The following is a 144,179-nucleotide window of genomic DNA, read 5'->3' on the forward strand; positions in this document are numbered from 1 at the left end:
ACGACTTATGCTTTGACTGCAATGGCTGCAGATGGCAACACTATTGTCAACAGCGGACACATTAAAAAAAGTCCACACTGCGGAGCCATGTGCCGGCGTCCTGGGAGCGCCAGATGTGACCGTACATGGTTGATGGCTTGCTCCTGATACATTAGTCTGCTTTGTCCCTCCTGTGCAATGTAACTTCCGCCTGCTTCTCCTCCATATCTGCTGGTTCGTCTCTCCCTCTGAACTGCCCTCCTCTTCCTCTCTTGTGGGCACCCACGTGATGTCCATAGACACGTCATCATCAACGTCACCTTCCCCATCACTAACATTAGAGATCTCGGAGTAGGCAGCAACAGCAGGGACCAACCTCCTTGGGCTGATCTGGGTACTGTCGTCAGACTGCTGAGTGGTGGCTGTTGCTACCTCCTCTTCCTGATCTGATGCCAAGAATGGCTGCACATCGCAAATGTCTTGTGATGGATCGGAAAATAATTCCAGTGACTCAAGCGGAGGGTATATGGTGGTGGTGGTGTTGGTGGTGTCTTTGGGGGTGCACACAGCAGAGAGTGAAGAGGGTACAGATAGAGAGGATGAGGAGGGTGCAGAAGAGGAAGGCTGAGTGAGCCACTCAACCAAGTCTGGTGTGTCCTTTGACGTAATCGAACGCACCTTGTGAAACTTTACACTTTGGCTCCGGCCTACTGCGCCTGCCCTACCCCTACCAACCCTGCGTAAGGGCCTGCATCTTCCTCTGCCTGTCATTTTTTTAATTACCCTGTGACAAAAGTCTCTTGAGAAGCGCAGTATATGTGGAAAAAGGTATATAACACGCCGCTTCAATCTGTGGTATTGGGGGGGGGGGGGCACTGGTCTATCACACCAGTTGCAGTTAACGCAGCAAAAGAGGCAATATTGTTGCAGGACACAAATACACTTATAAAAGTATATTCAGATAACACCCCACTTCAATCTGTGGTATTGGGGGGCCACTGGTTTATCATACCAGTTGTAAAAAAAATTGGCCAGTAAGTTTGGCACTGTGTGTAGCAGAGTTAATGCAGCAAAAGAGGCAATATTGTTGCAGGACACAAATACACTTATAAAAGTATACTCAGATAACACCCCACTTCAATCTGTGGTATTGGGGGGCCACTGGTTTATCACACGAGTTGTACAAAAAATTGGCCAGTAAGTTTGGCACTGTGTGTAGCAGAGTTAACACAGCAAAAGAGGCAATATTTTTGAAGGACACAAATACACTTATAAAAGTATACTCAGATAACACCCCACTTCAATCTGTGGTATTGGGGGGGGGACTGGTCTATCACACCAGTTGTACAAAAAAATTGGCCGGTAAGTTTGGCACTGTGTGTAGCTGTAACGCTCCTGCGTTTTATGTATGATGTGGATTTACAGCTGCAGAAATATTCCACTTCAGTAGTCATGTAGAGAAACGCTGAGACACCAATCCCAACTCCCAAAGACTCATCATGTGTGGATGATCTCAATTCAGCAAGTAAATACACACAATCAATAAGATGTTCCTAGAGTGACTTATGTATATAGTAACACAGTGATGATAGGCTGAAGAGACAGGTTGGGTAGAGATGGTAGATGACAGACACTTGAAAGGAAATGTTCTTGAAAGTAAGATAGTAGCAGATGGGATGCAGATAGGTTAGCAATCATGTATGGTAGCAGATGATAGGGTAGCAGGTGAACATACAGAAGAGACCAACCCAGTGCAAGAGCAGATGGTAGTAGGCTCAAGAGCTAGCAATCTTAGATAATGCAGATGTAATAATAGTCCTTAGTATGCAGAGCTAGATAGTGTAAGCTTTAGTATGAAGGTTATAGAGGTTTCCCCTGTGGGGTACTTATCACTAGTAGCAATATAGCAGAGGAGAGGTTCGGCAAGAGCGGATGATCCGGTAGCGGGATACAGGGATCAGCGCAGCGGGGTTCCGACAGCGAGGTATGCTTGCAAGCATGAGAGCTTCAAGACAGGTTAGCATCAAGGCACAAAGCAGGTTGAACGAACACATGTGAGTGAGAGCTGGTGATTTAAATAGCTGTTCAGTCCGGCGCTCAGTGATGATGTCAGCACTCTTAAAGGGAAACACACCTATATGTGCTTCATCTATCTAGGTAGATGGAAAGCACCCGTAAATGATGTGATAGGAGGCACTGAGAGTGCCAGAACCTTACAGTACCCCCCCCCCCCGTAAGGCCGGCTCCGGAAGGCCTCTAAGGCTGGTTGTCGATATAAGAATCGGAAAAAGCTGGTTGCCGATACGAGAATCGGATAACTGGTTGTCGATACGAGAATTGGATAACACTGGTTGCCGATACGAGAATCGGATAATACTGGTTGCCGATACGAGAATCGGATAACACTGGTTGCCGATACGAGAATCGGATAATACTGGTTGCCGATACGAGAATCGGATAAGACTGGTTTCCGATACGAGAATCGGATAAGACTGGTTGCCGATATGAGAATCGGAAAAAAACTGGTTGCCGATGTGAGAATCGGAAGGACTGGTTGCCGATACGAGAATCGGATAAGACTGGTTGCCGATATGAAAATCGGAAAAAACTGGTTGCCGATGCGAGAATCGGATAAGATTGGTTGCCGATATGAGAATCGGAAAAAAAAAAACTGGTTGCCGATGTGAGAATCGGATCACTTGTTACCGATATGAGAATCGTATTAGGTTGGTAACCGATCTGAGAATCGGATCACTTGTTGCCGATATGAGAATCGGATCAGGTTGGTAACCGATGTGAGAATCGGATCACTTGTTGCCGATATGAGAATCGGATCAGGTTGGTAACCGATGTGAGAATCGGATCACTTGTTGCCGATATGAGCATCGGATCAGGTTGGTAACCGATGCGAGAATCGGATCACTTGTTGCCGATACGAGAATCGGATCAGGTTGGTAACCGATGTGAGAATCGGATCACTTGTTGCCGATATGAAAATCGGATCAGGTTGGTAACCGATCTGAGAATCGGATAGGACTTGTTGCCGATACGAGAATCGGATCACTTGTTGTTAGGGTGTCTGCTACATGAACCCCTCACTAGAATCGGACGCATAACCATCCGAAGTAGTCCTAGTAGTCCTAGCAACCAATGCTTCTTCAAACATCCTCAGATCCTTCCTACATACCACCGTGCCATTAGAAGCGCGTACGCAGTCAGAAGCAAGAATCTCAATGTTTTCATTGGAAGCTAGAAATGTACTTGCAAAAATAGGAGTATCTATACCAACATCTGCCAATTTCTGGGTGTCCTTTTCTGATATAGAACGGGGACAGGGCTGGCAACAGCCTTAGTCATTTCCAGGCTGTTTTTCAGGGAAGACCGTTCGGATTCGCCTGGCCTCCATTGGGAGAGCCTTAGGCCTATGGGGTCGGGTTGGGCAGGATGTAATGAAATGTCCCCCTTCTCCACAATAAAAACAAAGGCCACAGATTCTCCTGTGATCTTTTTTTTTTTGTAAGGACAACTTAGTATGTACGGCACTAATCTCCATAGGCTCCTCATCCATCTCTGTAGGATCAGGGTTCAAATGAGATGTGTCAGAGTGACAAGGCTGACTGTTTAAGGCAGGCTTGGACCATGACCAGGCAGGATCACCATATTCATTTGGTTTCCTTTTTTCCCTAGGTAGCCGGGGTCTGCGGTTACCTGGAGCAGGTTTAGGAGTAGATTTTTGGGAGGGGAGACACTGGGAGTGCATCGCAATTGCAAATGATTCCCAATTGTCTAGGATCGGACTTTTTTCTTGCAGTTTCTCGTATGCCCACGTTTTCATTTTGCCAGAAAGCAAATTAATGGCAGCATGCACTTTAATAAAGTCATTATGATAGGTCCTAGGCTTAAGGATAAATAGGAGCTCACAATCCATACGAAAAAAAAGAAAAGAGGAACGGGAACCATCAAACCTGTCTGGTAGAAGGACAAGAGGTTCTGGGGGTTGAGCAGCAGTAGGCTGTGTCAGTCTGGCCACCTGCTGCGTCAGAGCCTGATTGTCTTCTTTTAATTCAGTAAGTGCGTGTATAACGCAGTTACTTGTTGTGTTAACTGTGTCACCTGAGTGGTCATTTCTGCTGAATCCATTTTATCTGGTTCGTTCAATCTGTAACGCTCCTGCGTTTTATGTATGATGTGGATTTACAGCTGCAGAAATATTCCACTTCAGTAGTCATGTAGAGAAACGCTGAGACACCAATCCCAACTCCCAAAGACTCATCATGTGTGGATGATCTCAATTCAGCAAGTAAATACACACACTCAATAAGATGTTCCTAGAGTGACTTATGTATATAGTAACACAGTGATGATAGGCTGAAGAGACAGGTTGGGTAGAGATGGTAGATGACAGACACTTGAAAGGAAATGTTCTTGAAAGTAAGATAGTAGCAGATGGGATGCAGATAGGTTAGCAATCATGTATGGTAGCAGATGATAGGGTAGCAGGTGAACATACAGGAGAGACCAACCCAGTGCAAGAGCAGATGGTAGTAGGCTCAAGAGCTAGCAATCTTAGATAATGCAGATGTAATAATAGTCCTTAGTATGCAGAGCTAGATATTGTAAGCTTTAGTATGAAGGTTATAGAGGTTTCCCCTGTGGGGTACTTATCACTAGTAGCAATGTAGCAGAGGAGAGGTTCGGCAAGAGCGGATGATCCGGTAGCGGGATACAGGGATCAGCGCAGCGTGGTTCCGACAGCGAGGTATGCTTGCAAGCATGAGAGCTTCAAGACAGGTTAGCATCAAGGCACAAAGCAGGTTGAACGAACACATGTGAGTAAAAGCTGGTGATTTAAATAGCTGTTCAGTCCGGCGCTCAGTGATGATGTCAGCACTCTTAAAGGGAAACACACCTATATGTGCTTCATCTATCTAGGTAGATGGAAAGCACCCGGAAATGATGTGATAGGAGGCACTGAGAGTGCCAGAACCTTACAGTAGCAGAGTTAACGCAGCAAAAGAGGCAATATTGTTGCAGGACACAAATACACTTATAAAAGTATACTCAGATAACACCCCACTTCAATCTGTGGTATTGGGGGGCCACTAGTCTATCACACCAGTTGTACAAAAAAATGGCCAGTAAGTTTGGCACTGTGTGTAGCAGAGTTAACGCAGCAAAAGAGGCAATATTTTTGAAGGATACAAATACACTTATAAAAGTATACTCAGATAACACCCCACTTCAATCTGTTGTTTAGGGGGGCACTGGTCTATCCCACCAGTTATAATACTTTTTTAAAAGTGCTTTTGTCACTGTTTGTAGTTGTAGTATTGCTGAAGAAACACTCACCACACCAGTCACAATGCTGCACAGTGCACAATACAAATCCACTATAATATGCTTTCTATATTAGAAAGTATATTATAAGTGTATTACACATCTATATAGTGCACTGCACACCAAAGAATAGTACACCTATACCAAATACCAGTCCTTAAGGACTTTTGTGGACCTTAACAGAGCGATTTGTGTCACTCACAATCTGTCCCTGGTTCACACAGCCAACCTCTGCCTACACTGTCAAAAGAGACAGTACACCTATACCAAATACCAGCCCTTAAAAGGACTTTTGTGGACCTTAACAGAGCGATTTGTGTCACTCACAATCTGTCCCTGGTGCACACAGCCAACCTCTCCCTACACTGACAAAAATCAGAATGTGAAATGGCCGCCAGGTCAGGTCTATTTATAAGGTAGGGGGTATGTCCATGTGCTGAAATGTCTCAATTGGCTGTCCTGTTCCGCCTGATGGCTGTGTAATGTGTCAAAGTTCTCCCCAATGTAAACTAATATGGCCGCCGTGAGCAACGCCATATATTCGCAAAATCGGCAAGCTGCAAATGAGCAAAGTTCGTCGCGAACCGACCGCCAGGCGAACCACAAGGCCTAACAGCAAATTTACACTGTTATACAAGCTGTACACTTACTAAGTGTAATTTCTTTAGTGTTGTCACATGAAAAGATATAATAAAATATTTACAAAAATGTGAGATGTTCTCCATTTTGTGGGATACTGTAGATGCAAGTAAGGTGGGGCTGTAAAGGGGACTGGGGTGCAAGGAAGGGGGGCTGTCATGTGCACTGGGGTGCAAGGAAGGAGGGCTGTGAAGTGGACTAGAGTGCAGGTAAAGAGGAGCTGTAAAGGGGACTGTGGTGCAAAAAATGGGAGGCTGTGATGGGGACCTGGATACAAGGAGGGGAGCTGTAAAAGGGACTGGGATTTAAGTAAAGGGGGCTGTGAGTGTGACTGGGATGAAAGTAAAAGGGCCTGTAAAGGGGACTGGAATGCAAGGAAGGAGGGCTGTGAAGGGGACTGTAATACAAGGAAGGGTGATCTGAGGGGGACTGAGATGCAAGTAAAGGGGTGCTGCAAAGGGGACTGAGGTGCAAGGAAGGGGGGCTGTGAAGTGGACAGGGATGCAAGGAAGGGGGAGCTGATATAATGGGTGGAGGTCTCTGATGAAAGGTGGGAATGGTTTGATGTGAAGGGGGACAGAGGACATTTAGGTAAAGGAAGCGCAGTGATGTAAAGGGGGATGTAATGTACAATGGGGGGACTTGGATGCAAAGGGAGCTGTGATGTAAAGCAGACACTGAAATGTAAAGGGGCTGTATTCTAAAGGTTGTGCTCTGATGTAAAGGGAGCTGCTGTAATTTAAAGGGGGGAACTGTAATGTAAATGGGGGCTGTATTGTAAAGGGGTGTTCTGTGATGTAAAGAGGGGGTTCTGAAATGTAAAAGGGGCCACTGTAGTGTAAAGAGGGGGCTGATGATGCTGAGGTAAAAGGGGAAACTGTAATGTGAAGGGGAGGGGCTGTGATGTGAAGAAACTGAGTCATGGCACAAACATGAGACTCGGACCTCTGCAGGATGAACATTTTAATGGCTGGACCTCTGGGAATTTTAATTCAATACCTCTGTCCTAGAGTCCATGTCAAGGGAAAGGACAAGTTTACCTTTCATAACACGTTACATGTTACACCTGTATTCAGAGTTCTGTGAATTAGAGAACTACAACTACCATCAACAATTGCAGCTGATGGCAGGTACATTTCTACCTGCAAAAAGATGAACTTAGTCTTTAATCAACACATATTGATGCTGCTAAATTTGGTCTGGGCATCTAGGCTTCAGTGACCTCTGATACATGCTTCTTTTTGCAGGATGCTCAGTGAAATATGATAGTGTTACGTGAAAAAAGGAAAGGTAAAGTCACACGAAACTCTGATCCCCCCCCCCTCCCTAAACACCTACCTGACATCACTCCAGATCCAGTGCTGTCCCCACTGGGAGCTCCGCTCTGCTCTCTTACTGAATTCATGAGCTTTACTGAGAGCAGTGGGAGCCATTGACTCCTGCTGCTATCAGTTAAATCCATTGAGAAGGGAGTGGGAGGGGGTGGGGCCAAGCCGCACTGTGTATTTTTATGGAAGCACACAGCCTGGCTTTAAAGCGCACCTGCACAACTGCCCCCATAGCCAGCGGCTTGCTATGGGGGCACTCGGAGAAAAGGAGGAGTCTAGAGTGCAAGTGGGGGGACCCCAGAAGAGGACTTTGGGGGGCTGCTCTGTGCAATAGTATTCCAAGCCTCCAAATTCAGTTTTTTTTTTTTTCTTGCTGCTGTAATCCAACTTCCTGTAAGAGGATGGCTATGTTTGTTCTCCATGATCACGCTGTATGTAGCCAAATTGGCTATCTCTTGAGATGGACTAAGGACTATGGGCTACCAATGTGAACTGCTCAAAACAGATAGAAGTGAGGGGAAAAGAAGAGGTTTTGGAGCTCAAGAGGGCATTACCAGGAGGCAGAAAAACACAGCAAGAATTGTTTTTATGAAAAATAGAATACAAGGCCATTAAGACCTGGTTCACACTGGTGCAAAATGGAAAACGCACAAGATTCGCTGGGTTGCCTCACATTGCATCGCACTGCATAGCAATCGCATGGCGTTCATGTGCTCTGCTGCGAGTGTCAATGTTAGAACAACGACACCCCGAAACAGATTGCAAAATGCAGTGTGATTGCCAGAATCGTATCCCATGGCTGAGAACACCTATGCGATGTGATTCAGGTTCAGGAAAATAAAGGCTCCTGCATACATTACAAAATGTATGGCTCAAATCGCATTGCACTTATCTCGCATGTGATGTGCACAAGAATGTGGTGCGATTCCTGAGTGTGAATCACATGCATTGTCTGCAACGCACAAGTGTGAACCCAGGCTAAGTACTTGACTTGTATGAGATACTTTTAGAGAACAAGGATATGGTTAAGGGTCACTTTGTTATGTAAATATACCTGATATAATATAAAATAATAATTAGCACAATATTAATCCTCTAAAAGGAAATTTTTAAAAGTTTCTTAAAGTGAATTCTTTTCAACCAGTGTGAAAAAACAAACCTCATTTGCTTTCTTCTTGAAGCATTAAAATTTTACAAGGCTTTAAATGACGGTAATGATGGGATGAATTCCATTATTTCTCTTTCTGAGTTGCTCTGAGAAACCACTCAGCTCAGGATAAAGTCACTACAGGCTGAAGTTCAGGAAGTCTGGAGGAGGGGCGATTTACTATGCAGCTATAAGCTTCTTTGTTGAAGAGGAACCAACATCTGCACATCTGCACAGAAATACACATCGCATTTCCCCGGAGTAACTTTCCTGTCCACTACAAAAAAACTCCACTGAAATAGGAGAAACGCCGGCAGCGCTGAGATTTCCAGGGAATCACAAAGGAGCAAGACGCACCACCATGGAATTTTTTGTATTCCTCAGTGCAATATTGACTAGACTTCTCTTCTTTCTTCACTCATTAGTTGGAGTTTGGAGAGTCACTGAAATCAAACATGACCCTTTGTACTGGCTGCTGGCTCTGTTGAACATTTTACTATGCATTGAAACTGTGCTGACTTTGAAACTTAAGAAAGGAAGAGGGCTTAAATGGTAAGCATCTACATATGTTTGATTTTTTTTTTTTTTTTAAGATGAGAGCTAATGCATTTCTTGCTGAACTTGCTGCCTGTAAGCCGCTGATTGCATCTTAATGGTACCTGGTTGTATTTTATCATCGCATCCTGGTGGATCTGTAATGTATTACTTAGCAATGTACTTTAGGCTGTACCATGGAGTGTAATGAACACATGTACCATAGTGTATGGATATCTTTTACAGTATGCAGTAGTGACTTTTCATGGCAACTTACAGTATGAGTCACTGCTATCTCTCTACCATCTATAGTGACTTAGAAGTGACTAATACACAGAATATAATAAATGTAGTATTGTGCTAACTGTATGTGGGCAGTATTTGGAATTATAGTATTCAGTATATGAATTATTTTTTTTATATTTTTGGTAACTAAAAAAATAAATGTACCTTTATTTATATTTTCAGCACATGCAGTAAAATATATTTACTTATTTTGGTAATTATTTAGCAGTGGAAACTATTTATCCAGTACTTTACTTATTTTCCAAATAAAATATTCCCATCGCACACATTTCTGGGGCAGGGACAAACTATGCAATCATTTCACACAGGTGATTCTTTTCCCTTGCACCCTTTTAGGCTGGGTTCCCACTGATGCGGTCGCAGGTCACAGCAGGGGGTCCAGTGCGTCCCTGTTCACCGATTCACGTGCAAATCAGGTCCGAATTTTTGCCTGCATTTGTACCAGAAACGGAACCAAAGATGCACAGGACCCTTTTCCAATGTGGACCGCGGCCATTCCGGAGCTGTGTGAACCGGCTCCATTGAGAGTTGGTCACACTCTCCTGTCATGCGAATTGGATGCGGGAAGAACCGCATCCAATTGGCATCATTGTGAACCCAGCCTTAGTATTTGAGTTTGCCCAGACTCCATCACTGTCAGCATTATTGTGGCTTAGAGGTTGGCACTTATGCCTTGCTGCTCTGGGGTCCTTGGCCTGATTCCCAATCAGGACACTATCAGCATGAAGTTTACATGTGCTTGCTTGGGTTTCCTTCCAAACTTCAAAGACATGCTGGTAGGCTAACTGGCTGTTGTCTAAATTGGCCCTAGTATGTGTGTGTGCATGCATGTGATATAGGGACCTTGGGTGGTGAACTCTTTGAGGGCAGGGACTCGTGTGAATGTTCCAAACAAACAAACAACCTCCTGCGCTTTATTCTTTTCGCTACCAGAGCCATTTTTTGCAATTTTTTACACACAAGTTTAAAAAAATAATTTTAGGCCTGAAGGTTACATAAACACACAAAACATGATATATTTTCTCAAAGCAGACACCCTAGAGAATGAAATAATGGTAGTTCCAATTTTGTATGTCATTGATATTACCGCAAAGGTCTAGAAAATGCAAATTTTCAGTAAAAAAAACTCATTAAATGTTAATTTTAGGGCAAACAAGCGCAATAAACTTCCAAAATTTTTGGTAAAATATAAAAGATGAGGCTGCACCAAGTAAATAGATACCCAACATGTCGAACCTTAAATTTGTGTGCTCCTGTGTAATGGCAACAAACTTCAGTACCCTATATAAACTTCAAAAGTCCCCTAAAGGTTATCAATTTTGTGTTACGGAGGAGGTCTTGTGCTAGAAGTATTGCTCTCACTCCATCGTGTGCGGCGATATGCAACATGTATATTGCAAGTAACATTTTCATGCATAGGCTCCCCCAACACATGCGTTTATGTTCATATGTGCGTGTATGTGGAAAAACTTTTTTTTTTATGTGCTTGGATGTAACTTTATCTTTTTGCAAAAAATTATAATTTTTATTGATTGGGCTCCATTGAATGTATTGCAATGCAGATATGCGCCGGTACCTGGGATGTGTGGAAGCAAATGGGGGTGAGGGGCAGCTCAGCTGCCTGAATGCATCCACCTGACAGGCAGGAGTCTGCCTGTCAGTTATACACACACAATCCTGATAGCTGCAGCCACCAGATTGATTGTGAAACCCCCGCTGTCAGGTCCGTGCGACGACTTGGCAGCGAAAGGGTTAAAGTGGTTCTCAGATGTTGCAGGCTCTCAGTACTAAACTCCCATCCTGGCTTGCATGGATGGGCCATGCTTTGCTGCCCTCTGGAGACTGGGGTAGTCTGGACAAACTGCAAACAGAAAAACAAACAAAGGGTGCGTCAGCCTAATGCATTATCCTCAAATATCCTTTATTGATAAAATTAAGTGATAAGAAACTATTATAAGTACAAATTGTCAGATTACATCCAGCTTCAGACCCTTGGTACATCACATTACATTGAGGAACAATATAGGTCCAAAAGGCTGACAGGTTTCAAGGGACTTGCTCTCTTTCTCAGAGCTAACTGGGGAAGAGAGCAAATCCCTTGAAATGCATTAGTCTTTCGGACCTTTATAAGGAGCATCAGGTTTTCTTATCTGGGGCCATTGTGGTAACTTGGGAGGCTAGAAATGTGAGAGCTATCATTACTGATTGTTATTAAAAGTGTTGGCTCCTGAGCTGTGATCCTGATCCCATCTTCATGGAGCTGAAAACAAATTTAAAACAGTAGTTCAGATTGTCTAGATGGCTGCTTGCTTGCTTCAGGTTAGTGACCCACTAGGTAGTACTAGTAAAGTCAGGATCAGATTGACAATGATAGATGTAAAAATCCAAAATTTTACAGTTGTTATCGGTATAGGTCATAGGTAATCTTCCAATACAGGCACCTGTTCTGGTGACAATTGTCAAGTTTTGGCTATAGATACTGTACACTTTAGTTGTCTATAGTTGGTAAGTATACAATAGCACAAAATCACTACTGAATCTCAACATTGGTTGAAACCTTTAGACACTGGATCATAATCTAGTCCAATCCATAATCTAGAAAATTACTTTACCCCCCCCCCCCCCCCCACCAAAAAGTATATATTTTCTGAAAGTAGAGACCATGGAAAATAAAATGGTGATTATTGTAATTTTTTGATGTTGCACAGTATTTGTGCAGTTATTTATCAAACTCATGTTTTCAGAAAAAAATACACTAAAAGTAATTTTAGTGCAAATAAACACAATATTATACCTATTTGTTGGTACCCTATAAAAGGTTAGGTTGAGTAAAATGGCCCCAAAATTATTGCTCTCACTCCAACGACCTCATGTGTGGCGCAATTGATGTTTACATGCAAATGCTCGCCCTTTGCTGTGCTTTTTTATGGCATGTACTGTACATGGGGGTGACTGGGCATATTATAATTTTTTTTATTATTTTTATTTATTTTATAATTTTTTTCACTATATTTTTTTAGCTTTATTGCATGTGATAACATGGGCAGGTGACAAGTAGTGATGAGCTCTGTGTTTTGTTCGCAGAACACATGAACAAATGGGGCACTCAGCGGGAAGTTTGCCTGCCGATGAGCGCCCCATAATGCACTGTGCTGTTGCAGTGCATTGATTGCTGATGATTGGCCAAAGCATGCACCTGACCTGTATGCTTTGGCCAATCACAGTACAATGTCCGGTCAGAGCCATGATTGGCCAAAGGCAGGGTGTCTTTGGCCAATCAGGGGTCAGGGGCTAAGTCCACACCCCACACTATATAAGGCTGCTGCTTACACAGCATATAGTGTGTTATAATAGAGATTAGGCAGGTAGTTAGTTGATAGTGTGTTCAGTCAGATTAGTGCAGTCAAGAAACAAACAAAGATAAAATTCCCAGTTCAATTTGCCAACCAGTCTGCTTACCAACCAAATTGGCCTGTCTAACAGTTTGCGTCAATACAGATTAGTGTAGTGTACAGGCATACTCCACTTTTAAAATGTTTGGGTATGTTGTAGTCCTGTGTCCCCTCTCCATGCTGCCCAAGTTTTGTGTTCCTGTCACTTATAGTTCAGGAGCAGTGCCATGCCAAGCTGACCAAGATTTCCCATAAACACCAATGTTAAAGACAGGGAGCAGTGCCATGCCAAGCTAACCAAGATTTCCCATGGACACCAATATTAAAGACAGGGAGCAATGCCATGTCCAGCTGACCAAGATTTACCATAGACGCCAATGAGCACTGAAAGCTGAAAATTGGTCAGGGCAGGAAGGGGGTGAAAGTACCCTGTATTTAGGTGGTTAAGGGGAACCCTATGACAGAATTTTGAAAAAATAAAAAAAAAAGGCAAGGAATTTTTCATTTTTATTGTTTCACTTTAAGCGTCATTAAAATCACTGCTCCTGTAAAAATAATTGTTTTTTAAAAACATTTTTTGCATTGATACATGTCCTCCTGGGCAGTACCCAGGTCTCATACACTTTTTATGGCAATAATTTTCAAATAAGCCTTTAAAATGTGGACTTTTGATTTTTAATGTTCGTGTCCCATAGACTTTGATAGAGTTTGCATGTTCGCTAGAACTTTTTCCCTGTTCGAGGTGTTCTGGTGCAAACTGAACAGGGGGGTGTTTGGCCCATCACTAGTGACAAGTCTTCTTTATGAAGACATTGGAGGTCCTAATTAATTTTCTCTGGAAGCCCTTCACCAGCTCTTAAAGTCGGTACCAAGCTCAGAGCTACAGTGGCAGCTGTAAGCTTGATTTAACCACTTGATACCATTACATTTATTACATGTATATACATACCTTGGTAGACAAGTGGCTAAACTGATTCTAATGGTTTTCTTTTTTTTATAACAAATTGCTCTGTGCAATGGTTTTGCACAGAGCAGCCCCGATTCTCTTCTTTTTGGGTCTCCTGCCAGCTGTAGCCTCCTGCTTTGGGGGCACTCAAGCAGGCTCACTCCTGAGCTGAACTCCTGTGGATTGACATTGTCCATTCACACATAGAGCATAGCTCAGCCCCACTTTCTGTTCTCTCCCCATTGACTCACTGGCTGTGATTGACAGAGGAAACAGAGTCCCAGGGGAGCTGCTGCTCTGAGGCACATCGCTGTGTCGAGATGGGGCTCAGGTAAGTATAAGGGGAGCTTGGGGGGGGGGAGCTGCACCCATAAGTTTTTTTAACTTAATGCATAAAATGCTTTAAAGGGGTTGTAATTAAAATAAGATAAAAAGCCTTCTGTGTGCATCATAGAATGCTTTAAAGGGGTTGTAATTAAGATAAGACAAAAAGCCTTCTGTGTGCATCAGCTGCCCTTAGCCCCTCTCAGAGATGTATAGTAACTAAGTAGAACTACTTCACTACTGTACTTAAGTACCGAAAGGTGGTATCTGTACTTTCCTAGAGTAGAATTTTTTTCTCCTACTTCCACTTTTACTTCACTACATTTTTTCGATGATTTTAATACTTCTACTCTGATATTTTTTTTTGTGCTGCATAGTTACTCGTTACTATTATAAAAATTACCACTGCCAGAACAGTAGATGGCAGATTTCATGAAGCTCAAAACGTGTGTATTATCAGCGCATACGAAAATAAAAGTTACTGTATGTATAAATAAAAGCTGAATTTGAATTAATAAAAAACAATATGATGTTCAAACTTTTGACTTCTTTCTTTAATAACTACATAACACAGTACTTGTACTTTTACTTTCCGTACATGAGTAGCAATTTTTTTTTTCAAAACTACTGGTACTTTTACTTTCAGTACTTGAGTAGCAAAATTTTTAAAAAAACTACTTGCAATACTTAAGTACAAAAAATGTTGAATACTTTAGTACTTCTACTCAAGTCACTTTTTCATTGAGCACTTCCACTTCTACTCAAGTCACTTTTTGATCGAGCACTTGTACTTTTACTCAAGTATGGGTTTCGAGTACTTTATACAACTCTGGCCCCTCTAATACTTACCTGAGCCCCCTCTCTATCCAGTGATGTCCACGAGTGCCTCATCCGTCTGGGACTCTCTCTTTTGATTGGCTGAGAAACAACAGCAAAGTCATTGGCTCCTGCTGATGTCAATCAAACTCAGTTAGCCAATCAGGAGAAAGGGGGAGCGGGGCTGAATGGCAGCTCTGTGTCTAAATGGATACACAAAGCTGCAGCTCGGCTCGGGTGCCCCCATAGCAAGCTGCTGCTGCTACTTGCAGGAAAACAGGCCTCAAAATTGCATCATCCACACATATATAGATGTGAACCTTGCCTAAGACAAAGCATTTTATTTTAGATAGTTGTGGCAAAGGTTAGATTGTCAGGAGATTTTTGCTGTCTATGTCCTAAATAGTACAAAGTAAGGGTACAATTCTAAAACAGGTACAGACAGTAGTGAAAACACCCAAATGGAGTTACAGACAAAAGTGAAAACCTGAAAGAAAGTTTTACCTTTTCCCCAAACTATCCAGAGCTTAAAAAATTGTGAATTTTAGGTTTTAATTGCTCTGTTTGTGCTTGGAAAGTTGAAGTTTAATTGGTTGCTATGGGCAATATATTCACTTTTATAGATGAACCACTTTTGTGGACCTGAAATATTCATACTGTTTGAATTAGTAACAAATAGTTCTATTCATTTACTTGCCAGTATTACAGAATGTCTTCCAGATGCTGCCTAAATGCAGACCATTCACTAAAAAGCAATGTTTGCTTATTACATTAGGCTTTCCACCTTCATTCTACAATGCTGCATGAATAAAAAACCCAGTAGTGGAGAAAAGTTAGAAAATATACTAAACCTCTATTGAGCTTCCCAACTGCAGAGGATGATGTCACAATTTTTCCTTCATGATCCTTGCAACAAGACACTCCCGCACTGTTCAAGATTCCAGAAACTCATTGTTCCCAGGATACTGCCGGATGGTCCATGATGTAAAAGGACCCTACTCTTACCTAGTTGCAGTGGGTGAAAGGTAAGTATATTTTATAACATTTTAGTTTACAGCTATCATGAATCATTTTCTAATTGAGGTGGGAGGCCTAATGTAATAAGCTTGCTTTTAGTGCAAGGTCCGCTTTCAAGAGGATATCTCCCTATTCTCTTAAAAAAAGGCCTTGCAATAAAAAGCAATGAAAATTATGTTTTAGTTGCTTTGTTGCCGACTATTTACGTCGGCAGTAAGCCCCTCACAGGCAAAGCGACGTAGGGCTACGTCGCTAGCCTGTAAGGGTTTTGGGAGCGAGCGCCCGCCGCCGGATGCGCGCTCCCGCTCGGTCACGGACCCCCCCCCGTCCGCCGGGCACTCGCGATCATCCGTGACAGCGGGAAAAAGGCAGGCGGCTAGTGTAAACAAAGCCGCCTGTCAGTCTCCCCTGTGTAAGAATGGTGATCAAACGGTTCTACTATGTAGGACCGTTGATCACTGTTCTTACACATCAAGCCACAGCTAATCACAGTAAGAATCACGCCCCTAGGGACCCACTTAACCCCTCCCTCTCAAAAAAAAATTAACCCCTTCACTGCCAGTGTCCTTTTTACAGTAACAGTGCATATGTATAGCACTAATTACTGTAGTAATGTCACTGGTAACCCCAAAAGTGTAAAAAATGTCAGTCAAGGGTCCGTTCTGTCCGCCCCAATGTCGCAGTCCCGCAAAAAAAATCGCAGATCGCCGCCATTACGCGTTAAAAAAAAAACAACAGAAATTACAAAAATCTTTCCCTTTGTTAGTAAACGCAATAACTTTTGCGCAAACCAATCAAAATACACTTTTTGCGATTTTTTTTACCAAACATATGGTAAAAAAAAAAAAAATTGGCCTAAAATGTTAAAAAATTTAGATTTTTATATTTTTTTGGGGGAATTTCATATAAAAAAATGTGAAAAATATTGTTATTTTTGCAAAATTGACGCTCTTTTTTTGTTTATAGCGCATGATCCAAAAATCACACAGATGATAAAATACCACCAAAAGAAAGCTCTGTTTGTGGGGAAAAAAGGACGCCAAATTCGTTTAGGTACAGCGTTGCATGACCGCGCAATTGTCCGTTAAAGTCACGCAGTGCCGAATCGCAAAATAGGCCCTGGTCAGGAAGGGGGTAAAATCTTCCGGGGCTTAAGTGGTTGAGGAGACACTGTCACCTTGCTAATGCAGCACACAAACACAGTGTCTTTGCAAAGATAACTGTTCACCTCACATTTTTAACCTTGTCTGTGCTCCCCACTGTTCCTTCCTCCGCTACTGCCATCGACCTTACCCAAAGCGACCTTTTCATCTGTGACAGTGTGTGGGCCTAGCATCAATCACAATCAATTACAGTAAACAATAGACTGGCAAACCAAATAATTGCTAGAACTTACAATACATACACTATATTGGCAAAAGTATTGGGAGGCCAGTCAAATTCCTCTACCCCGAATTCGCTCATCCATGTCTTTATGGACCTTGCTTTGTGCACTGGTGCACAGTCATGTTGGAAAAGGAAGGGGCCACCCCCAAACTGTTCCCACAAAGTTGGGAGCATGAAATTGTCTAAAATGTTTTGGTATGCTGATGCTATAAAAGTTCCCTTCACTGGAACTAATGGCCAAGCCCAACCACTAAAAAACAACACCACCCCAAAATTGGAGGTTCTTTCACAAAGCCATCTATACCTCCAAATTGCAGGTCCCAAATGAGGACTTATAAATCCTGAGGACACTGTAAATCAGTCCTCTCCACATGGACTACCCCTGGAACACCTCATCCTGCATGGGTGAGAAGAACCCCAGTGTACTCAAACTGCATACAATCATCCCCCTTCAAGGTACCACAACCCAAACAGTGGGAGAATAAATCTGTAATCCAGGACACATCCCCAGCATCCTGTACATATCCTTCCCATACCAATGTTGAGATCTCACTGTGGGCCATCCTACATCATACCCTAGAGAGGGCATCCATATTCTGGTGTGGCATTTCCAGCCTATGTTCTACCATGAATTTGAATTCTTGTAATGCCAGAAACTATCTGGTTACCCTGGCATTTGTGTGTTTGTTCTGCCTCATCCAGATCAGTGGGGCATGATACAACACCAGACGAAACTTCCTGCCAAAAAGAAAATAGCATAGTGGTTCTAGAGCCATTTGATGGGCTGTTCCGCTTCACTATGGCGTAATATCTCTCAGTGGCTGTCAACTTTCCGCTAAGAAAGATTATGTGAGGTTCCTCTTTATTGACCTCTTGAGACAGAACAACTCCTGAAACCTCACTAAATGCATCCATTTGAACAATAGAATCTTTCCAAAAATCCAGAGCAATCAGCATACTGGCATAAGGCTGTTTTAAGCTCCCGGAAAGCCTCCTCGGTCTTGTCATTCCACTTGACCATGACTGACTTATTACCCTTCGTGAAGTCAGTCAGTGGTGCATCAATAGTTAGGGACAAACCAATGCTAATACCGCACCCTGCCTAAAAAAGCCCTGACCTTTTTCTTGGTGAAGGGGCAGGGCCAAATCCAAAAAGCCTCTTGATTACAATGTACTCCAGGTACTTGGTACTCTACATAAATGGGTAGGGGTACACAGGAAGCTTATTAAAGGTGGGTGCAACAAACATAGCGTCCCCCGACACTTTCTGCTACATCATAATAAGGACTTTAAGAGTTTGGAAGTTATGGTGATCAAATATATCTCTGGTAAGACATTGACAGAGAACGAGAAGTTCGCTCTACTTTGCAAGCATGAAGCTTTTTGGATTTTTAAGTTAAACACGTTGTCCCCTAATGGGTTAAATGAAGAAATAGAAATGCATAACTTTACATAGACTCTTTGCTGCTGGTTGACGGTCCCTTACATATGCAAACTACAAGAAAGAGGGACGAAAGACTAGTAGGAACCAGTAGTGGTCCTTAAAGTGTATTTTTTTGTTTTTGCATTTTTTGCATTTTTTGCATTTTTCAGTTTTAATTAAAATTCTATGATAATTATGGTAGTATGTGATTACGTATACTACCATTGTTTTAAAATGTATCTCCTTCATACATGTTCTTTTGTATCAATCACAACTGGCCATAAATCATGTTCAAATAACCTTAAAGATATGCAATCTGCATGGTTGTTTTTATATATCTTAAACTGTGTCCTTATATTCAGTTGCAATCTGCATTGTTATTTTTCTGTTTATATATCTTAACTGTTTCTTTACATTGATTTTACTGGGGTATTTTTAATGGGCCAAACGTCTCCTGTGTTGCAGATGAAGTTGTTCACGGCAGATGAGCACCAATTACATTCCACCCCCTGGCGTTTGTCTCGGCCGTTCCCGTCCCCTTTTTGCCATAAAATGTCTGGTTGGTCCATCCCATGACATGATTTGACAAGGCGCAGGCACACAAAACATGTTGTCATGGTGATGGGACCATTCAGAATTGGCTTGCCCTCCACCAACCACACTGCTCCTACTGCTTAGGCCTGTCTTGCTGGCGCGGTGAGTAACGTCATTACCGGCCACCTCCCCACAGAAGCTGTCATCCGGTTCCCATCCACGGGCCTCCGGACGCCGCAACAGCTCCCTCATCCGCCTTCCTCACCTGCCGTATTGCCACTCGCACTCCCAGGGAGATGCAGTGGCTTTCTGTACGGAGCTCTAGCTTAGGTTTTGACATATAATCACCTCCCCATGGACACCTTCATCTGTTGGGCAAGTAGACAGGCGCAGCCACAGTGTGTTGTCCTTCCATCCAGTTGGTGTTTCAGTGTTATAATAGCCCTGTTTCTTAGTTTTTTCTGTGTTTTAATGTCTATCTGTGGTGGGCTCCTCTTGCAGGAGACATTGAGCCTAGATAAGGCCCCAGGAGTGACACTGCCATCACTTTTGTGACAAAGCACAACATGTTTTCATTCTTTCAGCCAGAGCAGAAATCTGGGACACTAGGGTGGTTGCTCCCTGATTCTCCTGTTGGTTTCTAGGTTTTGCGATGGCTTTGCTTTGGGCATTGGTGGGGCTTCTAGCAGGTCTTCCACTACTGTATAATGCCCCTCCATATCCACCACGCAGTCCTTCATCAGGGGTTCTCTTTAGCTGACCCAGCGTTGAAGCTCACTAGGAAGCGCCTGAAGATAGTGGTCCATGATAACCCATTTCATAACCTGGGGGACCTTTGGCCTCACCAATTAGTCCCTGGTGAAACACCAAAAAAATCCTGACCTGATCTAACAATTCTCCTTTCTCCTTATACATAACTAAAAGAAAAAGTTTCTCACTGGGAAACAATTTAGGTACAGCTTCAAAAGATGCTTCATGTGGAAATGGCTACTTCTGAAATTTTCTGCGTTTATAATGCAGTAGAAGATTACTTTCTGCTCTTCAAGCATAATCCCCACTGCCTTCTAGCAATTGTACAGCAGACCAGGACAAAGCTATTCAGTATTCCAGGGTGACAGGTTTAGTAGATATTTGTATTTTACAATCCTAGCTGAAAAAACAATACAAATTCTCAAAAAATTATATTTAGAGATCTATAAAGCTCTATCATTCGCATTGATACAGTATATGCATTCACTCACAAATTCAACAAAGGGAATGAAAAATGGAAGATGCCATTTCTGATCTCTCTTTCTGATAATTTTAGATGCCTAGCTGTCATGCTTACTCTCTTGCTAAGTTCGTTTTTTTTTCTGATTTTTCTGATCCGCCTAGTTGTTCTAAGTCAGTGACTAATTAACTATTCAAGGAGGAGCAACATAAGAGTCAGGGATTCGCAACATTATGTATTGCTCTCATGACAGGTTTACTAAAATAAGAATGCCCCTTTTATGGTAAATGAAATACACACAAAAAACACCCCCTACAAAATAAAGAGACTGTGTGCCAACTCAATAATTGCACTTTAGTATAGTTACTGGGCTCCAAGATCTCCTCTTCCTCTTTACCTCTAAATGCCCTCCTTGGTTACAGTTTAACCATTTTCAGACCATAATATATATATATATATATATATATATATATATATACACAGTGCTTTGCGAAAGTATTCGGCCCCCTTGAACTTTGCGACCTTTTGCCACATTTCAGGCTCCAAACATAAAGATATAAAACTGTCATTTTTTGTAAAGAATCAACAACAAGTGAGACACAATCATGAAGTGGAACAAAATTTATTGGATATTTCAAACTTTTTTAACAAATAAAAAACTGAAAAATTGGGCGTGAAAAATCATTCAGCCCCCTTAAGTTAAAACTTTGTAGCGCCACCTTTTGCTGCAATTACAGCTGTAAGTCGCTTGGGGTATGTCTCTATCAGTTTTGCACATCGAGAGACTGAAATTTTTGCCCATTCCTTCTTGCAAAAAAGCTCAAGCTCAGTGAGGTTGGATGGAGAGCGTTTGTGAACAGCAGTTTTCAGTTCTTTCCACAGATTCTTGATTGGATTCAGGTTTGGACTTTGACTTGGCCATTCTAACACCTGGATATGTTTATTTGTGAACCATTCCATTGTAGATTTTGCATTATGTTTTGGATCATTGTCTTGTTGGAAGACAAATCTCCATCCCAGTCTCAGTTTTTTTGCAGACTCCATCAGGTTTTCTTCCAGAATGGTCTTGTATTTGGCTCCATCCATCTTCCCATCAATTTTAACCATCTTCCCTGTCCCTGCTGAAGAAAAGCAGGCCCAAACCATGATGCTGCCACCACCATGTTTGACAGTGGGGATGGTGTGTTCAGGGTGATGAGCTGTGTTGCTTTTACGCCAAACATAACGTTTTGCATTGTTGCCAAAAAGTTCGATTTTGGTTTCATCTGACCAGAGCACCTTCTTCCTCATGTTTGGTGTGTCTCCCAGGTGGCTTGTGGCAAACTTTAAACTACACTTTTTATGGATATCTTTAAGAAATGGCTTTCTTCTTGCCACTCTTCCATAAAGGCCAGATTTGTGCAGTATACGACTGATTGTTGTCCTATGGACAGAGTCTCCCACCTCAGCTGTAGATCTCTGCAGTTCATCCAGAGTGATCATGGGCCTCTTGGCTGCATCTCTGATCAGTCTTCTCCTTGTATGAGCTGAAAGTTTAGAGGGATGGCCAGGTCTTCGTAGATTTGCAGTGGTCTGAAACTCCTTCCATTTCAATATTATCGATTGCACAGTGCTCCTTGGGATGTTTAAAGCTTGGGAAATCTTTTGTATCCAAATCCGGCTTTAAACTTCTCCACAACAGTATCTCGGACCTGCCTGGTGTGTTCCTTGTTCTTCATGATGCTCTCTGCGCTTTAAACGGACCTCTGAGACTATCACAGTGCAGGTGCATTTATACAGAGACTTGATTACACACAGGTGGATTCTATTTATCATCATTAGTCATTTAGGTCAACATTGGATCATTCAGAGATCCTCACTGAACTTCTGGAGAGAGTTTGCTGCACTGAAAATAAAGGGGCTGAATAATTTTGCACGCCCAATTTTTCAGTTTTTTATTTGTTAACAAAGTTTGAAATATCCAATAAATTTCGTTCAGCTTCATGATTGTGTCCTACTTGTTGTTGATTCTTCACAAAAAATTACAGTTTTATATCTTTATGTTTGAAGCCTAAAATGTGGCAAAAGGTCGCAAAGTTCAAGGGGGCCGAATACTCTCGCAAGGCACTGTATATATATATATATATATATATATATATATATATATATACAGGGCTTTTTTTCTCAGAGAATAGGTGCAGGAACTCCCACTTTCGGGGTTACCACTTGTCTCCGCCCCCTACCTACCTCCAAGCACCATTCCTAGGTTCCACCCTCTACCCACCTCCCAGTACTGCCCCTTTTAGAGAATACAGAATCAAGTATAATTTTTGGTACTAAGTAATTTGTATGGGATTTGTTAATGATAACAAGAAAAGCAGTAAAATAACAACAAAGGACCACCCAGAAACAGTAGATCCCACCAGCAACAATGGACCAGCAACAACAAAATACCCCCAGACAACAATAGACGCTCAGCAGCAACAACAGATCTCCCCATAGACAGCATCAATAGACCCTCCAGCAGCCATTTACAATAGACGGTTCCCTCAACAGTAGATCCCTCTCAGCAACAACTGACCCCCCCAAGCAACATAAGACCAACCCCAGCAACAATAGACCCCCTCTGTAAAAATAGATCCCTTCTGGAGACAATAGGTCCCCCAGGAGCAACAGTAGACCTCCCCGGAAACAATAAACCCCCCACAAAAATATATCACCTCCAGCAACAATAGATCCCCCACCAGCCAGCATCAAAAGACACCCATAGCAAAGCCAAGCACCCCTTGCCATTACATACAGTACATTCATTGCTGGAGGTGCCGGCACTGCGTTCCCCCACGTTCCCGCTGAAAAAAAGCCCTGTATATATATATATATATATATATATATATATATATATATATACACATTGCGCCTTTGAAGTGGTTTACCAGGATTATGGCTGAAGATATCATCCATATCCCTGGTATCGTTTTTACAGCCGGCGGCTGTCTTTCTAATGAAAGTTTTCTGAGCAGCTCATGAGCCTCTTGAACGGTTTCATAACTGGCGGGAGGAGGCTCGCCAGTTTTTCTCTGGTTTACTGATTCCACCGGTTTGCTTGAGGAACGATCCTACGGTGAGGCTATATCATCTTTGATCGCCTCTTTGGCTTTAGAAGACCGAAGCGATGTCATAACATCATTTCCATTCCAGGCTGGAAGCAAACAATTTCTTTTTAAAGCAAAAGATCAACAATCTGCTTGCTTTTAGAGTGGTTCTAAAACCTTAAGTTTTTTCACCTTAATGCATTCTATGTGTAATGATAGGGAGACAGCGCTCAGAATATGTATTGATTACTACAGTAATAAATATTAATCAATTATAAAAATGAACTATCATATTAAATGAATAATCAATAAACCATAAGTAAGTAATACATTCTATGCATTAAGGGGAAAAACCTTCTGTGCTGCAGCTGCCACCCCTCTTTTTCTTACCTGAGCCCATCTGATCCACAAGCACAACGGACAAATATGTAAACGGTATTCGCACCACACATAGGAGGTGTCACTGAGAATGTTATAGTGACAGCAATAATTCTAGAGCTAGACCTCCTCTGTAACTATAAACAGGTAACCTGTAAAATGTTTAAAGTGTCGCCTGTGGAGTTTTTTAAGTACCGTAGTTTGTTGCAATTCCACGAGCGTGAGAAATTTTAAATCGTTACATGTTGGCTATCTATTTGCTCAACATAACATCCTCTTTCACATTTTGCAAACAAGTTTGGGTATGTATTGCTTTTTTTTTTTTTTTTAATTCATTAACTAGTTCCCATCCGCGCTACAGCCTATATACGGCTGCAGCGCGGACTCGAATTTTCGGGAGGCCGTTTTTAAACGGCCTCCCAGTGACACGCCCCCCGCGCACTCCCGCGAGCGCGCAGCGGGGAGAATCTGTGTCGGCCGTGTCCCTTGGACACGGCCGATCACAGATCGTGGTGAATGGCCAATCACAGCGGCCATTCACCACGTGATCGGATCATCCAATGAGAGATGATCTCATATGTAAACATATGAGATCATCTCTCATCGCCAGCGCTCCTTCCTCACACGTAGCCTGCAGTGTGAGGAAGGAGGGAGAGCTGCCCAGCGCCAGGGACAAAGAGACATGTAATCAGGGCACTGATCACCAGTGCCCTGATTACTAAAAGGTAAAAAACATACACAGTGCCCCCCCATCAGTGCCCACAGTGCCCGCCATCAGTGTTCCCCATCAATGCCCACAATCAGTGCCCATAGTGCTGCCAGTCAGTGCCCATCAGTGCCTGCTCATCTAGGCACTGATAAGCACTGACTGGCAGCACTATGGGCACTGAGTGTGGGCACTGATGGTGCTGCCCATCAGTGCTCATCAGTGCTGCCCATCAGTGCTCATCAGTGCCACCCGTCAGTGTCCAACAGTGCCATCCGCCAGTGCCCATCAGTGCCGCCTCTCAGTGCCCATCAGTGCTGCCCGCCAGTGCCGCCTCTCAGTGCCCAGCAGTGCCACCTCTCAGTGCCCAGCAGTGCCGCCTATCAGTGCTCATCAGTGCCACCTATCAGTGCCGCCTATCAGTGCCACCTATCAGTGCCGCCTATCAGTGCCACCTATCAATGCCGCCTATCAGTGCTCATCATTGCGGCATATTAGTACCTCCTCATCAGTGCCCATAAGTGCCACCTCATCAGTGCCTATAAGTGCCACCTCATCAGTGCCCATAAGTGCCACCTCATCAGTGCCCATCAGTGCAGCCTATCAGTGCCCATCAGTGCCACCTCATCAGCGCCCTTCAGTGAAGGAGAAAAATTTATTTTCAAAATTTACTCACAGAAAATAAGAAAAACTTTTTTTTTTTTTTCAAAATTTTCTGTCTATTCTTTTTTTTTGTAAAAAATAAAAAACCCAGAGATGACTAAATACCACCAAAAGAAAGCTCTATTTGTGTGAAAAAAATGATAAAAATTTCAAATGGGTACAAGTGTAGCATGACCACGCAATTGTCAGTCAAAGTGTGACAGCGCTGAAAGCTGAAAATTGGCCTGGATGGGAAGGGTGTTTAAGTGCACAGTGGTTAAAGTGTGTTTTGCAAAACCACTGCGTAAATACCGTGAGACGTACAAAAGTGCAGCTATCACCATGTTATTCCCTAGGGTCTCTGCTAAAAAAAAGTATAATGTTTATGGGTTATAAATAATTTTCTAGCAAAAAATACTGATTTAAACTTGTAAACAAAAAGTGCCAGAAAAATCCTGGTATTAAAGTGTTTCATCTAAACATCTAAAAAAAACCTTAAATAAATCTTAAATCTTAAATATGTCGTCATCAGTCTTTTTTTGCAATCTTTGCCAACAAATTAATAGATTAATGATTCAAGTCATTGGCAGTTGGGCACTGGAAGCATCATAGTCACCCAAAATCTAGCACTCTAGAAAATACGATGGATATGATATACATGCACTTTAGCTTTAAAGCCCTGGATTACCTGGATTTGTGAATGGAGAGGGTTAACTGGCATGGGATACATTAAAAGACCTCACTGGAAATATAGTAAAGTGTTACTAATCCCAGGGCCCTATATCCACTATATCTGGTCTCCCACAGTACACAGAACATGGTAATTCAGTTATTTTAGTAAATATAAACTGCTAAATACATATTCTCGTCAGCAGTATATATCAGTCAGGTGACTTTTATGAGTGTCTGGTTAAAGCTTGTAGGAGGAGTTTTCATTCTCCCTTGATTTTCCTAACAGGATGCAGGACCCCTGACCCTCTGTCTGGACAGTGCTGATTGGCCCTGTGCTGATCACATGCACCCTCCCAAGAAAAAAAAAAACTCTCTAGCAATACACACCAAACTGAGCATATGCAGCCTGTCCCCTGGCTCTGTAAATATCAGGAAATATATTGGAGTCAGTGGAAGAAGGTGAGGATCAGAAAAGAAAAGATCAAACAGCCTTTTTATACAATGCAGAGGATAACACCTTAGGTTCCACAGTGAGTTTAACAAGCATGCTTTACGGCATATACAGAAGGATTTTACTGTTGTGGGTTTAGTAACACTTTAACTTTTCAAATTGAAAAACGTGACAATTTGTTTGTTTAAAATAAGTCATTTTTTTAAACTAGTCTTTGATTTTTTTAATACTTCACTTTGTATCACAGGAAAAATAATCTGTAAGGGCCCCCATTTACCAAATCACTGTGGGTCGGTAAATTGCATTTAAGACCTTGTTTCTCCTTGCTCTCCTCCTAACCTTTAAGCGGCTCTGAAACTTGCTGAACGCTAATCTACCAGCCTACACTAGTATTAAGACTTGTATTCAGTACTCCCAGACTGGAACTGAATGGAGGTTTAATGGCTTTATGAAAATTGCTAAAACATGTTAAATATTTTGTAAATGCTTTGAGAATATAATTATTTTCATACTAGTATCTGTAAACTAACCAACCTAAAAGTGGCCATACTGCTGCATCTCTAATAAAATCTTCCCTGGCATGTTGATGTGATTTATAAAAGTAAATTGGGCTTCCCTTGGTTTGGGACTGATACAAGCAAAGCCCTATTCATTTTAACAAATAGTTTGCTAATAGAAAAAGAAAACTTGTCATATAACAATGACAAGGTCATGTGACAGTGCTCTCGTCTTACCTGTGAGTGTACTCTGCACCATGGTGTGGAGAGGTTCATCCTTGTGGACCCAGAGGAAACAAGTTGTGATTTGTGCCTGTGGCAAAATTGTGTTAACAGTGGATAGGGCTTAAAAATGTGAGTGCATATTACACAAAGTGCAGGGGTGAGGAGTACTAAAGACACAGAATGCAGGGATCAGAAGTGCATAATGCACAGAGTGCAGAGGTCAGCAGTTCATATCACACAGAGTAAAGGAGTGAATAACACAAAGATTTGAGAGGTAAGGAGTTGCACAGAGCGCAGGAGACAAGAGTGCGTAATGTGTAGAGAGCAGGGGTCATAAGTGTATAGTGTACAGAGTACAAGGGTAGAGACATACTCTTCAAGAAAGTAAATAGTATATACTCACAGACTTCAAATCAAAATGTATGCCTTTGGTATCCATCAGGCTCACAAGGAGACTGACACTTCATCATACTCTATGGAAGGGAACTTTTCCCACACTATTACATAGATATTAGCTCCCTATAAAGAAGAAGCACTCTAAAGGCTACAGATACAGCTTCATCTGAGGTCTGTGAGTATAGATACATACTTTACTGAAACACGGACAGAAGACTGTAAGAAACAAGGTTAGAATGACTGGCCATCTGTAAGTATTTATTCCAAATGACCACAAAAAGGCATTTACAGTATAATGTAACACAGCATTTGTGTTTTCCCATTAGTAACACTTCTTCCATAGAAGCTAGATACATACTTCACAGGGGAGTCAGAAAATCTATTGTGCCATCCAAGAATATGGATCATTGCAAGCCTTTGTGTAATGTGGTTTGGCAGATATGAGATAAAGGCCACTCTGGTGGGAAAAAATTAGAAACAGAATTTTAAGATTGTGCAATATGTACAAACACATCTGGAATAGTGGAAGCTCTTCTGGAGAGGTTTTAGGGGAATACCAAATCAAAAGTAATTCCAAGAAATCAAAAGTTGAAGATGTTCGAATCATTTAAAGAAACTGCAAAATATTGTTTCACATGTATCTATTAATAAGTATGAATCACTAAACCAACTCAGAATTTAATTTTTTTTGGAAATGTGCAAATTGTGCTATAAAATAGAATATTATGTTGGAGATAAAGTGATTGTAAATTATCACCTTGTAAAACAACCCTTTCAGTTTAAAATAGAAATGAAAGGCAAAATATTTTTGTATAGATATTAGAAAAAAACATAAATACTGTTTTTAATAAGTGATCATATCCCCTCTGTTCTCAGCTGCATAAAAGCTGGGAAGAGTAGAAGCAGCAGCCCAATGAGCTTCCCAGTAAATGGCTGTGTGGGGGGGAGGGGGGGTAGTGCCAGGACAAGTCTGATCATTGAAGGATAGCAGGCTGAGCCTCCAGCATAGTTAGAGAACTAACAACGTTGTGCTCTCCTGCTTAGTGTGGTCAGTTTTTAATAGGAAAGCAGGGACTTGCAGGAACACCAGAGGTTTCACAGAAAGGAAACAATACAAAGAGAACAGGATGCTTTTTCATACAAGTACATGGTACAGCAGGTACATATCAGGAATATTAAGTGTTGGGGTCACAAACGCTTTAAGTAGAGAAACAAGCATTGCATTATATTGCATTATTATCATTGCATTATAAAATATACCCCCCACCCCCCCCCCCAAAAAAAAGGAAATGGTTTATTTTGGTTTATTTTTACCCCTTTCCTAGATAGAGACGTAATCCACTCATAGATACGAGATGAACAAAAGGTCAATCTAGCTAATTACACTTGGATTACAAAGCAATCCTATGTGTATGGGAAATATATGAGTTCTGCAAACGCCCCTTGGCGAAACAATATTTAGAAAATCTTTTTAATAGCTTCTGATGGATTTAAAAATAACCCAAAATAAACCATTTCCTTTTCTTTCTTTTTTATTTGGGGGGGGGGGTATATTTTATTTGCTACATTTTTTTCCCCCAAATACATTTTTAATATTTATAACATCTGTTCCCCATTTCTTTCCTCCAAACATGTTGCTGGCAATAATTATTTTGTAGAAATCTAGTATCCTCAGCCTCAAACTGTGCTTGGCATGCCTAAAAAGTGCCTAGAGTACAGCTGTTCTATAACAAAGATTGTGTGAACCAATGAAGAGTGTCAAATTTAATTTTGACATTTTTCTGTGTTACCCATTTGGGATCTTAACACACCGATTGATGATCTCTGTAATACATGATGGTCTAGACTTCCTAATGCCCTTTATAAATGCTTTGCATCATTCATGGAAGAAGCAGTCCTTCCTCACAGTCAAGAGAGTCAGTGCGATCCTGCTGTCACACATTTGGAGGAAATGCCCTATAACAAATGAAGATCATAGATCCAACTTTGGAAATCAGGGAAAAAATACATGGAATAACACAAAATAGCAATAATAAAGCATGAAATAAAGAAACATGCACAACCTATAAGTTTGAATGGTCATTTATTTTGGGCTACAGTGTTTATTTAGGAGGTACTGTAACCTAAAATATTAACAATTCAAAACCAACCAAATGTAATTCTAAGTGCCGGTTCACACTGAATCGGCAAGACTTCGGGGGCGATCTGTGAAGTCGCGTGCACCGCGACTTCGGCGCGACTTGCATGGACTTCACAGAATGAATGTCTATGCAAGTCGCTCCAGGTCGCCCCGAAGTAGTACAGGAACCTTTTTCTAAGTCGGAGCGACTTGTGTCGCTCCTATTAGAACGGTTCCCGTACCACACAACGGACCGCGACTTGTCAGGCTGACAAGTCGCCTGACAAGTCTTATTAGTGTGAATGGACTCTAAGCATGACTTCAAATTCAAATATGCCTCAAAATAACCAAATACAGCAAATCAAATAATGATGTTCATCTAGACTAGTGATGAGCCGAACACTCCCCGGTTCGGTTTGCACCAGAACACCGCGAACAGGGGAAAAGTGCGTTAGAACATGCAAACTCCATTGAAGTCTATATGACTCGAACATGAAAAATCAAAAGTCTTCATTTTAAAGGCTTAAATGCAAGTTATTGCCCAAAAAAAGTGTATGGGGGGTCTGGGTACTGCCCTGGGGGACATGTGCCAATGCAGAAAATTATTTTAAAAACTATCGTTTTTACAGGAGCAGTGATTTTAATAATGCTTACGGTGAAACAATACAAATGAAAAATTCCTTTAATATTGTGCCTGGTAGGTCTTCTTCATGTGCCTGTAAAGTGGCACATTTGTGCGTTGTATGTAGCCTGCTGCAGCAATACTGACATTTCCAAAGGAAAAAAATGTTATTTAAACTTGCTCGCGGCAGTAATGTATTGTCGGCTCCCTGCAATGCAGATAAAAAACATGAAAAAAACGGGCTGTGGTTGTCAGGGTCTGCGGGTGGGGGGCTTATCAGAATCTGGAAGCCCCCTTTAACAAGCGGGCCCCCAGATCCTGCCCCCCCCCCATGTGAATTGATATCGGGTACATCTTACCCCTACCTGTTCACCAAAAAAGTATACAAGAAAAATAAAGAAAAAAGCCAGTTTTTGTACTTTCCTAAAAAATAAAAAAATAGTGTCTCCCAATGTAAATCACATAAATATCCCAATCACATCTTCCGCCGCCGCACCCGAAAATAAAAAAAGAAGCTCCTGCCTCTTCAGACGCCTTTCGCATAATGAGCTGTTTGAGTTGTGACAGCTCTTTTATAGGAACCTGACGTCACAAGCGCCCCATAATGCACTTCTCAGGTGTAGTGAATAAATTACTGATATCATGTCAGAAGGGGCAGTGCCACCGGGTGGTGTCTCTGCCCCTTTCCTATAAAGGAGCTGTCACAGCTCAAGCAGCTCATTACACTGGAGGCGTTTGAAGAGGCAGGAGCATTTTTTTTTCTATTTTTCAGGTGCGGCGGGCGACGTGATTGACGATGGATTTACGTCGGGACACAATTTTTTTTATTTTTTTTGTAAAGGACTTGTCAAAAACTGGCCTTTGTCTTTATTTTTTTTTTTGTACACTTTTTTGGTAAATGGGTAGGGGTACGATGTACCCGATATCCATTCACATGGGGGGTGGGATCTGGTGGCCCCCTTGTTGAAGGGGCCTTCTAGATTCTGATAAGTGCCCCACCTGCAGACCCCGACAACCACAGCCCAGGGTTGTCCAGGAAGAGGCCCTTGTCCCCATCAACATGGGGACAAGGTGCTTTGGATGACATTGTGCTGTGATTGGCCAAAGCATACAGGTCATGTGCATGCTTTGGCCAATCATCAAACAATCAGTAATTTATTCGATGCACCAGCGCAGTGCATTATGGGGCGCTCAAACTTCCCGCCGAGCACCCCAGTTGTTTGTGTGTTCAGCGAACACACGAAAGCCCGATAATCGAGTTGAACTTACGTTCAACTCGAACGTGAAGCTCATCCCTAATCTAGACTAGACTGGATGACCAATACCCACTAAATAACACTGTGACATAATTAAATAATGGGAGGGTGGAAAGGACCATGGTCCAGGCCTTTTTGGATGGCTAACAGAATGAGGGCTGAGCAGGCATTATAAGTGCTCAGAGGGCTCACTGCAGAATCCAGTTGCTTGTTGCTAGGGGAGAAAACATGCTGTAGGAACCAATAGTAACCTGCAAAACAGTAAGAAAAAGCGAAAAACAGAGTGAAGTGCTCTTTGTATCATCCCATGGGGGTCTCTGCATTTTGCAAGAGACCCAGTCATGGGATAGCACAAAGGATCAATATTGAAGTATGAAATAGAGAGACACGCAACTTACAAGTTTGAATGGTTATTTACATGTTTGGCCTGGATGTTTTTTTAGAGGGTAACTCCACCTTGTGGGGAAAAGAAATAGCAAAAAAAGAAAACATAATATGGCATTTACAATTGCAACACAAGTCCTATTGTGCAGTACCATGGGGAAGTACCACGAGTGCATAATTATTTGTGCCACATCCCATCACTAAAGTTACAGAAAGAGGTAGAGAAACATGGACTTTCTAGGCACTAGTACTAAAAAAATCACAAATTTTATTCATACAAAGAATAAAAAAACACATAACATGACATACAGGATAAAAAGCACAAAAACAAAAACAAGAACCTACTTCCTATCTCCTGGCCAACCTGATTCACAGTGCCATCCATTGGGAGACCCTTTTGTTTTGAGGTCTTTCTGGGTTGTACACATGCAGTCGGGGGGGAAATGGTGGTTTATGTTTTTGTGCTTTTTATCCTGTATGTCATGTTATGTGTTTTTTTATTCTTTGTATAAATACAATTTGTGACTTTTTATTACTAGTGCCTAGAAAGTCCATGTTTCTCTATCTCTAAGATGCAAGTCCGATTTCAAGCATCCCCTGCAACAAAAATTGCATTTTTGGTGAGACATAAATAAAGGGATGCAGGCTCAGCAGCTTTCCTCATTAGAGCACTTCAAGTGCACAGCTGATTGATAATTATGAAACCACTCCCATTAGACTCACTTTCCCACATGGATAAAGACAATACACATGGATTTCTTCAGAATAACAAAAGGTAAGAATCTGCAACAAAGTTTGTTAGAATCCTTGTAATGTACATATATCACCCATGGGGGAATGTTTTTTTCTCAACAAAGTGTAGTTACTCTTTAAGGGCAAAACCAAAATTTTAACAATTCTAAATTTACCAAATATAATTCTAGGCATAACTTTAAATTCACATTAGCCTCAAAATAACTAAATATTATTGGGAAAAAAACAAAAAACAAAACAAAATACAGCAAATCAAATAACAATGTCCACCCAGAATAGACTTGATGACTAACCCCACTAGTCTAAGCTGAGTTGAGCAATTGACTGAGGCCCCCCAAACACTGTGGCTTATTCAATAAGATTCTGTAAACCTATGTTAAAAATATCTAAACCTTTATTAGATAAATGCACTAAATCTGGTCTATAGAGACCCAAAAAAAAAATGATGAATGTTTCTGTTAAGTCTACAAAATTTTTCTAAATAAAATAAATTACCAAAAGGTGACCAAAAATATCTTCGTTCCATTTCAGAAAATGCAAGAATAGTATGTGCTAAAAAACCTTAAAAGAATACAAATCCTATTCAATTTCACATGGAATATACCAGATTTTAAAGAGTAACTTCACTTTTGTTGAGAAAAAGCATTCCCCTTTTGGTGATCTGTGTACTTTACAGGGACTTTGATGCAGATTCCTACCTTTTGTTAATCTGAAGGAATAGCTATTTACTTGTCTGTGCTAAGTGAATCTGTATGGGGTTGGTTTTATAATTATCAGTATAATTATAGAGCAGGGCTCTAATGAGGAATGTTGCAAGGTCTGCATCCCTTTAGACGTTATTTCCTTTTGGGAGTATCTCACCAAAAATGACATTTTGTTGCAGTGGATGCTCAAAATCTGAATTGTATCTTAGTGCAGACTTCTGGGACAATCAGTGAGCCGATCACACAAGCAGGAAATAACATTTATGGGGGGAGGAGCGTTCTGTACACCATCTGTATACAGAACACTTCCAGTTAGCTATATTGCATTGCAATTTACAGAAAATGTGCTGCAGATTGAAAAGCAAAGGTCATTTTTCACAATCTTGAATTACAATATGACTTGTGTCGCATTATAAATGCTCATCTTTCCATAGGGAAATGGAGTTTCCCTCTAACTTTGTCCAGGTCGTTTACCCCAGAGTTAATTATAATGAGATCTTGATTAGACCGGATTCAAAATGAATGAAGTTCATCTTTCTCTCACATTCCTAAATCTCAAACCCTTATACCACACCACAAAATTTTAAATGTATTCTCATTCAAACTTAGAATCTCAGAATAAGTCCAGGACACTGCTCTCTTTGCGGCCATATAAATAAAAGAATGGGCAACTATTCAGAAAGTAAATTCTGAAGAACCTGGAAAAAAAAATGAAATACTAGATCAGAACAAACATAAATGTTATACATATTGCTATCCCAGAAACTCACCCTTTTAAGTTCTTCGGGGGGAAAACCCAAGAGAACTAGCAATGGTTGCAACCCCTATTCCAAAAGACTGAGGAGAGAAACAGAAATCAGAAAGTTTAAAATGTCGGAGGCAAGTAGAAAGTACAGCAGAAAACTGATATGTATTTATGGGAGATAGATCTGATTGAATAAAAAGTGAGCCACAAAAGAAAGCTCTAACTGTTAGATACTTCATGACATTCAAAACAGAACAAATACTAAGATTAGGTGATTTATATAATGTAATATGTAGTTTGATCAGATTTTGATCTCTGAATGAACAACTTAACCGAGGTAATAAAAACTGAAACATCGCTATTTAATAAAAACGAACTGGAAGATTGATTAAGAGACAAAATTTCTCCAATTCCCAATGCACCAAAAAAGCCAAGGGAAAAAGCCATTCCAAAAAGCAAAACTTCAAAATGAGAAAAACAGTAAATCAATGGAAATGCTGTAGGTCTCCTACCATCTTTAACTGGGTGGAAGCACCAAAAACCTTTAAGAATATGACCAACCTTAAAAAAGGAAGGAGCGTGGAAGGCCAGAAACAATTAAACTCCAGCAAGAATTTTGTGAATAGAAGATGAACTAAGGTTAGATTGCATTAAGCTGTATAAGAATTAACTATAGTAAAATCTAAGTTATAATTAGAGCAAAAGATACACCATTTCGACCAGGTTTGAAGATAGTCTTCCCAATTCTTATATGAAACTAAATTCTTCAAATTAGGAGAGATTAATTTTGAATCAAGCCTTAGAAAACTGGGCCTTGGGATCCAATTAAGTCTGCCTCTGGTGCCAATTCTTGGAATCTTAAAAACTGCAAATGAGACAATGAATCCACAATACTATTAGTTAAACCAGGTACGTGTTTTGGATTTAAAGAACTGTTAAACTCCATACAGTGTAAAACTAGGAAATGAAGTAGCTTGACAAGAATTTCTGACATGTTGACTGAGATGATAAACAGTTATTGGCAAATAAAATACCTTTATTATTTGTCTGAGTGATTTCTCGATGGTTCTGGAAAATGTCACTCCAAATATTTACCAATATTACCACATGAATAGAGTTGAGCGGACACCTGGATGTCCGTGTTCGGCGGGTTCGGCCGAACTTGAAAAAAAAGTCCGGGTCCGTGTCCCGGACTTTTTCCGAACTTTACCCGGACACCGAACCCCATTGAAGTCAATGGGGACCCAAACTTTGAGGCACTAAAATGGCTCTAAAACACCAATGGAAAGGGCTAGAGTGCTGCAAATGGCAGCAAAACGTAGTTAAGAGCATGGCAAGTGCTCTGCAAACAAATGTGGATAGGGAAATAACTTAAAACAACCAAAAAAAAACAGAAAAATAAAACAATGTTCTTCATCTGTGAAGGACGAGGCCCATATGGAGTAGGAGGGAGGTTGAGGTGGTGGTGGATGTGGCGGTGTCATAGGCGTGTGCACAGGGTGTGCCGGGTGTGCCTGGTCACACCCTAATCACCTAGGGCACATTAGCCTTATCGCTCTGTTTGCCAGTGAGGAGATGGGAAAGATCTCCCTCGGACCTGCTCTGCCATAAGAGAAGTGCCACACACTTCTATTTCACTTTGCCAGCAGGGAGAGTAATGTATCGGGGCCATGTACATGTAGGCAAACACATGCATGTGTATTTAAACTTTGGGGTGCACACCCTAATGCAATAGGCTGCGCACACCTATGGGCGGTGTAGGTGGAAGCGGCGGTGGAGGAGGACGAGGTAGCCAACACTGCTTTTTTTCAGTCATTTTAAATGAGGGTACACCCCAAAAGAGTGAGAAAGAGCAAAAATAGAACAATGGCTGGGTAAGGTCGGTATCCATCTCTATTCTGCACAAGGTACGGAAAAGTCCAGTGGGATCCATGCCTGGTTCATTTTAATGAACGTGAGCTTGTCCACATTGTCTCTGGACAGGCGGCTGCGCTTGTCTGTGATAACGCCCCCAGCCGTGCTAAATACACGTTCAGATAATACACTAGCTGCAGGGTACGCCAGCACCTCCAAGGCGTAAAGGGCAAGCTCAGGCCATGTGCCCAACTTGGAGACCCAGAAGTTGAAGGGGGCAGACCCGTCATTCAGTACGTCTAGGCGTGTGCACACATACTGCTCCACCATGTTGGTGAAATGCTGCCTCCTGCTAAGATGTTCCATATGAGCTGCTGGTGCTGCTGTTTGTTGTGGCGTGCTGACAAAGCTTTTCCACATTTCGGCCATGCTAACCCTGCCTTCTGAGGTGCTGGCGGTGCCCTGGTTGCGTTGGCGACCTCTTTCTCCTCCTCCTCCTCTGCCTTGTGCTTCCACTGTGGCCCCGCTATCAGGTGGGAATGCCAGCAGCATCGCGTCTACCAGCGTGCGCTTGTACTAGCGCATCTTGCGATCGCGCTCCAGTGAGTGAATTAAGGACGGTACGTTGTCCTTGTAACTGGGATCCAGCAGCGTGGCCACCCAGTAATCATCACAAGTTAGAATGTGGGCAACTCGGCGGTCGTTGTGGAGACACTGCAGCATGTAATCGCTCATGTGTGCCAGGCTGCCCAGAGGCAATGAAAGGCTGTCCTCTGTGGGAGGTGTATCGTCTTTGTCCTCTGTATCCCCCCAGCCACGCACCAGTGATGGCCATGAGCTGGCCTGGGTGCCACCCTGCTGTGAACATGGTTCCATCTCCTCCTCCATCTCCTCCTCCATCTCCTCCTTCTCATCCTCCTCATCCACCAGAACTGTGCCCCTGCTGGACAATTGTGTCCCTGGCGTTTGTGTGTGCAGGAACCCACCCTCGGAGCCCCTTGCGAATGACTGCCCTGAAAGCCTTGGAAATGTTACATCTTTATCCTCCTCCTCCTCCTCCTCCTCCTCATCCTGTGCCACATCCTCTTCCATCATCGCCCGAATTGTTTTTTGAAGGAGGCATAGAAGTGGGATAGTTAAGCTGACAACGGCGTAATCGGCACTGGCCATGTTGGTGGAGTACTCAAAACAGCGCAACAAGGCACACAGGTCTTGGTGGTGAAGTGGTGCTGTTCCACAGAGCGACTCACGCGTGCGTGCTGCAGCTGAAACTCAACTATGGCCTGCTGCTGCTCGCACAGTCTTTGCAGCATGTGCAAGGTGGAGTTCCACCTTGTGGGCACGTCACATATGAGGCGGTGAGCGGGAAGGCCGAAGTTACGCTGCAGCGCTGACAGGCAAGCAGCAGCAGGGTGAGAACGCTGAAAGTGCGCACAGACGGCCCGCACTTTCTGCAGCAGCTCTGACATATCGGGTAATTTTTAAGGAACCTCTGCACCACCAAATTCAGGACATGTGCCAGGCAAGGGATGTGCGTCAAACCGGCTAGGCCCAGAGCTGCTATGAGATTTCGCCCGTTATCGCACACCACCAGGACCGGCTTGAGGCTCGCTGGCAGCAACCACTCATTTGTCTGCTGTTCCATGCTCCTCCACAACTCCTGCGCGGTGTGTGGTTTTTCCCCCAAACAGGCAAGTTTTAAAACTGCCTGCTGTCGTTTACCCCTGGCAGTGCTGAAGTTGGTGGTGAAGGTGTTACGCTGACCGGATGAGGAGGCGGTAGAGGATGAGGAAGCGGAGTAGGAGGAGTTAGGAACAGGAGGCAAACTGAAGCGCCCTGCAATCCTCGGTGGTGGAAGGACATTTATTTATTTATTTCAGGTACTTATATAGCGCTGTCAATTTACGCAGCGCTTTACATATACATTACACATTCACATCAGTCCCTGCCCTCAAGGAGCTTACAATCTAAGGTGGACATGCGCCAAATTGCTATCCGCCTCAGGCCCATCCACCACTGCATTTACCCAGTGTGCCGTTAGGGAGATATAACGCCCCTGACCGTGCTTACTGGTCCACGTATCGGTAGTTAGGTGGACCTTGCCACAGATGGCGTTGCGCAGTGCACACCTGATTTTTCCCCCACTTGGTTGTGCAGGGAAGGGATGGCTTGCCTGGAAAAGTAGTGGCGGCTGGGCACGACGTACTGTGGGACAGCCACCGACATAAGGTTTTTAAAACTGTGCGTCTCCACCAGACAGAATGACAGCATTTCAAAGGCCAAGAATTTTGAAATGCTGGCATTCAGGGCCAGGGATCTCGGGTGGGTAGGGGGGTACTTCCTCTTCCTCTCAAGTGTTTGGGAGATGGAAAGCTGAACGCTTCCACGGGACATTGTGGAGATGGTTGGTGACCCAGGTGGTGGTGTTGCTGACAGATCGTCTGTTTGCGGGGTGGCAGGTGCCGGTATCACTACAGATGTGGATGGAGAGGCCGAGACTGCAGCAGAAGAGGAAGCAGGAGGAGCCAGAGACGTTTCTTGGTTTTGAAGGTGTCTACTCCACTGCAACTCGTGCTTTGCACTTAGATGCCTGATCATGCAGGTTGTGCTCAGGTTGAGAGGGTTTATGCCTCGCTCCAGGCTCTGATTGCACAGGGTGCAAACCACTCGTGTCCTGTCATCAGCACATTTTCTGAAGAACTTCCACGCTAGAGAACTCCTTTGAGCTGGCTTTGGTGCTCGTTCCCTTGCTGCGTTGGGCAGTAGCAGGCGTAGTGTCTAGGGCACGGCCGCTCCGCGTCTGCACCCTGCTCCCTCTTCTGCTGTGCTGGTGGCTCTGTGCGACCACCGCCTCTTCCTCCAAACTACTCAGGTCACCTGCATGACCTTCATTCCATGTGGGGTCAAAGACCTCATCATCCTCCACATCATCTTCCAACCAGTCTTCACCCCTGCCCTCCTTGTCGGTCTCCACAATTCTGAATGCCGCAGCAGTTGGCACCTGCGTTTCGTCATCATCGGAGACGTGCTGCGATGGTCCTCCCATGTACTCATCTTGAGAAATAAGTGGTTGGGCATCGCTGGACTCAATCTCTTCCACTTCTGGGGCAGGGCTAGGTGGATGGCCCTGGGAAACCCTGCTGACAGAGTCCTCAAAAAGAAGAAGAGACTGCTGTATGACTTGGGGCTCAGACTGGCTGCAGGTGCCAACTCTGACCTTTCTGCAGTAGACTGGGTGGGAGACAATGTGAAGGAACTGGAGGCAATGTCAGCAACCCAATCTACTATCGCCTGTACTTGTTCTGGCCTCATCACTTCTAGAGGCGCATGATGCCCTACCAAATACTGCTGCAGGTTCTGTCGCCTACTCACACTTGATGAAGGTGTTTCACTTGTGCGTGTAGCTGGCACAGATCGACCACGTCCTCTCCTTGCAACAGGAGCTCTACCAGCAGCACCACGACCCAGGCCACGGCCCCTATTTGACGGTCTCCTCATATTTCTGTAATTTATGATCTTGCCCTAGAAAGGTGTTTATTGAATAGCGGAACAAAACAACAACAGTATCGCACGGGTGTATCTCACAGTCAAATATGCAAACTATGCCGCAATTTTATTTTTTTTACCCCAAAAGGGTGTATATTGAATAGCGGAATAGGAAAAAGGATAAAAAACGGTGTATCTCACACGTACAAACACAGACTAAGCCCCAATTAAATTTTTTTGTACCCTAAAGGGAGGATGAGGAAGAGGAGTAGGAGGAGTTCGGAACAGGAGGCAAACTGAAGCGCCCTGCAATCCTTGGCGGTGGAAGGAGATGTGCCAAACAAATTTAAAAGGTGTATCTCACACGTACCGATACAGACTATGCCGTAATTTAATTTTTTACACTCCAAAAGGGTGTATATTGAATAGCGGAATAGGAAAAATTTTATAATACGGTGTTTCTCACACGTACAAACACAGACTAGGCCCCGATTACAATTTTTTGTACCCTAAAGGGAGGATGAGGAAGAGGAGTAGGAGGAGTTGGGAACAGGAGGCAAACTGAAGCGCCCTGCAATCCTCGGCGGTGGAAGGAGATGCGCCAAACAAATTTAAAAAGGTGTATCTCACATGTACCGATACAGACTATGCCGTAATTTAATTTTTTACACTCAAACAGGGTGTATATTGAATAGCGGAATAGGAAAAATTTTACAAAACGGTGTATCTCACACGTACAAACACAAACTAGGCCCCGATTACTATTTTTTGTACCCTAAAGGCAGGATGAGGAAGAGGAGTAGGAGGAGTTGGGAACAGGAGGCAAACTGAAGCGCCCTGCAATCCTCGGCGGTGGAAGGAGATGCGCCAAACAAATTTAAAAAGGTGTATCTCACATGTACCGATACAGACTATGCCGTAATTAAATTTTTTACACTCAAACAGGGTGTATATTGAATAGCGGAATAGGAAAAAATTTACAAAACGGTGGTGTATCTCACATGTACAAACCCAGACTAGGCCCTGATTACTATTTTTTGTACCCCCAAAGGCAGGATGAGGAGTAGGAGGAGTTTGGAACAGGCAGGAGGCACACTGAAGCACCCTGCAATCCTCGGTGGTATGAGATGCGCCCCAAAAATTGGAAAGGTGTATCTCACACGTACCGACACAGACTATCCCGCAATTTAATTGTTTTGACCCCAAAGGTGTAGATTGAATAGCGGAATAGAAAATATGATATCAAAAGGTGTATGTATCTCACACGTACCGACACAGACTATCCCGCAATTTAATTGTTTTTACCCCAAAGGTGTAGATTAAATAGCGGAATAGAAAATATTATCAAAAGGTGTATGTATCTCACACGTACCGACACAGACTATCCCGCAATTTAATTGTTTTTACCCCAAAGGTGTAGATTAAATAGCGGAATAGAAAATATTATCAAAAGGTGTATGTATCTCACACGTAGAGACCCAGACTAGGCCCAAATTACTATTTTTTGTACCCCCAAAGGCAGGATGAGGAGTAGGAGGAGTTCAGAACAGGCAGGAGGCAGACTGAAGCACCCTCATATCCTCGGCAATATGAGATACGCCCCAAAAATTGGAAAGGTGTATCTCACACGTACCGACACAGACTATCCCGCAATTTAATTGTTTTGACCCCAAAGGTGTAGATTGAATAGCGGAATAGAAAATATGATATCAAAAGGTGTATGTATCTCACACGTACCGACACAGACTATCCCGCAATTTAATTGTTTTTACTCCAAAGGTGTAGATTGAATAGCGGAATAGAAAATATGATATCAAAAGTTGTATGTATCTCACATGTACCGACACAGACTATCCCGCAATTTAATTGGTTTTACCCAAAGGTGTAGATTGAATAGCGGAATAGAAAATATGATATCAAAAGGTGTATGTATCTCACACGTAGAGACCCAGACTAGGCCCAAATTACTATTTTTTGTACCCCCAAAGGCAGGATGAGGAGTAGGAGGAGTTCGGAACAGGCAGGAGGCACACTGAAGCACCCTCAAATCCTCGGCAGTATGAGATGCGCCCCAAAAATTGGAAAGGTGTATCTCACACGTACCGATACTGACTATCCCGCAATTTAATTGTTTTTACCCAAAGGTGTAGATTGAATAGCGGAATAGAAAATATGATATCAAAAGGTGTATGTATCTCACACGTAGAGACCCAGACTAGGCCCAAATTACTATTTTTTGTACCCCCAAAGGCAGGATGAGGAGTAGGAGGAGTTCGGAACAGGCAGGAGGCACACTGAAGCATCCTCAAATCCTCGGCAGTATGAGATGCGCCCCAAAAATTGGAAAGGTGTATCTCACACGTACCGATACAGACTATCCCGCAATTTAATTGTTTTTACGCAAAGGTGTAGATTGAATAGCGGAATAGAAAATATGATATCAAAAGGTGTATGTATCTCACACGTAGAGACCCAGACTAGGCCCAAATTACTATTTTTTGTACCCCCAAAGGCAGGATGAGGAGTAGGAGGAGTTCGGAACAGGCAGGAGGCACACTGAAGCACCCTCAAATCCTCGGCAGTATGAGATGCGCCCCAAAAATTGGAAAGGTTTATCTCACACGTACCGACACAGACTATCCCGCAATTTAATTGTTTTTACCCAAAGGTGTAGATTGAATAGCGGAATAGAAAATATGATATCAAAAGGTGTATGTATCTCACACGTAGAGACCCAGACTAGGCCCAAATTACTATTTTTTGTACCCCCAAAGGCAGGATGAGGAGTAGAAGGAGTTCGGAACAGGCAGGAGGCACACTGAAGCACCCTCAAATCCTCGGCAGTATGAGATGCGCCCCAAAAATTGGAAAGGTGTATCTCACACGTACCGATACAGACTATCCCGCAATTTAATTGTTTTTACCCAAAGGTGTAGATTGAATAGCGGAATAGAAAATATGATATAAAATTGGTGATTTATCAATAGCACATGTGAACAGCAGTGTCTTATATCAGTCAGCTCTGCTGCAGGCTATGGAGGGAAAAAAAAAAGAAAATTCCCCTTTTAAGTTTGTAATTTTTAACTAGATTAGTACAGACTATGCCACAATTTAATTTTTTTAACCCAAGGGTGTATATTGAATAGTGGAATAGAAAAAGTGTATAACTTTTGAAATCACTCAATAATAGCACATGTGAACACAGCAGTGTATTATCACAGTCAGCACAGCAGCACTGAAGGAAAAACGCTGCACACAACTGACTGATAAAAAATACTTTTTTCTCCCTCCTCCTCAGTGGGCAAAAAGATTGTGTTCACACCACCCCACACACAGCAAAATCGATGTGGACCACTGACACCTGCCTATCTCCAGACTCTCCCTAAAAGGATCGATAAGATCGGTCACTGCCGACGCTGCAAACCCCCCCCCCACACAGCAAAATCGATTGTAGAACACTGACCCTAAATATCTCCAGCCTCTACCTAAAATGCCTATATCTCGCCCTGCCTGCAGCACTCCGACCTGTCCCTCAATTATTTTCGGACACAATATGATTTTTGCCTGTCTGTCCCTAATCAGCAGCCAGCACGTATGATGTGTGCTCTGTCCCTGTACTACAGCATAATGACGCAGCGGCGCTCGGTCTCAAACTTATAAAGACTTGGTCACATGCTTCAGATGGCCAATCACAGCTACTAATACATTTGTAGGCATGGCTGGGATGGCTTAAGGCACACCAGTTAAACGCTTGTTGATTGGCTGTTGAAAGCCCGCCATTAAAAGCGCGCCAATACATACAAACCCGGAAATAAAATGACCGAACACAGATTTTTACCCAAACATACAGTAAAGTTTTCGGGTCCGTGTTCGGGTAACAAAAATCCAATTATTCGGTACGAACACGAATAATACAGTCCGTGTTCGCTCAACACTACACATGAACTATTTCCAAAAGGACTAAATTACACAAGATTTCTGCAATTTTCCAAGAAGAATTCCTGTCAGATGAGACCAAGATCAAACTATTTAATTAAATTCTGCTGCCAAATAGAAGAAACATTAAATCCAATTAAAAATGCATCCCACATTTTCAGATCATCTTTTATAGCCTGAGAGATAGAGACATTAAAAAAGGGTTTTTAGGAACTTTCATGATCATATCAAATCTATAAAAAAAAAAATCAAAGCAACAACTGAACATCTTTAAGGAGAACCTTGCATTTTGACAAAAAAGTTGAGAGCAAAGATCTAATCCTAACTGATTTTGCAAGGAGTAATCTAAATTTCATGGCTGAGGAGTCAAAAATAGTACCCAAGAATTGAATTGCAATGGAAGGACATATAGTTCTTTCATTGGCAAGAGGAATGAAAAAAGAATCACAAATGTTAAAGTAGAATTATAGGCAAAACGTTTTTTTACATTGCTCAAACAAATTAAAGGAACACTTTGAAAACACATCAGATCCCAATAGGGAAAAATCTCATGCTGTATATCTATGCTGATATGAACTGTGTAATGTGTTAGGATCAAAAGGATGCCACATGTTTGATGGAAATGAAAATGATCAACCTTACAGAGGGCTGAATTCAATGACACTCCAAAAATCAACATGAAAAAATGATTCAGCAGGCTAGTCAGATTTGATGAAAGTTCATTGCAGCAACTCAAAATGGCAATCAAAATGGAAGTTTGTTTGGCACCCACGTGCTTGTATGCCTGCCTGACAACATTGGGGCATGCTCTTAATGAGATGAAAGATGGTGTCCTGGGGTATTTCCTCCCAGATCTGGACCAGGGCATCACTGAGCTCCTGAACATACTGAGGTGCAACCTGACGGTGTCAGATGAACCGAAACATAATGTCCCAGAGGTTTTCTGTTGGATTTAGATCAGGCGAGTGTGGGGGTCATTTAATGGTATCAATTCCTTCATTCTACAGGAACTGGCTGCATACACTTGCCATATGAGTTTGGGTATTGTCGTGCACCAGGAGGAACCTAGGATCGACTGCACCAGCAAAGGGTCTGACAATGGGTCCAAAGGTTTTATCCCGATACCTAATGGCAGTCAGGGTGCCATTGTCTAGCCTGTAGAGGTCTGTGCGTCCCTCCATGAATATGCCTCCCCAGACTATCACTGATCCACCACCAAACCGTTCATGCTGAATGATGTTACAGGCAGCATAACGTTCTCCACGGCTTTTCAAGGGTGAACCTGCTCTCATCTGTGAAAAGCACAGGGTGCCAGTGGCAGACCTACCAATTCTGGTGTTCAATGGCAAATGGCCACCCTCATGAAGTCTGTTTCTGAAAGTTTGATCAGAGAAATTCACATCAGTGGCCTGCTGGAGGTCATTTTGTAGGGCTCTGGCAGTGCTAATCCTGTACCTCCTTGCACAAAGGAGCACAGATCAGTCCTGCTGATGGGTTAAGGACCTTCTATGGCCCTGTCCAACTCTCCTAGAGTAACTGCCTGTCCCCTGAAATCTCCTCTATGCTCCTGAGACTGGACTGTGCCGGGAGTCACAGCAAACCTTCTGGCTATTGCACGTATTGATGTACCATCCTGGGGGAGTTGGACTGCCTGTGCAACCTCTATAGGGTCCAGGTATCGCCACATGCTACCAGTAGTGACACAGACCCTAGCCAAATTCAAAACGAATAAAAACAGTCAGAAAAGATGAGTAGGGATGATGAGAAATGTCAGTGGCCTCCACCTATGAAACCTTTCCGTTTTTGGAGGTTGTCTCATTGTTGTCCATCTAGTGCACCTGTTGTTATTTTCATTACCACAAAAGCAGCTGAAACTAATTAACAAACCCCTCTGCTATTTACCTGATAATCAGAACTAGTGTCCCCATTGGACGATTTTCCCTCTATTACTATTCTGGGGACAACCCAACATTTTAGATTTTCTTTTACTTTAACTTTCTGTGATAATGGTAAACAGGACAAATGGAGAAGGTGAATCTCCCTAACGGGGACACAGACGGCAATAAACTCCTGACAGGGATTCTAATCCCTTCCCACTCTATCCAAAACAAAAAAAAAAAAGTTTTGTCTTTATACTTCCAGAAGACCTCAAGAAGATTTTCCCCCCTTCAGGCCACTTTTTGCGATACGACACTGCGTTACTTTAACTTACAATTGCGCGGTCATGCAATACTGTACCCAAATAAAATTGATGTCTTTTTTTCCCACAAACAGAGCTTTCTTTTGATCACCACTGTGTTTTTCATTTTTTTGCGCTATAAACAAAAACAAAACAATAATTTTGAAAATATATATATATTTTTATTACTTTCTGCTATAAAACATATCCAATAAAAAATTGAAAACCAATTTCTTCATAAATTTAGTCCAATATGTATTCTGCTGCATGTTTTTTGGTAAGATAAATCCCAATAGGCGTATATTGCTTGGTTTACACAAACGTTATAGCATCTACAAACTATGGGATATATACTGGAATTTTTTTTATACTAATAATGGTTGCAATCAGTGGCTTATAGCAGGACTGCAATATTGCGGTGGACAATCTGGCACTACCTGACACTTTGCAGTAACCAGTGACACTAATACAGTGATCAGTGCAAAAAATATGGACTGTCACTGCACTAATGACCCAGGCTGGGAAGGGATTAAACATCTAGGACAATCAAAGGCTTAACGGTGTGCCTAGTTAGTGTTAGTCTTTACTATGTGTGCTGCTTTTACTAGGAGAAGAAATGGTGTTGAGTCCCGGCTTTGGAGGAACATAGAATTCATCCCTCTCTATCGGTTTTGCACATTGAGAGACTGAAATTTTTGCCCATTCCTCCTTGCAAAATAGCTCGAGCTCAGTGAGGTTGGATGGAGAGCGTTTGTGAACAGCAGTTTTCAGTTCTTTCCACAGATTCTCGATTGGATTCAGGTCTGGACTTTGACTTGGCCATTCTAACACCTGGATATGTTTATTTGTGAACCATTCCATTGTAGATTTTGCTTTATGTTTTGGATCATTGTCTTGTTGGAAGACAAATCTCCGTCCCAGTCTTAGGTCTTTTGCAGACTCCATCAGGTTTTCTTCCAGAATGGTCCTGTATTTGGCTCCATCAATCTTCCCATCAATTTTAACCATCTTCCCTGTCCCTGCTGAAGAAAAGCAGGCCCAAACTATGATGCTGCCACCACCATGTTTGACAGTGGGGATGGTGTGTTCAGGGTGATGAGCTGTGTTGCTTTTACGCCAAACATAACGTTTTGCATTGTTGCCAAAAGTTCGCTTTTGATTTCATCTGACCAGAACACCTTCTTCCACATGTTTGGTGTGTCTCCCAGGTGGCTTGTGGCAAACTTTAAACGACACTTTTTATGGATATCTTTAAGAAATGGCTTTCTTCTTGCCACTCTTCCATAAAGGCCAGATTTGTGCAGTATACGACTGATTGTTGTCCTATGAACAGAGTCTCCCACCTCAGCTGTAGATCTCTGAAGTTCATCCGGAGTGATCATGGGCCTCTTGGCTGCATCTCTAATCAGTCTTCTCCATGTATGAGCTGAAGGTTTAGAGGGACGGCCAGGTCTTCGTTGATTTGCAGTGGTCTGATACTCCTTCCATTTCAATATTATCACTTGCACAGTGCTCCTTGGGATGTTTAAAGCTTGGGAAATCTTTTTGTATCCAAATCCGGCTTTTAACTTCTCCACAACAGTATTTCGGACCTGCCTGGTGTGTTCCTTGTTCTTCATGATGCTCTCTGCTCTTTAAACGGACCTCTGAGACTATCACAGTGCAGGTGCATTTATACGGAGACTTGATTACACATAGGTGGATTCTATTTATCATCATTAGTCATTTAGGTCAACATTGGATCATTCAGAGATCCTAACTGAGCTTCTGGAGAGAGTTTGCTGCACTGAAAGTAAAGGGGCTGAATAATTTTGCACGCCCAATTTTTCAGTTTTTTATTTGTTATCAAAGTTTGAAATATCCAATAAATTGTTGTTGATTCTTCACAAAAAATTACAGTTTTATATCTTTATGTTTGAAGCCTGAAATGTGGCAAAAGGTCGCAAAGTTTAAGGGGGCCGAATACTTTCGCAAGGCACTGTATGAACCATAAAATGCCACCAAAACGTTGAAATGCTTCTGCCACAATGTCAAGATGCTGGAATAACCCAGAATACTAAAATTCTTTAGAAGAAGGCAATAAAGCTAATATACAGTATATACTGTACATAATCGCCCCTTCAAATAATTTCTTTAACTGAAGATGATAAATGAAAACCCAAAGATGAGATTTCACAAGGAAGAGCCTCTTTCATATAGAACCCATCTATAACAGACTTTGGCCAAATAGGAGGGGATTTTGAAAAGACAGAGGAAGAGTTAATTGGAATCGTATTTGGAGATTCTTTATTATAAGGAACAGACTCAATATTAACATCGGCAGTATTAGGTAGAAATTTAACAGTGTTCACCAGGATACCAGCTGTTCGAAAAGCACCATTGCTGAGCTGAGAAATCATTCTATACTGTAACAATATTTTTGTCACTGTCAGGGGTCAGGCTCAGAGGCCAGTTGCTATAGCATAGGAGAAGCCACACTGACCAGCTGGATAAGTGCAGCAGCAGGTCACCCCGGTGGATGAAAAGCCCCACCCGAGAAGCGGAATCTAAGCACTAACTGGTTTTAAGCACAGAAGTGTGAAACATTTCTGCTGACTAGGGATGGGCTGTGTGTTCAATTCGAAGGTAAGTTCGACTCGAACATCAGCTGTGTGTTCAGCGAACAAATGAGGCTCTCAGCGGGAAGTTCACCCGTCAATGAGTGCCCCATAATGCACAACGCTCTTGCAGTGCATTGATTGCTTTGATTGGCCAAAGCATGTACCTGACCTGCATGCTTTGGCCAATCACATCACTAAGTACTGTGAGAGCCATGATTGGCCATAGGCAGAATGCCTTTGGCCAATCATGGCTCAGGGGCTAAGTCCATGCCCCAGATTGTATAAGGCTGCTGCTTACCGTGTATAGTGTGTGTCAATAGAGATTACTCAGGTAGTTAGTGGATAGTTTGTTTAGACAGTTTAGTGCAGTCAGTGTAGTGTACAGGCATACTCCTGTAGCACCCTACAGGTAGGTGTTAGGTAAAGTATAGCGGGTCTTGGCTGCTTAACAGCAGGGCCATGATTTCAGCTGGACTGTCATGTCTCCCAGGTGAGGTTACTGAGAGGGGAGTCTCCCCACTGGCTCTGTGAGAGGATCCTCATAGGGCATTGGAGGAAACCCAATCAGTGGCCCAGTCAGGCTTGTATCTACCCCAGAAGGCAAATTCTGTCGCAGAAGATTCTGGGAGTGGGTATAACTTTGAAGGGAACGCATGACACAGCATCTTTGGTGGGAAGCAGAGTCCCAGGAGGGAGAGTACGGCTGTCTCTCCTCCTGTCAGAGGAAGCGGGTGTCCCGGGTGGGGGCCTGGGAATCCAGAGATTGTGAAGCTGAGCTGCAGAGGGGATCCGGTGTGCCGAGAACCAGCGGAGAGAGAGAGGGGTCCAGTTCCAGGAAAGCCTACAAAGGTCGTGAGTACTGTGGACTGCCCCTGGGGGTCTGCCTAGTGTCAAAGGGGACCACTCCGGAGAAGGTCCTAAGGATTCAGGAGACAGCTAATTGTGAAAGGGGGTGCCTAGCCAGAGGACCCTGAAGTATTATAGGGGGTAGGTAGGTAGAGGACCCTGAATTGTGAAAGGGGGCGCCTGTAGTTTGGGCCCTGAAGAGGCAGTGTACAGTGGGAAGTGTACAAGATTAAGAGTTGCAGCAGCACAAGTATCTACACAGAGCTACCTTAGCCAGTGCAGGGCTGGGGGGAGCTGTTCAGTGACTTTTGAGCTAAGACAGAATGTCAGGAGTCAAGTGTTCTACAGTCCTGGATCTTCTGAGTTAAAGTTGAGGTTCCAGCACAGTTTCAGTACTACAGTATCTTTAGGTGTCAGGAAGCGCTGGTCGGCATTCAGCTGGCATCAAGACAGGCATTTTTCTTCAAGCGTCCCAAAGTGTACCTAGTTGAGCCAGAGGAGTATCCCACTCATTCCCTTCTCCCATCCCCAAATACAATAAAACAAAACAAACCAAAGATGCTGGAATGGTCATTGTCTCAGCTCTCACACCTGGGGTCACAACTCAAATGTGTTGGAGGTGTCACCGGTAACAATGGCAGAACCATATCAGGCATAAGACCTGGAAATACTGCTACACTCCACTTTTAAAATGTATGGATATGTTGTAGTCCTGGGTCCCTTCTCGGTGTTCCCCAAGTTTGATGTCCCTGTCACTTATGGTTTGGGAGCAGTCCCATGTCAAGCTGACCAATATTTCCCATTGACGCAAATGTTAAAGACAGGAAGCAGTGCCATGTCAAGCTGAGCAAGATTTCCCTTAGACGCCAATGTTAAAGACAGGGAGCACTGCCATGTCAAGCTGTCCAATATTTCTTATAGATGCCACTGAGCACTTAAAGCTAAAAATTGGTCTAAGCAGGAAGGGGGTGAAAGTGCTTTTTATTTAAGTGGTTAAAGGGAACCCTATGACAGAATAAAAAAAAATGACGTGGGGTCCCCCCAAAAACTACACTAGGACCTTTGGGTCTGGTATAGATTTTAAGGGGAATGCCACGCCAAAATTAATAAAAACAAAAATGGTGTCGGGTCTAACCCCAAAATTCATACAAGGCCCTTTAGGTCGGGTATAGATTTTAAGGGGAACTCCACGCCAAAATGTAAAAAAAAAAACCGGTGTGGGGGCACCCCAAAATCTATACCAGACCCTTATCTGAGCATGCAGCCTGGCAGGCCAGGAAAGGGGGGACACAAGCGAGCGCCCCCTTCCTGGACCATACCAGGCCGCTTGCCCTCAACATGGGGAGGGTGCTTTGGAGTGCCCCCCAAAGCACCTTGTCCCCATGTTGATAGGGACAAAGGCCTCTTCCCAACAATCTTGGGCTGTAGTTGTGGGGGTCTGTGGGTGAAGGGGCTTATCAGATTCTGGAAGTCCCCTGTAACAAGGTGCCCCTCCAGATCCCACCCCCCCATGCGAATGGATACCCATTCACCAAAAAAGTGTAAAAAAAAGGGAAAGTCCAGAGGAAACAGTTTTTGACAAATCCTTTATTAAAAAGAAAAAAGAAAAACAAATAGTGTCCCTCAACGTAAATCCATCGTCAATCATGACGCCTGCTGAACCCGAAAAATAGAAAAAATTTAAAAACGCTTTGCCTCCTAAGAGGCTACCCGCTGTATGCCCGATGGCACCGCCCATTCTGATGTCACATGATGTCAGAAGGGGGCGGTGCAACTGTGTGATTTAACTGGGTGGCCCCGCATCTTGCCGCATAAAAGAACTGTCAAAGCCGAAGAGCAGGCATACAGCAGGTAGCCTCTCAGGAGGCGAAGCGTTTTCTGAAATTTTGTATCCGATACCCATTCACATAGGGAAGGGGAGAGATCTGGGGTCCCCCTTGCTAAAGAGGGCTTCCAGATTCCTATAAGCGCTGAACCCACAGACCCCTACAACCACAGCCCAGGGTTGTTGGCAAGAGGCCCTTGTCCCTATCAACCAAAGGACAAGGTGCTTTGGGAGTGGCAGAGCCCCCCCTGTCCCAAATAACCAACCACCCCAATGTTGTGGGCATGTGTCCTGGTATGGTTCAGAAGGGGGGGCCCCCCATCAGGCTACATGCTCAGATAAGGGTCTGGAATGGATTTGGGGGGGGGGGCATTTTTATTTGACTTTTTGGCATGGTGTTACCCTTAAAATCCATACCAGACCTAAGGGGCCTAGTATGGAATGGGGGGGGGGACCCAACACCATTTTTTCAGTTTTTTTTATCTGTATTTGTAGACACGAGCAAGTTTAAATGACAACATTTTTTCCTTCAGAAATGTCAGTATTGCTGCAGCAGGCTCCATACATTGTGCAGATGCTCCACTTTACAGGTGTATTAAGGGGACCCCCCAGGAACGAAATTTAATAGAAGTTTTCCTTTTTTATTGATTCACTTTAAGCATCATTACAATTACTGCTCCTTTAAAAACAATTGTTTTAAAAAAATCTTGTTTGCTTTGATACATGTCCCCCAGGGCAGTACCCAGGTCGCCATACACTTTTTTATGGCAATAACTTGCATATACTGTAAGCCTTTAAAATGAGGACTTTTGATTTTTCATGTTAGTGTCCCATAGACTTTAACAGAGTTCGCATGTTCGCTAGAACTTTTTCCCTGTTCGAGATGTTCTAGTGCGAACCAAACAGGGGGGTGTTCGGCCCATCCCTACTGCTGACCCACCATGGGTTTAGTGTGTGGCATATCTTTCACCTTTATGATTTTTCAATAAAGAAGCAGTGTTTTATCTTCTGGAAGTACCGCTATCTTCTTCTGTTCCATTGGTATTGACAAGGTTTGTGAACCCAGGCAGGCACCCAGGATTTCACTCTGGCAGTTGAGGATCTCACAGGCAAGCCTTGGAGCGGTGCTTACTCTGTTTGTCTCTCCTGAGCACTAACTGGTATTCATCAGAGCTCCTGATGGTGGAGATGGGTTTTGGTGCGCGTTAGTACCTGGTCATGGTCTTCAGGATTGCCCCACAAGGAGGTGAGAAAGTCCAGTAGCAGATATAGTAGGTAGGGATCTAGCAGAGGCATAGTCAGTAAACACGCCAAAGGTTGGTAACAAGTGATGGCAGGTTGGGTTTAAGCAGAAGCGTATTTGAGAAACAAGAGAAAAGTTGGTAGTAGCAGAGATACGGATGGCAGCAGGAATGACAAAAGAAAGATATTAGCTGGGAAAACACAATAATCTGACAAACAGGAAGTGCAAAGGCGTATCTTTAACAGGAAGTTTACGGGAGGAACAAGGAGTTCAAGGCTCAGCAGAAACCAGGTACAAAGTAGGATTGTCCAATGGATCAGACAGGGTGCTGTCCAGCATCTCAGGTGGTTCAGCAAGAATAAACAGCACCAGACACAGAGGTTGCACGTTCAGACCCATGTCCTGACAATTTTGTGAGTTATGTAAAGAATCAACATTTTGTCCTTGGAAAGCACCAACAGGCTGTGCCACCTGTAATGCACCAATACGCTGTGGCTGTTGTAATGCACCAATAGACTGTGCACCTTTTAACATACCAGCGGGCTGTGCTCTTAGTAGAAATCTGAGGCAAATGTAAAGCTCCAGAAGAACAGTGTTAATTTTTACATCAAATTTTGATTTAGTTATAATCATAGTCTTTTGACTAAAATGCCATTTTAGTTTTAGTCGTATTTTAGTCTTTTGACTTGTTTTAGTCATATTTTAGTCAACTAAAATCAAATAGGTTTAGTCAGGACTAATGGCTCCCACAGATCTGATCTACTGAGCCCCCCCCCCTCATGAGTGTAGAATGGGGACAAGGGAGATGCAGGTGACTGCAGTGCAGATCCCGACACCCCCACTGGATGATCTCCCTGCAATGAGAGAGTCAGAGCCACCTACAGTGTGCCCGGGAGGTACTAAAGATGGCTGGGTGCTTCAGCTTAACACGGCAACACAAATAAGACACGTGGAAGATGGTGGAACTTTTAAGGAGGGAGGGAGAAGATGGGTGCAATGGAGAGGGGGGTTGCATGCAGAGGTCAGAGCTGAAGCGGGATGAAAGTCAGATGAGGATAGGGGATGCAGAGGTAAGCAGCTGTGGAAGAAGGCTGAACTTTGCACTCTACGTGTAGTGCACCCCTGAACTCTGCACTCTGTATGCAGCGCACCTCTGTACGCTGCACTATGTACATAGCACACCCCCAAACTTTTCACCTAGTACACCCCCTAAATCTGCACTCTATGTGTAACGTTTTAGTTATAGTCTTTTTAAAAAAAATCCCATTTTAGTTTTAGTTCCAGTCATATTTTAGTCATCAGAATTGTTTTAGTTGTTGTCATATTTTAGTCATCGGAATTATTTTAGTTGTCATATTTTAGTAGACTAAAATAGTGTTAATTTAGTTGACGAAATTAACACTAAAGAAGACTGATCTCTGTTAAGTTGTGGAAAGGTAGCTGCGTACCTTAAATTAAAAAGTGCAGTGGTTAATGAACCAATTGCTATCCCTAAATCATTAAGAGAAGAAACAGCAAAGTTTTCACTCGAAGGAGGGGTCTAGAGGGTTCCTAAGCTCACTTAAGGTTGTTAATTTGTCTGGCTGCTGGTTAGGTACTGAGGGCGAGGGCACTGAAAAGACCTTAGGTCCCTTGGACCAAGACCATCGGCTGCTGCTGTCAGTGTATATGTATGGAGAGGCTGGCACTCTCCCCCAACTGCTCCTTCTGACAGGGGGTCATGTTATCTACAGCTTGCACCTCACACACTGCCTGTGATGGTATTGGAATTGGAGGTGAAGAAGTGGCAGGCATGTCTTCACCTATACACTGCTTCAGCCACTCCTCTCCCCTGAAGCTCTCTGCTTTCTCAATGAGCTGATGAAGCAAGAATTCCATGGAACCTAAGGTAAATCCTGAGAACAGTGAGTGGCGCAGGGGAGCACAGTCCAGTCCTGTTTGGGCAGCTGATAGAGAAACTGCTAAAATTGCCCAATCAGTCGCCTGTTGCTAGGGGAGAAAACATTCTGCAGGAACCAATAGTAATTTGTAGAGAAGTAAGGAAAAACAGAGCAAATAGTCCTATGTACTATCCCATGGGGGTATCTGCACATTGCAAGGGACCCGGACACATGACGTAAAAAAAAAAACCAAAAAAAAACAAAAAAAAAACTATTGATACATTTTACAGAAAGACTACAAAATCGATTACTTTAACTGTTTTTAATCAAAATTTGAAAAGCCTATACTCTATAAGCATGTTTAAAAAATAAGATAAAAAAGAATAAATTCTTTTGTGAAAAATAACACAGATTATATATTTTATGGAACTAAAAAAGATATTTTGTTATTGAAGCATAGCGTTTCTTTAAAAAAAAAAAAAAAAATTCAATTAGTCGACAAAGCTTCAAGTTGCCACTTAGAAATTGATTTTGAAGTTGAATTATTTTCTAGAAAACAGCCTTTCTCTGCAGTGTATTCATTTCAGTAATTGCTGGAACCTGCCTGACAAAACAACCTGTGATTTGCTTATTACTGATTATGTTATCCTTTATCTCAGCACAGCAGAGAAGCTTGCACATACAGTATGTTACAGTATTGGTATAATAATAGATTTAAAAAAAAAAGGCTGTATTGTTATTCAAGACCAATAGGACTGCTCCGATTTGAGCTATTTTCTGTTGATATTCTAGGTTGATTGTTTTATGACTGTCAAGTTGCATAGTAAGGGGATAATTATTGTAATTCATATGATTACTACTTTACAAATAATTTTATACTTGCCTGATAGATATTTTCCCATGTGCTGGAATATTTTATCAACAGATACTATAGAGTGTGGTCAATATATACAGTATATACACTATATTACCAAAAGTATTGGGACGCCTGCCTTTACACGCACATGAACTTTAATAGCATCCCAGTCTTAGTCCGTAGGGTTCAATACTGAGTTGGCCTACCCTTTACAGCTATAAAAGCTTCAACTCTTCTGGGAAGGCTGTCTACAAGGTTTAGAAGTGTAAATAACAACACGGATATACACAATACATAATGATGATTGTAACAATGCAATTGAGTACATGGTAAGACAAAGGTGGTACAGTAGAATTGCTTCCTAGAAAGCTCAACGCGTTTCCTGAGTAATCACTTCATCAGGAGAAGGTGCAATTCATGTATCTGGAAAAAATAGTATATACACATGTGTGTGTAAAAAAGTCTTATATGTAGCTAGTAAACAACTCTGTATATTCAACCCTTATAAATTTCAAACTCACAGTGTGGATTCCAAGAGTCACAGGATGTATAAAATGGCGCACCATCAGAGGGTGGGTCTGGCATGGGAGCTGAGGGAGCAAAGCCTGCACACATAGGAAGATAGTGTGATGAATAGGTGGGTGATGTAAATCCTCATGTGGGGAAAACAGATAGCTCAACCGATTGGATTTCTAGAAAAATAATGACGTAATAATGAGGTAATGGAGTAGAAGATTGAAAGCCATATATAGCTATGAATTAAAGTGGTGGTGAGATATACTGGAAATCCCCATGCCCGAGATCCGCACACCTAAGGAGGTTGTCCGCGAGGTGCACCATTTTATACATCCTGTGACTCTGATTGGAATCCACACTGTGAGTTTGAAATTTATAAGGGTTGGATATACAAAGTTGTTTACTAGCTACATATAAGACTTTTTTACACACACATGTGTATATGCTATTTTTTCCAGATACATGAATTTCACCTTCTCCTGATGAAGTGATTACTCACGAAACGCGTTGAGCTTTCTAGGAAGCAATTCTACTGTACCACCTTTGTCTTACCGTGTACTCAATTGCATTGTTACAATCATCATTATGTATTGTGTATATCTGTGTTGTTATTTAACATGCATGCACATGTGGAATTATCCATTTATCTATGTCAATGTTTTTACTACAGTCTCCATGTATAATCCATACCTTTTATTTTTATTCTTTATGTGCATTGCTACTATTTTTCTTACTATTATTTTTATGAGCCTATTAAAATGTGATCCATACTTGATCTGACCTGTTCATTTTTTTGATGTGTCCATTCTCATTAGTTACATAGGGCCACACACCTCATGCAAAGTCCCAAACTTTTATTATTTTCATGTTATGATAGGGATGGAGGCATACGTCTTTGTGAGCCTCATGCAAAGTCCCAAACCCCCTTTTTTGAACCATTTATCCAGAAGCGCATTTGTAAGGTCAGGCAATGATGTGGATAAGGTCTGGCTCTCAGTCTCCACTCTAATTCTTCTCAAAGGTGTTTCATTGGGTTGAGGTCAGGACTCTTGTTCAAGTTCCTCCATCCTGAACTCGCTCAACCATGTCTTTATGAACCTTGCTTTGTGCACTGGTCCAAATCATTTGGTGGAGGGGGGATTATGGTGTGTGGTTGTTTTTCAAGGGTTGGGCTTGGCTCCTTAGTTCCAGTGAAGGGAACTCTTAAGGCATCAGCATACCAAGACATTTTGGATAATTTCATGCTCCCAACTTTGTGGGAACAGTTTGGGGATGGCCCCTTCGTGTTCCAATATGACAGTGCACGAAGCAGGGTTCATAAAGACATGGATTAAAGAGTTTGGGGTGGAGGAGCTGGACTGGCCTGCACAGAATCCTGACCTCAACTCGATAGAACACCTTTGGGATTAATTAGAGCAGAGACTGTGAGCGATGCCATCTTTTCCACATCAGTACCTGACTTCACAAATGTGCTTCTGGAAGAATGGTCAAACATTCCCATAGAACATCCCTAAACCTTGTGGACAACCTTCCCAGAAGAGTTGAAGCTGTTATAGCTGCAAAGGGAGGGCCAACTCAATATTAAACCCTATGAAATAAGACTGGGATCCCATTAACCACTTGCTGACTGACTAACGTAGATCTACGTCGGCAGTCAGCCCCTCACAGGCAAAGCGACGTAGGTCTACGTCGCTAGCCTGTAAAGGCTCTGGGGAGCGAGGCGCGCGCTGCTGGAGGCGCGCGCTGCCGGAGGCGCGCTCCCGTTCACTCATGGACCCCCCGCGCGTGTGTTCAGCGGACCCGATGTCCGCCGGGGCACTCACGATCGTCCGTTAGAGCGGGAGAAAGGCAGGCGGCTAATGTAAACACAGCCGCCTGTCATTCTCCCCTGTGTAAGAATGAAGATCATACGGTTCTACTATGTAGGACCGTTGATCTCTGTTCTTACACAAGTAGCCACATCCAATCACAGTTAGAAACACGCCCCTAGGGACACACTTAACCCCTCCCTCTCAAATAAAGTTAACCCCTTCCCTCCCAGTTTCATTTTTACAGTAACAGTGCATATGTATAGCACTGATTACTGTAGTAATGTCACTGGTAACCCCAAAAGTGTAAAAAAATGTCAGTTAAGGGTCCGATCTGTCTGCCGCAATGTCGCAGTCCTGCAAAAAAAATCGCAGATCGCCGCCATTACTCGTTTTAAAAAAAAACAACAAAAATGACAAAAAATTTTCCCTTAGTTAGTAAACGCAATAACTTTTGCGCAAACCAATCAAAATACGCTTTTTGCGATTTTTTTACCAAACATATGTAGCATAAAACAAATTGGCCTAAAATGTTAAAAAATTTTGATTTTTACATTTTGTTTTGGGAATTTCATATAAAAAAATGTGAAAAATATTGTTATTTTTGCAAAATTGACGCTCTTTTTTTGTTTATAGCGCATGATCAAAAAATCGCACAGGTGATCAAATACCACCAAAAGAAAGCTCTGTTTGTGGGAAAAAAAGGACGTGAAATTTGTTTAGGTACAGCGTCGCACGACCGCGCAATTGTCCGTTAAATCAACGCAGTGCCGAATCGCAAAATAGGCCCTGGTCAGGAAGGGGGTAAGATCTTCCGGGGCTTAAATTATTTAAGTTCATGTGCCTGTAAAGGCAGGCGTCCCAATAATTGTGGTAATATAGTGTATATAATGTCCATGAATAACAAGTACAAGTAAATCTTGGATTCACAATAGATTATACAATGCATACAGAATTACCATACAGAATTATTGATTTTATTTCCTTTCTGTTAATATTTAAAGTCTATATGTGTAATCCAAACCTCTCAGCATAAAGGAGGTGTCAGATAATGCCAGGATCCAAAAAAAATCACATGCATATTTACTGTCAAACCATGGTCAATTGCTAGGGCTAACTAGATGCTTCAAATCCCTAAGATGAGCCAGGAGGATGCAATGCTGCCCATAAAGTCGCCTTTAGACATTAGATAATGTGTTGGCTGGAATGGGAGATGATCTCTGTCTGGGAAATCAGCACATACTATAAAGGAAAAATCTGAAGTGGAAAAAAAAAAAAAAAATTTAAAGATAAGTAAACATATGAACTGGCAAGTTGACCTGGAATGAGCACACTATTGGATAAGAAAAGTTCTATTATCAGTCTACAAGACCAATTTTTCTTATGCTCCTTATTATTTTTTACTAAAAAAAATGTTGACCCTCACCCTGAAAAATATCTGTCTTAGCACACCAGAAAGATAGATTTGTGTCCTCTTGGCAAATCATTTTGGCTTTCTGCCACAATACTACCAACCTGTATGCATTTAAAAAAGAAAGTCCCTAAAAAATTGACTTTATGTGTCCAAAGGATTCCAGGAGCTGGGTGTTTGTGTAACAGGTTTTTGTATTCTGTTCATTAATTACTATTTCAAATCACCATGGCACAAGGAAATACTTACAAAATATCAGACGCTAGTTTAAAATTAAATACTGGACAAAAAAAGTTATTTCCCTATTTATCACTATGTAAGAAAGGGTTTAAAAGTAAAACCAACTCACTCTTGTTTACTTCTTGTACCTTAATGGCTCCCTTCTTTCAAAGGAAAGCAATGTTTCCAACACATCTTTACATTAAATGTCTGCGATTTAATAGGAAACTATAACATACATTGTTATAAGGCTTCCTTTGTATACATAGAAGCAGGGGCCCCTGGGGGTGAGGAAGCCCTGTACATTCCATATTATACTCTACAAGGCTTTCCTTCTGTCAGGATGCCAACTTTGCCAATGTGAACCCTCTAGCTACACTGTAAGGAATACCCAATGAGAGTTGATAGGCTTACCCAAGAAGTGTATTCTGACAGTTGGCTCACAGTAGAGCAGGGAACTATGGGAGAGGTTGGATCTGGAAGCTAGATCTTCAATAGGAGCCATGCCGGAGCACACTGGAAAAGGGAACCCTTGAAACTGGATTAGGATGACTCTGGATTGGAGCTGGGAGTTGGATCAGTACTAATTTAAACAGGGCGATAATCCCTCGCATGAGCATGTAACATTGGACCCCTCCAGGGTGTGGAGTCTAAGAGCCAGCCTGTATTCACCACGGACCCACCTGATGAATACCGGATTTGCTGTGATCTAAGCCAAGGTTGCAACCCTGCTCTACATACCATGGACCAAGAATCAGAGATCACTGGGAACAGTCCAGAGGTCAGGGTTAGCTGTAGACAGAGATGGTCAAGAGCAAGCCAAAAGTCAAGGCAGACAGCAGACAAGAATAGTCAGGAACAAGAGGTCAGGATGGGCAGCACATATTGATAACCAGAAACTAGCCAGAGAACAAGATAGGCAACAGACACAGATAGTCAGGAACAAGCCAGGAGTTGGTACACAGAATAAACTGAAACTAGCCAGAAGTCAATGCACAGCAAAAAAAGGAGGATGCAGGTTGGATAGCAGGAAGACATCAACGGGACTTGGCAGCTAGCTTGCAAACCAATGCTTGAACAGCAAGCTGAAAGCTGTGCCGCGTTTAAATATGACAGGGTCTGACTGGATAAAACAGTGACAGTTTAAGACAGGGATCCTCAAACTACAGCCCTCCAGCTGTTGTGGAACTATACATCCCATGAGGCATTGCAAAACTCTTGGCATTCACAGACATGACTAGGCATGATGGGAATTGTAGTTCCTGAACAACTGGAGGGCCATAGTTTGAAGACCCCAGGTTTAAGAAATAGGACAAAGCTGCGTTGCTCTGATTGGATACGATGGCGACAGCTGCATTGTGGAAGGTAAGTAACACAAACACTTTCCCCTGAACAGAATAGCTAAACAGAGTGGTGCTAGGGCAAATAAAAGTGAATATATGCTGCTGGGGAGATGGAAAATTAAGGAACCCCTTTACTTTATGCTTTATCTGCAAAGGAAATGGTTAATTTAGGGTCCCTTTTTTTCTGACTCTTTGCTGTGTAAGAGGAAATGTATATAACATCAGTAAAAGCCTGCAGCCTGCATTTATCCTCATACAATATACAGTCAGTGTGACAGCTACTGGGAACATCTGTGTGAGATTATTACTAATTACATCCAGTTGGGGATGCAAAAACATCTATATCACAATATAAACCTAAAAATTATTTATTTTTAAAAAAAACTTTGTTAACACCATCACACGTTATAATTTATATTTAGCGCTAAATAGTTTACTAAGCTAGTTGGCTTTTAAAAAGTTACAATGATATAAGGCTAACTTTATTCATACCCTCCCTTACTTCAACTCAGATTTCAGCAGAGTTTCTCTGGTGATCTAATAAGACTTCACATGTGGCACAGAAACCTGAAGCAGCAGAATACAAGGAAACTTGGAATGAGAGCTGATACTTGGCTGCATGGGAAGGACATGAAAACACATATTTTTAACCCTCCAAGTAATTTTTATTAAAGGTCTTAAAGAAAGAACTGATTCAACCCAGCCAACATCTTTAGTTTCATCATAGGTACCTCATATTGCATACGCAAGCCAAAATGTTTCAGCGTGCACTTGTTGCAGAGTATTTTGGCTCAGATGAATTTGAGAGATTACTGTTTACATGATGTAATTCACACGGTGCCTGGAAGTTTTGGAAAAGCTCAACTAAGAGCTGTAAAGGTACAGCATTGCAAATAGGATGAATACAATATTTCACTTAGTCAATCGTTTTTTTTTTTTTTTTTTTGTCTCTTACTTTTGTGACCTGCCGCAGTATATGTACTGCTGACGGTCGGTAAGTGGCTAATAAACTTTCAAATTTTAATTCATCACTACACTATGGAGTGTTTGAGCTGTGTCTTTCCTCTTTTGTTTGATAATAGAAGAATGAAAGCCTAAAAAAAATGATCTAGCCATCTGATCTAAAAATTGGTAAGCTGCAATAAAATAAACATTTGCTTTTGGGTTTATCAGTGTTTTAACACGGATTCCAACTCTGCATTTTCTCCCATTTTTATTTCTGAAGTTTTTACAAATAGCTCTTTTTCAGTTTTAAATCAGTTACCTTTAAAGAGAACCATACACCAATAAGAATTTGTAATAATGTAAAACTCCACTCTTAAGCTTGCAGCCTTAGTTTTTATATTTTAATTGATTTTTTTTGTTTGTTTCTTATATTATTACCCTATAAAAGCAGACAGAAGTGTAAAAACTTTTATATAACAAACTTACTCTCAAGATTACATTAACAATTAAAGACTTGTTAACTGATAGTTTTACTCACCTTTGGCAACATGGCTCCTTTTTTAATAGGAAGAGTATATATATCTTTCTGCACTATACACTACATCAGTCTTTTTCAACCAGGGTGCCCAGGCACTGGTGCCGTGAGGTTCCTTCAAGGGTATCTTGGCAAAATGCCTAAAAATTGTCTCAAAAATTATATACAAGCCAGCAGGTGGCTTTTTTTAGTTACACAAAGCCACAGGTTTTTAATGTGCACCATTATGACCATTAGCTGCCTTCTAACAACCAATGACATCATCAGTTGCACAGCATCTTTATTTAGTTCTCCCCTGCCCCTCTCCCTCAGTACTAGGGTCACATTACCTAAGCGATGGAGAAAAACTAGGAAGAAGAGAAACACAGGAATACTAGTCAGTACCAGTGTGCAAAAGTGTTTTTGATTTGGAAGAATAAATCACCTCTAGCGTTGGGTGTCCTACGTGTGTGGATGTTGATGCTTTATGTAAAACTATTAGAATAGCTTTTAATATTTTAGAATGGGGTGTCTCGAGGCTGTCCATAATTTTGGAGGGTGCCTTGAGTTGTCCATAATTTTATAGGGTGTCTTGACTGAATAAAGGTTGAGAAACACTACGCTACAGTTTTAGCCATGCGGTGTTTAGCCATACATAAAAAGCAGGCCATTGTGTGGAGTCTCCAGTGTATTACAGAATATTCTCTGCCTAATATAGCAGAGAGAACTCCATGATTGGAGGGGAGTTGTTGACAAATCTTTCTCAGTTCATGTGACACAGCTTACCCTCCTGACTTTTTTAAATATTCACTTTAATAGAACTCTTTTTTTTTCTCTTAAATCACAGGTATGTATTGTATTGTTGGACGTGTACTTTATAAAAGTAAAATGTATTATAACAAATTCTAATATATAACATTACAAAGTCAGGTAACTTTCTAAATATATAGGTTTTAAAAGAAGATAAATGCTTAATTTGTCAGTGATTTGATGAACAAGTTTTACATTTCCCTATCTAATATCCACTGTAAGGGACAGCAGTAGAACACTATTATTTTACATTTACCTCAGTATTTATAATCTATCCCTGAAGAGAGCTAGTAGCTACAGACATCAGGGAAACTAGAAAAATCTTTCTCCTGTCAGATCTTTCCAGGAACATCCATAATGAGATCACCAGTGTGGTTGAGAAATACTATTCAGCCTGCTGCAGATGTCTCTGGCACTCTCTTATTGCTCCTAGACTTGGGGATCATCATCCAATCTTGATGAAAAGTATCTTATATTTATAGAAATTATTTCTTTGTTTTCAAATATATATATATGCAGTACAAACAAACATTTATTATAGGGGGCTTTCAAGTTGTTCTGTACATAGATCATGCTGGGCTTTCTAATAATAAAGTCCAGCACTAGCTTTGTATTTGTGGCTTGTTAATGCAGATAGAAAAAAATAGATGGCGCCTATCCATGAGCACTGAAACCGCTGGCAACAAAAGTGAGTACACCCTTAAGTTAAAATGTCCAAATTGGGCCCAAAGTGTCAATATTTTGTGTGGCCACCATTATTTTCCAGCACTGCCCTCACCCTCTTGGGCGTGGAGTTCTAGAGAGCTTCACAGGTTGCCACTGGAGTCCTCTTCCACTCCTCCATGACGATATCATGGAACTGGTGGATGTTAGAGACCTTGCACTCCTCCACCTTCCATTTGAGGATGCCCCACAGATGCTCAATAGGGTTTAGGTCTGGAGACATGCTTGGCCATTCCATCACCTTTACCCTCAGCTTCTTTAGCAAGGTAGTGGTCATCTTGGAGGTGTGCTTGGGGTCGGTATCATGTTGGAATACTGCCCTGCGGCCCAGTCTCCGAAGGGAAGGGATCATGCTCTGCTTCAGTATGTCACAGTACGTGTTGGCATTCATGGTTCCCTCAATGAACTGTAGCTCCCCAGTGTTGGCAGCACTCATGCAGCCCGAAAACCATGACACTCCCACCACCATGCTTGGCTGTAGGCAAGACACACTTGTCTATGTACTCCTCACCTGATTGCCACCACACACGCCTGACACCATCTGAACCACCAAATAAGTTTATCTTGGTCTCATCAGACCACAGGACATGGTTCCACTAATTTACGTCCTTAGTCTGCTTGTCTTCAGCAAACCGTTTGTGGGCTTTCTTGTGCATCATCTTTAGAAGAGGCTTCCTTCTGGGACGACAGCCATGCAGACCAATTTGATGCAGTGTGCGGTGTGTGGACTGAGCACTGACAGGCTGACCCCCACCTCTTCAAATTCTGCACCAATGCTGGCAGCACTTGTACATCTATTTCACAAAGACAACCTCTGGATATGATGCTGAGCACTTGCACTCAGCGAGGCCTGGTCTGAGCAGAACCTGTCCTGTTAAACCGCTGTATGGTCTTGGCCACTGTGCTGCAGCTCAGTTTAAGGGTCTTGGCAATCTTCTTATAGCCTAGGCCATCTTTATGTAGAGCAACAATTATTTTTTTGAGATTTTCAGAGAGTTTTTTGCCATGAGGTGCCATGTTGAACTCACAGTGACCAGTATGAGAGAGTGAGAGCGATAACACCAAATTTAACACACCTGCTCCCCATTCACACCTGAGACATTATAATACTAATGAGTCACATGACACTGTGCAGGGAAAATGGCTAATTGGGCCCAATGTGGACATTTTCACTTAGGGGTGTACTCACTTTTGTTGCCAGCAATTTAGACATTATTGGCTGTGTGTTGAGTTATTTTGAGGGGACAGCAAATTTACACTGTTATACAAGCTGTATACTCGCTACTTTACATTGTAGCAAAGTCTCATTTCTTCAGCGTTGTCACATGAAAAGATATAATAAAATATTTACAAAAATGTGAGGGGTGTACTCTCTTTTGAGAGATACTGTATACAATATTTTGCAGTTACCTAAGGCTTGAACGTACTATATAAAGTAAACACATGCAAAAACACTAGCCATTCCCTTTAAGGAACACCTTATTTAGACTCCAAGGGCCTGTTGCCAGCTGCCTTGAGAACTGCTGCCCATAGAAATGAATGAGGAACCATATTGTTGAAACGGTTGTAGGATCAGGGAGCAAGGTAAGTATTATCCTAAGTGGTAGGGGGGGGGGGGGAGTAGGATATCTTAAAGGAAGACTTTATTAAATTTGTCCTTTCAAGTACAGATGATGTCCAAGGTGCAGTGATCAATAGAAACTTTTTTGAATATAGTTTTGCTATAGATATATACTAACTGAAGAATTATGATCATGTGCCTGGGAATATTTCAATTTTCATGTTGCTGTTTGCCTCATCAAAGAAGCCCGGTATGGTAAGGGCATGTAAATATGATGAGCATCTGTTTGTTCCTGAACTGATTTTCTTTCCCATACAAGTCATTGAATTTTATTTCCAATCCTTCTTCAGCTATAATACTGTCATTTTCAAATATCATTGGACCAAGCTAAAAATAACTGTTAATTTTCCAAAATAAAAATCATTATCCTGTTTGCTTTGTGACTTAAGCCAATTGTAAATGCAAAAGGAACTCAGAAACACAACTAAGAGGGACTTAAATGTATTATTTGCCCTGTTGGTCTGCCATAGATAGGCATCAACTTCTCTAACATATGGCCTTATTCAAAAAATAGTTCTTAGTGCTAAATCTTAAATGCAGTAAACTATAGAATCAAATTATATTTTACTGCTAAAGTCAAAGCAATGGATTCTGGTTGGCTGCTATGGGTGGATTTGATCTGTCCTAAAAAGTGTATAGAGATAAGTACTGCATTTGTATTCAGATTAATCCTTGCATGAGCTCATTGGATCCCAGGCTGAAGGAACTACATTTCTCCCCAAATACAGATTAAACAGATTTTGTCACTTTAACAATAAAAGCTAACTGGTGACTGGTATAAAGTGTGGACACGTAGAGGTATATCAGTAATTCAGCTCTCTCCCACCACCATACCATGGAGATACTAAAGTTTTACATGTCAAAATTAGCCCCGCATTTAGACATATCTGTAGTACTAAAAGCTGATGCAGGTAGAGTATGTACCTGTATGGTTTAAAGTAAGAGATTAATGCAGTATGCCAGTCGGTTGAACATCTATAACCAGATTTGTAAGTGCTAAATTCTCACAAATAAACTCTAGAAACCCAGACAATATTTGAAATAGATAAAGTGTTTCCCATTAAAAAGATTTTGCGGTTTATCTTACACACTGCTGCCACACAGCACAGCAAGGTCTGCAATGTTTCTGTAGAATACATCTGGAGATAAAGAGGTTCTAGACAATATATACTGTATATATACAGTATATATATATATATATATATATATATATATATCTTTTTTTTTTAATAATAAAAGTGGTATACTTACCTCCTCTGTGTCCCCCTTTTCTTGGGTCCTCCATCGGCGCTTTCCACTCCTCCTTTACTTTGTGTGCCTCCATAGGAAGCTGCTGACACATACAGTACAGTTTGACCCCACCCCCATCCAACCTCACAGGATTTGATTGACAGCAGAAGGTGCCAATGGCTCTTTCTGCTACCTCTATGTCCTGTGAGGAGAGAGAGAGAGGAGAGCACCACTGCAGATGGGCACATTGTTGGATTGAAATAGGGCTGTTGTAAGTATTGAAGGATGTGGGGGGGGGGGGGGGCAATTTTCTAGAGGCTGTGGCTCAAATCACGTAAACCCAAACACTGATAATTGTGTTCAGAACTAATGCAATTCATACCCCCAATGTGTGCACTTCAAACCTACAGCCTAACTAGACGCATGCCCCACTGTGGCGAAGGCAACACTTCTGAATAAGTACTTTAAACCTCAGATCTGCCCCAATAAATACCCATCAGAACAGTCCCTGAAAGAAAAAAGGGTTGCACAGTGGCTAAGTGGTTAGTGCTTCTGGCTTGCGGCAATTGGATCATGGGTTCAAAATCCTAACCATGACCCTACCTGCATGTAGTGTGCATGTTCTCCCTGTGCTTATGTGAGTTTTTTCCCATACTCCAAAGACATGCTCGTAGGTGAATTGGCCCTAATATGTGAGTGAGGAACCTCAGACTTTAAACATCATGCGGGCAGCAACTGATGTGAATGTGTGACATGTATAAAGCACTGTGTAAACTGTCAGCACTGTATAAATACATGTAAGTAACTTATCAGTTGTACAACTGTGGTTGTGAGAATTTATTAAATCTTGTAAATATCAAATTATTAGCAAACAAAAAAAAATCCTTTTCTTTCTTTGATTGATCCATCCCTTCTTCATTTGTGTATCCCATGCCCCCTTTCTAGGCACTGCAGCTTACTGTGGGAGGGATTTGGCAACAGGGCCAGTGCTGTCACTCCACAGAAAGGTGGGCAGGACTAGGTGTGGCCCGGTGTTGGATGACAAATTACAGCCTTGCAAATCAGTAGTGATAACATTAATAGCCACACCCCCTGCAACATTTCTTCATTCCATTGTAGTCAAGCAGGCACAGCCTATATGAAAGTGTCAGCACTGAATTCAGGAGTATCACAGGAAGCTGTATTATGTGTGATAAATTGGCAGGATCAATAGGTATTTGTGGGCCTTTCCTGGAGACTAACTGAAATTTGTAAGTGCAGATACACTTCAGCCTCATGAACACCAGCAAATTAAAATATACCCATTTACACTTTATCTTTCTGCCAGCAGCTGGCAGAAAAATCCAGTGTAAAAAATACTTGATCTGGTGTGCATTTCCATGCATTGATGCGTGTATGTATGTGAGTTTATGCGTAAAAAGAATATGCACGTAATTTATTTCTATTGATTTTAACATGAATTTGTTCTAGCCTTTAGGCTGAAATTACACACATACAAGTGTGTTTATGTATAAATTATGCCAGTATGCTTTTCTCTAAATGCAGGTTTGGGTTTTTCTTAATGCCCCCAAGCGCTGCTCTAAAATAGCCCCTCAGGGTGCATGCCAGGTCTGTCCACCGCCTGCTCTGTGTATTTGCTCCTACAGCCGCCTGGGATTTATGACATGATATCTCAGGAGTATGAGGGAGCAGGGAAATGTGATTCTCGCCTAGGCGAGCATAGAAATTGGGGGAACGGTGCCAGAGTAAAAAAAAAAAAAAAAATGGAAATAGACAGAAAAAAAAATTATGCTTGTTTGCTATATGGAGTAAAAAGGAGTGCAAGGGTACAGGGAGGTAAGGGCACTTATGGGGTGAAGGTCTGCTGAAAGCGCTGCAGTATGTTTTATAATAAGCCAAAGTACTACTTTGAGTAGAACTTAAAGTGTTACTAAACCCACAACAGTAAAATCAGTCTGTATATGCAGCAAAAGCATGCTTGTTATACTCACTGTGGAACCTAAGTGGTTAATCCTCCGCATTGTGCAAAAAAGCTGTCTGAGCCTGTCTTTTCTGATCCTCCCCTTCTTCCACTGTCCCCTAACCTTCTCCTGATAAGACAGAGCCTTTAGAGTCACTCTGCACATGCTCAGTTTGGTGTGTATTGTTGGAGAGTTGTTTTTTTTTTTTATTAGATCGGCACAGGACCAGACAGAGGGTCAGGGGTCCTGCGGCCTCACAGGACAGACAGAGTAGAATAAAAACTCCTCTTACAAGCTTTAACCAGACACTGATAGAAGTCATAAGACTGCTATATACTGCTGATACGAAAAGGTATTTAGCAGTTTATGGTTACTAAAATAATTGCATTTCCATGTTCTGTTCTGTGTACTGTGGAAGACCAACTATAGTGAATGCAGGGTCCTGGGTTTAGTAACACTTTAACTTAGTTAATAATTTAATTGTACTCCCTCTGGTCTGTCCAAAATGGTCCAATGTGTGTGTGTGTGTGGGGGGGGGGTCTATGTGCAGGCAGAGCTACTGGTTGTGAAAAAAAGATAACAGTAAAAAAAGGGAAGTGTATCCCCTGCGCCTATATGGAATATGTGTATTTAGGTGTGGAAGAAAGTGTAAGCAGTAGCTATAGGAGTGAGGTAAAAGTGATTGAAAAGTCTTGTGTGAAAAGAATATCGACAGAGCTTGCTATTGCTATTTTGTGTCATATAGATAAATAAATAAAAAGAGCTACTGGTTGGCTACTTGGCTAGATGCAGTCCAAATGTCAAAATACTAATTATGTTCATCATGTAAAACCCGTTTTGTATTCCTGCAGGGTTTCACCTCCTATATTCTGCTATTTGGCAAGCATTGTGCCATCTCTGTGGCTTCTTGAAATAAACCATGATCATCAGGTAAGATTTATGGCCAGAAATATCTTACCCTTGTGTATATTTGCTAAAGTATTGTTTACCTTTATAGGTGCATGAAAGCCATTGGTCTGCAAGCATTACTGGCCATGCTATTGGAAAAGGAAAGGTTTCTGGTGTATTGTAGGCCTATGCCTATGATCAGCAAAGACAAAGTGGCAATTTGCCTCTTTGACAAGGCTGGCTAACAGCACCTGCAATTTCTGAGGGGCTATTATTCAGAGTAAGCTTTGCTTTGTTTTAGAGGTATGAGATATCCCAGGATGCACTGGGAAACCAACAAACAAACTGGAAAGACATCATCAGTAGTCACCTCCGGCTCATGTATATACTGTATATACTCGAAGTGTCTGGTGCAGACGTCACATCTAGTGTTCAACATGGAGCAGCAGGAACATGAACCCGGGCCCCTATGTCTCAACACATTGTATCAGCAGAAAATTAAGTTATCTCTGGGGAAATGTTCCTTCACTTCCTGTATGAGCACCAAGTCAAGAAATTGAGAGTTCTCTTTCACAAGGACACATGATGCAATTAAAGCCTTTTGTGTTTAGCTTGGAGAAGGGTTTGAAACCCTTCTGGGTCTCTTTTGTTGTGTGTGCCCCTGTTAGGGAGTTCCATCTTACTGCATGTGTGAACATCAGTACAGAAAATGAGAAAAAGCACCCCAGCAGGGCCACAGATAGCACTAAAAATATGACAGGGCTTCTAATACTTTCTATCTAAAACGTAATGCGGCATTAAAGTGTTTGACCTCCCCAGAGCTTTTTCAATAATGTGCAACATTATGGCACACTTACCAATTAAAGTGTCCCACTTCAGTGCTGTGATACCTGCAACCTCCCTCCAATGCTAGAGCTTCCACCGTCCCACCATATTTTTTTTAGGGTTCATGATTCTTTGGCCAAGCTGGCATGACAGGTATGACTAAGCATATGCACAAGAGTTCATTTATCCCTCAACATACTCCCAGCATATTACAGATGCTTATCTGCAGGTCCTCAGGTACATCTTCCCCTCCAGCAAGGAGCATGGTATGTAGCACAATAGCGACACCACCAAAATCACACTTTAAATTTCAGAAAACTAACAGAAAAGACAGAGGCAAAAAAGCTGTTTACTTTGCAAGGGAAGTTGAACTTTGCGAGGGGATTTGCCATAGAGCTTGGAGAATGAGGTGTAGCTCTGTTGAATTTCATCATCCAATCATGTGCAAGCATAAATGCCTTTTTTTTCTTTCACGTGAAAAGGTATTCTTTGCAAAGTTAAAATTCACAACCACTAAGCACTGGGGGAAACTCTCTTGCGAAGTGCAACTTCTCTTGCAAAGTGAACAGCCTATTTTCCATTAATAAATCAACCCCACAGTGCCTTAGATGATTTGACTCTGCAGATATACAGCTATGAAATTCAAGGCACAGGGGTCCTTAGGGACTGCTGTTTTGCCAGAAGAATTGCAGGCAAAAGACACAGGTACAGGGTTCTGCTTTGGCACAATTTACAGTAATATACAATAGCAAGCCTTAAAGTGTTTGTAAAATTACACTGTGACTTTAGGTGTATCCCATCCCAATTATGCTGACATTACCTATAATGTGTGTCTGTGTTTTTTTTTTTTAATGAAAAGGCTAAATACCTTTTCTCACACACCACAGCTGTGTGGTCACATGATCCCCCTTCGCTCTTCTTCCCCGATCTATGGAGAGAAGCGGGAAGGGCAGAGATTTCCCGGTGACGTCAGCCAGCCATAAAAGGATGATCACGTGACCGCACAGCGGCGGTGTGTGAAAAGGTATTGAACCTTTTCATTTAAAAAAAACACACACACACTGTAGTTAATGGCAGCATAATCTGGAGATGAAACAATGTATATTTGCTGCACGAGCGGGGAGGAAAGCCGCTCTCACGCTGACAGGCAAGGAGGAAGGGGGAGAGGGAGATATTCAAAGCAGAGAGCAGGCTGAAGGAGGCACGTAACCTGACCACTGTATCATGGCTCAGCAGCCATGATACCCGTGGTCAGCACAGACAGGGGGACACAGGAACAGGCAGGATCAACCAGGTATTGTACAACAGAGGAAGGGACAAATTACACAGCACAAGCACTGTGCTATAGATCATGCCTTAAAGGAACAGGATCTTTTTTTTTTATTTTTTTTAGGGTTACTTTACTTACACCATTACTTTTTGAGTTCAAAGTACAGTTAGGCATTTCTCATGTTGATGGTTCATCTCCATGGTTGGTTAGAATGACTTACTGAGGCACTCAAAAACACATACTGAATGACTGAGGTAAAAAAATGCTTTCATCAATTTATGAGCCAGCATAGGCACAGTAAACTCAGTTTGGACATGAGGAGGAAACAGGGCCCGATTATGAATCTTAAAGTGATGTCACGGCGCTCCAGACACAGCATTCCATATATCCCATTCAGGAAAGGATGTACTGACGTATTTTAACTGCTACATTCCATTTAGCTGTCTGCTTCTCTTCTTACTACATATACTATAGGAAACACTGTAGTAAATAGTAGTACATAGTAAGGTTTGTGTGGAGAGCTCAGATGTAGGCAGACATGAAACATTAAGAACATCAAGACATGAAACATCAAGAAATAATGCCAGTATGTTTTTTTCTCATTGAAAGCAGTATTCATTCATTCCAAAATAACTTCTGAAAAATCAAATGTGTTTTTGTTCTTTGATTCCAAATCCTTAAAGAACCTTATGCAACTTTATTTCATAATTATACTTGTAATCTAATCCTGCCTATCTGTCACAATCATATCCGTTTATCATTTGATAACAAATCCTGTAGATTATAATAAACAATACTATAGTTCTCTACACTGAGAACGAGTCAGCTCTTACACGCTGGATTACAAATGCACACAAGGAAGAGATCTAGAAAGTCCAATGTGGGAGAAAAACAGTACTAGAGAGTCATAAGTAGGATACCTAAAGCATATTTCCACCTTTGCACCCAAAATGGGATAAGAGTTCATTCACAGTTGTACGATTTGTCATGTGACCTTGGACATCAAACTTGCATGACCAATCGCAGACCATTATTTTCCATGGCACCAGTTCAAATCACTGCAACTTAAAGTTGCAGCGACTTTGAAAAGGTGCCTGCACTACTTTGGTGCAATTTGTAATGCAACTTTGATCCAAAGAATGTAAAATCAAAATTGCCCCAAAAGTCGCATCAAAGTTGCCTGAGAAATGATGTTGCTTTGGAGAGGCGTTAATGTGAAAGGAGCCAAAAACTTTTCATTTGTTACAACTAGAGTTGAGCGGACACCTGGATGTCCGTGTTCGGCGGGTTCGGCCGAACTTGAAAAAAAGTCCGGTTCCGTGTCCGTGTCCGTGTCCTGGACTTTTTCCGAACTTTACCCGGACACCGAACCCCATTGAAGTCAATGGGGACCCGAACTTTCAGGCACTAAAATGCCTCTAAAAAACCAATGGAAAGGGCTAGAGTGCTGCAAATGGCAGCAAAATGTAGTTAAGAGCATGGCAAGTGCTCTGAAAACAAATGTGGATAGGGAAATAACTTAAAACAACAAAAAAAAACAGAAAAATATAAATTTTTCTTCATCTGTGAAGGACGAGGCCCATATGGAGTAGGAGGGAGGTTGAGGTGGCGGTGGATGTGGCGGTGTAGGTGGAAGCGGTGGTGGAGGGGGAAGAGGTAGCCAACACTGCTTTTTTTTAGTCATTTTAAATTAGGGTACACCCCAAAAGAGTGAGAAAGAGCAAAAATAGAACAATGGCTGGGTAAGGTCGGTATCCATCTCTATTCTGCACAAGGTACGGAAAAGTCCTGTGGGATCCATGCCTGGTTCATTTTTTTTTTTTTTTTTTTTTTTATTGAAAATTCTTCAGACATTACACAGAACACAACAACAGCTGTAACAAAAACATTTTCATACTTTAAGCATAAAGGAAGTCCGAGCAGAGAACGTCTGCTGGCAAAGTAGGGGGGAGGTGGGTGGAGAGGGAAAGGGGGGGGGGGGCCTCAATGGTCCTTGAGGTTGGAAGGTGAATCTGATTGTGGGGGTAAGGTCCTGGGCGAGTCTCTGAAGTTAAACCTGTATTGAGCCATAGTGGGATCAGTCTGGGGAAAGGTGTAAGTTATATATCTGTCCCATTTCAGGTGGAAGAGTTCCCTTGAAGATAAAGCTGAGAAGTCCGTATTGGCGATATCTATTGTGAGAAGTGTGGAGAGCTCTGATCTGACCCGAGAGAGAGATGGAGGAGATGTGGAGATCCAGTTGCTTAGGATAGTCCTCCTGGCGATTAGTAGACAAGTCAGGATCCACACACGGGGTGTCCCAGAGGGGGGGCTAGACCATTTTTGGAGTCTCTTGTCCCAGTAGCCGAACAGGAGTATCATAGGGTCCTTGGGTAGGCTGAACTTGGTGACGTCCGTAATGTACAAAAGGACTTGGTCCCAAAAGTGACTTATACCGGGGCAGGACCAAAATTTGTGGTGGAGTGAAGGTCTTACCACCAGACACAAAGGGCATTTGTGGGCGTCCGGCATGGTTTTGTCCGATAGAAAAGGAATATGCGCCCGATGGAAGATTTTTAGTTGGGTCTCTTTCCAAATTGAGTTAGGAGTTAGAGCAAGGGTGGTTTGGAGACCCTTGACCATATTGGGTAACGTGTCATTGCCTGGAAAGTCCTTGAGCCAATTGGAGGCAGTAGAGGTGGACAAGGCCGGCGGGCATTGCCGCAAGAGGGGCTTGTAGATCGTGGAAATAGTATAGGTGTCAGCATCCAGCAGGGAGTCAATTAAAGACAGATGAAAGCGGGTCCCCGGTTTCCCAGTGGTTGAGGAGAGATAGTGAATGCATTGTGTCCAATAGAAAAGGTCCTTGTCCTGGACACCGAATTTATCTTTAACGACCCGGAAGGGAAGGGGAGTACCCGAGCTGGTGTCGCACAGTTGTCCGAAGGTAATCAAACCCTTCTCCTCCCATTGGTGGAACACGGAATGGGTCAATCCTGGAGTGAAAGTCGGGTTACCCCGTATTGGAAGGAATTTGGAAAAGTGTATTGGCAGTTTCAGTAGTTTTCGTACCTCCCTCCACGCTATGGCAGTGTCCCTCAAAAGTATATTTTGACGTAGATCAGGGCACAGCGTCACCCATTTGGCATGCAAAAGAGCAGTTAGGGAGAATGGACTGGCCATCTGAGACTCAAGTTCATAATTAGAGTAATGTGAGGTCTGTGATACCCAGTCCAGAGCAGCCCTGAGCAAACAAGACAGATTATACATTCTCAGATTAGGCAAGTTAATACCCGCGTCGCTTCTGGAGAGTTGCAATTTGTTATACGAGATTCTCGGTCTCCTTCCCCGCCATAGAAATCGGGAGAAAGTTTTCTGCAGGGTTTGCGCATCTTTATGTCTGATTAATAGGGGAAGAGTTTGCAGGAGATAGAGAAGGCGGGCAAAGCTAACCATCTTAATAAGGTGGCATCTCCCCAAAAGCGACAACGGCAGTTCCTTCCAGTTTTCCAGTTCCTTCGTTATTTTGGACACCAGGGGGGGTAGTTCAGAGTGTAAATTGATGCCGGAGTGCGTCCTATCTTGATACCCAGATAGGTAATGTGATTAGATGCAATCATGAATGGGGATTCCCTTTCCCATGGACGAGGGGGGCCAGTTCCCAAAGGGAGGATCTCGCTTTTAGAATAGTTTATCTTGAGACCCGAGCACAGTCTGAATCTGTTGAACGCGGAAACTATTACGGGGATGTCTGCTGTGGGGTTTGAAGTAAACAGTAGAACATCATCTGCAAAAAGGGATATGCGCAGCTCCTGAGAGCCTATGCGAATACCATGGAGAGGGGCTCTGGTCAGTAGATACCGGGAGAGGGGTTCTAGAGCGAGGTTAAACAACAGCGGCGATAGGGGGCAGCCTTGTCTAGTGCCTTTGTGTAATCTAAACTCGTCCGTAAGCGCCCCCCCTACACACAATCTGGCTGATGGTGTAAGATACATAGAAGTGATGAGATTCACAAAGGGTCCACTAAAGCCCATGCCGTGCAAAACCCGACTCAGCCATTGGAAGTTGACATTGTCAAATGCCTTTTCGGCGTCGAGAGTCACAATAGCCATGTCTCGGCCAGGGTGTATGCGAGCCTGGTCCAGAGCAACCAGGACCTTCCTTATGTTAACAGTGGCTGAACGACCCTTGGTGAACCCAGACTGCGCGGGGTGGATCAGATGCGGCATGATATTGGCCAGACGCGTGGCCACAATTTTAGATAGGATCTTGACATCAAGATTTAATAGGGATATGGGCCGGTATGAGCCCGGCTCCAGCGGATCTTTCCCTTTTTTCGAGAGAAGCTTGATAATGGCTTGGTTACCCGTCTGGAGATAGGGTCCGCCGTGCCAAATTGAAGAGTACACGTCCACTAGAGTCGGGATCACACCAGGGGAGACTAATTTGTAAAATTCCCCGGAAAGACCATCGGGGCCCGGAGACTTATTGGCTGCAAGATGTTTTATAGTCGACGCAATCTCGTCCGCCGTGATCGGGGCGTTAAGTGTATTTAAATGCTCTTCGGATATTTTGGGGATTTCAGTCCCAGATAGGAAAAAATCAGCTACTGAGCTGTCCATGGCCTCGGAGGCGTATAGCGAGGCGTAAAAGTCGCGCATGATCCCCTGCACCCCTTGCGGAGTGGAGTCCACTGCTCCTGATTTGTTCCGTAACGAGCCTATGTGCGTGGTGGACATCGGGCCCTTGCATAACCTGGCAAGCAGTTTCCCGGCCTTGTTACCGAAGCGGTGTAATGTCGCCGCAAGATGTGCTTTGTGCATCATTTCAACCCTATCAGCCCAAGTGTCAAAGTCCCGTTTAGCCTCAAGCCATGCCGTGCGCACCGTGGGGGTGTCGGCCTGTATCAGTGCCCGCTGGGCCGCCGCCAACCGTTCACTAGCCATTTTGTAGCTGCTATTCGTGTGCCGTTTGAAAGCCGCCGCATAGGAAATAATACGACCTCTCAAAAAGGCCTTCCCCGCCTCCCAGAAGAGGAGAGGGGAGCTGCTGTGTTGTTTATTCGTCACATAGTAATCATCCCACTCACGACGAAGGTACAGGGCAAAATCCAAATTGTCTTTAAGGTAGGAAGGGAACCTCCAAATTAGGGGGGCCGGGGGGGATTCCGCAAATGGTAGAGATACTGAAACTGGGGAGTGGTCTGAGATCGCGATGTCATGTATGGTGGCGTCGCGCAGGAGGGGAAGGAGGGAGTCCGTGCAGAACAGGTAATCGATTCTAGTAAAACGTTTATGGGGGTGGGAGTAGAAGGAGTATTCCCGATCCGCGGGGTGCGAGTGACGCCAAACATCCGACAAGGAGAGTGATTCTATTAACGACGCTAGCGGAGTGGGGTCAGCTCGCAGGGTGTCGCGCAGTCCCTGCCGGGGCGTGGATTTATCCATAACCGGGTCCATTACCGCGTTGAAGTCACCGCCCACAATACGGGGGACATCAGGGAGGGAGAGGAGCCGGGCCGCAATCGTGGCGTGGAAGGAGTGGTCCAGGACATTCGGGGCATATATGTTGGATATAACTAACTCAGTGTCATGAAGCCGTATGTGTGCGGATGCATATCGCCCCTCACTATCTGTGTCTGTGGAAAGAATTTCCACCGGGAGGCGCTTATGGAACAGTATCATCACCCCGGCTTTGCGGCCGGAGGAAGGTGACCCTACTATTTTGCCTACCCAGAGTTTCTCCATGCGCTTCATATCCTCCGCAGGCAGATGCGATTCCTGGATAAGAGCAATGTCCGCCTTTAACCGTTTGAGGTGTCGTAAGACTTTCATCCTCTTAGCCGGGGATCGGAGGCCCTTAACATTCCACGTCACTATAGGCATGGGACAGGAAAAAGGGGAATTATACTGGAAGCATGCAGGGTCGGCCTAGCCCCACTCTGGGGCAATGTTATGTAAAACACCGGAATTACATGTCTGACCTTAGACAGCTCTCGGAACCAAGAGCTCGCATACTGAGGATAGAAGCTCACCTTCGTTGGGGGGAGGGGAGAAGGTAGGGAATGTAGGAAAACAGGGAGAAACCGAGCATAAACATACAATGCAATACGGCAGAATAACAATGTAAGCATTAAGAACTTCTCTTTTTTCCGCATGTGTACAACACGGAGCCCAGCCCACCAAGCGTGCCCCCGAGTCCAACCATGGTAGTAAACCCACTTAATGGTCCGAGTGGTCAGTATGGCTCAGGTACCCAGCTCTTCTGGCATTCTGGGCAGCCGGGGTGTACAAAGCGGAAGAAGAGCAGGAGCACACAGTGTAAAAATACATGAAACAGTAAACGATATACCTAGGCATCGGAACAAACAAAAGAGACATGCCAATAAAACAGAGCAAAATAGATATCAAACCTGAGGGAAAGGCGGGAGTACCCCGAGTCCTCTAAGCCCACGTCCTAGTGGGAACAGGCCCATACATGGGCCCAGTAGTGCAAATCAGAGACAGTCAGGAGGATCAGATCAACGGTGAACATTCGGGCGACCAGAGCTGACCACATCGGCATATCTTTGCCGTTTGGCAGGTTCCTTACTGGGGCTCCTTTGATCTAGCGGTCTGGAGAAAGGAAGGGCTTTAGCAGATGAAGAAAAAGAGGGGCCCTGATCCCCCAGGCGAAGTGAGCGAACAAAAGCTTCCGCTTCCTCTGGGTCCTGAAACGCCATTTGGTCGCCGTTAGGTGCACGAAGGCGCAACGTTGCCGGATAGGCAAAGGTGAACTTCAAGTGTTCCTGGTGCAGTTTTGAGCATACGGTCTGAAAGGCTTTGCGTCTTTTTGCGACATCCACAGAATAGTCCGCAAATATTAGAATTTTCATGCCCTCAATTTGGAAATTGGAAGTCTGCCGGAATTTTTGTAGGATAGCAGACTTGTCCGCATAATTCAGGTATTTTGCAATGATCGGGCGCGGGGTTTTACGGTCTTCGGAGTAAAGCCCCATCCTGTGGGCCCGTTCGACCACACACGTACCATGTAGCCCCAAGGCAGCGGGGATTTTTTTTGCGCAAAGTTCAGGAATGGCAGAGGGGGCAATGTTCTCCGGAATCCCAATAAATCGCAGATTGCTCCGACGCGATCGGTTTTCCAGATCCTCCAACTTATCCATGATGATGCGATTAAGCTTATCCTGAGCCTGTTCAGTTCCCTGCATTTGGTACACCTCATCCTCGATATTAGATAAGCGGGATTCAGCCTCATTAAGCCTCTTATAATGTGCCTCCAGCTCCTTCTTTATGCTGGCCATGCCAGCAGCCACCGCTTTCTCCACAGAGGCCGCAATGGTGGGGTTTAGCAGAGCTGCTACAGCCTGAGCTATTTGCTCCGTGGAGGTGCCTAGCCCTGCAGAGGAGAGAGCCAGCGTAGGGGGCTGCTGTGTCGTGCCCGGCTGTGGCGGAGTGATGTCCATGGCTGGGAGCTCCGCGGCCGCGCCGGAGCAGGCCGAGACCGGGGCCTCAATTTGCGGAGGGGCCGGCGGAGGTCGGGACGCGGCCTTCTCGAGGAACCGCTCCATTCGGCCGGACTTTGAACAGCACCGCCGGGTCCCTGGGTGTCGATGGACCTCCGGAGGGGGGTTCGAGGCTGATCCTGGGCTGTGGGCAGGTTTTTTAGGCCGGTTTTGGAGGGCACGCCGCGGGAGCTGGAGAGCGCTCACCTACTCCATGCGGCGCCGGAACCGGAAGTGTGCCTGGTTCATTTTAATGAATGTGAGCTTGTCCACATTGTCTCTGGACAGGCAGCTGCGCTTGTCTGTGATAACGCCCCCAGCCGTGCTAAATACACGTTCAGATAATACACTGGCTGCAGGGCACGCCAGCACCTCCAAGGCGTAAAGGGCAAGCTCAGGCCATGTGCCCAATTTGGAGACCCAGAAGTTGAAGGGGGCAGACCCGTCATTCACTACATGTAGGCGTGTGCACACATACTGCTCCACCATGTTGGTGAAATGCTGCCTCCTGCTAAGACGTTCCATATGAGCTGCTGGTGCTGCTGTTTGTTGTGGAGTGCTGACAAAGCTTTTCCACATTTCGGCCATGCTAACCCTGCCTTCTGAGGTGCTGGCGGTGCCCTGGTTGCGTTGGTGACCTCTTCCTCCTCTGCCTTGGCCTTGTGCTTCCACTGTGGCCCCGCTGTCAGGTGGGAATGCCAGCAGCATCGCGTCTACCAGCGTGCGCTTGTACTCGCGCATCTTGCGATCACGCTCCAGTGAATGAATTAAGGACGGTACGTTGTCCTTGTAACGGGGATCCAGCAGCGTGGCCACCCAGTAATCATCACAAGTTAGAATGTGGGAAACTCGACGGTCATTGTGGAGACACTGCAGCATGTAATCGCTCATGTGTGCCAGGCTGCCCAGAGGCAACGAAAGGCTGTCCTCTGTGGGAGGTGTATCGTCTGTGTCCTCTGTATCCCCCCAGCCACGCACCAGTGATGGCCATGAGCTGGCCTGGGTGCCACCCTGTTGTGAACATGGTTCCAGCTCCTCCTCCATCTCCCCCTCCTCATCCTCCTCATCCTCTGTGCCCCTGCTGGACAATTGTGTACCTGGCGTTTGTGGGTGCAGGAACCCACCCTCGGAGCCACTTGTGAATGACTGCCCTGAAAGCCTTGGAAATGATCCCTCTTCCTTCTCCTCCTCCTCCTGTGCCACATCCTCTTCCATCATCGCCCGAATCGTTTTTTGAATGAGGCATAGAAGTGGGATAGTTAAGCTGACAACGGCGTCATCAGCACTGGCCATGTTGGTGGAGTACTCAAAACAGCGCAACAAGGCACACAGGTCTCGCATGGAGGCCCAGTTATTGGTGGTGAAGTGGTGCTGTTCCGCAGAGCGACTCACGCGTGCGTGCTGCAGCTGAAACTCCACTATGGTCTTTCCAGCATGTGCAAGGTGGAGTTCCACCTTGTAGGCACGTCACATATGAGGCGGTGAGCGGGAAGGCCGAAGTTACGCTGCAGCGCTGACAGGCGAGCAGCAGCAGGGTGAGAACACCGAAAGTGCGCACAGACGGCCCACACTTTCTGCAGCAGCTCTGACATATCGGGGTCATTTTTAAGGAACCTCTGCACCACCAAATTCAGCACATGCGCCAGGCAAGGGATGTGCGTCAAACCGGCTAGGCCCAGAGCTGCTATGAGATTTTGCCCGTTATCGCACACCACCAGGCCGGGCTTGAGGCTCGCTGGCAGCAACCACTCATTTGTCTGCTGTTCCATGCTCCTCCACAACTCCTGCGCGTTGTGTGGTTTTTCCCCTAAACAGGCAAGTTTTAAAACAGCCTGCTGTCGTTTACCCCTGGCTGTGCTGAAGTTGGTGGTGAAGGTGTTACGCTGACCGGATGAGGAGGCGGTAGAGGATGAGGAAGCGGAGTAGGAGGAGTTAGGAAAAGGAGGCAAACTGAAGTGCCCTGCAATCCTCGGTGGTGGAAGGACATGCGCCAAATTGCTATCCGCCTCAGGCCCAGCCGCCACTGCATTTACCCAGTGTGCCGAGATATAACGCCCCTGACTGTGCTTACTGGTCCACGTATCGGTAGTTAGGTGGACCTTGCCACAGATGGCGTTGCGCAGTGCACACCTGATTTTTCCCCCACTTGGTTGTGCAGGGAAGGGATGGCTTGCCTGGAAAGTAGTGGCGGCTGGGCACGAAGTACTGTGGGACAGCCACTGACATAAGGCTTTTAAAACTTTGCATCTCCACCAGACGGAATGACAGCATTTCAAAGGCCAATAATTTTGAAATGCTGGCATTCAGAGCCAGGGATCGCGGGTGGGTAGGGGGGTACTTCCTCTTCCTCTGAAGTGTTTGGGAGATGGAAAGCTGAACGCTTCCACGGGACATTGTGGAGATGGTTGGTGACCCAGGTGGTGGTGTTGCTGACAGATCGTCTGTTTGCGGTGTGGCAGGTGCCGGTATCACTACAGAGGTGGATGAAGAGGCCGAGACTGCAGCAGAAGAGGAAGCAGGAGGAGCCAGAGACCTTTCTTGGTTTTGAAGGTGTCTACTCCACTGCAGATCGTGCTTTGCACTTAGATGCCCGATCATGCAGGTTGTGCTCAGGTTGAGAAGGTTTATGCCTCGCTTAAGGCTCTGATTGCACAGGGTGCAAACCACTCTTGTCCTGTCATCAGCACATTGTCTGAAGAACTTCCACGCTAGAGAACTCCTTTGAGCTGGCTTTGGTGCACTCGGTCCCTTGCTGTGTTGGGCAGTAGCAGGCGTAGTGTCTAGGGCATGGCCGCTCCGCTTCTGCACCCAGCTCCCTCTTCTGCTGTGCTGGTGGCTCTGTGCGACCACCGCCTCTCCCTCCAAACTACTCAGGTCACCTGCATGACCTTCATTCCATGTGGGGTCGAAGACCTCATCGTCCTCCACATCATCTTCCACCCAGTCTTCACCCCTGCCCTCCTTGTCGGTCTCCACAATTCTGAGTGCCGCAGCAGTTGGCACCTGAGTTTCGTCATCGGAGACGTGCTGCGATGGTCCTTCCATGTACTCATCTTGAGAAATAAGTGGTTGGGCATCGCTGCACTCAATCTCTTCCACTTCTGGGGCAGGGCTAGGTGGATCGCCCTGGGAAACCCTTCTGACAGAGTCATCAAAAAGAAGAAGAGACTGCTGCATGACTTGGGGCTCAGACTGCTTGCCTGATTTGCAAGGGGGTGAGGCGAAAGACGGTTGGACATCGGCTACAGGTGCCAACTCTGACCTTTCTGCAGTAGACTGGGTGGGAGACAATGTGAAGGAACTGGAGGCACTGTTAGCAACCCAATCTACTATCGCCTGTACTTGTTCTTGCCTCAACACTTGTAGAGGCGCATGATGCCCTACCAAATACTGCTGCAGGTTCTGTCGCCTACTCACACTTGAGGAAGGTGTTTCACTTGTGTGTGTAGCTGGCACAGATCGACCACGTCCTCTCCTTGCAACAGGAGCTCTACCAGCAGCACCACTACCCAGGCCACGGCCCCTATTTGGCGGTCTCCTCATATTTCTGTAATTTATGATCTTGCCCTAGAAAGGTGTTTATTGAATACCGGAACAAAACAACAACAGTATCCCACGGGTGTATCTCATAGTCAAATATGCAAACTATGCCGCAATTTATTTTTTTTTACCCCAAAAGGGTGTTTATTAAATAGCGGAATAGAAAAACAGTATACAAATACAACGGGTGTATCTCATAGTCAAATATGCAAAGTATGCCGCAATTTAATTTTTTTCACCCCAAAAGGGTGTATATTGAATAGCGGAATAGAAAAAAGTATATAAAAAGGTGTATATCAGATGTACAAACACAGACAAGGCCCCGATTACAATTTTATGTACCCTAAAGGGAGGATGAGGATGAGGAAGAGGAGTAGGAGGAGTTCGGAACAGGGGGCAAACTGAAGCGCCCTGCAATCCTTGGCGGTGGAAGATGCGCCCAAAATTTGAAAGGTGTACCTCACACGTACCGATACAGACTATGCCGCAATTTAATTTTTTTAACCCCAAAAGGGTGTAGATTGCATAGCGGAATAGAAAATAGTATATAAAAAGGTTTATCTCACACGTACAAACACAGACTAGGCCCCCGATTACAATTTTTTTGTACCCTAAAGGCAGGATGAGGAGTAGGAGGAGTTCGGAACAGGAGGCAAACTGAAGCACCCTGCAATCCTCGGCAGTGGAAGATGCGCCCAAAAAATTTGAAAGGTGTATCTCACACGTACCGATACAGACTATGCCGCAATTTAATTTTTTTTACCCCAAAAGGGTGTCGATTGAATAGCGGAATAGAAAATAGTATATAAAAAGGTTTATCTCACACGTACAAACACAGACTAGGCCCCGATTACAATTTTTTGTACCCTAAAGGCAGGATGAGGATGAGGAGTAGGAGGAGTTCGGAAACAGGAGGCAAACTGAAGCACCCTGCAATCCTCGGCGGTGGAAGATGCGGCCAAAAAATTTGAAAGGTGTATCTCACACGTACCGATACAGACTATGCCACAATTTAATTTTTTTTACCCCAAAAGGGTATAGATTGAATAGCGGAATAGAAAATATTATATAAAAAGGTGTATCTCACACGTACAAACACAGACTAGGCCCCAATTACAATTTTTTGTACCCTAAAGGCAGGATGAGGATGAGGATGAGGAGTAGGAGGAGTTCGGGAACAGGAGGCAAACTGAAGCACCCTGCAATCCTCGGCGGTGGAAGATGCGCCCAAAAACTTTGAAAGGTGTATCTCACACGTACCGATACAGACTATGCCGCAATTTAATTTTTTTTACCCCAAAAGGGTGTCGATTGAATAGCGGAATAGAAAATAGTATATAAAAAGGTTTATCTCACACGTACAAACACAGACTAGGCCCCGATTACAATTTTTTGTACCCTAAAGGCAGGATGAGGATGAGGAGTAGGAGGAGTTCGGAAACAGGAGGCAAACTGAAGCACCCTGCAATCCTCGGCGGTGGAAGATGCGGCCAAAAAATTTGAAAGGTGTATCTCACACGTACCGATACAGACTATGCCACAATTTAATTTTTTTTACCCCAAAAGGGTATAGATTGAATAGCGGAATAGAAAATATTATATAAAAAGGTGTATCTCACACGTACAAACACAGACTAGGCCCCAATTACAATTTTTTGTACCCTAAAGGCAGGATGAGGATGAGGATGAGGAGTAGGAGGAGTTCGGGAACAGGAGGCAAACTGAAGCACCCTGCAATCCTCGGCGGTGGAAGATGCGCCCAAAAACTTTGAAAGGTGTATCTCACACGTACCGATACAGACTATGCCGCAATTTAATTTTTTTTACCCCAAAAGGGTGTAGATTGAATAGCAGAATAGAAAATAGTATATAAAAAGGTGTATCTCACACGTACAAACACAGGCTAGGCCCCGATTACAATTTTTTGTACCCTAAAGACAGGATGAGGATGAGGAGTAGGAGGAGTTCGGAACAGGAGGCAAACTGAAGCACCCTGCAATCCTCGGCGGTGGAAGATGCGGCCAAAAAATTTGAAAGATGTATCTCACACGTACCGATACAGACTATGCCGCAATTTAATTTTTTTTACCCCAAAAGGGTGTAGATTGAATAGCGGAAAAGAAAATAGTATATAAAAAGGTGTATCTCACACGTACAAACACAGACTAGGCCCCGATTACAATTTTTTGTACCCTAAAGGCAGGATGAGGAGTAGGAGGAGTTCGGAACAGGAGGCAAACTGAAGCACCCTGCAATCCTTGGCGGTGGAAGATGCGCCTAAAAAATTTGAAAGGTGTATCTCACACATACCGATACAGACTATGCCGCAATTTAATTTTTTTTTACCCCAAAAGGGTGTAGATTGAATAGCGGAATAGAAAATAGTATATAAAAAGGTGTATCTCACACGTACAAACACAGACTAGGCCACAATTACAATTTTTTGTACCCTAAAGGCAGGATGAGGATGAGGAGTAGGAGGAGTTCAGAACAGGAGGCAAACTGAAACACCCTGCAATCCTCGGCGGTGGAAGATGCGCCCAAAAAATTTTAAAGGTTTATCTCACACGTACCGATACAGACTATGCCGCAATTTAATTTTTTTTACCCCAAAAGGGTGTAGATTGAATAGCGGAATAGAAAATAGTATATAAAAAGGTGTATCTCACACGTACAAACACAGACTAGGCCCCGATTACAATTTTTTGTACCCTAAAGGCAGGATGAGGAGTAGGAGGAGTTCGGAACAGGAGGCAAACTGAAGCACCCTGCAATCCTTGGCGGTGGAAGATGCGCCTAAAAAATTTGAAAGGTGTATCTCACACATACCGATACAGACTATGCCGCAATTTAATTTTTTTTTTACCCCAAAAGGGTGTAGATTGAATAGCGGAATAGAAAATAGTATATAAAAAGGTGTATCTCACACGTACAAACACAGACTAGGCCACAATTACAATTTTTTGTACCCTAAAGGCAGGATGAGGATGAGGAGTAGGAGGAGTTCAGAACAGGAGGCAAACTGAAACACCCTGCAATCCTCGGCGGTGGAAGATGCGCCCAAAAAATTTTAAAGGTTTATCTCACACGTACCGATACAGACTATGCCGCAATGTAATTTTTTTTACCCCAAAAGGGTGTAGATTGAATAGCGGAATAGAAAATAGTATATAAAAAGGTGTATCTCACACGTACAAACACAGACTAGGCCCCGATTACAATTTTTTGTACCCTAAAGGCAGGATGAGGATGAGGAAGAGGAGTAGGAGGAGTTCAGAACAGGAGGCAAACTGAAGCGCCCTGCAATCCTTGGCGGTGGAAGATGCTCCCAAAAAATTTGAAAGGTGTATCTCACACGTATCGATACAGACTATGCCGCAATTTAATTTTTTTCACCTCAAAAGGGTGTATATTGAATAGCGGAATAGAAAATAGTATATAAAATTGGTGATTTTTTAATAGTTTAATAGCACATGTGAACACAGCAGTGTGTTATGTTTTATGTCACGGTCAGCAGCAGGCTATGAAGGAAAAAAAAAAAAAATTCCCCTTTAAATTTGTAATTTTTAAATAGCAGATTAGTACAGACTATGCCGCAATTTAATATTTTTTACCCCAAAAGGGTGTATATTGAATAGCGGAATAGAAAAAAGTATATAAAATTGGTGATTTTTCAATAGCGCATGTGAACACAGCAGTGTCTTATGTTTTATGTCACGGTCAGCAGCAGGCTATGAAGGGAAAAAAAAAAAAATTCCCCTTTAACTTTGTAATTTTTAAATAGCAGATTAGAACAGCAATCTGTAGTAAAATATAGCTGAACGCTGCACACAACAGACTGATAAAAATATATTTTTTTCTCCCTCCTCCTCCTCCTCACTGGGCTCAAGTGAGGGCAAAAAGATTGTTCACTGCACCACCCCCCACACAGCAAAATCAATGAAATTACCGAACACGGATTTTAAGCCCGAACATACAGTAAAGTTTTCGGGTCCGTGTCCGGGTAGCAAAAATCCAATTATCCGGTACGGACCCGAATAATACAGTTCGTGTTCGCTCAACACTAGTTACAACCTTATTTCACAAAAAATGTTGATTACCATTTAAGGTTCTCTTTTCTGACAACTTCAGCACTCAAAAATCCTGCTTAGTTTTCTTAGGCCAGCCATAGACGGTTCGAATTTCAGCCGGTTCTGCAGGAACCGTCTGAGATTTGAACCATTAATCGGCAGGTTTAATGTACCAAGTTGACCGATTGATCAACTTGGGTACAACCAGCTTGCGAGATTCTCTTGTGATTATCGCTAGCGGCTGCTATAGCCGCTAACGATAATCACTGTCTTCTCCTGTCTTCTCTTAGCGAGGACGGCTTCCCCTCCACCCTCATCTGGAGAGGACAATGGCCCGGCAGGAGGCATTCCTGCATCATCACTGTGTGGGTTTGATGGGGAATTCAAGCAACTTTCTGTCCTACAACCCGTGGTTTTGATTGATTTTGCGGCACCTTGTGAGTCCAAAGACATATGGGGGAATAATACCAGGTATTTATGCTAGTCCTATATAAAACTATATTTAGATATGTTTAAATATACATATATTGCTGGGTTAAATGGTATTTTATTATCTTACTGGAGCTTTATTAACAGTGATATTTTGAAAATGTTTTATCTGGAAAAAAAGCAGGCAGTTTCTCAACCAAACATTAAATGATGTATTTAAATAAAAACCAATTAATCTTTTGCATTTGCTTTTAAGGAATGTGTTAACAGTACCAAAGCAATGGACACTAATGGAACAGCAAGCAGTGACATATTAAGCCAGGTAGGCCTATATTCCTTTCTAAGACATACAGACGGGAAAGTGACCCTTGCTATTCCCCATGCTATTATTACTAAAGTACCTGTGAATAAAGGATGCCAGTGATGGTGAACCTTGGCACCCCACATGTTTTGGAACTGCATTTGCCATGATGCTCATGCACGCTGCAGTGTAGTTGAGATTTCATGGGAAATGTAGTTCCAAAACATCTGGGGTGCCAAGGTTCGCCATCACTGCTGTATGCTATTTATTACTCCCTCTTTCCTCTCATATCTCTCTAACAGTTCCAGGATAGCAGCTGTGAAAACTCTGTGTCGCAGAATTTATATATAAAAAGGTTAGCCTTGATACAGTGTCACCTTTCCTCCTTTCTCAAATGGCTGTTTTTTTTCCTAATGCATAATATTGTGTGTACATCAGCACTGAGAGGTTCTTGGAAGACAGGATGCTGATTGGCCAGTCCTACAACAGATCAGGCAGCTTAGAAGGATCAAACATCTGTCATATGTGGCTATATAATACAGACAAAATCAGAAGGGTATATAATACAGGCAAAATCAGAAAACAGTAGCTTTTAAAGCTCATTCACACAGGCAGAAAAAATGCTGTGTTTTGATGCGTACAGCAGATAGTTTTGTACGCATCTAAACGCAGCACTATAGTAATCAATGAGGCCATAAAAACAGCTGTACCTATACTGTATATAAATATGTGTATTGCATTTAACCACACACAAAAAGGAGGACACAGCTGCAGATTTTGTGCATGTAGATCTTCAGATTTTGCAAGCATATGCGCATAAAGTACATTAGGTGTGTATTTTAGGAAGGATCGTCTTCCTCTGCCAACAAAAACCAACATCTAAAAAAGTTAAACAAACTCTCCGACCTGCAAGCACTTAGGCCTCTTGCAAACATGGTGTTTGATCAGCTCTCCTAAACACCTTTCCTCCCGGCAGCCACGTTTTGGAAGAATATTCATGTATTCTGGCAATTGAAATTAATTATTGCTCAAGCATTTGACATGCCTAGCGTTAACGCACGTTTAGACGTGTTTACACGTGTCAATCATTTTAACTGCTCAAATGCTCCTCTCCTTAACGCACAAGTGATTTTTTTCTGTCTCTAAATGCTTATGTGTGCATGGACACAAAGGCTAACATGAAGGGGCAGCTAAAAGCAGGGTTCTTAACGCTCAGTGTGCATGAGGCCTTACTTACGTAGGTACGTAGTGCACTACCAACAATAATGCACAGACTGTACAAGAGCAGCAACAATGAGGACCAGGCAGGGTGGCACTGGCTGGCAGGTCAGGGACTGAAACGATTTATTATTCATGGGAATGTGTTACTGGGAGTCATCAGCATGATGTATGGGTGGCTTTAAATTATACGTGAACCCTTACCTTTTAAAACAACTCATTCAGTTTAAAATAGAAATTAAAGGCATATATACAGTACTGTACAAAGAAGAGCTCCAAATATTTTGGAGAACTCACCACAGATCTTCTGTGGTTTCAAATCCTTCTGTCTCTTCACGTAATATCAGACAGACTTGATGTTGTTGAGATCAGTGCTCCTTGTTCTTCTTTACGCTGAACATAGTTCTTAATGACATTGGCTGCATGTTTAAAGTCCTTGTCCTGCTGTAGAATACATTTGGGGCAGGGACATCTTACCAAATTGGCACACTGGGCAGTTGACCTGGGGCCCCACTCATCAGTCTCGATTCTTTCTCGCGTGCATCCCACCGCCAAACTTAGCAGGTGGCAAGCGCCTGTCAGGCTCTGCACTGCTGTCAGGCCACTTGGGCCGTGGAGGGGAAACTCACAACTGCAGGAATGCCTGTCCGCCTCCATGGGAACAGGCACACACAGGACAGTGGAGTCTGACTCACGTCTGTGTGTGTGTTCACCGGACCCAGCCACTGAACTTGGAAGCATTCATTAGCCTGGCACTGCTGTGCCAATAAATATCGCCTTATCGATAATTTGCATTTTTATTCTCGTGGGTAATTGTGTAGGCAGGGCCCCAGTGCACTGCATTGCCCGGGGCCCTTTAATGCTCTTAAGATGGCACTGATTCGGGGCCACTATTTCTGAAAGCTTTTTTTAATTTACAGCATTTTTTCACAACTACGTAAAACATTTTTTTCACAGTACTGTATATATACATACACTTAAAAAAATTATACATATATATAAATATATATACACACACACACATATATATATATATATATTTATATATATATATACACACACACAGTACACTGATCTTCCCAGTCAATGGTTGTTGAGGGGGGCTTGTCAGCACAAGCCTAATCATTGGAGGACAGACAGGCTGTTCTCCCAGCACACCGAGAAAATTTACCACGCTGGGATGGATGTGCTTCCATGCCTAGTGTGGTCAGCTTGAAACAGAAAAGCAGGGAGACTGGCAGGATCCCCAGGTACGTCACACAAAGGAAAAAATACAAAGAGAACAGGATACTTTTAACACGATTACATAGTACAACAGACACAAATCAGGAATATAAAATTTTGGGGTAACATATATTTTAAACCACTCTGTCAGCCCTTCTGGACAAACAAAGGAGGTGCTACAATAATACAAGTTCAGTTCACTACTAATAACTGCAACCAGAGTTTATGTGCCTGTTCCTAGCATTCTCATCTCTGACATGTATTTCCTCATTCTGAGTTTAAATTGTAAGTGGCAGTGGCAGAACCTTCTACTTTGTAGAGGCCAGACAAACAGTATGTCTGCCCTTGTACGTCTTATTAAAGCTGACCTCCAGCTTTTAGTGAAGTTTAAATCGTTTATTTGGGCCAAACTTATCCAAACAAACTATTTAAACTTCACTAAATGCTGGAGATCAGCATTAAACATGATGTTTCTCGATATCCTAATGGGTGCTGGAACAACAAACATTGTTTTCTTTTTAAATACAGGCCAATGAATTAATTTCATCAATCTGTCAATCAGCCTGGACGCTAGGATTACACCAGACATTTCTTCTGCTTTTGATTATTGGAAGATGGCTCCTGCCAATTGGAGGAGGAATAACCCGCGATCAGCTTTCTCAACTTCTTTTGATGTTTGTGGGCACTGCTGCAGATATTTTGGAATTCACTAGTGAGACAATGGAAGTAGTTGTCGTAAGGTACATTGTATGGTGTTTTTTTATAGTGCAGAATAAAATAAAAATGTGATTTACAACCTTAGAGACTTTAGGCATTTAAATTCTGGGACCATGTCACTGTACTTTCTGCTTAAACTAAACCTTTTCACGAAGGAACATGGAAGCTTCCAGTTCTTTCTTCTGATTCTGGAAACGCCAGTTGCCTGGCTGTCTTGCTGATCCTGTGTTGTCTATACTTTGAGTCATTAACTCAGATCAAGCATGCATATTAGAACTTCTGACTATACTCTGGCTTACCTGATATCTAAACTTGTCCCAGGTAAGTGACTTAGAAGCCTGTGTTTAGTGTTATTGCAACTAGCATCAGGGGAATTAGCAGAGCTTCAACTCATTCCGTTCTGGGGAAAATTCTCTGACTTCTCAACCAATCACGTGCAAGCAAATATTCTTTTCCTTTCACATGACTGGGTATTCTTTGCAAAGTGAAGGTTCACCCCATTTACTAAGCTGTGGTGAAAATCCGCATGTAAAGTGAACAGCCTATTCTCCTTTAGCAAATCAATCCTAGTGCCTCTGTAAAGAAAATCCTTGACCCCCATATACTCACCCCACTTGTCCTACCTTACACCCTCTTCCTTCATCACAGTCACAGCTGAAATCAGCAGTCAGCGACCATTTGGAGAACTTATGCCACTTTCTTGGCCTTTTGACAGTAGTTGGTCCTAACGGTTGGTAGCTAGGTCCTTGCTGTGTCACAGATCACTATCTCTCCCTCACCTAGGAAGGGTTGGGGAGACCTTTGCAGAAGAGCTGTCACTTTGTCCTGCATGGTTTTTTGTTTGATTTCAGTGGGGTTCGGGTTCAGCATCCACATTTCTTTGAAGTTATCCAAACCTTGGTCAAACCCAGAGCAGTAAAGCTCATCATTAGTAATTAAAATGATACTAGATGAAAATCCATCCAACATTAGCAGCGCTCTAAAAGTAACTACAAGTGCTGTGAATAATCCGTAGTTGCATAACACCAGTGATCAGCAGTAGTTAAGAAACATTCAGGAGGGATGTGTATGGCCGGAAAAAACACATTTGAAATGGACTGTCACCACACCTTGTGGATAATCACCCCCTTATGGTAGAAAACTCACCACAGCTATGGAAAGGAAAGGCATAAATCTCAAAGCTGCAAGAACAGGTTGATGGCGCTGCCAGTATATACCTGCTAATACGTTCGCTTTCTAATGATGCTAAAATAAATGTTAGGTATAGAATTGATAAAGTGTCTTGTGCTTCATAAATAAATATTGAATATGAAATAAAGTGTCAGGTGCTTCATACTAATGGAAAAAAATCTGGGGTTAAGTGCAAGAAATAGGTGATCCAATTCTGTGAAAAATGTACAATCGTACTGGTGCAAGTTCCAAATATAAATAAATAAATTGGTTCCTAAGTGAGTGAACCTTAAAAATGAGTAAGCCAACCTAAAAAGGATTGATAAAAATATATTGAATCAACCTAAAATCATATATTATTACATACGTGAACTGTGAAATCTTTAAAAAGTGAAAACCCTAAAAAGTGCAAGCTCTAAAATAAGAAGCATCAAATATTAAAACGCAGGTATATAAATAAGACGCTAAAAATGTAAAATCAGAACTACAGGTACTGGTAAGTCCGTAATGGCTAAAAGTCCTAGAAGAGAGGTGAGTCCCACTATGGTGAAACACTCCCTGGATTAGGGGTGCAAAAAGTGACTGGTGCAGGTGCTCTGGCAGAAATTATGGTGATGCTCGAGTGCCGGTGACCATTCAGTGCTCCCCGCACCCCTTGGACCGCACTCACCAGATTTGATCACCCCTGCAGGGGTATCAAGCCTTGGATAAATAATCCTGGGGGTCCCCTTATTACTGTATCGCTAGTATGGTCCAATGTCCTGCCCGAGTCCTCCGTATCGGGGTCCTTACAGTTAGGGTCCACGGGTATATATGTGGGGGAAGAAGGCTTCACATAGAGTAGTACCGTTTTTGTCAAAAGGCTTTATTACATCAAAAATGGGTACTTACAAACGTGATGGGTAAATAGGCAGGTAAAAACAATAGTCGTTGCGGACTTCCGGGACGCCGTGCGAGCCACGGTCCGGATGTGCGTTCCACTTGGGCGGATGTGGCGTGATGACGCTCTACGTACATTTCGTCGATTGACGTCTTATCCTAAGCGCGGATTTTTTTCATTTCAATAAATCTCAAAGCACCAGGCACAGTCTCCGATTAATTATCAGACAAATCGCATCCCCTCTAATTGAATGCAGTGACACACAGGCCAAGGTTATGAGAAAAAAGGGGACAGCTCATAGTGAAGTCTGTTAACACTTTATTGAATCTATACAAAAAAAACCCCATTCTCAATATGCACTTACAGCAAACATAAAATAAAAGGCAATGTGTCTCATTTAACCAAGCTCTAACGCCCACACCGTTCGCCGTTCACCGTCCCACGGTCACCGGTGGTGGAGAGAGCTGATGGCAGTAGCTGAGAACGCTGTGTTGTAGCTGCGTGGTCACGCCCTAACGCGTTTCATCATCAACTTCGTCAGAGGGCGTTAGCATTAATCTTTATTGGTGTGTCCCTGATTTACATCATTAGTAATTACTTATCAAAGCCAGGAAAACACTGTAGACATTTATTGTAGCAAACAGGTGAAGAAACTGTCAGCCATTACCTACATGAAATTAGAACCACTTTTGTTATGGGGGAATATTGCATCAACCTATATTCAATGAAGACATTTAATTGTTCATCTATTTTTAAATGATTGATCAATCTGAAACCAACCAGTATTTTGCAGGCATCATGGAGCAAGCATTCAGAAAGGGGAACTTGTATAAACAAACAATGTTTAGATTCTATTTATGTCAATACCACACGATTAATAATGGCAAATGTTACAGATACAATAAAAAAAATAATCTTCACATAATAAACTGTATGTCATTAAAATATGCAGTTTCAAAAGATTGTCATCCCTACAATAAGTCAATAATAACTTTTAAAATACTTACAATAATCCACAACAGTTCTTTGGCCAGACTAACACTGGATTTTATAAGACTAAATTGTTTACCTATTTCTTACTGTGAAAAAAAGCCCATTTAATAATAAAATGACTAATCTGTTCTTGCTGTTTGCCTTCATCTTACGCTCCGATCTTTTAAGTTAAAAATAAAAGGATGATAGCTTCGGAGAAGTCAAATAAATTAAATTCACAAAGACTGAGGCTCTGCTACTGTTTATATTTCATAACAACAATACTACTCCAGACAATAAAGAATGTAATCCGAATGCAGACTTCACATTCCAAATGCTGTCTACCAGTAAGTCATCGATATTACAGTTGATTAAATTCAACTAAAATGGGGAGATTAAAGGCATCCTATTTATTCTACTAAATATACCAATAAATGTTGGGGAAAAATGACTTTTACATTTTAGGTTCAGTAACATCTGTTCTGTGATGTTAGGTAAACAGGTTGTTTTTCATTATCTGCTTAGAGGGTTTATGTGCAAAGAGTGTTATGTTCTTGAGACAGAATCAATACAAAAGCCAGAGATAACGTGATCAGTTTGGAATTTGGCAAAGCACTCAAACAGCATTACTCAAATAAAACTCTTAAACCAGTTATCATTGGATTAATTCTTTATTATGATTTCAAGTAAAAACTTTATTTGTAATAAAAATTAAATAAACACTTGATATTGAGGTAGGGAGGTGCACAAAATGTCACCTTAATCAATTGCCTACTGGGCACTTTCACCCCCTTTCTGCCCAGGCCAATTTTCAGCATTCAGTGCTGTAGCATTTTGAATGACAATAACACCTTCATGCAACACTGCACACAAATAAAATGTTTATCATTTTTTTGAGACAGATAGAACTTTCTTTTGGTGGTATTTACTCACCACTGTGTTCTGTTTTTTTGGGGGGGTTTTTTGCTAAATAAATAAAAAAAGACCGAAAATATAGAAAAATAAAAAGTTTTTCTAAGTTTCTGTTATAAATGTTTGTAAATGAGTAATTTTCCTCCTTCACTGATGTGCGCTGATTAGGCTGCAGTGATGGGCACTAATAGGTTGCACTGATGGGCACTGTATAAGTTGACACTGATGGACAATGACGAGGCGTCACTGATGGGCACTGAAGAGAAGACACTGATAAGGCTGCACTGATATGCAGCACTGATGGGCACTTATAGGAGGCACGGATGGTCATAGGCTGATTTATTAAAGAAGTTGAGAATCTTCACACAATAATTTGTGTTAAAATTTATATTAATTATCCAATCAGGTGAAAAAAATTATTTCACATTGAATAACCAAGCATATGCAAACGAAAAGGGTAAACAACTTTTTTGTCACATTATGAAACATTTGAAGTGAATATTTACACAATTTATGTGAAAATTATTATCATTACTATTATTTGTGTTGTGTATTTGCTGAACCATTTTCCATTTTAACCACTTGACCTCTGGAAGGTTTTACCCCCTTGACCAGGGTATTTTTTGCTATTCAGCACTGTGCTACTATAACTGGCAATTGCTTGGCCTTGCAACACTGTACCCAAATTAAAGTTAAATCATTTTTTTTTCACTCAATAAGAGCTTTCTTTGGTATTATTTAATCATTTATTTTTTGGTATATAAAATACCAAAAATTTTGAGAAAAAAACATCTTTTTTTTTTTTTTTAGTTTTGGTTATAAAATTTTGCAAACAACATTTTTCTTCATAAATCTAGGCCAAAATATAGTCTGCTGCATTCCTTTTGGTAAAAATAACTCAAATCAGTGTATACTACTTAGTCTGTGTGAAACCTATAAAGCCATTGTATATATATTTTAAAATTGACCAGTTCTGATTTACTGACAACCTATCTCATCTCTTGAGGCCCTAAAATGCCAAGACAGTACAACCCCCCCCCCCCCCTCCTCCCAAATGACCTATTTTTGGAAAGTAGGAAGACCAAGGTATTTAGTAAGAGGCATAGCTAGTTTTTTGAAGTTGTAATTATTTTGTCATCATTTTTTGAAAAACTCAAGGAATTATTTTTTTTCCCTTCTTTTACTAGAGCAGTACAGCATCATCCTGTGACTGGTGTGGCAGTGATCAGGGATACTGACTGGTGACAGTATGTAAAAAAACAACAATTAAATAATATTTTATTTTATTTTTTTGACATTTTCTTCTTTTTTAAGTGTTTTTCTTTCTCTTTTTTTTACATACTCACATCAGAGTAGTTTGGTGTCACCATAGGGTTGATCAGGGATTTATTGTTTTATTTCACTGTGATGATCACTAACAGAAATCATTTGAAATGTCATGAATTCATGATATTTCATTCATGACTCTTTGTTTTCTATTGTGATAATGTGATTAGCCCACAGCTAGCACATGGTAATGCTGTGATTGGCCCAGGTACCATGTGTTCACTGGTGAAGAATCACAGACCACACACAGTAGTAAACAACAATGTCATGAATGGATCCTATTCATGACTATTATTTACTAGGCGTCATGTGATCACACAGTGATCACTTAGTATCAGAGCCGTTCACAGCTTTTTTTTTTTCTTACTATCATCTCTCTTTGTATGGGGGACTAACCTGAGAGACAGGGCCTTGCTGCTCGGAATTTGGAATTCTGAACTTGGTATTCAGAACTTGGGATTTGAAACACAGATTTTGGAGTGAGGAACTCAAAATTAGAAATTACAGGCTCGGAATTTGGAACTCAGAATTTGGAACTCAGAACTTGGAACTTAGAACTTGGAATTCGGAAATTGGAGCTTGGAATTCAGAAAACTGAATTTTGAATTCAAGACTTTGGAAACCACAACTCAGAATTTGAAATTTGAAACTCAGAATTTGTATTATGGAACTCAGAGTTTAGTATACGGAACTCAGAATTTCAAATTCGGAAATCAGTATTCAGAACTTGGAATTTGGAACTCAGAACTTGGAATTTGAAATTTGGAACTCAGAATTTTGGAATTCGAAACCCAGCATTTGAAAATCAGGATTCATTATTTGGAATTCAGAATTCGGAATTCGGAATTTGGATATTGGAACTTGGAATTCAGAACTCAAAATTTTTAATTCGGAACTCAATGTTTGAAATTTGGAACTAGACATTTAGATTGTGGAACTCTGAGTTTAGAATTTGGAATTCAGAACTCCAAATTTGGAATTTGCAACTTGGAATTCAGAACTTGGAGCTTGGAACTCAAAATTTTGGAATTTGGAAATCAGAACTTAGCATTTGGAATTCAGAACTTAGAAATTGGAATTTGAAACTTGCATTCAATTAAATTAAATTCAGAACCCAGAATTTGAACTTCGGGAACTTTGAATTCAGAAGCACTAATGCAGCCCCAGACCATGACACTCCCACCACAATGCTTGACTATAGGCAGGACACACTTGTCTTTGCTCCCCTCACCTGGTTGTCGCCACACACACTTGACACCATCTGAACCAAATAAGTTTATCTTGGTCTCATCAGACAACAGGACATGTTTCCAGTAATCCATGTCCTTAGTCAGCTTGTCTTCAGCAAACTGCCAGCTTTCTTATGCATCATCTTTAGAAGAGGTTTCCTTCTGGGACAACGGCCATGCAGACCAATTTGATGCAGTGTGCGGTGTATGGTCTGAGCACTGACAGGCTGACCCCCCACCCCTTCAACCTTTGCAGCAATCCTGGCAGCACTAGCACTCAAACATCTTTTTCCCAAAGACAACCTCTGGATATGACGCTGAGCACGAGCAATCAACTTCTTTGGTCGACTATGGCGAGGCCTGTTCTCAGAGAAACTTGTCCTGTTATACCGCTGTATGGTCTTGGCCACTGTGCTGCAGCTCAGTTTCAGGGTCTTGGTAATCTTCTTATAGCCTATGTTATCTTTCTGTAGAGCAACAATTATTTTTTTCTGATCCTCAGAGAGTTCTTTACCATGAGGTGCCATGTTGAACTTCCAGGTGACCAATGTGAGAGAGTGAGAGCAATTATACCAAATTTAACACACCTTGTAACACTAACAAGTCACGTGACACCGGGGAGTGAAAATGGCTAATTTGGCCCAATTTGGACATTTTAATTTAGGGGTGTAGTCACTTTTATTGCCAGCGGTTTGGACATTAATGGCTGTGTGTTGAGTTATTTTGAGGGGACAGCAAATTTACACTGTTATACAAGCTGTACATTCACTACTTTACATTGTAGTAAAGTGTTATTTCTTCAGTGTTATCACATGAAAAAATATAAAAAAATATTTTTAAAAATGTGAGCGGTGTACTCACTTTTGTGAGATGCTGTATATATATATATATATATATATATATATATATATATATATATATATACTGTATATACTTTATATATTATACATCTATAATCTTTGTCCATTTACAATAAGGTACACTGGAATCACAGAGCTTTTTAGGTATATACAGTTGTGCATAAAATATTGCATTTGCTTGGTGAATTGGTAATATACAGTAGGTACCATTTTTAAAGAAAACTTTAGTAAGCAAGGAAAACTCCTTTCTTTTATTTCTTATGGGATTCATATTCAACTGTAGGTCATAACAGAATGGCACAATCCTAAAACGAAACATGACAACAGGTAAACAAATGAAATGTCCCCTGTTCAAAAGTCTGCATACCCTTAGTTCCTAATCCTGATATTGCCCCCTTTAGCTTCAATCTTGCAGTCTTCAGTCTTTGTAATAATAGTTGTCTATGAATTCTTGCAAAGGGTATAGATGCCCATTCGTCTTGGCAAAATACCTCCAGGACAGGTCATGCAAAGTTTGTACAATAGTGTTGTTAACCTTGGAGGTGTCTGCAACATGGAACAAGATTTGGCATTGCTGAAAGATAAGTCAAATCAGTGGAGACGGCAGTTCAATGTTTCTAAATGTAAAATAATGCACATAGAGAAAAAGAATCTCTTCAGAGAGTACAGCATTGGGGGTACAGTGTTGGCCAGCATTACAAAGGAAAAGATTTGGGGGTATTTATTTCAAATGATTGCAAAATGAGCAAACAGCATGACCAGACAGTGAGAAAAGCAAATAGAATTCTAGGATGCATCACTAGAGGGGTCACCAGAAGGAGGGAGGAGGTCCTGATTCCGCTATATACAGTAGATATTTAGCAAGACCTAATTTAGAATACTGTGTCCAGTTCTGGAGACCCCTCTTACAGAAAGATATTGATAAGTTAGGAGTCCAGAGACGGGTAACAAACATGGTGAAAGGTCTGAGGGATAAAACATATCGAGAGCGACTTCAGGAACTTAATATGTTCAGTCTGGAGGAAAGAAAGGAAAGAGGAGACATAACTGAAACCTTCAAATACATCAAAGGGGGTCAATAAGGTTCAAGACAGTATTTTCAATAAAACACCAAGATCAAGAACACAGGGACATGACCTCAAACTAACTGGAGGAAAATGCAAAACTAATCTTAGAAAGTATTATTTACTGAAAAGGTAATTGATGCTTGGAATAAACTTCCAGCAGAGGTAGTGAGTCAGTCTACAGTAAGTGGTTTCAGACGTGCATGGGACAAACATAGTTAAAAAAGTTAACAAAAAGCGAAAACCATAAACTAAACACAAAAAATACATAACATATAAAAAAAAAGGCAGACTCGATGGACCACTTGGTCTTTTTTCTGAAGTCACTTTTCTATGTTGCTATGTCTTTGGTCATCTTGCTTGCACCACACATTTGAGATGTTCCCAGAGTGGTGCCATCTTCTTGCCATTCATTTTTACAAGATTCTCAGTGCCTTTAGAGCTCACACACCCCCAAAACATCAGTGAGCCACCACCATGTTTCACAGTGGGCGTGGTATGTTGACCCCAGTGACCATATTTCTGATTTCTGTTATCATTATGATTTAAAAGGAGTCAAACAACTATGTGATAATAAATGGCTTTATATGATCACTATCCTAAAAAAAAAGTCAGTTTTTTGGCATGATCAGTCATATTTTTAATATCAATGCCAAAACTTCACCGGTCAAAAACATATAGATTCCCTTTAAATGAGCTTTCTACTTTAAGCATGAAATGCTCACTCTAATCTCAAATCCTTTGAGAATTAAATTTTTTTTTAATTTTTATAGCTCCAATGGTTACCTGCTTTAAATGAATCCAATCACATTTTTCTTTCTTAGCAGCAGAAGAGTAGCTTGAGCTTAGAATGCCTTTCATTGCTTGTTTTTACTAATAACAGTTCTGTGTCGTACACAGACCTGCAATAAATCATTGGAAGGCGACCTTTAAGGTTTAGGAGCCAGTAATGCTGCCATGAGTGCAGTGGTTGAGTGAGATAGAGCAGGTTAACATACACAGCAAAAACAAGCGGTTCCCTGTCGTGGAAGGCATCCTTTTCTTTTATGCAGTCTTTATTTATTCCTTAAAATGTGGTAATTTTGTCACTTTTGGATTGTTGAAGCATGAAAAAAAAAAAAACGCAACTCCCTTTTATTATGTCAATTACAACATACCTCACAAATTTTAAATAAAAACATAAAATAAAACATAAGCATTCTCTAACCTCCATTTAAATCCACTTAAGCCACTTTATACCATCCTGCCTGGTCTGTTTAATAAACCTGTGCGTCTGTGTATGCGTTTTAAAAAAATAAGCCGTTCTTTACCAGTTTTCAGAGGGCCGAGCATCACTCACATGAGCTCTCTCCTCTTCCCATCTGACAGCTTCCTGCAGTGGGCAGGGCCGAGGATTCCTCACTGATGTCAGTCGGGAGGGAAGGAGAAGGGGAGGGGGAGAGGAGAAGAGAGGCAGTGGGTCACGTGAGCGGCGATCTGAAAACTTGTAAAGAATGGCTTATTTTTATAAAACACAGACACAGGGGCCCACAGGATTATAAAACAGACCGTAGACAGGTTTGAAACTACAGCAGCAGGAGGAGAGGGGGGGCGGGCACTGACACAGGAGCAGGCAGGCAGGGAGGGAGGACAGAGGAGGAGCGGAGGGCTGCGGATGACCGAGGCACGTAAACTGACAGCAGCCATGGTATACCGTAATCAGTTTGCAGAGGGGAGGACATAGTCAGGCAGGATCAGCCAGGTATTTTAGGCCATAGAAGGGGCCAAATTGCACAGCAAAGCATTGCGCTGTATAACATGCTTTCAGGGAACAGGATCAATTTTTTTTAGATCAATAAATGCTTTAAAAATATATGATGCTGTCTGCTTTGTAAAAACAAAATACTCAAAATAAGTATAATGGCTAAGCCCCTCCCCTTCATGACATTGTTGAAAAGGGGCGGAGCATGGGTGACCTTAAAATGATGCCCCCCCTCCCCTGAAAAATGTTCTGCAGATGCCCATGCCTGTGATCCTATATAGAAGGATCACAGGTGCTCTGTGATCATTTCAGAGAAAAGAACAGTCAGCTGTGTTTACACCAGCTGACCATCCTTCTCTCTCAGCGGAGAGAGATCGTGGGTGTGCGGCGGCAATTGCGGCTGCCGGTCCCGTGGATCAGAATCCCTGCTGCCTAGTGGGGGCGGTAATGCACCACCGGTGGCACGCGCTCGCCCCCCAGCACTACGCGCACAACCAAATTGGGCTATGTCGTTTTGCGCAACCAAGCTAGCCTGCCGCAGTAAAACTGCGGCGGGTGGTCTGCAAGTGGTTAACATCCGTTCTGGAGGTAAAATAAAATAGAACTACCTTTTGAAGAAGATATTGATTTACTAAAGGCAAAACATAGAGGATGTTCTCTAAGCCTAAATTTACATTTTTGTGTTTCTGTGCAGGCGAGTTTGTAGGGGAACAGTATTTCATTCATTTGAGGGGGAACAGTATCTTATTTATTTGAAAAGGGCTTCTGTACCTGTGGGAAACATGGGGGAAAAAGTCCTCGACCCTTATTTAAAACCGCAATCCAATGGAATTGCATGGTTTTGCGGCACCATGTGATTTCAAGCATGTGAAAGAGCGCTACATTTTCTAATGTATGGGGGTGCCATCTGCTAAAGAGCAGCACATTTTGCCTGTGGATCAGGAAAGGCGTGCAATTAGCAAGTGTTCCCTGAGCAGAAAAAGTATGAACCAGCTTAATGCATATTTACTATTCAAAGTGGATGTTAGTAAATTAGATGAACCTGTGTACAATTTGAATACCCAATTATGCGCAGGGAATTTTTAGAAAAAGGATTTTTGACAGCAATTGTTTAAAGTAAACACAACTTTGCCTTATATACTAAGTTTAGTGCGCATTTACTTTGCAAAATTAGACTTATTTTGATCAGTGAACTTTCACTTTGATATGTGAACATCCTCCTATAGTATACAAACTTCAATTTTGATTAATTGTATGTTTGTCTTTATTACCTACAGTAATTATTTTCAATATTCTGATATATGAAAAATTACACATTTCAATTATGTATGTTTATTTTCCAGAAAAAACATCATATTGATTTACTCAATTCTTGCTATATGGACATGGAGCATGTTACAGTTCCCACTTGATCTGGCTGGTGAGTACTATTTGCAAGCAGCATTTTAATTAGATCCTACTGAAAGTATTTACTGCTACAGTGTGTCTATTGATTCTTTTGAATTAAAAGAGAAGTGTGGGATCCAAAAAAAACAAAACATTTATACTTACCTAGATGGTTGCAGCTTTGATCCAATGCTGGAGCTGTACCCCACTGGCTCTACACTGAGAACTGAGCGATCACTTTTCGGGTCTGTTCTAAACACAGAACGATAACTGTTAGTCACCGCTCTGTGCTCTGCCACTCCAGCACTGGAGCGCCAGGCTTTAGAGGGGATGGGAGTGGCTGGCTCAGCCTTTCAGCGGGGCACTGAGTTGCTGAGCAAACTTTTGGTCAAGCATGTGGGAGGATGCTGCCATTATTGTCAGGATCCCTTGCAGAGCTTGGCCTTGCTCTGTAGCTTCAGCCGGCAGCAGGCTTTAGTCTCATAAGACAGTATGTACTCCCACACAATTCAAAAAACTGTGTTTTGACATAATTCACATAAGACTCTCTTTAGCGCTCTTCAAGTTTTACTTGATTGTTAGTGAGGTCAAAAGTGAACCACGGTCCCTAAAGCGCTAGGAAGAAGACCTGGGAATTGTGTTCTCTCAAGATCAAAAGGACCGTACAGTCCCTTTCACACACAAAGCCTCTATTGCCTCTATAAATATAAATAAAAAATAGCTACAAATCACAAATCAGGTGGTACAGAACATCTAAAGTGATATTTACTAAAACTGGAGTGTGCAAAATCTGTTACAGCTCTGCATAGAAATAAATCCTATTCCATGTTTTTTTGTCAAAACTTAATTGAACAAGTTGAAGTTGGAAGCTGATTGGCTAATATGCACAACTGCACCAGATTCTGAGTGTTCCAGTATTAGTAAATCTACCACCTAGTGTGCTCCATCAGATGTCCCCACAAATGTCCAACTGTTGTTGCAGGTGCTTACAGACAGGTGCTTACATATCTTTCGGGAATACCCTAAGCTCCGGGGATTCTGTAGATCTTGTGATGAAGACCTATACGGATGTGCCTTTGGATAGAACCCTGACAGCTTACCTATTGCATGAAACTCCTCTTTCTATTAAGATATATAAAGGTTCATTGCTCAAACACCTCCTTAACGCTACTAAGGCCTGTATCCCAGCAATATTAAGGCAATGCTCTTTCCTCACCACCAGTCATAAGCTAGGATCTCAGTAATACAACATATGGAGCAGCTCGCCATGACTCTGAGGGAGCAAGAAGATAAATACATTTGTCACAGCCCTAGTATTTCTCTGTATACATTAACCTCCTTAGCGATATTCCTGAGTGTGGCTCGGGGTGGAATTTTAGTGGATCCTGGTAGAGGTTACTTACCTTGTCCTCGGGATCCCGCGATGTGTCCCTGCAGCATACAGCGATCAGATTTTCCACCCGATGCTGTGACCCCCGGCTTCCGTCTCCTGCGACGTGAAGCTCGCAGGGGGTGGAACCGGCAGCAAATTTGAAAAGTAAAACACACAAACACACTGATATATTGTAATCCTATTGGATTACATTACAAAATAAAATAAATTGACATTAGTTTTCCCCTCAGCGCCCTTTCCTGCAGTTTTACTGTACTTTTTATAATGTATATATATATATATATATATATATATATATATATATATAAATAGATAGATAGATAGATAGATAGATAGATATACACATATATCTATGTGTATATGCATACACGCACATACATATATATATATATATATAATATATGTATATATATATGTATAATATATGTTGTAAGGGGTTGGCTCGGTAGCGGGTGTGGGTGACCCCTTGGGTGGGTTCGTTACACAGAGAGACAGCCGAGGAGTGGTTGAAAACAACGGTCTATGGTTTATTCTTCCAATTTGCTGGAAACAAGTGCAAGCATCCAAACAGCATAAATCAAACAAACATAAAATAAACCCTGGCCACTTGGGGCGTCTACCTTCACAACACAGGAACCTACCTATGGTGTCTGTCCCAACCTACTGCTGGGCAGACACTGCTGGTTATACAACAGAAAACCAATAGTCTATTTGTTTTCTTTTCACACAGAAAAAGTCAACACCACCTCACCTTCAGAAGTCTTTCAGCTCACTGCTCTCCTTAACGCACAAAGCCTCAGGATGCAGCAATCAGTAGTCATCCTCTGGATAACTTATAGAGGCCTTAATTGCCTCATTTTGAATAGCTGAAGCTTTCCAACGTCCTTAAACCTTTCTGGCTACCTCTGCAGCTGACACCTGATAGTAATTGGTGAATTGTCTAAACAAGGCAGAAATGTATCTCCCGTCTGTGACAACACCCACAGATTTACCTGACTTCCTGTCACAATGTATATATATAAATAAATATATATACACACACATATATATATATATATGTATATATATATATATATATATACTTTAACTTATTTATAGTTATTTATTATATTATAATTTATGATTTTGTGTTTCAAACTTTATCATACCCAAGATGTTATAAAGAAGAATGCACACTAAAAAAAAAAAAAATCATATGTAAATAGTTGGTTTGGGATGCTTGTCCTTAAGAATTACTAGCAAAATAACGGTACCACTTTCAGCACCTTAAATCTGAAACAATCATACCGCCAGGGAGGTTAAGCTGGTTGCTTGGACAATGAGAGGAAAGAGGGTGTCCGAACTAAACTTACCCCCCCCCCCTGTTTTGTCTGCTGGCCTTCTCTCCAGCGCCCTCCCTATGCCCATCTTTCCTTATCCTGTTTTCTCCCTACGTCAGTTTCACTCTTACTTTTAAGGTATTTTCTTGATGTTTCAGTTTATATAAAAAAGAAAAAAAGGTAACTCAAGAGGAAAGATGGATATATTTGTGTTATGCATGCCTTACTCTGTAATGGTACCTCATAATGTACTGCTCTACATGCCTGGAATACACTATACATGTCTACATCTTGGATTGTTCTTTACTGTAGTATAAAGAATTTATAAACACACTGAAAGGACACTTTAAGGCAATGTCATTTAGCCTGCCAGTAAATCTTTAGAATGTGGGAGGAATCCAGAACACCCAGAAGAAACCCAGACTAAGACAAGGAGAAAATACAAACTCCTTATTGTCCCAGGTAAGATTTGAATTCTGAAATAAGAGCTGGAAGGCAGAAGTCCTAATTGATATTTTTGACTTGTTTACCTTGACTTATATGGAGTTAAGGTTTTTAAGGTAAACTATACTACTTCCGCTGAGTATAACAACTGTCTGTGAAACACTTTTTGATTTACTTTGTGATTCCTAGCCTATTGAAGGGAAAGGTATGCTGGTTGCTGGTAGAAAATTGCTGAAGTAGATTAGTCGTAAAAGTAATATTGGTAGATGTTCATCTGTTCATCTAACATTATTCTGGTATTTTCTAATTTGAGTCTACTTCTTTCTTTTATTTATAGTACAAAATATCGGATGCCAACAAGGATCATCCTCCAAGAGGCGCTTCTGTTTACTGCTCTGTAGATACAGTGCAGATCTTTGGAATATTGGAATAACTCTACTGATTCAAGATGGTCCTTTTCTCATATGCCGTATCATCCTAATGGCCCATTTTGGTGTGGTTAGCCAAATGCTGGTGTTTTTTGCTGCCAAAAATTGCCTGGTTATCATGTTACAGCTTTATCGCCTTGTAGTATTGGTATTAGACTTCCAGACCTCTTTTGAAAATAATGACAAAAAAGCAAAAACGGAGGACAGCTGCTGTGCTTGTGAATCTAATAATATTCAGGAAGAAGTAATCAGTAGTGTTGATATTGAAACAAGGAGTACAGAGAACAACAGTACAACTATTACTCTTGATGAACCAGAAGGACAGTTGTAAAGTTTGTATGCATTTTGTGTGCGTCTTCTGCAACACTGCACATGAAACACTCTTACTGATGAGTGATAGTGCTGTTTTACATGAACTGAACTTTCCAGCATATTAAAGGGGTATTCAACATGTCTTTAATGTGACGTTAGGCTGTTTTTTTAATGTGATTTTTATGTGAAATCATGCTGTCATTTCATTTCAAAATGTTTCTTTTGAAGACCCTTTTGGTGTGCTGGAAATGCCTTAGAAATGTGTCTTCTAAGTTCTTCACTACTTACCAAACAGTCCCTTTTATGATAGAGCACGTTAATGAATTCTGTTCATACATGGCATTTATTGTATTAAATAAGTACTGTTACATAAAGATATTTTAAAAAATCCAAACCAAAACCCACTGATGTTCAATCGAGTAAACAATTTGTTCCTATGACGTCACTGTGTGGTCAGAATATTTGGGAAAAAAATGTGAAGTCTACTTTGTAATGTTTTGTCTATGTTAGGGAAGAATGTGATACGTTGTCTTTTACTGGGAAATTAAAAGGACCACTATCGCAAAAAATACAGTATTTGATTCTAATAAAAGTATGTGGTTAGTACATGTAATGAAAGCACAATGTATGCATTCCTTTTTTATTTATGGTGTCTTTTTTATGTTCTTCCACATTTAAACCAAGTTGTCCAGCAAAAAGAACGTGGCAGGGTTTGGGATAAACTTTAACAATGCCATGGGTGCTTGAAACAATTACCATCTTTATGGTTTAAACATAAAAACTGGTTGCCCAAGCACCACTGGCACTGTTATAGTTTGCCCCACCCCTGTCAAGTTTTCTGGATAGTTGGGCATGCATGTGAAAAATTGAAATTAAAGAAGGATTATACTGTAGGTATTGAATATTAGGATTACATGTATCTGCCACATTTAATCAGAATACAATATTATTGTTTATTGTACAAAAATAAACCAAAAGCTTACTGGATGATATACCCTATTAGTGTTAAAGTGTTTGTTACCCCAACATTTCATATTCCTGGCATGTGCCTGCTGTACCTTGTACTTGTATGACAAAGTCTCCTGTTCACTTTGTATTGCTTCCTTTGTGTGAAATCTCTGGTGTTCCTGCCAGTCCCTCTTCTTTCCTATTAATAACTGTCCACACTAAGCAGGAAAGCACTTCCTGGTCAGGTCTCTAGCTGTGCTGGGAACTTATCCTGCTCTCCTCCAATAATCAGACTTGCCCTGACATGCCCCACCTCAGTGTCTCGCTGTTTCCCCTCCCCCAGCTCCTATGCAGCTGAGAACAAAAGAAATGTAATCACTTATATGAGAGGGGAAAAAAGGTATTTATAATGTTTTTTTTTTCTCTTTAATGTCTCATACATGTGTAGCCCTCCTTCCTATTTTATACTGAATGAGTTGTTTTACAAGGTGATAGTTTACAATCACTTTAACTAATTTTGTCAAACATTGGACAATCCAGATAGCAAAAATTAATGTAAAACACATATTATTGTTTATGTAAACTCTAACAATGAATTTATTTTAATTTCTCCCTTCTGTTTAATATTTCAATAAAACTATTATGTTATACAGTATATGTTTGATAAGTACATACAATTCCTATTGCGTTTATCAGCAATCCTGTGCTCTCTGCCTCTACTGACTGTTATCATTTAGTGTTGTTTCCAACTACAGAACACTACCCCCTTTCCTCATCTCCATAACAGAGGGATAACTGTTCCTTACTCCTAACACACTTTCTATTGTAGGGGAACAACACTGTTCCTCCATAGATACTGTACAGGACAGTGAGAGAGCATTGTCACCTTAGGACAAAAAGTGCTTTATAGATCATATAGGGGAATAGTCTGAAAAAAAGATCCACTACATCTTAAAACTAGTACGCTACAATGTATTAAATGTTGCTTCTTGGATTTAGATATACTTTACCATTTAATAAATATGTCTTCCAATAAATTATAGGAAGCCACAGACAGATATGCTATAATATCATTTTTTGAGTTCACCCTAACTGTTGGAAAACATTTGAAAAAACAAGACTTTCTTTTGGTGATATTGTCTTTTAAAAATTATTTTATTTTTTATGCAGTCTATAGACAAAAAAAAGCAACAAGACTTAATAAAAACAAAAAAAAAAAAAAAAACACTTTGGTGTTGTCAACTGTTTATAAAATAATGTTACTGTAGATAAAAAGTATAGTATTATGGATGTTATTCTTTAATTTGCCCTGATTTTGACACTAAAATTTTATTCTGGTACAAATCATTTCAACATTATTTACACATGAAATAAAGTTTCTCTTTTTTCTCAAATTTGCACTTTTTTATTGCAACAATAACCAACAAAGTAAATAAAATGTAAAAATAAATAATAAAAATAATAATAATAATCATAATAAATGTATCTGTCTATCTGACTGTCTGCATATATATATATATACATACATACACATATATTTATGTGTGTTTTATTTTGTATAACATTAGTGAAGAAAAAAAGTAAACAAAAAAAATAGGTTGTAGTGAAATGGAAAAAGGATTTGAAGTGGAACTTTACTAAAAAAAAAGGAAAATTTGTGCACGGACAGACTTCAGAATACAGACAAACTATTTCTCTTCTGCGTTATAGTATTCAGACATGCAGCTTCGTTTATTTATGTATTCATACTTTCAACATCTGCTTAGTTTAATGAACTTCCATGCATGCCTGGGAGTAACATAATTTTGGCTTGGCCAATAAAAATGGCTGAAGATTGGGTGGAGATTATGTGCGACATCACCGCAGCTGGCAGGACAGGGAACACCATGGTTGACTCACATTACTGCTCGTTTTTCTGTACCTCATTGCAGGTGTGAATTTTTTTTTTGAATACATCTTTTAAACTGATTTACGCTATGAGGTCTCTCCCTGTTCACTTTACATACATGCTCCTGTGATAAGTGGATCTCATTCAAAGAATGGTCACGCTGCTGTGAGAGGGCTGTGGAGACACACTCATTGGGAATCCCCTACTGTGGAGATTGATTGCAGGCTGTGTTTGGTCTCTGTAATGGAGATTCATTTTGTTTAGTAAGAGGCCATCAGTTGCACTAAGAAGCACGTGTTTTTTTCACATATTGGAGCACTTTTTTGGAGTAATGATTGGATTGGGAAGCACTCAGCACTTTAGTGGCATTACATGATGGCATTACATGATGATCCAATTTAGTGGCATTACATGATGGACTTTATTGGAACTTAACCCCTTATGTAAAAAAGGGCCGAGATATATCCGGGGGAGCTATAGGCTGATCAGCCTAACATCAGTAGTCTGCAAAATTTTGGAGAGGATGTTAAGGGACTACATACAAGACTTTAGTAATGAAAATGGTATTATTAGTAGTAATCAACATGGATTCATGAAAAATCGTTCTTGCCAGACCAATCTATTAACCTTCTATGATGAAGTGAGTTGCCATCTAGATGAAGGAAGGCCTGTGGAAGTGGTGTATCTGGACTTTGCAAAGGCATTTGACACCGTTCCCCACAAACGTTTACTGTACAAACTAGGGTACGTAGGTATGGACCATAGGGTGAGTACCTGCATAAAGAACTGGCTCTAGGGGCGAGTCTAGAGGGTGGCGATAAATGGGGAATACTTGGATTGGGCAGGTGTGGGTCCCCCAAGGATCTGTCCTGGGGCCAATCCTGTTTAACTTATTCATAAACGAGTCCGGCAAAAAATTGCAGATCACCGCCATTACTAGTAAAAAAAAAAAAAAAAAAAACAATAAAAATGACATAAATCTTCCCTGTAGTTAGTAAACGCAATAACTTTTGCGCAAACCAATCAAAATACGCTTATTGCGATTTTTTTTACCAAAAATATGTAGCAGATTTGATTTTTCAATTTTTTTTTGGGGGGGGGGGATGTTATACAGCAGAATTTAAAAAAATATAGTTTTTTTTTTCAAAATCGTTTATAGCGCAAAAAATAAAAATAGCACAGGTGATCAAGTACCACTAAAAGAAAGCTCTACTTGTAGGAAAAAAGGACGTCAATTTCGTTTGGGTACAGAGTCGCACGTGCAATTGTCCGTTAAACTGACGCAATGCAGGGCCTGGTCATTAAGCAGCAAAATCTTCCGGTCTTAAAGTGGTTAAAAATGCTGCTAAGCGCCGACGCACCTAAACGCGCACTGATTCTCAAATGGAAGGTATAGGAGCGCAAGGTCTTTAACATCCACCAGCTCCTTGATGTCCTCATGGAGGAGTAGAAGAGGACTCCAGTGGCAACCTGTGAAGCTCTGGTGAACTCCATGCCCAAGAGGGTTGAGGCAGTGCTCGAAAATAATGGTGGCCACACAAAATAATGACACTTTGGGCCCAATTTGGACATTGTCACCTAGGGGTGTACTCTTTTTTGTTGCCAGCGGTTTAGACATTAATGGCTGTGTGTTGAGTTATTTTGAGGGGACTGCAAATTTACACTGTAATACAAGCTGTACACTCACTACTTTACATTGTAGAGAATTGTCATTTCTTCAGTGTTGTCACATGAAAAGATATACAGGCGGTCCCCGGGTTACAAACAAGATTGGGACTGTGGGTTTGTTCTTAAGTTGAATTTGTTTGTAAGTCGGAACAGGTGCATTTTTTAAGTGTAGCTCCAGCCAAAAAGGGTAGGCCAAGTAGGAGTCGTTTGTAAGTTGGATGTTTGTAACTCGGGGACTGCCTGTAATTAAATATTTACAAAAATGTGAGGGGTGCACTAACTTTTGTGAGATACTGTATATTTATACTGTACATAGATATTTCTATTTCTATTTCTACCTTATGAACTGGCCACGAAAGTATTTCCTTACTTATCACTGACTACTTTAAGGAGATGTTCCTAAAACAAATTGCTAATTGTTTTAAACTCCACTGGGAAAGCATTTTCCTTTTTTGCACTTCCTGAGTACTGTCTGAATAACTTCCTGTTCGTAAGATGCTTACAAAGTACAAACAATGAGTAAAGCTAAGTTTAAGTAAACACTTCTACGTAGTCTGTGATGACTATGCTGGCTTTAGTATATTATGAAAGAACTGTGGGGAAGTACATGTAATAAATAGGCTAAGATTTGCTAAAAGGATATATTGGCATCACATTAGTTTTGGGTCAGCAATAATCCCAGCAGCTTCTTCAATATGTATTCAGGCACATCCAGCAAGGCAATGTAGGGAGGCATGCATCTAAATGCAAAAAATTGCATTTGACTTGCTTTGCAATGTAAACGCATCTCAAAGGGGGTGTACTCTTCTGTGTCCAGAAAAAGCAAAGCAGGTTAATTGTAGCTTTAGGGCTGTAATCCATTGTGTACAATTTAGGTATATTGGAATCTGCTAAAATGCGTTTAATGTGCGTTTCAAACAATGGTTGTGTACACAAACCCTAACAGGTTAATTGTAGTGTGAAAATTGTAGTAACTAAAAAAAAAAAAAAAAAGTAAATCCTATTTATAGTGTAGTGTATAGTGTAATTATGTAAGTGCAATTAAAGTACATCAAAAATCAAAACCGTTTTGTTTTAAATAGAATGGGGACAATTACTGGCATTCATATTGTTACTGTTTTATGTCATACTTTTTGCAATAAGCCCCCATTCACGCTAATGTTATCTGTCATGCATCTGCTGTCTCATTGCAATGCACAGCAGTAGAAATCACATTATTCTTCCATGCCACATGTTTACATCAATATAATCTGGTGCCGTGCCTCTTTGTAAAGGTGCAGGTGCTTCTTTTTCTTCTACAGACTTTATAAAGGATGCACATGAAAAAATGCATGTACATTTTGGTGCTCTTTTGGCTAATTTTCGGCATGTTATGGCTCCTTCAGAAAAAGCTAAAAAAGTCATTAGGTGGCACAGTGGTGTAGTGGTTAGCACTTTCACCTAGCAGCAAGAGGGTCACTGGTTCAAATACCAACCATGACACTACCTGCCTGGAGTTTGCATGTTCTCCCTGTGCCTGCACGGGTTTCCTCCGGGTACTCCGGTTTTCTCCCACACTCCAAAGACATGCTGGTAGGTTAATTGGATCCTGTATAAAAAAAAAAAATTGGCCCTACTGTGTATGTATGTGAGTTAAGGACCTTAGATTGTAAGCTCCTTGAGGGTAGGGGCTGATGTGAATGTACAATGTATATGTAAAGTGCTGCGTAAATTGACAACACTATATAAGTACCTGAAATAAATAAATACCAAAGCTGCTGACTTTTAATATCAAGACACTTACCTGTTCAGGAATCTAGTGGTGTCCTCACCCTAGCCGATTTCTCCACTAAGGGAAACCGGCAGTGAAGCTTTGCAGCTTCACTTCCGGTTCCCCTTTGTGCATGCGCGAAGCCCACTGCACTCTGTGAATGGGCTGACAGCTAGGAAAGAAGGAGGAGGGGGAGGGGGGGCGAACTTACGGCTGAGTTCGCAGTGGCAAACTCAGTCGGAAGTTGGATCAGGTTCCTGTTAACACCGGGTATCGCCCCCCCAAAAGGTGCCAAATGTGGCAGTGGGGGCAGACAAGCGGAGCTACCCCTTTTGGGTGGAACTCCGCTTTAACTAAACAATCACTAATAATACAAAAACAGCTACATACAGTATACAGTGCTGTGTTCTGGAAATGGTATAAGGGCTCCCCATCCCGTTTCTGCAATGTTGCTCAATCGTTCAGGAAAGCCTTGCATTTTATCAAAGAATATAAGGCTTCCTCTGATTGGCTGAGGTGGATGACATCACAATCTTTTGGCTTTAAAGGAGTTGTAAAGGGAGAAGGTTTTGTATTTTAATGCATTCTATGCATTAAGATAAAAAGCCTCCTGTGTGCAGCAGCCCCCCTAACACTTACCTGAGGTCCTTATCTGTCCAGCGATGTCCACAAGTGTCTCAAACGACAGAGATTCTCCTTCCTGATTGGCTGAGACACAGCAGCATCATTGGCTCCCACTGCTGTCAATCAAAGTCAGCTAGCCAATCAGGGGAGAAAGGGTGCAGGACCGGGTCAGGGCTCTCTGTGTCTGAATGGATACAGGGAGCTGTGACTCAGCTCGGGTGCCCACATAGCAAGCTGCTTGCTGTGGGGGCACTGAACAAGAGGGAGGGGCCAGGAGCACAGAAGATGGACCCGAGAAGAGGAGGATCCAGGCTGCTCTGTGCAAAACTAACTGCACAGAGGAGGTAAGTATAACATGCTTGTTATTTTTATAGGGGAAAAAAAGACATTACAATCACTTTCTCTTCATCCTACATTCAACATCTAGACTAGCCAGGCTGCAGATAAAATGCAGAGAACGGGCCAGAACATGCTAGATTCTGAAGAGATCATACAATTGGTGCGTAAACTGCTCTACAATCCCAAAGACAGCATCTAGAAGGATCCAAGGCATGACTTAACATTGCCCACAGAATTTATGTTGATTGGTATGCCTACCCAGCATCAGCTTGAAAACCAAATAAAAAAAAAAAAAATGTAACCACTACAGGGGACATTTGCTTCTATGTCACACATTACATTAAAAATCCTTGCTACCAAACTGCAGAGAAAATGTTGTTAGAAGGTTAGACAAAACATATTGTTTTGGATACAACTGAAAATGGTAAGCTCCTGCCAAGTTTTTACTACTGTCTGCATTCATGTGCTGAAGAGTTTACCTAATTTCCTTATTCTGGTCACTGATACCACTTAAAGTGAATGTAAACCCTTACATATACCCAGTGAAATGATTGACCTCAGGTGATACACAGAGATGAAACAAATCCTCCTACATAAGCTGTACCTGTTTATCTATTTTGCTAAGCCTCTTTTCTCTACAGACTCCTAAAGCATACGGGGATCTGACATAACACACTGCACAGCATAGAGCAGGGAGCTGAGTGTAATCTGAGAGCTAAGTGGAGGGAATGGCTACACAGCCCTCTACACAATCTTATATACCTCCCAAAATTTGGAATTTAGAATGAGATTTAAATTATGCAAAATATTTGGCATGGCTTAATAACTGCTCCCACTCCCTCTTTACACTGCAAACCCTCCCTGTACACACTGCCTCTTGTCTGTATACACTGCCATGCTCTCTGTGCTTCCTTTGGGGGTGAGATTTGCAATTTGCATGAGATTTGCAGCCCAAAAAGTTGCACCTCAACTGCTCTCAGCTGCACTTCCACCCCCTCCCCCCTCACTAACCTTTTCACCACAACCCTTAATCTCTCTTCCCCAAACCCCCTCTCTAGTTGCCTCTGTACCTCTGTCTGCTTGTCTTTACACTGCAAAACCCCTTCTCTGCTAATATTTGCACCCCTAGCCCTATGCTAACCTATTTTACCCAAACCGGCTTCTCTGATCATTTCTGCACCCCAAAACCCACTCCTTGCTTACCTCTTACCTCATCCATCCCCCTCTCTCCTAACCACTGCACCCTAACTCTCCCTTTATATTTAACCTCTACATGACAACTCCTCTCTATCTCCTAACCTCTGTTCCGCTCTTTGCTCACTGTTGTACCCCACTGTCTTTGCTAAATATTACACCCCACTTCCACCCTGATTAATGTTTGACCCGCTAACCCTCCCCCTACCCTGCCCAACTCTGCCCCCCACTTGTCTTTGCCCTGAACTTCCCCTGGATCTCCTGCAGGGTGTAATGATTTCTCAACACAATGATCCCCTGCCAGCCACCACTGCAGTATCCGGCATCTCTCCGTGCCGGCTGCCTGCAATTTAGGTTAGGGGAGCTGAGTGCCAGAACTTGTTCTGGCCTTCTGCTCCAGGATACAACCTGGACCTGCATGATGCTAAGACTTGGTTGAAGTTCCTGGGAAGGTCCCACAGTATCTGGGACAGTTGGGAGGTATGATCTTATAGGTTAACATTCACAGCTGAGTGCTGGAGAGGGGGAGCAGGGTGTCTCCCAGGATTTTCTTGTGTCATCATATCTCAAGTGACTCATTAAGACAACACAGGAATGAGTGAGCAGTGAGAAATCACAATAGTTACTTTGAATCAAAGCAAGCATGCCCTATAGAAGCATTTGCTCTGTTCATTTTTCATTTCAGAGGTTCACAACCACTTTAAAACAGAATGTGAGTGAAAATGTCCTACAGGAAAGCAGAAAGCATAGATATTGCTTTCCTATTGTGTAGAGGAATGGAATGGAGCACATGCAAGTGAATTTGTTTAGTGAGTAACTCTGCTTGCCACCTCCTGCCAGACATTTGTCAGTTGAAAAATCAAATGGGTTCAGCAGAAAATTGTCCAATCAGATGCAGGCATTATTTGGGTAATTTCACAGCTTGCGGGGTCAGCTGACAAAATACAACAGCTATAGCTATCCCTCCATCTGGGGTACTAGGAATCATGTCTGTGACCCGAAGAAGGAATCTGTCAGCAAATTGAAGGACGAATTTGTCTGCAAGCTGAACGGAAAAAAATCTTTGTATGGCCAGCTTAAGTTATTGGTTCCAAATTGCACAAAAAGTGAAGGAAAATGTCTACACTATAAGCCAGACAGTGAAAAAACTGCTCAAAAAAATAAAAATAATTGTGCAGATTTTAAATAGTAGTACAAGCCTCCTAGGGAGCATTTTGTGTCCCAGAAAGGGTGTAACCAGGGCTAGAAAGGGTTTTTTTTTAAATTGAAAACCTCCCCATACTTTTCCATTTATAGATAGAGAAAGGCAAACACAACCAATGTCAGGAAGTTCAGCATACAATTGTTATAAATACATATACCATCTATGTAACAGATAAACAATAAAAAATGCAAACAGACACTTAATTATTGTCCCAAAGATAATAGACAGTGTATATCCATTTAAGGATTGGTCTGAAGCTAAAATGCATTCACATTTTACATTAACCAGATATCCTCAAAATGCAGCAGTTAAATGTTCAACTTGGGAGGTAGAAAAAAAAAAGTCTTGGCGAGAATTTAAGATGTTAACAGTAGAATGAATATAATTGTTCTCTGTCCTTAGTGCTTAATTTCAGACATTGTTTCATTATGAAACTTGCATAAAAGAGGAGAAAAACGGCAATACAAAGCGTACAATAGGCTAATTTGCTGAAATTATCCATTTAATTAACACACTTTAACTACTGTCACTTTAGAGCTGTGTAGGTCATTACACAGGCTGAGCAAGACTCTCAGTGTTCTTTGTGATTTGAAATGTTCTATTGTGTGTTTATTCTGGTCTCTGAAGCTGAGAACTATGCCTCCATTTGTACCCCTGTGACTGCAGTACTGTCAGTTTTTTTCAGTTAAAATTAACCCCTTCACTGATTATTGATCTTTCTGTAGTGTCCAAAACTTACACTGGTTATTTTGCATATTAGGAAACACTCAATGACTGTTTAACAGCATTTGAAAGAGAAATGAAATGCTGTTACAGTAAAAGAAGTTGGTTTTAGCAGTTTTCTGTAACAGATTATGAAAGCTGATTTCAATCTGGTCATCTCCATTGCTGTACTCGGTGTTGGATTCATTGGGGAGCCCTTAAAGACGATCTCCAGTCTCCCCCCAAAAAAATTAAAAGTCAGCAGCTACAAATACTGTAGCTGCTGAATTTAAAGATAAGGACACTTACCTGCCCCCTTGATCCAGCAATGTCCTCACCCGAGCCAATTCTTCAATCGGATTCGGGTGCATCTTAACTAAGGGAAGCCTTGAAACTTCACAGCTGGCTTCCAACTGTGTACCCATAAGCGATGCTGCACATTGTGATTGGTTCCACAGTCTTCTGGGACCTGTGATGTGTCCCAGAAGGCTACGGGGGAAAGAGAGGGGCCAAACTTCCTCTCAGATTGCCACAGCGATTTTCCTGGAAGTCAGAGAGCGGGTACCTGTTAAAATCAGGTACCAGCTCCCCCCAAAAAAGAAAAATAAACTGCCAAATATAAAGGAGGAGGGGGGGGTGGAGAAGGAGGAAGAGTGGAACTTCCCCTTTTGGGTTAAGCTTTGCTTTAGGCAAACAGGATCTGGAGCAGCTGTGCATAATAACCAATCAGCTTCTATCTTCTGCTTCACAATTAAAGGTTTGAAAATGAAAGATAGAAGTTGATTGGTTGCTGTGTCCAGCTGCTTAAGCATCTGACTGCTCTAGTTTTAAAAAATTCCCCTCATTATACCTTGGGCTTCAGACTATTTTCAGGTTCATGAGCCCTCCTTGACAGTTTAATGGAATCATACATACAGTAGGGGCAAATGTAAATAGGCATTGCAGAAGCACAAAGAAATGGGCAACATTGAGGACTGTAGACACAATGGTCAACCAAGGAAACTTAATGCAGCAGATAAAAGACACATCCTGCTTACTTGCCTTCGACATTGGAAGATGTATAGCAGTGCCATCAGCACAGAACTGGTGGAAACCAGTGGGACCCAAGTACACCCATCTACTGTCTGGAGAAGTCTGGCCAGAAGTGGTCGTCTTAGAAGAATTGTGGCCAAAAGCCCAAAGACCCAACACACACACACACACTCACACAGACACAGCCCTGATGTGATTCATTTATTACGTTTTTGGATTCTACTTTGAATGTTATGTTGAAGCTATAAGCCTTGACTTGTGTTGGTACCGGCTCCTAGTTGGTAGTTGTTACAGTACCCCCTGCTTCAAGCCACTCCGGAAATGTGTGCAATGGGAATATTCTATTTGACACTCTGCATCCTAGTGCCTTTAATGCTGTAGAGAAAAGCACTGCTTACTGAGTCACACAACTGTTCTGTTCTTTCTGGTTTCCAACAAAGCTTTCTCCAGACCCCTAGACAACCATTCTTGTCATGTATTATTTGGTGGGTGGTCAAAAGGCATGCACATGATGTGGTGTGCAGTCTAGAGGTGGGCACATCACGCCATTACACCACAATAACCACAAAGCGCCTTCCTGGATAGTATAGGGCAAGGACATGAAATACGGACAGTGGACATGTAGGGGCACTGTGTAGCTTCCCTTGTTGCTGTAGTTCTGGTCAGAAGTGTGCACACATGGGTGGCTATGCTGAGGCCCCAGGGAGACCCCACTAGGCATCAGATCCACCCAATAGAAAAAAATGTAGTGACCAATATTTTCAAGTATATCTTCTGCAGCATGGAGTGGCCTGGGAACAAAATGGTATAACTCTTTTAAGTTCTAAAGTTCTGGAGTGCAATGTTCAAATTTTGAATAGAATCTTATGAATCATTATATGTTTATTTTTGCTTTTGCCATGTGTTGTGTTGCTTTGCTTTGTTTCGTCATGCAAATCAATGCCTATACACCTCAAACACAAGCCATTTTTCTGTGTAAGCTCCTGAAACCTATGACTGATTTGTTCCTGAATCTGACACTCTGTTAAAAAAAAAAACTAAGATTCTCAGCATTTAGCTGCAGGCGGAGAGCATAAGCACACTGTCCAGCCCCGCTGCCAGCAGTTTATCAAACTCTATAAGAGTCTGACAACTGCAAGGGCTGGAAAGGGCTGGGTGGTGCACTCAGTAGCACTTCTGTTTAAGACAGTATGCACCCAGGGATGAATGCTTGAAAAGCAACCAGTCTAAATAGTGCACCTAGTGGTATCTCTGGTAGTCTGCGTTCCAATAGTCTGTGGTCCAGGTATTTATCCCTGGGTGCATACAGCCTTAAGTGTAAAGACCACTAGGTGCACCCTCTAGCCCCATCCTGGCGCAGCAACTGTCATCCTCCTATAGAGTTTGATAGGCAGGTGCCAGTGGAGCTTGATGGTGCACCTGTGCTCTTGTCCGCAGTGAAATGCTAGAGCCTTGTGCACCTGGGCTAAACACCCAGTGTTTTTTTTACCTTATAAATCATTTTATACTCAACCAAGTCCGCTATCTGGGTCCCTTGCCAGTGCCATTTCCTATGCTAGTTCCTGATGGTCCCCTTATCCTGACATTATTGCCTCCAAAAAACATATAACTATAAAGGTGTAGCATATGTCAAAATATAATGTGACCACAATTTGTATGTCATGTAAGTTCATAGAGAGCGTTCATATGCTCAATAAAAGTAAAAATATGGAAATAAAGTCCCTCTTCAATGTGATAGTCCCCTGGTGTAAAATTGATCACTCACCAGTAGAAACTGAGCCCTAAATGATAAGGAGGTAAAATAGTGCTTTAAAAATATGGTATCCTTAACTTGGAATTCACCATCACTTTATGGGACGCCAACAATGCAGATGGATTTCAAACGCTGCCTCTCTCCATCTGATTAACCATGAACAACCCAAAAAGAAAATGTTAATCTCATCAAACATACACCTAAAATATGCACTTACATCTGTAAAGTGTCTGCATGCTACCCAAAAGTGCAAAAAAGTGCTTAACTGTGACAGGTCCTCGTCATGTAAAGAGAACTATTGGACCTTAGATATAAAGGTCGCCATAAACTCTTTAGATGCAATATTGCTCTCCTTCAATTCAGACTTCCCTTTTAAGGCTCCAGTCAGAAGTCTGTCTGCCTCCCATCATTTTGGAAAACTCTCTGCTATAGAGCGATGAACTCAGCCCCTTGCTTATATACAGGGCTACCTGTGAGCTGGATGGTGCACCTGTGCTCTTTCCCACAGCGAAATGCTACAGCCTTATTTACCAGGGCTAAACACCCAGCGTTTTATTTACCTTATGAAGTATTTTATACTCACCCAATTAAAAAATCTGGGTTCTTTGCAAGTACTGTTTCTAATGTCAGTCCCTTGTGGTCCCCTGACCCTGCCATCATTGCCTTTTTAGACTCTCTTTTGCATCCTTGAAGGATTCCAGCACTGAGCAGCCAATAGGAAGTGTCCATGTCAAACAGGCAGTGGAGTGGTACCAGAACAAGGACCACACCTCCTGCAAACAGAAGAAGAGAGACAATTCAGTACTGGAGTGTTATGTGAACTCAGATTTTTATTTTTTGATGGATTTTGGAGAGGATGATGGAGGGGTATTCTAGAGATCAGCTTTATTCACAAAATATACATTATCTACTCATGCATGAGTCGAGCCAATAATTCAAGTGCTAACAATCCTACATTGCAACCTTATTAAGATTTATAAATACAAAATTGACAATAACTCTAATGAAGAACAGATTTTGTTTAGCGTCCTCATCTGCCTTATGGGAGATATGCTACCCACGCTTGTCTTATTATAATCCACTAGTGATTGCAATCATAATTTCAATGTGGATAAATATAAAAGTGCAGGGTGGGGATATGCAGCTTGCAATTAGGGGGAGACAAAAATAACTGAGCAAATTAATATAGAAGGAACCTGATTATAGATTATAGGCTTGGGACTCCAGTCAAACCTTTTTAAAGTTTTGTATAGTGTGGGAAAAGATTAGACTCTCTATAAGTTTCCACGTGGACATTTGTCCCTGTTTTTTGTACCTGAACAGGGGTGTACGGACTCCCTCCATAAGGAAGACAAGCACCAAATGCTCATTTTACTTACCTGAAGACTGTTGATGGTCCTTCTCTATTTTCCAGGCATCTTTCCTCAGGTATCCTCATCTCTGGCTGCGTGATATGGACACCCTCCTACTGGTGGAGGCGACACTTCCAGCAGCTGGGTCCTGTCTCATAGACTGCAGAGGCAGGAGAACTCACAGGGGTGTACAGGAGACCAGTGCCAAATCAGATAACAAGAGGAGAAAATGCCCAGGCCCCAGGTCAGGAAATGTGATCCATTACACTGCAGGGTGTAACTGAGACTGTGCAACTGTGGAGTATGGTAACTGATGTGCAATGTAGTACTTACATTTCATTTTTGCCTGGAGTTAGGCTTTTGGTAACATTTTGCAATGTCTGATCTGGCAATGTGATGTTTTGTGTTTGAGATGTGTCATGTTCCTCCTCATGAAGTGAAGTCTGTGTGCCCCTTATCTCCAGTAGCACTATGATGTGGAAAATAACATACTTATTGAGGGATGAAGCTAGGCCAGAAACAAGGGATGCATTGGATATGGAAATGTCCATACAGAAAAAAGGTAGTGCACCTTTCAGGTATTGAGCTTGTTTGTAAGAGGTCTCCTGTACTGAGCAGAAAGAATGGATAACGGCCGGTCCATGTCTGTAGAGAATGGGGCTGAGTCTCAGATGCCATAACCTACTTCCAGAACCTGCATTGTATTTATATGTAATTTTGTGCCAGAGAGAAATAATTATAGGATATTTCACCTGCCCTGCCTGATTTTTCTAAAGTGTCTTTCCAAGTACACATCTGACTCTATAAAGGGACTGACCCACTGCCAGCCAAGTCCTGGAAGATATACAGGCTGTAATGAATTGCCAACGAAAGATGGCCAAGTACCTTTTTCCGGTATCTGTGGAAGGTCATTCTTTACTCAAAGCTGACTTCTCTCCAGCTCCCTGTTTTACACCTGTAACCCTAAAGCAGGCAAGTTGATTTCCAGCACTCCCATACCACATTGCAACTTGACTGATTGGTGAGCAGTTCAGCAAACTTTACCTATACAGCATCAATACAACATTTTAGCTGATCAATTAACAGGAAAGTGTTCCAAAATGTCCTTTAAAGAAAGAGACAGTTGAGGAAAACTTTAATTGGGTGTCTGGCCCAAATTTTGCCAAGTCATCCAACACTACACTACATTAGTAGGAAGACATATTGGGGGAATTTATTAAAACTAGAACAGACAAAATCTTGAGCAGCTGTGCATTGTAACCAATCAGCTTGTTCAGGTAAAAAAGAACTATGGCCAAAGTTATTTTGGTAATACTTCTCTTGTGGGTCAAATGAGTGCACTTACTTGTGCTCTCCTGTGACCCAGAATCAGCCAACAGAGCAAAAATGTTGAGATCCACTCAGATTCCGGATCGGCAGTTGGCTGAGAGACAGAATCAGCCTTTCCTGCCCCCTATCCTTTCCGGAACTCCAGCAAGCACTGGAGGGGCAGAGCAGAGAGTGGTGATTGACAGTCACTGTTCTCTGCTCAGAATGGACTCGAGAACTGAGCAATCAGTGGTCACATTATCGCTCAATTCTCAGGCTTAGAGCTGGTAGAAGACAACTTGCAGTATTGGATCAATGCTGCAGCAAGTAGGTAAATATGTATGTTAGTTTTTTTACATTGCAGTCCTTCTCCTTTAAGCTGCTTTCACATGGGCACAGGGGTTACTTTATGTGTGTCCAGCCACAATCACCACAGGTGGAACATACATGAATAGCTGTGGCAACCAACAGCCTGTCATTGCATTTTATGAACTAGGCAGGTGTAGCTATCTGAACACACTTGTCAATCCCAGCCACAGGAGTCAGTAGATTCTTGCAACTGGAATTCTCAGCATGGCTAAACGCCTGTGCGGATGTAGCCTTAAACTTTGAAAATGATTGCTTGCCATGCACAGCTGATCCATATTTTGGTTGCTCCCGTTTTAGGAAATTCCCCTATAGAGTACAAAGTGAGCTTAATATGAGCTCCATCAGGTCACAACTTTGCTGGCTGTGGACATTTACAGTACATACATTTTATGTACCTATTCTTCACTGTAAATAAAGGAGAGACTGTTTTCATGATGTTAGTTATTTGTAGTTAGGTTTAATCTCCTTTACTCCTTATATCGCTATCTCAATTTAAAATGTACATTATTTGTGATTGTTGTATGTGTTTACCATTGTTACTGTTTATGCATTTATACATTGGGTTTTCTAGGCACTAACCATTTCCCTCCTAGAGTTAGATGAGGTATCGGCCTCAAAAGTTTACAGAATTAAATGAAGTAAGAGAGGTACCATCATCTAACATTGATAGACAAAGGGCGCCTTTGGGCATTCCTGCTCCTGGTTTGTGCCTATCTGTCTGCTCTGCCTGGGTAAGCACTACAGTATTCAAAACCTTCTTCCCTCCCCACATTCTATTACAGGGCTGTTTGTCATAATGAAATAATATTGTACTGCTTAATTATGGATGATTTGTATGTAATTTCCCCTGTGGAAGCAGTTCTCGCTGCAAAACATGTTGAAGGCTTCAACGTACTTCCAAGCATCTCCAAGAGCATGGATATCCTCAGTCTCATCTGAGGACCCAAAAGGCTTAATAAATTTTAGCACGTTTATTGATGTCCATAAATTTATTAGAAAGATTAATATCCAAAGATATTTAATCACCAATTAGATTGTGAGACCTCTAAGTGTGGACTAACAGGTTGTACATTCGGGTCTCTCTAATCCATTCCATTTTAACCCATCTGGCCAAGTGGCCCCTTCTATCAATGTCTTTAAAGACCTTGTATTGAAGGATTTAGATCAGTTCCAGGTTAAACAGGTATGCAAATAATCCAAGCTTAAATTAGGGTTGAGGAATTTATATGAGAAAAAAGATTTGGTTGCACGCCCCGCCTATAAGGGGGACGGAATAGTGATTTTAGATAAAACTGATTAGTTGAGAGAAATGCATAGAATATTGGGTGATCAACATACATATAGAGAATTACCCAATAATCCCACTCTTAAATATAAGAAAGATCTGAATAAACATATTGAGAAAGGCTTTCAGAATGGGATTTTATATAAAAAAGAAAAAGCTTATCTAATCCCTCTAGCTCCCAGAATCCCGGTGATGTACTATCTGCCTAAAGTACATAAAAATTCTACTCATCCACCTCGACGTCCCATCGTGAGTGGTATAGACTCCATTTCGTTCTGTATAGGACATTATGTAGATTTCTACCTACAACCACTGTGAGTAAAATCCCTTCCTTTTTAAAGGACACCATTAAGCTATTAGAAAATATCCACTTACAGGATGATTGTATATTGGCTACAGCAGATGTTGCCTCTTTATACACTTTCATCCCCCATCACCTGGGTTTAGAAGCAGTAGAATACTACTTGTCGCAAGATGAGACTATTCCTAGACTTCAGAGATTATTTTTCCTGGATTTGTTAATGTTTGTAACTAGCCATAATTATTTTTGGTTTGCGGGCAAATACTATCAACAAGAAAGGGGTGTGGCTATGGGGGCAAAGTTTTCCCCTAGTCTTGCTAACCTGTTTATGGCCAAATGGGAGGAGGATGTTGTCTATGCCCATAAAAAAACTGAATTTGTCCTCTGGGCTAGGTATATTGACGACAGCCTCCTCCTCTGAAATGGTGGTTTGGAAACTCTGGACCAATGTTTTTTTACTTTAAATAGCAATGACAGAGGTATTTCCCTGTCATATGAGGCCAGTAGGGAGAGGATCAATTTTTTAGACCTTGAGAAATAGGTCAGTAACAAGCAATTGTTAACCATAACATACTTCAAGCCTACTGACCAAAATGGATTCATCCCTACTGACAGTTGTCATCAAAAGAACTGGTTGAAATCACTGCCGCGCAGCCAATTCCTTTGATTTAATTCCACTTTTGATTTAAAATTAAAGTAAAATTGCCCCTAACATAATTAACCCCCTATACGTACCTCTTTTTTTTTCATTACCTCATTGGTTATTTTCTGTGTCGCAAATGAAATTTTTGTTTACACAACATCCACATTAGAAATTTTTTTTTGCAATTTAAATCTATAGTCACTGGTGGTTTATAGACCATGACATTTTTTGCTACATGTGCTACTCAGAACGTTGTTTACTTGCTGACCTGTTCTTGTGGTAAACAATATGTCGGTAGAACCATTCGATCCATTTCAGTTAGGGTCAATGAACATTTTCATAACATCAAGAAGAATCTAACCAATCACAGTGTCCCTAAGCATTATCTTCAATACCATAATAAAGATCCTAGAGGTACCCAATTTTTAATTATTGATATGTTCCCCCGTGGACGGGAGGTGCAATTAGATGGGAAGTTTCCCAATTAGAAACTTATTGGATTTATGAGCTTGAGGTCCTTCTCTCCCTACACTATGAATGTTGAGTGGGACATCAACTCATTTATCAAAAAGGCATAATGTCCAGGAGTCTGGTCTGACTTCAGAGATGTTTCTATATTTCTTAATTTGGGACTTGCACTATAATACCCTATTAATTGGCTCTATAGAAGGGAGTTTTAACTTTTTCATTTTGGTGAATTCATACATATATTTTATAAATGTATACAAATTAGAGTGGCCATGTTTTTCTCCCTTTTGATTTTTCTCTTTTAACCATTTTTTTAATCACTCGACAATATTTTTTATATGAATTTTTATATATTTGCATATGATTTTGTATTTATTTATTTTGCATTTATTTATTTGTTATCCTTTATTTTTTATTTATTTTTCAATTTTTTTGAATATTAGATTATTCTTTTTAGTTAGGTTTTCAATGCAAAAGATGTCCATAATACCATATGCTGCTATATACAATTTTTTTTTTTTAATTATCTTTTTTATTATTTCTATACATTGAAAACACACACTTACAACCGCCCTCTATTGGGCGGACAATACATACAATACCAAAACAAGGGAAGGGGAAGAAAAAAATCAAAAAACAAAATAAAACCCCAGATAGTCAGCCCATTGCTCAGACATATGATCTATTATGCCCAACAAATACGGTGATATATTCTAGAAAATTAGGTCATCAGGCTATATATATATATATATATATATATATATATATATATATATACCCGCACTCCTCACTCGTCATATAAAGAAACCAAATTACACATATGTATATACCGTTACTCCCCAAAGGTTCCATTTGACCTGACCAACCCTACTTAAAGGGTCCGCCTTTTATTAAACTTAGCCAGAGTTCCCCTGTTCATGTATGTGGCTTTATACATCAAAATTGTGTTATTTATAATTGTTTTCCAAGCCTGTATTGTGGGTGGTCTAGATTTTTTCCATGGGAGAATTATCGCTTTCCTTGCATAGAACAGTAAAAGCGTCAGAAGAGTATGGGTAGCATTTTTATATGCCAATCCATCCATTAAACCTAAGAGACATACCTCCACCACTGGCTGTACTGAAATAGCTGTCACCTCAGCTACACATTCCATAACTCCCCTCCAAAATGCCTGGATCTCCACACATCCCCAAAAAATATGGTCTAAATCTGCATGGACCAAAGTACACCACCAACAGTTAGGAGACTATCCAGGGTACATTTTCGCCAACTTGACCGGGGTATAGTAAACCCACTCATCTCCGTCCAAATGCAGGTACCTCCTCTCGCACAAGGTGTTCCTAACCATCCTTAAGTAAATGTTTATATATTGTAGACAATGTTTTTACCAAGGGGTCCTTCCTAAAAAAAGATTCCATCTCATCAGGACAAACTTAAAAACCTGCTGTATCGAAATGAGCCTGGAAAGCATGTCTAAGCTGGAAATAACGGAAAAGATGGGACTTGGGGAGATTAAACTTGTCCTTTAAGACCTCAAATTGGAGTATCCTCCCCTCCCCAACAATATCTCCCAACCTCCTTATGTTGTATCGTGTCCAAACTTCTGGATCCAAATAGGTTAAAAAATGTGGCAATCAAGGGTTCCTCCATAATGGTGTATAGTGTGAAATTACTCCCCCCATCTCCTCATCCTTACTTGCCACTTCCCATGCTCTCACCGTTGCCCTCATAGAGATGGTAAAATTATATGGTGCCCTAGAGCCCCACATCCAGAGATATGACAAAGCCTCATAGGAGCCAACAATGGCTGCCTCCAAGGCTATAGCCGCATCATCGTCCGGGCTATTGAACCACCTTTGTACAAACACTAGCTGGTCCGCCAAAAAATATTGGTAAAAATCAGGGACCACCAATCCCGCTTGCTTTCAGGGCTGCTGTAAAAGTTGTAGCCTAATCCTGGGGTGCCCACCCTGCCATAGGAAGTTGGTAATAAGGCGATCTATCTCTTTAAAGATATATTTCAGAATCCACACAGGGGAATTTCTAAATATATACAAAACAAGTGGCAAAAATTTCATTTTAAGTAGATTATTTCTACCTATAAGTGTTAAGGGCAACTTTTGCCAAAATTGTATCTGGTGCTTAAGCCGCTGATGCCATGGAATGACATTTAAAGTTAAAAAATCTGAAACTGAATTAGAAATATATAGGCCAAGATATTTGACCCTATCTACTTGTTCAAGTAGGCACATATCCGGGACTCTACACCCTGGGGATGTTTTTTTCAAGGGGAGAATTTGAGATTTACTCCAGTTTACTTTTAATCCTGAAAATTTTAAAAAAGAATTCAAAATATCCAAAACTGCCACTAGAGAAGATTCAGAATCGTGTAAGAAAAGAACCATATCGTCCACATAAAGTGCAATTTTCTCCGACATTTTACCCACTTGGATCCCCTTTATCTCCATAGAGTTTCTTAGAGCCATTGCCAAGGGTTCTATCATTAAAGCAAAAAGGCCAGGGGGTAATGGACAATCTTGAAAGGTTCCCCTTCCCACTGAGAACATTTCTGACAACATGCCATTTAACTTTATTGCAGCTGTAGGGTGTTTATACAAGATATAAATCCATTTCCTGAATTTAGGCTCGAACCCAAACTCCTGCAGTACAATTCCCATATATCACCAATCTATGGAGTCAAAGGCCTTTTCAATATCCAAAAAGACCAATACCCCACCATTGGATAGCTCTGATCCCAATTGGGTGTAAATACCCTTCTCAGATTAATGTCTGTAGTTTTTTTTGGCATAAATCCAGTCTGATCTGGGGTTACACGATGATGAAGAACCTTCATCAATCAGGTAGCTAAGGATTTGGCAAGGATTTTAGCGTCCACATTTAATAACAATATAGGTCTATAGGAGGTACACAGAGAAGGGTCCTTGCCCATTTTAGCTTTTACTACAACTACTATGCGCCTCATACATGGAGAGGGAAAGAGTACCTTTTCGGAAACAATCTGCATAAAGTCCGAGCAGCCTAGGAACTAGAATTGCAGTGTATCACCTATACCATCCACCGGCAGGCCATCCGGCCCTGGTGCCTTATCGGCAGGAAATGATTTAACGCCATAACTATCTCATTCTCACTTAGATCTACCTCTAGAAGTTCCCCGGCATCCTTTGACAACGTAGGCAGGATACCAAGCAGCTCCTTAGAATCATAGGGCAGTAAAGAACTATAAAGTGTACTATAGAAAGACCTATAGAAGGTCTGCAATATATCCTCCCTATTTGCCAATACCTCCCCAGTAGGAGAAGTTATACACGGGACTACAGTCTGAGGACAACTGGTCACAGTGAGTAAGGCCAGCAATCTACTATTCTTGTCGCCCATTTCAAATTTATTGTATGCCTTTTTTTGCAAGGAAACCAAAGTGAGATTTGAGTAATATAGCTGTAATTCCCTCCTAGCTACCTGTAGTGCCAGTGCGGTATCTGATGTAGGCCTTGCAGCATAAATGCCAGCACACTCCCTTTCCTTATTTTCCAATAAGGCCACCTCCCCCATACGTTCTTTCCTCAGGGTCTTAATACCTGATATATACATCCCTCTACTAGTGGCTTTAAAGGCATCCCACTCCAATTGTGGAGTGGCAGAGCATTCATTTTCCTGCCAAAAAAAATCCATATGTGTCTTCAACATTTCCACCACTGGTGGCTCGACAAACCAACTCAGGGCCAGCCGCCAGGGTGGAGCCCACCAAGCCTGAATTGCAAAGTAATCTGCAAAGGGGTATGGTAAGAGACCCCCCCCCCAGGTAGGTATATAGCGTCAGAGACAAAGGGCAGAAGAGAGGCTCCAGCAAAAGCCACATCTATTCTGGAGGAGGAGGCATGCACCGGGGACAAATAAGAATAACATGTTTCAGTAGGATGCCTCCACCACCAGAGTTCAGTAAGGCTGGCCGTCTCTGCCCAATGTCTCAGATCATGGTTGGTTGCCTGGCCCGGATTTGAAGTATCCAACGAATAATCCAAAATATTGAGAAAGATATATAATAGATAGATACTCAGCAATATCCCTATATATATATAGTAGCGCAAACTTGTCAAGAAGCAAGTGCCAAAAAAATACTGTGCCCACTGCACAAAAGTCCGAAATGCAATAGATGTCACATAGGCAGCAGGAAAAAGTTCAGAAATGACTCAAACAGTCCATAATCCTTCACTCTATCTCCTGGGATGATAATGTACGAAGACGTGTTTCTCAAAAGGATCACCACCACCACCGTGCTCCAAGGGGGGGAGGAGAATTGCCCACTCACCAGATGCTGTGGCCCAACCCACTTTCGTGTTTGAGCATTCAGGCTTATAATGATGGTCACTGGTCCAGAGTATCCACAACAGGAATCGCACCAGCGCAGTCAAAAAAAGCTCAGCAGCATATGGGGAGGAGAGAACATAATCCCAATAGCGTGATACCGTTTGAAAGGGTTTTATTAAATAAAATAAAACATAAGGTAACACACTCACATGTCTTGTATGTCATCCAACGCAAAAAAACAGTCACAAATAGGGGAGGGATGCCCTTCGGGAGATGATGTCCAGGCTCCACGCCGTGGACGCCGCGCCTTCTGGGTAATCCGAACTCCTCTTACACAGCCTGGTTACATCGCCTGGTCACGCCCCGACGCGTTTCGTGATTTCCACTTCTTTCGTGATTTCCATTGTTAAAGTCCCCAACAACCAACACCTGGGCTGGGAAATATGGTGCCACCTTCTCCAATATTTCATATAGAAACTCACTAGAAAATGGAGGGGGAATGTATACCCCCATCACCACTAACCGGTGGGAATATACATTAAGTGCAACTATCACAAACCGACCACCAGGCTCAGTAATAATCTCTTCCACTGTACTCGGTAAAGATTTATGTAGAAGAATAGACACCCCCCTAGCATATGTAGAAAACGTGGCATGAATAGCCCTAGACACCCATGGATGTCTCATGGCTAAAGTTCTATTACCCAATAAATGGGTTTCCAATAGTACCATAATATGTGGGCGCTGAGAGCGCAAATATTTGAGAACCAATGCACTTTTAAATTTAGAATTCAATCCCCGGACATACCAGGAAATTATTTTAATATCCGATATCATACTAGATGCCATTGACATATAGAATGAAATAGGTATCTGATAAAATTAAAATTGTCCAAGGCCAAGGCCATACATGTCCACATTAGCTTTTGACTTATCAACTGAGCAACAAGCTGACAAAAAAAAAAGGACCCCCCAAACTGCTATCCAACCCCCCCTCAAAAAAAAACTCCAAAGAACCCCCCCCCCTTACCCCCTTAGAGTCCCTCCCTGTCCTGCCAGCCCTGTTGTAGTACTTGAAACCCAAACCCCAAAAAAGAGGGGAAGGAAAAAAAAAACAAAGAAATTTCCTCCCCTGTGTTCGAGAAGCTCCTGCCCCAATTACGATCATGAAAGCACCGGATGCAAATTATTACAGTTTTTTAAGTTATAATTCTCCTTTTGAGATCTGCCGTTCCGAGAACAAGCCGGTGGCCGGAGTCAGAAGGAGAGACAAGACAGGTGAGACAAGCCGGGTCGGTAACAGGTAATCCAAGTAAACAGGAACACAGGAAGCAGGAAACAGGAAGCTGAAGATCATCCGGCAACTAATGGCAGGAGCAGGCTGGTTTAAATAGGCCACTGGGCGTCACTGCATTAGTGTGGGCGGCAGATCCAGCTCTCTTGTGGAAGTTCCCTGACACATACTTGGCCAGTCCATCATCTTTACCCTCAGCTTCTTTAGCAAGGCAGTGGTCGTCTTGGAGGTGTGTTTGGGGTCGTTATCATGTTGGAATACTGCCCTGCGGTCCAGTCTCCGAAGGGAGGGGATCATTCTCTGCTTCAGTACGTCACAGTACATGTTGGCATTCTTGGTTCCCTCAATGAACTGTAGCTCCCCAGTGCTGCACCATGACACTCCCACCACCATGCTTGGCTGTAGGGAAGACACACTTGTCTTTGTACTCCTCACCTTTCATGCCACCATACGGGGCACTGTGCAGCATTACAGGACTCCTCAGACCGCTGTCCAGAGCACTGTGTAGCATTACAGGCCCCTCAGACCACCGTCCAGAGCACTGTGCAGCAATGCAGACCTCCTCGGAGCACTGTCCAAAGAACTGGGTGGCATTACAGTCACCATCCAGAGAACTGTGCAGCATTACAGGTCTCCTCAGACCACCATCCAGAGCACTGTGTGCATTACAAGCATCCTCAGACCACTGTCCAGAGCACTGTGTGCAATGCATTACAGTCCGCCTCTTCAGACTGTCCAAGTTACAGAGCATTATGTGCATTACAGGCCTCCTCAGACCACCACTGTGCAGCTTTATAGGCCTCCTCAGACCGTCCAGAGGGGCTAAAACTGTATTTGTCAGTTTGTTCAAACCTTAATACCATAAATAACAACATGATATTTTTTTACTCCAGGAGTATATAAGTTTGGAAATTCTATAGAAATTATTAAATACAGTTAAACCTTGGATTGCGAGCATAATTCGTTCCGGAAGCATGCTTGTAATCCAAAGCACTCTTATATCAAAGCGAATTTCCCCATAAGAAATAATGGAAACTCAGATGATTCGTTCCACAACCATTCATTCATAAATCCTTCAATTTATAGTCCATATAAAAAGATTATAGCATTGCGATAGGTTATATAACCATAAAATGTCCATCCACAAATAGCCGCTTCCACAACGGGATTAGAAGCAAAATCCAGCAGGAGCTACAGAGTATCAAAGAGAAGAGTGGCACCTCGAAGTGTAGCAATATGGTTCCATTTAATGAAGGTGCAATATTTAGCAACTCACAAGGTTGATGAATAAAACAGGCACATCTAAGTATGCCGGCATCCGGGGTAAAGCTGTCCACATAGACTATCTTCTGCACCGCCGGCTGCCAGTCTGTAATCCTGACCGGGAAGACCACCCTGCAGTAAAGCGATCTGAAAGCGAGGGGCAACATGGAAGGGATGACGTAGATGGCGATGCGGAGGATGGTCCTATGTGGACAGCTTTACCCCTGATGCCTGCATCCTTAGATGTGCCTGTTCCAATCATCAACTATGTGAGTTGCTAAATGTTGTACCTTCATTAAATGTAACCATATTGCTACACTTAGAGGCGCCTCTCTTCTCTTTTATACTCAGCTGTGACTTGAGGCTACTTGTATATCAAGACATCGCTTGTAAACCAAGTCAAAATTTATTTGAAAATTTTGCTTGTCTTGCAAAGCGCTCTCAAACCAAGTTACTCTCAAACCAAGGTTTTACTGTATTGCATTACAATTTAACTAAACATTTGATTTTAGTTGACTAAAATTATTTTATTTTACTAAAATGTACTGGAGATTTTAGTTGACTAAAATACGACTAAAACTAAAACAATTGCAGATGACTAAAATGGGACTAAAACTAAAATGGCATTTTAGTCAAAACACTAGAACTAAAACTAAATCAAAATTGAATGACAAAATGAACACTGCTAGTATTCCAATGTTTCACCATCACTCAGCTAATATGACCCCACAGCTGATGGAGAGGGGCAGGGGAGGGTCAAACAAGGATGCTACTGTATGCAAGCGACTGACATCCTCTTTATCAACTGATGACGCCATTGGTCGTTAGGACACTAGAAGGTTGTAATGGTGTCCAATGAAAGCCTGTGAAACTAAAAGGTAGCCTTCATCCAAATGCTGTCTTGTTTATAATGTTTGGGCAATTTTTAGGCATTTTGCCAAGGCACCCCTAAAGAGACCTCGGGGGACCCTGGTTGAAAAAGACTGGTTTAACCAGTTGAAAAAATGAGTAGATAAATTGCAATCTTCATCAACATCAATCAAAGTGATTGAGAAGCCAAAAATATTATCTTGCCTATTTTATTTATTAACTGCTGGAATTTGGTGATGCATTTTGACGTGTTAAAACTGTGATTAAGTGAATCATTTTTATCTGTTTTTGCAGAGTCTGATACAATCTCTTTTGATATTATAAAAAGACATTATCATTTAGTGTGGAAAGTTTCAACATCAGTGAAATTTTCTTATCAAACTTTTATATTGAGAAGTGTTTTTTCAGTGCAGAGAGCAGAAATATAATTCTGTGATCTTGTACAGCAGTAATGAGTGTTTACAGTACATCACTAAAGATTTGGTAGGATCTGTGAATGGTTTGGATTTTGGTTAGCCAGGGCAAGAGGAAACACCAAACCTGTGACGTAGTGGTAATGCCCCGTACACACGTGCAGATCGTCGGCCGGACGATCGGCCATCTTTTGTCCCCGGGCTGTCGTGTCTGTTGAAAAGTGCAAAAAACTGCACAAGAATTTTGTCCGCCGACTACAGCCGACTGCAGAAGTGATGTCATGTGATGGTTAACTTTCCCTGTGTTTTTCCTTTTCTGAGCATGCCCAGTCTTGCAAATCTGCTGTCTGTCGCCCGAATTCTGTATTGACTGGCGAACAATCAGCCGTTCTGGTGTCGGCATACAAAAATTTTAATGCTTGCACGACAGATTCTGTTCGGCCGAAAGTGCGCTGTCGGCTGTCGGAAGCATCATACTAACAAGCCTACAATCGGCCGATCGGTCGTCGGCCGAAGCTTTTCGGCCGACAATCTGCACGTGTGTACGGGCCTTAACAGTGTCTGTTTTATATAACTCAGGACTGGAATATCAGATCTCCATAGGCGATGCTTTATAAGCCTTTTTTGGTTACCAGTTTAGAGTTACAAAGGTGGTCTGGTGTCACAATTATTGATCTCATTCTGACGTTTACGGCGATACCTCACATGTGTGGTGTTATTACTGTTTACGTATGCTTACGGGATCAACATGTGCATTTGTCTTTACACGCGAGCATGGGGGCGCTTTAAATGTTTTATTTATTTATTGGTTATTATATAGGTTATTGTTATTAGCAATGCTTTCTAAAGCCCACTTGACTTCACTCTCCAGGATATCCTGTTCAAGGTCAGTAACTGCATCATTGTGGTTATATAGGACGTTCAGATGTTTTTTGTATAGTTCTTCTTTATATTCATGCCACCTCTTCTTTATCTCTTCTGCTTCTATCAGGTCCTTGCCATTTTTGTCTATTATCGTGCCCATCTTTGCACAAAACATTCCCTTGATATCTCCAATTTTCTTAAAAAGCCCTCTAATCTTTCCCATTCTGTTGTTTTTCTTTATTTATTTTTTTTGGCATTGATTGTTTAAGAAGGTCTTTTTGTCTCTTCTTGCTATCCTCTGGAAGTCTGCATTCAGTTGGGTATATTTTCCCCTTTCTCCATTGCCTTTTGCCTTGCTTCTTTGTTCAGCTATTTGTATGGCCCCATCAGATAGCCACTTTGCTTTCTTGCATTTCTTCTTCTTTGGGATAGTTTTCATTGCTGCGTCTTGTACAATTTTACATACTTCCTTCCATAGTTCCTCAGGCACTCTGTCTATCAGATCTAATCCCTTAAATCTGTTTGTCGCCTCCAATAGACTGTTTGCTTAGTAATTTTGCTGACTTCCATCATTGAATGCATGTGCAAGCAAAAAATAAAAAATTAAAAAAAAAATATATATATATATATATATATATATATATATATACATACATTTATTTATTTATTTTTTTACTTGCATGTAATTGGTTTTCTTTTGAAAAGTGAAATCTCACTGCATTCACTAAGTTATGAGCAAAAATTTCTTGCAAAGTGCAACTTTCCTTGCAAAGAGAACAGTCTGTTTGCCTTTAGCAAATTAACCCCATTAACTCTGAACTTGTTTAGAAATGCTTGCAGTCAGCTGTGAAACCTTCTAAGAAATATCTATACGACAAATCATTTTTTTAGATATGATGTATTAATGGGAATGTATAAAACACATCTAGTGGGGTTTTGCCAAATTTGACTGCAAACAAGTAAATACACCCTAAGGCTCCATGCAAACTGGGCTAAAAAAAAAAAACAGTTAGCAGAAAAAAACGCTCAAATACAGTGTTTGTGTACACATGTTTAGGCGCTTTTAGGAGTCTTGAGTGTTTTTTCTGACTGCTTTGATACCTGGGGGTGGCGGGTTCTCTCTCTCCTGCTTCACCTGAGGGGGAGCCATGGGTCAAAGGGGGCTGAATGCCCAGATCTGGGGGAACCCTGCTGCCACACAGGTTTGAGTCGGGCTTGGTCCCTGCTCTGGGGCGTGGCCTCACATTTCACTATACCGGTTTGCACTTTAATCAATGTTTTTTTTCCCTTACCGCCACTTTGCTCAGCTATGTGCTTATTGTCCTACTTTGCCTCTCATTGTGTTTTCTTTTTGTTTTTTATATCTTACTGTTGTTTGTTATTGCAAATATTTCCAATAAAATAATGATTATACAAAAAAAATCAAATTTTTTTTCCTGCCTCTAAATGCTAAGCTTAAAATGTGCCTCTTAATGTCCCAATGTGCATGAACACTGAGGATAACATGGAGCTGCTTCTACAGGCAAAAATAAAAATTTATGTAGAAGCAGAGATTTTTAACCCCTTGAAGCCGACATAACACATTAATGCGGCCCCTCGTGGGACTTGCATATATGTGTATCTCATTTTGTGCTGGGATCGTGACGCACGGCGAGCTCCCAGCACAGAGACCGGGGTCTCATGAATAACAATCAGGACCTGGAACTTTCCAATTCCAGGTCACCTGATCGATTATGTAGCCTCTGGTTGGCTATCACAATAATAAGTCACTGTGAAGTCTACCCCTGTGTTTCTCTTTCTCTGTGAATGGAGAGGAAAGATGAAATTTATTTTTCTCTCTCCTTGCAGAGAGAGAAAAAAGTGTATGTAATAAATACAGAAATAAATAAATAAAAAATAAAGGTAGAATGTAAAAAAAGGGTATTAAAAATACCTAGATCAAGGTTTGATCTAGGTCAGTGTCAGGGTTAGTGTTTGGATCAAGTAAGGGTCAAAGGTCACGCTCAGGGTCAAAGGTCAAGGTTAAGGGTCAGGTTAGTATATTTTGGGCAGGATTTTTTTTAATTTCTTTAAATTAGCATCAGTGTCAGTGTTTTAGGTAGGACAAAAAAAAAAAAAAAAGAACGCAAAATGCACACTATTGTTTCTGGGCTGTACTACGGGAACAAACAACAAATAACATATAAGGTATCACTGCAATCATCTGGCGCAGGAGAATTTATTTTGGGTTGTTTTTACTATTTTGGGGCAGTTTTCCTTTGATAATAATAAAAAAAAAATTGAGATATCCATAACCATTTACTACCAAATATAAGCCCAATTTGTCCTTAAAAAAGCCCAGATATAGTCAAGCTGGATGCGCAAAATAAATGAGAGTACGGTTTTACTAACACTAACATAAAGTTGCAAAATTGTGCTTTGGCATTAAGATTTGTTTTACCCGTAGGCACCAAGGGGTTAAGCCAGTGTGCATGGACCCTTAATCTATTAATCATGTGTGATCAAAAATGCTGTTTCTTTAGTTTTTCTTGCATTTGATTGGGTATTTAACGCATGGTGAAATTTCACAACATTTCCTAAATTAACTTAAAATTCCCATCTGAAAGTGAAATTGCTCCACACACTTAGCAAATCAGGTTCATCATGTGATGAAAAAAATGTGTCTAGTCTTAAGCCTCGTACACATGCAACGATTGTTGGCCGTGAATTTTCGGCCAACGTCTGATCGGCCGATTGTCGGCTTGTTAGTATGATGCTTCTGACAACCGACTGCGACTTTTCGGCCGAACAAAATCTGGTGTGCATGCTATAAAATTTTTGTTGGCCGTCACCAGAACGGCCGATTGTTCGTCAGTCAGTACAGATTTCGGCAGACAAATATCAGATGAGCAAGACTGGGCATGCTCAGAGAAGAAAAACCACATGGAAAGTTAACCAGAACATGACTTCTGAAGTTGGTTGTTGTTGGCCGAAAAAATTTGTGTGCATTCTAGAGCACATTTCAACCAACACAACAACACTGGACAAAAGACGGCCGATCGGTCGGCCAACAATCGTTGCGTGTGTACGAGGCATGCAGGCATGTAGATCTGCAGCAGCATTATCTGTGGGTTTGGGATTCCACATAATTATTACACAATACAATTGCTTTCAAAGTAGCTCTCTCATTAAATACTTGACCCAACAGCAAATAACTGATTTCTAACTTCAGTGAAGACATTGCTAAAGCACACAGTAAAGTAAAAACCCAAAGCTTTATATGCTTTATCTTGATCATTATATTTTTATGTGTGATTTGTTTCCAAATGTAATTCTCTACTGTATTAAAGACTAGATCACAATGCAATATTTCTGAGGACATTCATTCGGTCCATTTTGATTCATGCCTAAAGAAAAGATAAAACACAGTCAATAGTCTTCCGTCATTTTAACAAAGGGATGTATTAAAACAACACCCTTCCTACATCCTTCCTTCTTTGATTTTCTTTAATTAATAGCCTTGGGGTCAGGGATCTATGAGATGATCAATAGCATTTATATGGTACAAACCTTATTCTCCCTTTCCTTCTTTAGTAGCACCACTAAAATGAAACAAAGATGCCAAACTACGTACATAAAGAATATTATAGGCAATGCTTGAATTGTTGATAGGTTGATTGAAAAACTGTCACATCTAGGACTTATTTTACTGGTTTAGTTATGGATAACAATAGTCTATAAATAACTCCCCCTCTCTTTCTCCCTGTTCTATATATATATATATATATATATATATATATATACTGCCAGCAACACTTTTAAAAAGAAGCCTTCTGTTTTGCTTCTGATATAATAGATGAAAAAAAATAAATAAACTTTACATACATTTACTGGTATAAGCACATTCATTTTCATTTCAAAAATGGACAAAAATCAGGCAAACTACTCACATTGCATTGCTTACAGCTAAAGTTGCTATTAAAAACTTGTTAGAAAGACTGAAACCAGTAATGTCATACTTATATATAACAGGATTATGGATTTTAATTAATGTTTACATTTGAAAAGAAGCCCTCTGTTTTGAGGACTTAGCACCTGTAGTCAATGCAACCATGTTCAGAAAGTTTGTATTGTGGAATTTTGCTAAGACGTATGTGCCAAATATATGAAACAGCTGTTAGCACTTGGACAAGAGTTGGAAAAATACTATATTACGTTCACACCATAATGTGATCTAGAAAAAAAGTATATATGGAAAATGCCTTGGGGACTTCTTTCTGCCAGATCATAACCTTAACTATGATCGGCATCAGTCCAGCCAATAGGAAGACTTTGCACACTTGGCTTTAGCCAAAAGACTCAAGCTGATGTTTAAGTATATCCATATGCTTTAGCAAAACTGTTTTGTAAAGTAACATTTGACTGTCTTTAAGAATTTGTACTTTGTCTCACACCTTCATAAAAATAGTTAACTTCTTATAGCCAAACGTGTCAAATAGCAGAGTTAGAGTGAAATACATATGTTTTCTCATTATATACCAGCACTTACTACATTGGAATAATATTCAACATATAATGGTTGTGTTAAGATTTTGAGAGGCAAGAAAAACTTCAGCAATGAATAAAGAGAGAGAGACTGCAGTGTAATATGGATTTATTTCAGTGCCTTTGTGCAAAAATGTGTCAACGGGTGGAAATGAGACAATCTTTTTAAACCTGCACTGAACAAGTTGAAGATCTGATAAGCCTAAAAATAGCTGTAAATGTCTTATTGTTCGTCTATGTTTAAATAGAAACAAGTTGACACAGAGCTGCATTATTTGTGGGGAATAAATGACAAATGACAATGTGCCCCCCCCCCCCCCCCTGAACCATACCAGGCCACATGCCTGCAACAATGGGAGGGTAGCATGCAAGAGGGTCAATAAAGCCTTCCCCCTTGCAAGGTGCTTTACCCCTAATGTTGATGGTGTCAAAGACTCATCACCACATCCTGTCCACCAAAAGGGATGTGGGGGTTGTGGAGGGGGACTTTTTGGAGTCTGGAAGCCCCTTTTAGAATAAGAGGGACCCAGCTTTCAGGCCCTACCCTCTACATGAGTAAGCACCCCTTGTTCATTCTTCACAAAAAATGTAAATAGTAAGTAAAGACACAGACACCTTTGTTAACCCCCCCCCCCCCCAAATGGCAACAAAATAATGTCCCAAAATGTAATCCCAATGTCAATCACGGCATTCAGAGATGTAGATCCAACACTAAAGTGCTTGTAAAGGCTGAAGGTTTTTTTACCTTCATGCATTTTATGCGTGAAGGTAAAAAAACCTTCTGTGTGCAGCTCCCCCCAGCCCCCCTAATACATATCTGAGCCCAACCTCGATCCAGCTATATGCACAAGAGTAGCTGCTCTCCTGACTCTCTCTCTCCTCATTGGCACAGACACAGCATCAAAGCCAATTGCTCCCACTGCTTTCAATCACAGCCATTGAGGAGGGAGTAGGGGCAGGGCTAAGCCCCATTCTGTGTGTCAATACAATTACAAGCTTAGATAAAACACAGGCTTCAATCTCAACCTCTATCCATAAGTAATAGCTAGCACAGGAAATCCAAGATGGCTCCAAAGTGATTCAGTGATTCACACAGCTCCCCCCACTTGATGCGTTATGTCCCTACCTGACTTTCTCAAAGGCTTTGCCTTTGCATTTTAGTGCAGCTTATTTTATCTAAGCTGGTAAGTGCATTCTTATTCTTTTACAAAAGTCAATCAATGGGTTCATACTATGGAGCTTTCTTTCAACCGATAAATGCCCTGGAGTGGAGATTAGTCGATGGAAAATTGGTTACCAGCAGCCACAAGAGGAGTACCTCTAGATCTTCTTTTATTGTAATGAAATGCTGTTTCTTAAATAGTGGGGTCCAACATTCAAGGTGAGGGCACATCCATCAGAGTATGGTGGTAGTGGTGAAGGACATATTAAATGGAATAAATGTTGCAAGGCACGGTGAAGACTAAGGAACTTCCTATGCAATACTGTGTGGACTGATCACGCATTTGTTTAAAGAGTAACTCCACTAAAAAAAACTTTTCCCTCTGGATGATCTACTGTATATACATTGCAGGGATTTTAGCAAACTTTGTTGCAGACATCTCCCTTTTGTTATTCTGAAGAAATAGCTGTTTCTTTGTCTATGTCCATGTGGAAAATAAATCTAATAAGAACGGTTTAATAATTATCAATCAGCTGTTTCACTTGCAGGGCTCTAATAAGGAAAATTGCAGGGCCTGCATCCATTTAGACGTGATTTCTTATTGGGAGTATATCTCCAAAAATTGCATTTTTGTTACAGGGGATGCCAGAAATCTGACTTGTATCTTAGTGCAGACTTCTGTTAGAATCAGTGAGCCATTCACACAAGCAGAAAGTGATGTTTCTGGGGGACATCCTGTACACATTCTGTGTACAGAACACCTCCAGGTAGCCATATTGCATTGCATTTTACAGAAAATTACAGAGCTGCAGATTGAAAGGAAAGGTAATTTTTAATACCATTCAATATATTATGATTTGTGTTGTATACGCTATATTATTATTTTTTTTGTTTCCCATTTTTTTCCCTACAAAAATTAAGTTACCCTTAAAAGGATATTTTGGACACTTCATTATTTGCATTTTTTTAATGTTTTGGCTAGAGACATAGTATATGTAAATGCACGTGTCTTTGGCATGCGTTATTGTTTTTTGCTTTTTTTGTTCAGTAATTTGAGCACTTCACTATTTAAATGTATTTCATTTGTGATGTGATAGCATATTTTAGTGGTAATAGCTCTTTTGAAATATTATACACTATATTTTTCAAAAGTATTGGGACACCTGCCTTTACACGCACATGAACTTTGAGTGACATCCCAGCCTAAGTTCGTAGGGTTTAATATTTGGTTAGTTGGCCCATGGGAATGTTTGACCATTCTTCCAGAAGCGTATTTGTGAGTTCACGCACTAATATTGGATGAGAAGGCCCGGCTCGCAGTCTCTGCTCTAACTCATTCCAAAAGTGTTCTATCTGGTAGAGGTCAGGACTCTGTGCAGGCCAGTCAAATTCCTCAACTCCAAACTCGCTCATCCATGTCTTTATGGATCTTGCTTTGTGCACTGGTCCAAATCATTTAGTGGAGGGGGGTGGGGGTTATGGTGTGGGTTTGTTTTTCAGGGGTTGTGCTTGGCTCCTTAGTTACAGTTAAGGGAACTCTTAAAGTTTCAGCATACCAAGACATTTTGGACAATTTCATGTTACTAACATTGTGGGAACAGTTTGGGGATGGTACCTTCCTGTTCCAACATGACTGGGCACCAGTGCACAGAGCAAGGTTCATAAAGACAAGGATGAACGAGTTTGGGGTGGAGGAACTTGACCGGTCTGTACAGAGTCCTGACCTCAACCTGATAGAACACCTTTGGAATGAATTAGATCAGAGAATGTGAGCCAGGCCTTCTCTCCAACATCAGTGCCTGACCTCACAAATGCGCCTTTGGAATATTGGTCAAACATTCCCATAGACACACTCCTAAACCTTGTGGACAGCCTTCCCAGAGGAGTTGAAGCTGTTATAACTGCAAAGGGTGGGCCTACTCAATATTGAACCCTACAGACAAAGACTGGGATACCATTAAAGTTCATGTGTATGTGTGTGTGTGTGTGTGTGTGTGTAAAGGCAGGCGTCCCAATAATTGTGATAAAATAGTGTAGTTTTTTATTCAATATTTTGAAATTTTTTGAGAAAACTGTTTACACCTCTAGGACCCATGTAGCTTTGAAGAGTTATAATTTGGTACAATCAAATATAGTTTGTGTCTGAGAAAACCATTTCAGTTTGTTTTAAGAAGTTTTGTCTTCCAAAGTCTGTGAAAGTGAACACAAACGTCCGACGCAGACTACCATATTCTATGCATTAGGTGCATCATTTTCTATTTACCAGTCGTCATATGGGTAACTATATAGGGTAAGGCATTCTACCATAAACAGAGGGAATTATGCTCAATCCAATACCCAATCAGGCTTTAAGGAATTTCAATAAACAGAAATTTCCCACCAGAATGTTTGACTTGGATATTTGAAGTGAACAGTTGTTAGGGTGAAAATTACTCCTTTAGTATATAAGCTACTTTATGTTTCCGACAGTTTTAAAACCAGCTGAAATTAGCTCTATTAAAAGAGAAAGGCTTTATTCAACCCTCTTATAAAACAAGAGTATATTACAGCCTTAGTTAAGTATAAACATGCTTTGATGTTAATTAATTCCTAAAATGAATTTAGTCTGCTTTTGGGTTTTTGTGGTTTTAACCTCCATATGAAGTAAGGAGGAATCTTTACTGGTTTATGTACAGGAAATTGCATTGCATCACAAAATCCCGAATCTATGTATGTAATGCACAGAACTAACAATGCAGAGCATAGCAAAAAATACACAGACGTGCTATGCCCTTTAGGTAGCTGTTGTTCTATCTTACCATATAGTAATATCCCTTGACTATATACTGTAAGAACACACTAATTTGATTTGAAAAAAATATTTTAATATATAAATATATGGACCATGCCTTTCCCGGTTACCTTTTCAGCCCATGTGAGCTGCGGCCCTGGATGTAGAGACTGAGACATGGACTACTCTAGCATCTTGGTTTTGTTGTTCTATTGTAGATAAAGGGGATGGGAGAAGGGAATGTGTGGGATACTCCTTTAGGCTTCAACTATGTACACTTAGGACTTGGCTTCTGAAAAATTCCCGTTTACGCTTCCTTGACGCCAGCCGGCGCCAGCCAATGCCCACTAACTCTGAGAATACTCTGTAGCTAAAGAGAAGTGCTCAATCCTTGACTTAAAGTCCAAAAGATCCAGGACTGTGAAATTGTAGAACCACCGACACTGTTACACTGCAACAAGTCACTGAATACTTCCCTCCCGCCTTGCTCTGGCTTGAGGTAGTATGTTGTAGAACTGTAAATCCCAACTGGCACACTCTCTGTACAATTCAGGGCCCAATAGTAGGTGCCCCCTTTAACTTGAATCCTCCGGGGTTCATTTTCTATGTACCCCCCTCTGTAACTTCAGGGTCCTCAACCTAGGTACCCCCTTTCCGCTAGCTGGCACTTGTTACCAGAACCTCTTCCGGAGTGGTCCCCTTTAACTCTGGCAGACCCCCCCAGGGGCAATCCTCAGTACTCATGACCTGTGTAGGCTTTCCTGGGACTGAACCCCTCTCTGTCTCCGCAGGTTCTCGGCACACTGGATCCCCTCAGCTCAACTCTCAGGATTCCCAAGCGACACTTCGAGACATCCTCTTTCCTCAGACAGGAGGAGAGACAACCGCACTCTCCATCCTGGGACTCTGTTCCCGCCAAAGACATTGTGTCATGTGCCACCCCCAAACTTATACCCACTCCCAGAATCCCTTGTAGCACAATCTGCCTTCTGGGGTAGTTACAAGCCTGGATGTGTCCCCTGATTGGGTTTCCTCCACCGCCCTATGAGAAGCCTCTCACAGGAGCCAGTGGGGAGAATCCCCCTTCAGCAGGCACACCTGGAAACCATGACACCCTGACTAAATAGATCACAGCCCTGCTGTTAGGCAGACAAGCCCCACTATACATTTACCTAGCACCTACCTGTTGGGTGCTACATATATATACAGTGCCTTGCGAAAGTATTCGGCCCCCTTGAACTTTGCAACCTTTTGCCACATTTCAGGCTTCAAACACAAAGATATAAAACTGTAATTTTTTGTGAAGAATCAACAACAAGTGGTACACAATCATGAAGTGGAATGAAATTTATTGGATATTTCAAACTTTGTTAACAAATAAAAAACTGAAAAATTGGGCGTGCAAAATTATTCAGCCCCTTTACTTTCAGTGCAGCAAACTCTCTCCAGAAGTTCAGTGAGGATCTCTGAATGATCCAATGTTGACCTAAATGACTAATGATGGTAAATAGAATCCACCTGTGTGTAATCAAGTCTCCGTATAAATGCACCTGCACTGTGATAGTCTCAGAGGTCCGTTTAAAGCGCAGAGAGCATCATGAAGAACAAGGAACACACCAGGCAGGTCCAAGATACTGTTGTGGAGAAGTTTAAAGCCGGATTTGGATACAAAAAGATTTCCCAAGCTTTAAACATCCCAAGGAGCACTGTGCAAGCGATAATATTGAAATGGAAGGAGTATCAGACCACTGCAAATCTACGAAGACCTGGCCGTCCCTTTAAACTTTCAGCTCATACAAGGAGAAGACTGATCAGAGATGCAGCCAAGAGGCCCATGATCACTCTGGATGAACTGCAGAGATCTACAGCTGAGGGGGGAGACTCTGTCCATAGGACAACAATCAGTCGTATACTGCACAAATCTGGCCATGGAAGAGTGGCAAGAAGAAAGCCATTTCTTAAAGATATCCATAAAAAGTGTTGTTTAAAGTTTGCCACAAGCCACCTGGGAGACACACCAAACATGTGGAAGAAGGTGCTCTGGTCAGATGAAACCAAAATCAAACTTTTTGGCAACAAAGCAAAACGTTATGTTTGGCGTAAAAGCAACACAGCTCATCACCCTGAACATACCATGCCCACTGTCAAACATGGTGGTGGCAGCATCATGGTTTGGGCCTGCTTTTCTTCAGCAGGGACAGGGAAGATGGTTAAAATTGATAGGAAGATGGATGGAGCCAAATACAGGACCATTCTGGAAGAAAACCTGATGGAGGCTCCAAAAGACCTGAGACTGGGACGGAGATTTGTCTTCCAACAAGACAATGATCCAAAACATAAAGCAAAATCTACAATGGAATGGTTCACAAATAAACATATCCAGGTGTTAGAATGGCCAAGTCAAAGTCCAGACCTGAATCCAATCGAGAATCTGTGGAAAGAACTGAAAACTGCTGTTCACAAATGCTCTCCATCCAACCTCACTGAGCTCGAGCTGTTTTGCAAGGAGGAATGGGCAAACATTTCAGTCTCTCGATGTGCAAAACTGATAGAGACATACCCCAAGCGACTTACAGCTGTAATCGCAGCAAAAGGTGGCGCTACAAAGTATTAACTTAAGGGGGCTGAATAATTTTGCACGCCCAATTTTTCAGTTTTTATTTGTTAAAAAAGTTTGAAATATCCAATAAATTTCGTTCCACTTCATGATTGTGTCCCACTT

At 41.8% G+C, this 144,179-nt stretch overlaps 1 protein-coding gene across 1 annotated transcript; it reads left to right on the forward strand.

The window, feature by feature from the left end:
* Window positions 1–8,650: 8,650 nt before the first annotated feature.
* On the forward strand, window positions 8,651–105,186 carry TMEM26 (transmembrane protein 26). Its single transcript, XM_082268456.1, has 6 exons — window positions 8,651–8,982; window positions 68,597–68,675; window positions 86,504–86,569; window positions 89,519–89,730; window positions 101,205–101,281; window positions 104,741–105,186. Exons 1-6 carry the CDS (start codon window positions 8,792–8,794, stop codon window positions 105,160–105,162), a joined length of 1,047 nt encoding a protein of 348 aa, XP_082124582.1. The 5' UTR covers window positions 8,651–8,791; the 3' UTR covers window positions 105,163–105,186.
* Window positions 105,187–144,179: the final 38,993 nt, after the last annotated feature.

The sequence above is a fragment of the Pelophylax lessonae genome (genome assembly GCF_965119305.1).
Source record: "Pelophylax lessonae genome assembly, chromosome: 9".
NCBI lineage: Eukaryota > Metazoa > Chordata > Amphibia > Anura > Ranidae > Pelophylax > Pelophylax lessonae.

Excerpts from the sequence above, each read along its gene's own strand:
- TMEM26 (XM_082268456.1), top strand. The coding sequence starts at position 8,792 with ATGGAATTTTTTGTATTCCTCAGTGCAATATTGACTAGACTTCTCTTC. Across the intron at positions 86,570-89,518 it reads GCAGTGACATATTAAGCCAG|GCCAATGAATTAATTTCATC; the intron begins GTAGGCCTATAT and ends TTTTAAATACAG. Across the intron at positions 101,282-104,740 it reads GTTCCCACTTGATCTGGCTG|TACAAAATATCGGATGCCAA; the intron begins GTGAGTACTATT and ends TTTTATTTATAG.